Genomic DNA, 144,179 nt, shown 5'->3' on the forward strand with positions numbered 1-144,179 from the left:
CTGAATCCTCTGCATCCTCTTCCAAGACAGCAGCAACTTCTTCATCCTGACCTGCGTGGATGAAACCTCCACTCTTGAATAGCCCTTTCTCGTTGAAGATCCCAGAGGAAAAGCCTATGCCAGCCCGAGACTTTATGTCTTCTAGCTCACTCATTTTTCCTAAACCAGCAGTTGCACCACACTCAATGGCCAACTTCGCATCTCTATAGGAAGTAAATGAAGGAGTTCTCTTCTCAATAGGCTCAGCTATAGATAAAGCTTGGAAAGGAGTTCCAACTTCATCCTCGGCATCTATATATGAGAAGGAAGACAAGTGGCTAACCAGGAGAGCCTTTTCTCCCCCCACTACCACCAGCTTCTTATTCTTTACAAATTTCAACTTCTGGTGTAGGGTGGATGTCACGGCGCCCGCCTCATGAATCCATGGTCTGCCTAAGAGACAGTTGTACGATGGGTGAATGTCCATAACCTGGAAGGTGATCTGGAAATCACTTGGTCCGATCTTGATTGGGAGATCAACTTCCCCAGTCACAGTTTTACGCGACCCATCGAAAGCTTTCACAACAACTCCACTCTGCCTCATGGGAGGCCCTTGATATGACAATTTTGAAAGAGTGGTTTTTGGCAATACATTTAGGGATGACCCAGTGTCCACCAGCACATTGGACATGGCGTCGTCTCTACAGTTCATGGAGATGTGTAATTCCAAGTTATGGTCTCTTCCCTCCTCAGGAAGATCAGAGTCACAGAAACTCAAACTGTTACAAGCGGTAATGTTTGCGACAATGTTATCTAATTGCTCTATCATGACATCATGATCTACATATGCCACATCCAAAACTTTCTGCAGAGCCTCTCTATGTGGTTCTGAATTCAGGAGTAATGATAACACGGATATTTTGGATGGCGTTTGTAGAAGCTGGTCTACAAAATTGTACTCACTCTTTTTAATGAGCCTTAGCATCTCATCACAGCCTTCTTTCTCATTGCCACTAGGGCCAACAGAAGTAGGAGTTTTTAGTACAGAGGAGGGTTTAACAGCAAGTGACGGATTCAGAGAATTCACCGCATTCTCAATCGGGCGTTCAACAAAATCAGCCTTAGCCTAGGGCTTGGGAGGTGCTGAAAACACGCGACCGCTGCGGGTTAAACCACTAATATCTGCGATATTAACAACCGAGGAGGATGGTAAAGTCACCTTTTCCCATCTTCTACAGCAACAGCGTTGTAACGAAAGGGAATTGCTTTTTCGGAAGAATACGGTACTGGACCGGCAAGCTTAATGATCAAGGAAGGAGAAACCTTTTGCTTGCTACCATCGCATTTAATGATAACAGGTTCGGGCATCCGGAACACTGGGGAAATTACGTTGACCTCAGACTCATTTTCGTCAACATTCCTATTCTGAAGAATCTCAAGGACCCCTTCGTCCAGCATTTCTTGAAGATCCTTACGCACCTGGCGACAACCCAATCGGTTAACAGAGCAGATTCGGCATCTATCATGGTCGTGCTCATAGTGACTGTAATCACACAGCAAACGGTGCAACTCGACCAGAGACTGTCGGATATGACTGACATATATTTTCCAGGGTAACCCTGGACCATGTTAACAGATTTCCCATGCTTGGGCAATGGATTCTTCTTCACATTAGGACCTACGTCCTCGAAACACAAAATGCCACACCTCACAAGGTCTTGAACCTTGGTCTTCAAAGGATAGCAATTCTCCACGTCGTGGCCGGGAGCGCCAGAATGGTAGACATAATGCAATTCAGGCTTATACCACCATTGAGTGTTAGCAGGTATAGCCGGTGGGTCTCTCGGAGTAATCAACTTCCTCTCTATCAAAGAGGGATATAATTCTGCATACGTCATTGGAATAGGATCAAAAGTGCCCCTTTTCCTCTTGTAACTCGTGCTGGTTTGATTACTGTTTCGAGGCTGGTAGGCCTGCTGTTGCGGACGCTGCTGTTATTGCTGATATTGTTGAGGTGGTTGTTGATTGTTGCTATGTTGCTGATACTGTTGATTATCTTTGAAGACAGGTGCTATGTGAGCCACCTGGTGCTGGTTACTGGCGAGACGCACAGTCTTCCTCCTCACAGAGGGTCTTCTTGGTTTCACATGGGAGGTCACAGCATGTGCCTCTCCATCTTTCTTCTTTGCAAACGCCCCATAACGTTTGGCAGAAGAGCCTTCTTCCCTTGTTAGACGTCCTTCTCTAACCCCTTCTTCTAGACGCATCCCCATGTTCACCATCTTGGTGAAGTCAGAAGGAGCGCTAGCAATCATCCGCTCATAATAGAATGAACTCAAGGTCTTCAGAAAGATCTTGGTCATTTCCTTCTCTTCTAGCGGAGGCACGATCTGTGCTGCCACCTCTCGCCACCTCTGGGCGTATTCTTTAAATGTTTCCTTGTCCTTCTGGGACATGGCCCTCAATTGATCCCTATCGGGAGCCATATCCATATTATACTTGTATTGCTTGACGAAGGCTTTGCCAAAGTCGTTAATGGATCGGATGTTCGCACTGTCTAACCCCATGTACCAATGTAGGGCAGCACCGGACAAGCTGTCCTGAAAGTAGTGGATGAGTAACTGGTCGTTATCAGTCTGAGTAGACATCTTCCTGGCATACATGACCAGGTGGCTGAGAGGACAAGTATTTCCCTTGTATTTTTCAAAGTCAGGGACCTTGAATTTCACAGGAATCTTCACGTTGGGAACCAAGCACAGTTCGGCAGCAGACTTGCCAAACAGATCCTTTCCTCTAAGAGTCTTCAATTCCTTGCGAAGCTCAAGAAATTGATCATTCATAGCGTCCATCTTCTCATAGACATCTGGGCCCTCAGACGGCTCAGAATGATAGATGGTGTCGTCTACCCTGGGCATGGTATGCACGACAGGAGGAGGAACAGCAAGGATCGGGTTAGATGCCAGCATAGAAGCAAAAGTTGGAGCAGGACCCTCAGGCATGAAATTAGGAGGCATCCCCCACGGGAATCCGGCTGACATAGTCGCTGGAGCAAAATGTGCACTGGATGCAGGCACAGGCGAGGAGACAATCTCATAAATGATTGTCCTCTGGGGAGGAGTTGAAGGTGTTGGAGAAGACTGGCTCTGGGCAGCCAAGAAGGATTCCATCAAAGCACTCAGTCTGGCTACTTCTTCTTTGAGTTCACGGTTTTCTTGCTCTAGTTGATCCATCAGTCTTGAAGAGTTGGCTCTAGTGTAGCACCGGTGAGTCAGCTTGTCTTCAAAATAAATGAAGAACACAGAATTAGACCACAGGACAAGAGACCGAAAACAAAACCTGCTTATGCACATGATGCATGCAATGCTTGTGCACATGATTTGTTTTTATATTTCAAAGGAACTCTAGGGTTTTACTTGCAACTTTTTGGAATCATTTAACATTTATCGCATATAGAAATAGCTCATAAAATAATATCAGGGAAAAGAAGTACAACATTGTCAATCATGTACAAGAGGAAAGGAAAATAATCATCTTATGAATCTCTAGAAACAATCATTTAATGCTCGGGACATTGGAAGATAAGATGCACGAAGCCTCTTTACTTCCTCCTCATAAGCTGCCTCCATATTTGCTCTCTCTTTGGCGAGTCGATCGTACTTCCTCTTCCAAAACCGGGAAGACTAAGGAAGTAGAGAAGTCCATGCATCATTAGGATCATCAATAACCCGATGCTCAAGGAACTCTATCAAAGCATCCTTCTCCTTAATCTGCTGAAGCAACTCTTCACGTTCACGGATCCAAGCACGTGAACGGTCTTCGTCTCTCAACTCTTCTACTCCTTGATTAGGGAGGGTTGAAGGCCCAGCCACTATCATAGGTGTAGGTCTCGGATACTCGTAAGGCATGAGATACTCAAACGCTCTCTTCCTCACCCAAGCAGTGTAAGGTTCCAAAGCGATGCAATTCTTAGGACCCAACTCCTTCCTTCCTTTCTTATGAATCTTGCGCCAAGCGCGGACCATTCCAGCTTTCAAGCCTTGGGGATCTTTACCCTCCTGAAAGAATATACCCTCTAATAGAATGTGATTGGGTTTATCCTTTAGGGGGAACCCAAGCTGACGACGTGCCAAAATGGGGTTGTATTTAATCCCACCACATGTACCAAGAAGAGGCACATTGGAGAATTCACCACAAGAGTCGATTATCTGCACACCATCATACACACGGTTATACCAAGAGATATCATCATTAGTGAGAGACATAAGTCTCGTGGACCACCGTAGACATCCCTTGTTCTCCTTGAAAGCGACCGTCTGAGGTAAGTGAGAAATAAACCACTTATACAACAGAGGAAAACAACACACAATGGCGCCACCACCCTTTGCATTCCTCATATGCAAAGAGAAATAGGTATCACCCAACAGAGTCGGAACGGGATTAAGAGTAGAAAAGATCCTAATAGCGTTCACATCCACAAACTTGTCGATGTTGGGGAACAATACCAATCCATAGATGAGAAGTACAAATATGGCTTCAAAGGCATCCTCACTCATGGCCTTCCCATAAACAATAGCTTGAGCAATGAGAAACTCAGAAGGGAGACCTTGAATTCCACCCTTGGTAGTCATATGAGCGCTAACCAGAGATTCATCTATGTGTAACATGTCTGCTATCTCTTGAGAAGTAGGAATACTCTCCAAGCCACTGAACGACAATTGATCCAGGATAGGTATACCCACAAGATAAGCATACTCCTCAAGGGTAGGCAAAAGCTGAAAGTCCGGAAACGTGAAGCAACGGTACAAAGGATCATAAAACTGCATCAAAACACTCATCAATCCTTCGTCCACCTGAGTAGTCAGAAGAGGAAGAAGCTTCCCAAAACGAGCTTTAAAACCCAGGGGATCTAGTACATAGGATGTCAGATTCCTTAACTCTTTCAAGTCTGGTTGTCTGAAGCTGTACTTCTTTGTATTCCTTCTTTGTCTTTCCATGTCTGAAAATTTGTAAATAAACCGCTTAAGTTCCTTGAAAATTTTCTTCATTATTTATGATATGGATGCAAATGGGTGCATGAATGCATGAATGCAACAATCACACTCAAGGATCAAGCAAAGCACACCAAACAAAGGTTATGGGATGGATCATATTATCCTTAATATCAATCATCCATTTTGGTGGATTATGGTTTACACCTTATCAACACCCAAGTTCCATTGATATTAAGGATATATGAACGGATCAACCATGAATCAAGGGTTTGTTGCAAGTCACGAGCATGGAATCTTGGTTAAGAACCACCCAAAGGGAAGGTACTAGGGTTTAAACCTGCCAAACATGTTCTATAAGAGGTTCCCATAGTCATCATCCCATCTTTCGGATATTATCGGAAAAACGACTACTCGTATTCCAAAAATATTCTCAAGAGAGACTCGAAATCAAGGAGAACCTTGCCTTTTGCACTGATGATTCTCTTGATACCAAGGCTGGATTGCCATGATGCAATGCAATATGTAATGATATATGACCTAAAAAAATGAAATGAATGCATGAATGGGGGGTGCAAATTTGAGGTGCTACAGCTGCCCCTATTCAATCAACTGAGAACTTGAACGGGTGAGAGCAACGGCTGTCAGACCTTCAAGGTACACAGGGATTGAATACCAAAAGAACCTGATATTTGCACTCTGCGGGGGGTGTATCGAGGAAAGCGAGGCCATTCACCAATGGCGACTTCACTGGGGATTTGATACTGATCGAAGAAAGGAACCATGACCAGACATATATCGATGAATGGGAAGAAAGAAACCACGACCAGACATCAACGGATGAATGGGAAGAAAAAAACCACGACTAGACATCAACGGATGAATGGGAAGAAAGAAACCACGACCAGACATCAACGAATGAATGGGAAGAAACCCACGACCAAACATCAATAGATGAATGGGAAGAAAGAAACCACGACCAAACATCAACGGATGAATGGGAAGAAAGCAACGACCAGACATCAACAGATGAATGGGAAGAGAAACCACGACCAGACATCAATAGATGAATGGGAAGAGAAACCACGACCAGACATCAACGGAGGAATGGGAAGAAAGCCACGACCAGACATCAACAGATGAATGGGAGAAAGAAACCATGACCAGACATCAACAGATGAATGGGAATAGAAACCACGACCAGACATCAACAGATGTATGGGAAGAAAGAAACCACGACCAAACATCAACGGATGAATGGGAAGAAAGCCACGACCAGACATCAACGGATGAATGGGAGAAAGAAACCACGACCAGACATCAACAGATGAATGGGAAAAGAAACCACGACCAGACATCAACAGATGAATGGGAAAAGAAACCACGACCAGACATCATTAGATGAATGGGAAGAGAAACCACGACCAGACATCAACAGATGAATGGGAAGAGAAACCACGACCAGACATCAACAGCTGAATGGGAAGAGAAACCACGACCAGACATCAACGGATGAATGGGAAGAGAAACCACGACCAAACATCAACGGATGAATGGGAAGAGAAACCACGACCAGACATCAACGGATGAATGGGAAGAGAAACCACGACCAGACATCAACGGATGAATGGGAAGAGAAACCACGACCAGACATCAATAGATGAATGGGAAGAGAAACCATGACCAGACATCAACGGATGAATGGGAAGAGAAACCACGACCAAACATCCACGGATGAATGGGAAGAAAAACCACGACCAGACATCAACGGATGAATGGGAAGAGAAACCACGACCAGACATCAACAAATGAATAGGAAAGAGAAACCACGACCAGACATCAACAGATGAATGGGAAAAGAAACCACAACCAGACATCAACAGATGAATGGGAAAAGAAACCAGGACCAGACATCAACAGATGAATGGGAAGAGAAACCAAGACCAGACATCAACAGATGAATGGGAAGAGAAACCACGACAGGACATCAACGGATGAATGGGAAGAGAAACCACGACCAGACATCAACGGATAAATGGGAAGAGAAACCACGACCAGACATCAACGGATGAATGGGAAGAGAAACCACGACCAGACATCAACGGATGAATGGGAAGAGAAACCACGACCAGACATCAACAGATGAATGGGAAGAGAAACCACGACAAGACATCAACAGATGAATGGGAAGAGAAACCACGACAGGACATCAACGGATGAATGGGAAGAGAAACCACGACCAGACATCAACGGATAAATGGGAAGAGAAACCACGACCAGACATCAACAGAGTGAATGGGAATAGAAACCACAACCAGACATCAACAGATGAATGGGAAGAGAAACCATGACTAGACATCAACGGTTGAATGGGAAGAGAAACCACGACCAGACATCAACAGATGAATGGGAAGAGAAACCACGACCAGACATCAACAGATGAATGGGAAGAGAAACCACGACCAGACATTAACGGATGAATGGGAAGAGAAACCACGACTAGACATCAACGGATGAATGGGAAGAAAAACCACGACCAGACATCAACGGATGAATGGGGAGAGAAACCACGACCAGACATCAACAGATGAATGGGAAGTGACTCGATGCTACGGACATCGAAAGATGATGTCTACTGACACCAAAAGAAAGGACCCACACGGGGATCAATACGACACTTACTGGTATCGCAAGGACGACATCTACCTATGTCAAACAAGGCAGACGCTTGCTAGGGACTACACAGGGGGGTCAAGCTTTCCTTTCACGGACGGGTGAGGAAATAAACCTCTCTGGGGATTGTCAATTCTGAATACTGTCAGGAGCAACTGCCGCAAATGTGCCGTACAGATGTTAAAAAAAACGGTCCACCTCTGTTGGGGATATGATCCAATCTGGTTTAACACATGTATGCATATGTTTGAGCTTTCTATGGCGTAATGCTCCATATTGAATGGAAATGCTACGCGATTTGAGGATGCAAATGCAAATGATGATTAATATATGCAAGATGCAAAAGGAGGAACTCCTGCTGGGAAAGCGAACGATCACTTGCTGAGCACACGACTCTGATCCGATATTCCAACTCTGTGGGGAGACACAACAATCCTGCTGAGGATACTCGCTGATCTGACATTCTCGGAACGACAGAGAAACCAACTCAACTAGGGAGTCACTTGTTGGGAAAACACCAACCTTTCGATCATACTGGGGGATAGCACTGTTGTTGGGGAAAGGATAATCTTCACTGGGGACGATCTCCACTGAACCCGATCCGCTCGGGGACTTCGCTGGGGAAAACAAACGACACCCACCTCCGCTGGGGAAACAACAACCTTCATACTTGCTGGAGAAATAACGTCAACCCTGCTGGGGAAACAGCACACTCGATCCTGCTGGGGAAAACAACAACCTTCAAGCCTGGCTGCTGAGGAACAAACTACCCACAGACACCTCCATTGGGGAAATAGCAACCTTCAGACTCGCTGGGGAACTAACAGTCCTCAGACTTGCTGGGGGGAAGTAACACTCTCAACCCTGCTAGGGGAAAACCATCCTGACCCTTCTGGGTAAAACACTCTCAACCCTGCTAGGGGAAAACAATCTACCTCTCGAGTTTGACTGCTGAGGAAACACCGATCTAGAACTGCTGGGGAGACAAGTTCTGAACTTGCTTAGACGACCCCACTTCTTACACTACTGGACAGTGTTGAAACACCTTTGAACCACCTGTGGCTCATCTGCTTCAGCCAGCAATCAAAGATAGTAACCTGCAAAACAGCAAGACAACCATGCCCCCGGGGATTGTATGGACAAAATACACTCAAGTGTACTCAACATTCAAAATGATTTTCAAATGTTTTATCTTTCTGCACGTTATTGTCTAGCCTTCATGTTTTTTATGCAATGTTTATCAAAAATTCGGACGTTTTTGCAAACAAAACAGTAAAATAAAAACAAAAAGAGCAATTTGACTGAATAACGACTTTTATTGATTGAAAATGGCCTATAAAGGCAAATACATCGGGAAGCAATTCCTAGGAAGAGGTAATTGCGCCAAAAAAAAAGGAAATAAACTATCCTATTGGCAATGTGAACACAACATCCACTATTTTCCAATTCTGTTATGACTCGTATATCCTCAAATTCCTCCAAATCCCCTGCTTTCTGAGAAGAATGATTGGACCGGTCATATCCTTCGAGATGGTAGACGTTGAAGCGCGATGAAGTACAGATAACTCAGACTGTAGTCTTCGCTTTAATCCCTCTTTTGCCTGGATCGCCCTTTCAGGTTTTCAATCCACCGGGATACCCATTTTTGCCTAAGCCGCCTTTGCAGGTTTTCGACTTACCGGGTGTACATATTCTTTTTTATTCTTTATCCTTAACTTTTGCCCGAACCTTTTTCTTTTTCTTTTGGTTCGCCGGGATGCCCTTTTTTGCCTGGACTCTTTTATTCTTTTCGTCCAGCGGGTCAATTTATGCGAAGTATTTTTTGACTACATCTGAGTTCACAGGGGACGAAAATCTTCACCATCCATAGTTGTCAGCATCAAGGCTCCACCAGAAAAGACCTTCTTAACAACATATGGACCTTCATAATTCGGAGTCCACTTGCCCCTGTTATCTGTACCGGGAGGAAGGATCCTCTTCAAAACCAAATCACCTGTCTGATAGCTTCGAGGACGCACTTTCTGATCAAAGGCCTTCTTCATCCTTCTCTGATATAGTTGCCCATGACACACAGCTGCTAACCACTTTTCCTCAATAAGGCTCAACTCGTTGAACCTTGTCTGAATCCATTCAGCTTCGTCTAGCTTGACATCCAGCAGGACTCTCAGAGAAGGAATCTCCACTTCAACAGGTAGGACTGCTTCCATACCATACACAAGGGAGTAAGGGGTTGCCCCGGTCGACGTACGTACTGAGGTATGGTACCCATGCAAGGCGAAAGGCAACATCTCATGCCAATCCTTGTACGTCACGACCATCTTCTGCACAATCTTCTTAATGTTCTTGTTTGCCGCCTCTACAACACCATTCATCTTTGGTCTGTAAGGAGAAGAATTGTGGTGTTCGATCTTGAAATCTCTGCAGAGCTCTTTCATCATCTTGTTATTGAGATTCGAACCATTATCAGTGATGATTCTCTCAGGAACCCCATAATGACAGATAATCTCCTTCTTAATGAATCGGGCAACCACTTGCTTGGTGACATTGGCATAGGAAGCTGCTTCCACCCACTTGGTGAAGTAATTAATCGCAACCAGGATGAAGCGATGTCCATTAGACGCAGTAGGCTCAATCTTCCCAATCATATCGATGCCCCACATCGCGAATGGCCAAGGAGAATTCATGACATTCAGAGGGCCTGGTGGCACATGCACTTTATCCGCATAGATCTGACATTTGTGGCACTTCCGAGCATATTTGAAATAATCGGATTCCATGGTTATCCAGTAATAGCCGACTCTCAACAATTTCTTGGACATTGCATGACCACCAGCATGGGTACCAAAAGATCCCTCCTGTACTTCTTGCATTAACGTGTCTGCTTCGTGTCTATCCACGCATCTGAGCAGAACCATGTCAAAGTTCCTCTTGTACAGCATATCATCCTGATTCAAATAAAAGCTTCCAGCTAGCCTTCTCAGGGTCTTCTTATCATTCTTTGACGCTCCTTCAGGATACTCCTGGCATTTGAGGAAATTCTTAATATCATAGTACCACGGCTTCTCATCAACAACAGACTCGGCTGCAAACACATACGCAGGCCTCTCGAGTCGATTCACAGCAACGTGTGGCACATGATTCGGCCAATGGACTTTAATCATAGAAGACAAAGTAGCCAAGGCATCAGCCATCTGATTTTCATCTCGGGGTACATGATATAACTTCACTGTTTTGAAGAAAGTCAGGATCCTTCTGGTGTAATCTCTGTAAGGAATCAAATGCGGCTGATGAGTATTCCAGTCTCCATTGACTTGGTTGATCACTAGAGCGGAATCTCCATAGATGTCCAGAGTTTTGATCCTTAGATCGATGGCTTCTTTAGTTCCCATGATACAAGCCTCGTACTTAGCTTCGTTGTTGGTTACCTCAAAAGTCAACCTGGCAGAAAAAGGTAAGTGTGCACCTTTAGGATTAATAAGTACTGCCCCAACACCATTTCCATTCACATTAACCGCCCCATCAAACATCAGTGTCCACTTGTCATCGGGATCCGGTCCTTCCTCGACAAGAGGCTCTTCACAATCTTTCATCTTTAAGTACATGATGTCTTCATCGGGGAATTCAAATATCATCGGCTGATAATCATCAATCGGTTGCTCGGCAAGGTAATCAGACAGAATACTACCCTTGATGGCCTTTTGCGACGTTTACTGGATATCATACTCTGTTAAAATCGTCTGCCAACGAGCCACTCGTCCGGTGAGAGCCGGCTTTTCAAAGATGTACTTCACTGGATCCATCTTAGAAATCAACAAGGTAGTATGGTTCAGCATATACTGTCTTAGTCGGCGAGCAGCCTGTGCCAAAGCGCAGCAAGTTTTCTCGAGCAGTGAATATCTTGTTTCACAGTCGGTAAACTTTTTGCTAAGGTAGTATATTGCATGCTCTTTTCGACCAGACTCGTCATGCTGTCCCAATACACACCCCATCGAATTCTCGGTTACTGAAAGGTACATTATCAGAGGCCTCCCAGGGACTGGAGGTATAAGGATTGGAGGTTTCTGCAAATATTCTTTTATCTTATCAAAAGCTTTTTGACAGTCATCATTCCACCTGATTGCTTGATCTTTTCTTAGCAATTTGAATATCGGTTCACACGTGGCAGTTAGGTGAGACACGAACCGTGCAATGTAGTTCAACCTCCCTAAAAACCCACGAACCTGCTTTTCCTTTCTTGGTTCAAGCATTTCTTGAATAACTTTAACTTTCACTGGATGGGCCTCAATCCCTTTCTAACTGACAATGAAACCTAACAGCTTTCCGGATCTCACTCCAAACGTACACTTGTTTGGATTCAGCCTCAGTTTGAACTTTCTCAGCCTTTCAAACAATTTCTACAGGTTTACCAAGTGCTCCTCTTCTGTCTGAGACTTCGCAATCATATCATCCACGTACACTTCGATTTCTTTGTGCATCATGTCATGAAAAAGAGTCGTCATAGCCCTCTGGTAGGTAGCACCGACATTCTTCAGCCCAAATGGCATCACCTTATAGCAAAACGTGCCCCAAGGTGTAATGAATGTCATCTTTTCCATGTCTTCTGGCGCCATCTTGATCTGATTATAGCCAGAAAATCCATCCATGAAAGAGAAAACCGAGGATTGAGCAGTGTTATCAACCAATACATCAATGTGAGGTAATGGGAAGTCATCTTTCAGATTGGCTCTGTTTAAATCTCGGTAATCGACACACATCCTGACTTTACCATCCTTCTTTGGCACGGGTACGATATTAGCCACCCAAGGGGGATAGTTGGTAACTGCCAGAAAACCCGTATCCAACTGCTTCTGAACCTCCTCTATGATCTTGACAGCCATGTCAGGACTAGTTCTGCGAAGCTTCTGCTTTACCGAGGGACAATCTTCTCTGAGAGGTAGCCTGTGCACCACAATATCTGTATCCAAATCAGGCATATCTTGATACGACCATGCGAATATCTCCACATACTCTTGCAACATTTCGATCAGCCCTCTCTTGAATTTTTCCTCTAAGGAAACCCCTATCTTGATCTCTTTCCTGGCGTCCTCAGTACCGAGGTTAACGATTTCCAACTCTTCCTGATAAGGTTGGATGACCCTTTCCTCCTGCTTCAATAATCTGACCAATTCTTTGGGGAGTTCACAATCTTCTTCACTCTCCTCTTCGGCTTGGTAAATGGGATTATCGAAATCATACTGAGCCATAACAGAGCTGTTTTTAATGGAGTCCGCAAGATCAATTCTGCATGAATGATGTTTAATGCTCTATTTTAGAAAGGAGTTCAAGAAAGTCACAAAAACAAAAACATTGCCATTTTATTGTTTTGAAAATGAAAATAAAAACAGAAAGACAGTGAGCACAAATTTGTTTGCAAAACGTCATTTATTAATGATAATCAATGAAAATTCAAACATGATGCGGCCCTACAATGAACCACTACGCCCCGGGTAGAGCGTAGGGTTTTTGTGCAAAATGAAAAACAAAAGAAAATTACTCTGCTTGAAGAGTAACTTGGACTATTTCTTCGGCTGTCCAATTGTTGACCATATCCCCTGGAGCACACGGGCGCACCCTGTTGTCCATATCACAATCACTGTCTCCGTCTTCACTGCCTGCTGCAAAGACATCACCATGATTCATCAGGTTCAAATGTTCCCCATCTTCCACACTGTTTACTCTAGGCCCTCCATGCTGAGGCATAGGATTACTCACTAGATTCAGAGGAGGAGCAAAGTTAATTGTCTTGGCATCAATCAAATCCTGAACCTTATGGTGAAAAGCCCGACAATTCTCAATATGATGCCCCGGTGCACCGGAATGAAAATCACAATTGACATTAGCATCATACCCAGCAGGAATCCTCGTCAACGAAGCCATAGTGCGAAGTTCAACAAACTTCAACCTGAGCAATTCAGGATGCAACTCAGCATATGTCATTGGCAGCGGATCAAAACGACCCTCTGGCATTCTCTGTCTAGGTTGAAATGGGCGTTGTTGTTGCTGTTGTTGTGGTGGTCCTCTTTGTTGTTGGTGTTGAGGTTGAGGTTGGGGTGCTGGAATAGTCACGGCAGCAACCTGACGATACTGTTGTCCTCTGTTCATACTCCTCGGATGGTGTACAGCATTTGTCTCACCCTCCCTCCTTCGGGGTGCCCCAGAAAAGGGTTTCTTAGAACTCGAAGAGCTTGAGGAACCCGGATCTTGGAACTTCCCTGCTTTGATAAGACTTTCGGTCCTCTCTCCGCAGATCACAACATCTGAAAAGCTACCGAACGGGCAACTTCCCATACGGTCCATGAACACACCCTGCAGGGTCCCAATGAACATGTCAGTCAACTCTCTCTCCAACATCGGAGGTTGCACTCTTGCCGCTAATTCACGCCACCTTTGGGCGTATTCCTTGAAGCTCTCACCATTCTTCTGAAACAAACTCTGCAGCTGAGTTCTGCTCGGAGCCATATCCATGTTGTGCTTATATTGCCTCAGAAAGGCTTCACCCAAATCCCTCCAGCTTCTAACGGATTCTTTCCTCAAGTCCATGTACCAGTCCAAGGATGCTCCAGACAAGCTGTTTTAGAAAAAGTATATCCACATCTTCTCATCATCAGTGTATGCGGATATCTTTCTGTAATAAGCCTGCACATGAGTGCGAGGACAAGAAGTACCATTGTATTTATCAAAGGATGGCGCTTTGAATTTGTAAGGAATCCTCAATCCATCAACCAAGCCCATATTAGTAACATCAAAACCCAAGGAATTCTGGCATTCCATGGCACGGATCTTCTCAGCAAGGGCATCCACTTTTCTATCCCTCTCTTCTGTCCTTCCCACTTCATCATCCTCACCGAGAACGGTAAACATATCTTCCTGTCTGTCAACCAACGGAGCAGGATGGCGGGCTGGAGCACGGGCCACTCAAACATTAGCAATCTCTGGAGCGATAGGTTGTCCGTTGATTCTGATACCCCTCAATTCATCACTTACAACATAGTTATTGACAGGGATAATGGCAGCAATAGTGTCATTAACAGGGGCTACTTCTGGTGAATTCCGACTGACAGGTGGAATCACAGCTTCTTGTCTCTGGGACAAGGCTCGAAGCTCCTCTTGCCCTTATACAACCCCTTGCATCATATTCATGAATTGGGCCATGTTAGCCCTCATCTCCGCTAATTCATCCTGAACTTGATCCATGCTTCTCTGTTGATTCAGTCTTGTCGCGTAACGGTGCAGACGACGATCAACAATCCTGCCTAAAACAGGAACCAGAATGAGAAACCTCTTCAAGAACACCTGTAATGCAAGAATGATATGTGTATGATGCGTATGATGCGTATGCTGTTTTATCATGAATGATCCTGAAAAAGGATATGCGTATGCGGGTTAACTTTTTCTCTTTTTTATGCCTTTTATTTTTTTTGAAAATAAACATGCTATGATGCAGAATGATGAAGCCATGGCAGGTTGGCTGTGGATCACAAGGCATAGGTTCAGAACTTCGGCATCAGAACCCACGATCATCAACAGAGCAAGTCATCGTCTGAACAAGTACCAACAGATTCAACCCGGGGATCCGAAATAAACGGAGCCCGCTGATAAATACCACGGACAAACCTCCGGCGTCCAAAAATACAGACCCATAAATCCACCTGAAACATAGTCACCATCAAAGAATCACTGACGGAACCTGTACTTGTAGGAATCAAACCCTCCCCTCACAGGTGAAGTCTAATAAGGTCATCCTAAGGCGGATAATGGTCTCGACAATCGGGCAAGATACTCAACGGGTTTGCCCTTTCGGGTGTGCCGCTGCAGCTCTCATAAGATCGTCTAAACCAAAGATCCGGGAAAGAACGGTCACCGAAGTCAACAGCTCCAAAGAGATAAAACTCAACCATAGTGGAAACTCCACAAGGAAGAGCCCTCTCAGAAGAACCTCGTTCGGCTTGTGGTATGTCACGTCGCAACAATCATGTCAACCCAACATGTGAGGAACGTAAGACCAAGCTAATCCTAGGTGTATACTCGGGCCTGGGTTTTAGCCCCACTCTGAACACCCACCCCAAATCAGAGGAACCAACTTGTATAGAATCCAGCACAGTAATAATATGATGCATGCAAACATATATGCAAATATATACACAATATAATAATCATAAATGCAATAAATAGAGCAGTACAAGCAACCAAAACTATCCTAAAGAGCGCTAGGATTGACTCGCTTAGGGAAGATGGACCAGCAGGAGGTCAACTTCTTATAGATCCCCAGCAGAGTCTCCAGCTGTGGCATTCGCGAAAAACAACCGGCTGGAAAAGACACAGAGCCGCCACCGTGCGTTATTTATCCCAAAGGAGGGAAAGGAAACGCTCGAAGTAAACCTGGAAAAGGGAAAGGAATGGTCTTACGACCAAAGATTGCTAGGATCAGGAGTCGGTTACGCAAGGGGAAGGTATTAGCACCCCTCACGTCCGTCGTACTCGACGGGATCCACGCAAAAAAAGAATAGAATAAGGTTGCTGAATAACTGCTCAAAGAATGCACACACTGGAATAACAAAACAGGTGAAAGAAGATGGAGGAAGGGGACTCGGCAGGATGTCGCATCCTAGGCCTATGTAGTTTGTCAGAAACAAACATCAGAGTCGACGTAGTTCGGGGAAACGGGAAACGTGCTCGCTAGGACATCGCATCCTATGCATACGTATCTGCTCTAACCAGAGTAAGAATCAGAGCACTCGTACCTCGGCTAACGCACGCCGAAACAAAACACTGAAAGGAGACGCTAAGACGTCAAACGAAACACACAACTGGAAACGGAATGACAATAAATGGACTTACATCCAACTCCGAACAAACAAACGCAAATAGGAAACAGACTGCCAATAAATGGACTTATGCCCGACCCCTAACACACAAACAAGGAAATAGAATGCCAATGGCTGGTCTTACATCTGACTCCGAACAAACAAACACAAATAGGAAACGGAATGCCAATCGCTGGTCTTACATCCAACTCCACAAAAGAAACAGGAAACAGATAGCCAATCAATGGTCTTACATCTGACTCCACAAACAAACAAACAAAAGAAGAAGGTGACAAACACACAGTAAAAAAAGAAAAGGGTCTCAATTGCAACTAGGGCAAGAGAAAAGGAAGGTCTCGATCGCAACGAGGGCGAGAGAAAAGGATCGCAACAAGGGAGAAAACCAGCAAGGATTAAAGTTAGTCGTCAGTCAAACTCGACAAGACATCGCATCTCGTGCCTACGTATCTCATTTGAACATGAGAATCAGAGTTGCCGTAGTTCGACTAAACTATTTCTGTTTGTTTTATGTTTTTTAGGTGAACAACCTTACTACGCAATCTACCAGATGCTCGACCTTGGGAGACTTACTCACCTGTAGTAGAAGGAATTAACGTGTCCTTAAGAGAAGATAAAGTTTGTTTGTGTTTTAGGAATGCTCACGCAAGAAAGGAAGTCCTAGACGAAGGAACCGTGCTACCTTAACTGACATGCAAACGAGAGACTATGCGCAGTCTAGCAAACCTATGGGGATACAATCACACCACACAAAAACATATAACATGAAGTAAACATACCACCAAGGGGCTCAAATATCAAGGGTGAGGCTTTAGTCAAGGGGTCATATCAACCTCGAAAAACAAGCCAACTAGAAGGGTATCTGAGGCTCTTAACCACTGACATTGACCGTCAGGGTGAGCAGATGAAAGGTAATGAGGATTGGACCTCATAGCTCTTAAACCGGGCCTGTGTGAGCTTGAATCAATGAAAACGTGGGGATCCAGAATGAGGGACCCTACTCCACTTGACTGACTCTATATACAAGGATCTTGGGTTAGGTTCAAGAGCATCAGCACGTAGTGCGAGCATAATGAACGACTCAACGACTAACAGGGGATTGATTGCAAATCCCTTCTATCTGTCAATTAACTCTTCACTTAGGAGGACTTAAGTAACATGCCTCGACAAGGAGGTCTTTAGCACAAATGTAAACAAACACAGTCATTGCCTCTTAAAGAGGACTTCAGCCAAATGCCTGCCAAAAGAAACGACAGGGCTTCCAAACTACATGGAGTTAGAGAATGATTGCCTAGGTGGTAAACCAACCACAAGCAAAGAAAAGCTCAAGCAATGAGCTAAAAGCGACTAATGTACCTGTAAGAAAGTCAAACAAGTCAATATAGTATTCAGACAAACCAAACAGACAATCAACAGTGGGGCATTTCGAATATGTGCACAATACAAGTCCTAGGTGTAAACAACTCAAATGAGTTCATCACCAAGGAACCTACAACACAACCAAGGTTAGTGTACAAAATAATTTGCATCTCATGAATTGAGATCACATCAACCACGCTTGAACCTGAAATACAAAGCTCAAAAAGTGAGTACAAACCACTAGTGCAAAGACTAGGGTCAAAGGCAAAGCAAAAGGTCAAAAGAGCAGCCAATATTCAACATGAAGCACATTTATTCAAGTAAGAACATGTCCTAAAAAGGATCAAACTCAAATCCTATGGAAAATCCATCTAATGATCATGCTAAGGCAAAGGCATACAATGAGATTAACAATTGGGCATACAAATGAGAAAATGCTCATTAAATCAGAAACATATTCAATGGTCATGGAAATTTTTATGTGATATCAACATGTTAAACACAAGCATGATGCAAAAATTTAGGACCATAAGAGATCAAATGGCATGTCAATGAAAATGAACAAAAGCATCATCCAAATGTGTGACACACATTGTCACACCATACATTCATGTGTCTAAAACAAAAATGAAAAATGCTAAAAATGCCAAACAAAAACTCAAACATCATGCAACATGTTAGGATTCAGCACACCAAATTTTAGGGCAATTGGATCAAGTATGAGCATTCCACAATTAATTGAATGAAGCATGGTAGATTTGCATACATGCTCAAACACTCAAGCATATTCAAAATTCTAGCAATGATAAAATCAGAAAAATCACACCATAAAATAATAGACATCAAAATGGACATGTAGGAAAAAATTGCATTCAATTTGGATATATATTCTATTTTTTATGATTTTTGGAATTAACATTAAAATAAATGGAAATAAGATAAAAAAACATATGGAAATAATATTTGAAATGACAAAACATCAGCATACACCAGCAAGAATCGAACTGAGGCAAGGTGAGTCACAAGGAGCGCTCCACAAAACGCATCGTTTGGCATGGCAAAAGAAATTCACATGAAACTGAAAACAACATTCACAGGGAATCGAACCCTGGAACATGAGATTACCAAGCGCGTTTCCATTGAAACGCAGCGTTCAACAAGGCCAGGGAAATTAAGTGAAAATTAAACAACATCATGCCAGGATCGAACACGAGACCGCCTAGTTACAAGCGCATCTAACACTAAACCCTAGCGCCTGAACCAGATGATCGGAATAGTGTTTCCGGTCATCTTCCCCGGCCATACTCCGGCGAGCAACAGTACACATTCATATTTTTTTTTTGCAGATTTTCACATATGATACATGGTTGGACTCGTCTCATCACCAGGAACATGAATCTATCAATTTTTAAGCCTAATTCTTAATGAATCGTGCGAATCGAAGGAAAACATAATTGAACTCAAACTTTCAACTCAGCATAACTCACTCAATATTTCACCAAATTCAATGAAATTTATATCAGAATGATCAGTGACAAAAACTCTACACAATTATGGCCATGAAATCAAGAATCACGAGGTTCGAAATCCAACCTTCTTGAAGAGCAGTGGATGAAAACAGTGGATTCAAGAGCTTAAATCTTCCAGATCTCCTCTATCAACCTTGTAGTGAAGCTTGGTGCACGAAATCTCACTTGAAGTGGCTTGGATCTTGATTAATTTGCAACTTCCATGTTCATCTTCATGAGCTCAACTTGCTTGATTCTTGATGGAATTCTTCAAATTAATGCTTGATCCCTACCAAATGACACTCAAGGAACACGATTATGCAATAAAATTCATGTGTTGTGTGAAGAATTTTAAAATTTGGCTTGAGAGGAAAATTGGAGAGAAATGAAAAATCTAGATCTAGAATGTGTAAGAATGAACAATTCTGTTACAATTAGGCTTTTATATGACAAGTTAATCACTTTGCTAATGATAATTAGGCTTGGCTAATGAAAGTTTAATGAAAAATGAGGTGTATGACCAAATTGCAAAATTCACCATATGCATGGCAAAATGGACGTGAACAGTGCACATGCATGGTTCTATTACACTTAAAATTAACTAAGGAACACAATGGCAATGGAATTAAGTTCATGTGATGCACCAATTTTAAATTCTTCATTTTCCCTCCAAAAAGCACATGCATGGCCAAATGATCATGTGACATTTTTTCATGCAATGCAATGATAAATTTGGAAAATATAGGTCATGAGAAGCAATATGCAAAAAGAGTGGCTCAAATTGGAGTTTTGAATCAAAAGTTATGGCACTTTGAAGTTTCATGCACACTAGGTGATCATTTGCTCATAACTCCTCAACCATTCATCAGATGCTCATGATCTTGGACTTTTTGGAAATGGGAGAGAAATACCTTCAACTTTCATGTTGACCAAAAATTCATTTGAAGCTTTTTTGATGTTGGAAAGTCAAGTTGAATATGGTCCAAAAACTTGCCATTTTTGGAAACTTGAAATTACAGGTCACTTTCCATTTTTGGAAACTTTTGATCTGACTTCAAAATCTTCAAAGTAGATGTTTGACATGATGAATAAGCCTCTTTTGGACATGAATGAAGCGTCTCAAACCATTTCTCCAACTCCTAGCCATCAGTTGACTTTACAGTTGACTTGTATGGGCCTTAGATGACTTGGAAATGCACTGATGACTGTGGGCCTCTACCACTTGGCAAAATTGCTTCAAAATGCACCTTGGCTCATATAAGCTCTCTAGAACACTCATGTGGCCTTCAACTCAAGGAGAACCTTGCCTTTTGCACTGATGATTCTCTTGATACCAAGGCTAGATTGCCATGATGCAATGCAATATGTAATGATATATGACCTAAAAAAATGAAATGAATGCATGAATGGGGGGTGCAAATTTGAGGTGCTACACCAGCGAATTCATTTTTTCGATTCCCCCGCAAGTTTATCCTTGATAAGTTCATCTTCACCGATGACGAATATTATTCATGTTTGGTATTCTACCCAGTAAAAACGTAGTTGTAATTCCTTCTTTACCCAGAGAGACTATCCTTGATATGTTCGCTTTAACCGGTGACAGATTTTCTCTTCTTTGCGGTATTCTAACCAGTTATGGTAGAAATAAATCCTATTCTCCCCTTTGAGTTTATCTTTGATATGTTCATCTTAACCGATGACAGATACTCTCTCTTTGGTATTCTACCCAGTAATCGGTAGTTGTAAGTGCTATTTTTCCTCGGCACTCTATCCTTGATATGTTCATCTTAACCGGTGACGAATATTCTTCCCTTTGAGTTTATCCTTGATATGTTCACTTTAACCGGTGACATATACTCTCTCTCTGGTCTTCTGCCAAGTGACAGGTAGTTGTTAATCCTATTTGGTTTCCTTTCCCAGTAGGGCATTCTTACCCAGTAACCGATAATGAATATGCCTAATTTTTTCTCAGCGAGTCATCCTTGATATGTTTACCCTAACTGGTAACAGATGTCCCTCTGTCCAAGTGTACTATCTTCTTACCCAGTAACCGGTAGTAGATAATATATCTCTTTTACTCCTGTGTTGAAGTTTTTTCTTCTCCACTTGAGTCGGGTTTCGTATTTCTTTGAGAAATCGATTTCCCTTTTGCATTTGAGTATTTTAGTCTCGTCCTAATTTACGCATTTTCCCAGCGGGTGTTTCTTGTTGTATTGGTGTTATCCCAATAAATGCATATTTCCTTTTTCCCCCAACTAAGTCTTTCCATTGATTTATTTTCATGGAAATCCTCTTGTGTCTCTTGTAGTTTTCAAGTCGTAGCCTGGCCCACACATAGCTTTTATCCCCAAAATATTTGTCTCCCTAGTGAGTTTTCCTTATGGAACGCATTATGCTCCTGTGGACTTTTAGTCTCTCCGGATTCTTTTCCTTTGTGGTAATATATTCTCCCCAAACATTATTTTTACATTCATATCATATGCATCATGAGGTCGCTTAGGGACCAATATTTGTTTCTTGATGTTGTTATTTAAGTCCATTCTACTGAGTAGATACAAAGATTTTAACCTTCACATCCCTAGCTAGAATGTCCTTAAATAGGGGTAGTTATCAGACCCCAATTTTGACCCTAAGATCCCTCATGCTATCTCATCATTTTGCATTGGCTTTGGGATCATACCTTGGTATCCTCCTTACCCCTGATTCATTGGGTTTGTATTGGGAGAGATCACCAAGAACTTTTAAATGTATAATAATTTATTTTTCTGTTTACTAACCAAAATACCAAAAATATGTCTATATGTAGCTTTGTTTCTTTTGTAGGTGTGTGTGTCCACCTGTGCCTCATCAAGCTCATATCTAGGGTTTGAGACCCTCAATGCAAAAAAATCAATCAAGGAAAGGTTCACAATGGTTATAAGCATCATATATGGATCCCCATTGTTATTATTTAACATTTTGATCAAGAATTTATCAAGAGATTGAAGCTTGTTTGCCTTGGAAGCCCTAATTCATCTAGGTATCTTGTGTGACTTCCTCCACAAGTTTCTTCAACAATTGATCAAATATATCAAGTTACACTTAATTATACATCATCTCAAGCATGTATGATCCTACATGATCCACAAAGAGCAAGAGAACATCATGTTTTCAAATTGGTTCAAAGAGGTTGACCAGAGAAGGTCAACTAGTCAAATCTGGGGTTCCCTAGACCCTATCACCTACAATTTTTGTCATATGAAAATGATTCCAAGCGTAAAGTTACTCTTTATGACATTCCAAACATTTTTCATGTTGACATCAAGAGCTAATTTTTCTTGGAAAGTCATTTACTATGGGGAAAGATTCTAGGTCATTTTGTCTATGCCCTAGTTAGGAAGTAAACTTCCAAGAACCATAACATGCTTAATTTTTAAGATATGAAGGCCATCCAAGTTTCATGATCAAATTCAAGATGTCGTATCCAACTTTTATTCTTTGAGAAATATAATATTCAACTTTCAAGGGCATGCACCAAGAGGAAACATCATAGGTCATTTTGGGCCATCATCATTGAACAAGCAATTTCCCCGACTTCTAAAATCCATAACTCCCTCATGCATGATCCAAATGATGTCAAATTTGTGACCAAATTGAGTAGGAATAAAATAACTACAACTTTTTAAGAAGGAACCATTTTCATTTGAAGCATATAGGGAAAGGTATTCAAAGTGGAAGAAGTGGTCATTTGACTTTATACTTAGAAAATTTTCAACCATGCTTCATTTGGGCCATCATCATTGAGGTTTTGTCCATTTAAAAATGCATTTTAATTCATTTTAAAATTGATTTTTAATTGTTTAATTGTTTAAAAATATTGTTGAGCCGTTTAATTGATCTTTTGATGTTTGACTTTCTGTTTGGCCTTGGTCATGGTTGATTTGACTTTGGATTCACCAATACTATTGGATTTAGGGGGTTGATGAAATGTATATTTCATCCCCCAAAATGAATGGATAATATTTATCAGATGACTCCTATGATGAATTTGGGTTTCTATTTTCGCTTCCCTCTTCACCTTCATCCCTATTCTTTCCCAACCCATCATTGACCAATGAATTCTCTTCAAGTCAAAATTCTAGTTGATTCATCAATGACCTTATGTCAGATGAATCAATATGAGTGATCGGGAAAATAGAAAGTGCACTATTTTTCTAATGTAGTAATATTAGGGATGTTTCCCAAAGATCAATCTCGAGGACTACGCAGTAATACAAGTTTAAATTATGACTCAATTGAACGAAACAAGTAATTGAGGTTTTGTAAAAAGTCATTGTATAAGGGAATGAGAAAATAAAGGGGAATAAATCTTTTTCACTGTTTGTAATAATGTGCCAAGTATGGTGTATGAATATCTCCTATAATGACCTTGAATGTATATCTCCTTAAATAGTTCAAAATGTGCAATTACCGGATCTTAAAATTGTTTCCTCCTAAGACCTCAGAGGAAAACCATTTATCATTCATTCTAATCTCTAAGTCCTTAGGCGATTATAATGAAACCAAGTCGTACAAATTAATAAGATATAACTGGTAACCATAGGGTATCCCTAACCCTAGGTGATATCTACTATAGTTTCACTGTACAAAAACCTTAACAATTTAAATCCCGCAAATTATTAACCATATAACAATCCTTATTTTCCTGATAAAGAAAGCATTACAAACATTGCAGAGTGAAATTGACAAACAAACATCATATATTAATGGAATTATCAATTCAGAGTCATTACACGATCAATCCAGAGACACCCCCCTGGCATTGGGGGTTTAGTCGCTCATATTATTCAAATAAGATACAATATAAAATTTAGACATTACAAGAATAAGGGAATCCCGTTGATCTTCAATCGCATCCGCTCTTGAAGGACCTCCGTTCTTCGCAGCTCTTGATCGCTTCAATCTTAATCGTACCAAATCTGTCTTCGTTAAAAAGTCACGTCCTCTATTTTTAAATATCACCTAAATAGTTCCTGATCAAATATTTGATGTAGCAAATTTCCAAAATACCCTTCGGGATCATCCGTGCAAAAATATAACAAATATTAGAAAATAAGGTGTTCAAGCCAACACTGGCCGTGTCAGGCAACACAACCGACCATGTTGGCTTGGCTAGTTCTGCTCCAACAAGCCTCCTTCTAGTGTGGCTGACACGGGCCGTGTTAGCTGACACGGGCACCCGTGTTAGCTCCCTATTTTTTCCCATGGCTCCTGTTCTCCTGACACGGTCATGTTGGGAAACACGGGTGGCCGTGTCAGGGATACTGTACCGTCAAATTTCTTCTTCCGACGAGCCCGAAAAGTCTGATTCCTCTGTTGAGTCCTTAGGTATTCTTGCTTACACTTGAAACCAGTAAAATTACCACAAGGATACATAAAATGGAGTACAATGACACAAACCAAAGATGATCATAAAAACTGAAATAGAAATGCAAACATCTAATTTACTAACAAAATAACATAACAGGTAGAATAATGTGCTACCGACTTCGTAAAATTGTGTCGAATGAGTATCAAAAGACATTGCTTGTCTCATTGCTTGTCCTCAAGTGAGGCTTGATACATCAGGACGGTCACCCCCAAATTTGCATCCACAATGCTACTGTGATGTTTCGCGATTCCCTTTTCATTTTTCTTCTACCGTTTTATCTTCCCCGACTTTTGGCGTTCCCCTACACTTTCACATTGACGTACCTTCTGACCTGTAGCTCTTCACACTCTCACTAAATCTCTCAGGGTTAAAGTGTTTTCACTCAAAAACAGAGCATGCAAAGTCAACTCGTAGGTTTGAATAACAGATACCTTCATAACAAAAACACACCACACACACTATTCCAGGGCTTTTTAGGTTGTAATGCGTTAATGTGATAGGTAGGAAAAACTAACAAAACAAAAAGGGAAAAATTAGAGGTTCAGGATCAGAGTCCGTGTTGCTACCTCCGTAACTGTGTTCAATCTTTCAATCAAGAGGTTTCTATTTTGGACACCGTTCTTGTTAGGATTCATTGGATTTTATTTTTTCTCTTCTTTTTTATGCGCTCTTTTGAGCAAGCTTTTTCCTAACTCAATACTTCTAGATAAGTGCTTCATTATACTTCTCGTAATTTTTTCATTTCTCTTTTTTTTCTTTTGAAGTTTCATACTTTTTATTTTTTTCCTCACTTATCTATTCCTCATCGGTGTCCCTAAAAAATGAAGAAACCCCAAACTTAGGATTTACCACAGATCCGGAGTCAACAACACTTATCCAAGCAAGGTACGATAGTGTTTGGGCTTACGGTTATTTAAAGTGGTTAAACAACAAACAAAAGGAAATATGGCTCGAATTGGGTGAACGAAGGGTAATAATGGCGGGTTGGTTGGAAAGGCTCAGGGTTTAAACAAAAAATATTGCCTCAGTATGTACTTGTATGTTATGAAATTCCAACATCTATTACGCAAACTCAGAGAGTCAAAGATATACTTGAAAAGCTCTCATGATGACAAGTGTTTGTCCTTTTTGTATTTCTCACCATGTTTGGTATAGCATACAGGTTTCCTAGATACCTCTCAGTGTGATGTAGCTTCGTCTTCTCTTTGGGTACAGAGTATTCTTGTATAGTCCAGTGGCAGAGAATCGTGTCCGATTATTTAGATCAGCAACATCAACTTTCGTGGGTTTCCCGAAGAGCAAGTAGAGGAGTATGTCTTTCATCCAATCGCTCTAAGCCTCATCATTCATCCGACACAAATATCCTCTGTCTGTAACACACAAAATACCACATAACTAATTACTTAAACAAAAATAATAAAATGCTGAAAATACTAATAACAAATAATAACCCCCCCCCCCCACCCCCACACGCACACACACACACTTGAACTAAGCATTGTCCGCAATGTTTAATCCAAGATAGAGGCGGAACTCACACAACCTCAATATGATGGAGGACATTGCAACATTAGCCATTGCATCATCGCATGCATCTCATCCATAATAGTCCCTTGATGGGCTTGCTCTATGCCTTGGTGTGTTTGCTCCGCTATGAGATCGCTGATCTCCATCTGCATCCACGACCGTTGGTCCGGTGTCACATATGACGACCCGACACCTGTATGCATGTTGTCCTCTGGCGGAGCAACAAACTGCTCCTGCTCCTATTCTTGCACCTCTTCCTCTTGTTGGTCACCTATAACAAATGGGTCAACATTGTATCATACTTTATTTTTCTTTGTTTACTAACAAAAATGCCAAAAATATGTCTATGTAGAGCTTTGTTTCTTTTGTAGATAGTGTGTGCATCCACCTATGCCTCATCAAGCCCATATCTTTGATTTTAGACCCTTAATACAAGGAGATCAATCAAGAAATGGTTCACATTGGTTCTAGATATCCTATATGGATCCCCATTATCTTCACTTATCATTTTGATCAAGAATTCATCAAGAGTTTGGAGTTAAGTTACCTTGGAAACCCTAATTCATTTGGGTATCTTATGTGACTTCCTCAGCAAGTTTCTTCAAGATTTGAACAAATATTTCAAGGGATACTTCATATTATATCATCTTATACATATATGATCCTCCACGAGTCCAAAAGATCAAATAGAACTTCAAGTTTGCAAGTTGTTTTAAAGAGGTTGACTAGAGAAAGTCAACTGGTCATAACTGGGGTTCCTTAGACCATATCTCTTGTCATATGAAAATGATTCCAAGATAAACATCACTCTTTATGACAATCCAAACAACTTTCATGTTGGCATCAAGAGTTATTTTTGCTTGGAAAGTCATTTTTTATGGTGAAAGATTATAGGTCATTTTGTCTGTGCCCCAGTTAGGAGGTCAACTTCCAAGGACCATAACTTGCTCAATTATTATGAGATGAAGTCCATCCATGTTTCATGATAATTTTCAAGATGTACTATGCAACTTTTATTCTTTTAGAAATTTCAAATCAACTTGCAATGGCATGTTCCAAGAGGAAACATTATATGTCATTTTGGGCCATCATCATTAAACAAGCAATTTTCCTCAACCTCTAAAATGCATAACTCCCTCATGCCAAATACGAATGAGGTCAAATATGTGACCCGGATCATTAACCAGCATTGTGTCGTTCTTGAAACGCGTCAAAGAGAAATGCAGACATACAAATGAATAGTGGATACATCGCTCAGCGTTTCTGTAAGACCCCAATTTTGTCCCTAAGATCCCTCATGGCATCATATCAAATCATATCATTGCCTCAAGGATCTTTGTGCACCTTGCCTCCTTCCCTGTGGGTGGGTTAGCTTTTGAGTGTGATTCTTGATCACCAAGCATGTTTGGAATATGTATACTATTTCTTTTCTCTTTATCATTAATCAAAAGTACAAAAATATGTCATCTAACCTTTGTCTTGCAGATGAAGCAATCACAGGTCAAGATAGTCAAAGGCAGCCATTGAGCAATAGATGGTGGCCATTCTTGAGAATTTGGGCACCATAATCATTCATAAGAGTTCATATGAGCCATGATATCATTTTGAATCAAAATCCCAAGTGGTAGAGGCTTGAATTTCATCAGAACATTGCCAGGAGATCTGAAGGCCTAGAAAAGTCAACTGCCCAGGCAACTGTTGGATTTGGAGGTGGGAAATGATTAGAAATACTTCATTCATGATCAAACAAGTCTCATTTGACATTTCAAACATCAACATTGAAGAAAATAAAGTCAGGTCAAAACTTTCCAAAAATAGAAAGTGACCTATAATTCAAAATTGCCAAAAATGGAAAGGTTTTAACCTAACTTCAACTTCAAATTACATCATCAAAAATGCTTCAAATGAAATTTTGTTGAACATGAAAGTTGTAGATCTTTCTCTCCCATTTCCAAAAAGTCCAAGATCATCCATTTCTCATGTGTGGTTAAGGAGATATGATCAAAACATGGCAAAGTGTACATTGAACTTCAAATGTGCATAACTTCTCAACCAAAGCTCCAATTCAAGTGGTTCTTTTTGCTAATTTCTCATTTTGACCTCTAACTTCAAAATCTTGCATTGCATTTCATTAATTGTCATCATATAATTATTTGCCAATTCTTGAATTTTTGGAGGGAAATCTTGAAATTTAAAATTGGTGAATTATTTGAACATTTGGCAATTACCATTGATTTTAAAATGTTATTTTAAGTGAAATTGAAGCATTTTCGTGTACTGTTCACCATGCATTTTCATGCATAGGGTGAAATTGTCATTTTGCATAAACACCTCATTTCACTAATTACCATTACCATTTGGCTAAACATGATTAAGGACATGATTAGGAGGGAGTATATAACACAAACCCTAACTGATTTTCACTAACAACACTTCATTTTTCAGATCTAGATCTAGAATACAAAACTTTTCTCTCAAAATTTTCTTCCACATTCTTCATATTCAATTCATTTTCTTGCTTAATTCTTGTTGTTGAGTTGATCTTGAGTAGGATCACACGTGGAATCAGTGGAAACAGTGCAAGATTGGAGCATTTGTGAGGCTTGAAGCTACCATGGCCAATCCAAATTCTGGCAAAATCCTGTGCACTTGAGCTTCGAGTTCTCTCCTAATCAACTTCACAAGCATCATAGAGGAGTTTTTGAGCCATTACACAGCCTGAACAACACCAAATCCAGTTATGCTCTCCAAAGAGGTTCCAATTCGACCTCTTATTTTCTTAAAATCCTTATGCTATTATGATAGATCTTGTGATGCTGAGTAGTTTAGGCTTTGAATCAGTGAATTTCGTGCAAAATTGTGTGAGAACTGATTGATTGAAGTTTGATGCATGATTCTTAATCTCTTCGATCCGTGCTTGTTATTATGTTTTATGTTGAAATGATTATGGATTGTGAATGTATGTTGCATGATGAATCCAATGATATGCTTGATTTATAATTCTGGACATGTTGAAATTTTCTGGAAATTTGAGGATGAAGATCTTCAAGATCTTCATCATGTTCATAACTTCCTGCACTTTTCCTACGGATTTTGCTAGGACCTTCATACCATTACCTGCGAAATTACTTGCGTGTTCTTCATTGTTTCCTGCGGATTATGCATGCACGTGTACTTAGGGTTTGTACCAAAACGGCTGCGTTTCATGTGCGCGCGCTTCAGTTTGAATTGAACCTCCCTTCGATTCCCCGTGTTTGCATTATTTCAAATGTGCTTCATGATATTTCTATTCCCTCCATGTTATTCATACCATGCTTCATACATTTTTTTTATTTTTTCTTTAACTTCTAAAATTCATAAATAATTGATAAATGATCCAAAAAATATGAGGATTCTTGCATTAGGTCACATTTTCTCTCTAGTTTTTTTTGGTTATTTTTCCATAAATTGTGCTTGGCTGGTTTTTATTTTGCCCTAGGATTTGTTAACATGTATGCTATTTGTACCTTGCCTTGCTTCTCCATTTGTGAAATGCTGAGTTTTAATCCAATGCCTATGAAATTTTGCATGCTATATAACTAGACACTTTGCTTGACATTTTGGTGTTGATTTGGTATTTTTGCCATTTGTAGTTTCTGTTTTATGATCATGTGAATGTAGGTGTGACAATGTGTGTCACACCTTTGCTTGTTCATCTTATGTGATGTGTTTGCCCTGCCATATGAATTCCAATTGTTCTGATTTTTTTGTGTGATACATATTATGAATGTTATGAATGAGCATGAATTTTCTTGGGATTATTTGATTGATTTCTGATTTAATTGAGATTTTTCATTCTGGTTGGTCACATTTGAGCTTAAAAATTGTCTTGAACTTCAATTAATCATGAAATGGATTTGGTAATTGATATTGATGTTAGACCTTTAGGACTGTTTCAAGATGTGTTTGAAGTTGATTCATGTTAATTTTCAGCTTCTGTTTTAAATTTTTTCTCCATCTTTGACCCTAGGCTTTGACCTAGTGGTTTGCCTCTCATGTTTGAGCTTTGATTTCAGGTTGAACATCCAAGTTATATGGTTCATGATCCTCCATCATTTGAGAATTTGATGTTTGCCTTTGACTACTAACATTGTGTGTTTTGTAGGGTTGTTAACTCATTTGAGCTTGACTTGTGGCTTATGCCCTTTGCTTATTGGGTTTGACTGTTGATATTAACTGTTGGTTGTTTGTCTGTATAGTTGTACTGATTTGTTTGATGTTTCCACAGGTACATAAGTTGCTTAAGTTCATTTTGAACTTGCTTTTGCTTGGTTGCTTAACCACTTAGGTATAACCTCTCTTCTTCATGTAGTCTGGAAGACCTGTCCTGTTATGTGGGCAGGCACCTGTCTGAAGTCCTCCTTAAGAGGCAATGCTTGTGATTGTTTACCTTTTGTGCCAAGCAGGAAAAGTCCTCATATGAGGCAATTGGTAGATAAAAGAGATGTGTAGTCCATCTCCTACTATTCAGTGTGTCATCCCTTTGCTCACATAACATGTTGATGCATTGTGGATACTAACCCAAGATCTTATAGAGTCATATCATTTGTGGAGAAGAGTTCCAACTTTCTGAACTCCCACACTTTCTATTGTTTAAAGCTCTCCCAGGCCAGGGATAGAAGCTATGAGGCATACCCCTCATCTCCATTTCATCTGCTTCACCTTAACTCTCAATGTTAAGGTTAAGAGCACAACATCACCCCATTCCAGTTGACTGTAAAGTCTAACCTTGCTTAAGCCTAATTGCTTGTATATAGTGTGTGCTAATTGACTTGTTTGTCTGATTACTTGATTCATTTGTGCATATTTGCTTATGTGTGCCTTTGTGCATTTATCATCATTAATTGTACATAATTTCATAATCATTGTTCATATCTGTGTGATCATCTTGTTTTGAGGGGTCAACTGTAAGCCCATTTATTGGCAGTTGCTTCCTATGACCATTGAGGAGTCAATTGTAAGTCCAGTTATTGGCATTTGTTTCCTGTGATATGGTAGGAGATTGGTATAAGTCCAGTGATTGGCATCCGGTATCCGGTTTTCTTTCTTTTATTTGTGAGACTAGTATAAGTCCAGTGATTGGCATCTGGTATCATTGTTTTGTTTTAGGAGATTGGTATAAGTCCAGTAATTGGCATCCGGTATCCATTTGTTTTGCTTACCTGTTGTAGCACCTCAAATTTGCACCTCCCATTTTGTACATGCATTTTCATCATTAGGTCATTAACATAACATTGTTCACTGCATAGCATTGCATTGTCTATTTGCCCAAGTGCAAGTCATTAGGTCAAGACTAGTTAGGAGGATCAATTGTGCAGGAAAGCAAGTGCATTTCCTATTGAAACAAAGCCCTAGGGTTGATTCAACATGTTCATATGATTCAAGGATCATTTTGAAATGGTATGGCCAAAAATTGGATGATCAAAGCTCAACAGTCAAGCTGAATTTCATCTGAAACCCTAGAAAGTCAATTGTGGTCAACTGTGCCTGAATTCATGGATTTGAAGGTGGGAGATGGTTTGAAAGGCCTCATTCAGGTCCATACAAGTCTAATTTGACATTTCAAAGATCAAGATTGAAGAATTTGAGGTCAGATGAAAAGTTTCCAAAAATAGTAAGTGACCTGTAATTTCAAACTGCCAAAAATGGAAAGGTCTTCTCCTCAAATTTACATCATTATAAAAGTTTCAAATGGAATTTTGTCCAACATGAAAGTGGAAGATCTTGCTCTCACCTTTCCAAAAAGTCCAAGAACATGCATTTCTCATGTGTGGTTGGCAAGTTATGTTCAAATCATTGTCAAGAAATTTTGAACTTCAAAGTGGGATAACTTTCATATCAATTGGCCAAATGGAGTGGGGTTTTTTGCTACAATCTCCTTTTGACATACTCTATCATAATCATTCATCACATTTCATCAAAAATCATCACAAAAAAATGGCATTTTTCACTTGATTTGAATTTAAAAAAGGGAGGGAAAAAGGTGACTTTCAAAAATATGCATTTGCCACACTTCCAATCACTTGAATTTGATCTAAAACAATATTTGGAGTGTGTTTGGCTAATAAAACGTGCACTGTAGCATGCATTCCATGCACATGAGGGGTGAATGACCAATTGCACATAAACTTGCATCTTCATTAATCATTCACATTTGGCTAATTGGGATTAAGGAAATGATTAGTGCATCATATAAATAGATAATTCTAACAGAAAATGCAATTAACATTCATTCATCTCATATCTAGATCAAAAATTGCAAATCCTCTCAACTTTTTTCTCTCCATTTTTCTACAAATCTTTTCATAGAACTGGCATTGTTCTTCAAGGATCCATCATTCACAAGCATTGTTGGAGCTTCTGCAAGCAAGAATTCATCCGTTTCGAGCAGAACTTGGAACTGTTACATCAAGCTCCATCAATGGCAGTTGCATTTTTGAGCTACATCAAGCATCATTGAACATTGGATCTTCACTCATTCATCTCCTAGAGCATCAAAGAAGTTCTGTTTGCATACTACAAGGCCAAACAACCACGATTCCAGATCTGCATCTTCATAGAGGTTGGAATTCGATACTCTTGATTCATGTAATTGTGATGTGCATTCTGTAGACCTTCTATCCATGAGTACACTGAGCTTTGTGGTTTTGATTTTCATCAAGAAATGAGAAAGATATGTGAATTTTAAGTTTGATGTTCAAATCTTATTCTGCTCGATCCGTGTTTAATAGTTCGAATTAGGTCAAATTATTGTTGTATTGTTAATGTGTGATGCAAGATGAAGCTATTGATGTATTCATTTTCAATTTTGGTGATGAAAAGTTCTTGATGATGAAGAACGTATGAACTGTGTGAAGAACCCTAACGATTTGATTCCAGATGCGTGTTTGATCCACTGGTCGTGTGTTTGCATGAATTTCATAGTTTGTGAGCCATGCACCAATTAGATCATGCCACGAACTTAAGTGAAACGCGGCGTTTCACTTAAGTAGCGCCATATTTGAATTTGGACAAAGTTCGAGTCCAGGCGCCAGCATTTGCATTTTTGGATTTTGGCATTTTCTTCATTAAGCTTCATATATTCACCATGCCTTGTTCATCATTTTTTTATTTTTTCTTCTCATTCAAAAATTCATAAATCACAAAATAATGGTCTAATTGATGTGAGATTTTTTTTGCCATGATCCTTGCCATGTCTACTATTTTATGATGATTTTTGCAAAAATTGTGCACGTGTGAATTTTTATTTTGGCTAGGGTTTGTTCTTGCATGTCATTTCTTGCTCCTTGCTTGCCATTCTTGTTGTGAAATGATGAGGCTTAGTCCAATGGAGCTGAAATTTTATATGTGTAATCTAGACACTTTTAGGAGCATTTTGGTATAGAGTTTGTGATTTTTGCATTTCTGGTTTGTGAGATATGACCTGATCATTGGAGGTGTGACAATGTGTGTCACACCATTTCTTGCTTGACTTCCTGATTTTCTTTACCATGCCATATGAACTCAAAATGACCTGAATTTTTTCATGTTGAATCTCATGGATGTTAAGTTTGAGTGTAAATTGTTGTGTATATTTTGAGTACATTTCCAATTTGTTTGAGAATTTCTCTTCTGTTTGACCAATTGTGGACTTTTTGTGAGTCATGATCTTATATGATTTGTGAAATTCTTGTTGTTTATTGGATGGACTTGAGATTTTGCATATGTGTTCTAGACTCTTTGAAGTTTGTCATGGATTTGATTTGGTTCATTTATCATGTATAGTTTCTGTTTTATGCTTTCTTGAAGTTGACCTATGATTTGGTGCCTTGTATGAGCTTGTTTGAACATGCTTTGACTTATGGATTTTAATTGACTTGCTTCCTTTTTTCCAAATGGCTTGAAATTTGGTATGATGATCATGTTATGAATTCTGTTTGATCATGAATTTTTTGGGGATTTATTGAAATATTCTTGAATTGATTTATATTGGATCTTTCTGTTTGGTCCTATGAGGTTCTAAATTGCATGCTTTGCACTCTTTGCCTTATGAAATGATATTGGTTGATGATATGAACATGAGACCACTTGGATTTGTTTCTTATTTGATTGAACTTGGTTCTCACCAATTTTCATGTTCTGTTTTGGTTTATTGCTCTCATTTTGACCCTAGGCCATGTCCTAGTGGTTAGTGCCTAATGTTTGAGCTTTGTTTCAGGTCAAAGAGCACAATTGCTTTAACTTGATGATGTGCACTCAATTGGGATTGGTTTATTGCTTGTTTATTACTAACTTTGAGCTTGTTTTGTAGGCTTTGAGACTTGTGCTTAGGCCTTGTGGATTGCACCTTTGTGCATTGCTTTGTTTGATTGTTGTGTGACTGTACAGTTAACTGTTGACCATTGTCTGTTTGACTTCTGTTTGAGTTGAGTACTGATTATGTTGGATTGTTTTCAGGTACTTTAGTTGCTATAGTTCCCTTGTGAACTTGCTTTAGCTTTGCTTGCTAGCTTGAGCATTGAGGTATAATGTCTCTAACTCCATGTAGTCTGGAAGACCTGGCCTGTTACTTGGCCAGGCACCTGTCTGAAGTCCTCCTTAAGAGGCAATGCTTGTGCTTGTTTATTTTTGTCCCCAAGCAGGAAAAGACCTTTGATAAGGCAATTGGCAGATACAAGAGATGTGCAATCTATCTCCTGCTATTCTTGTTGAGTCATCCCTTTGCTCACACCACTGGTGTTGATGCATTGTGGACATTAACCCAAGATCCTTGTACAGTTGTACGGTTAAGTCAGTGTCATAAGTGTAGAAGGGTTCCCACTTTCTGAACCCACACTTCATTTTGTCTAAAGCTCTCCCAGGCCAGGGATAAGAGCTGTGAGGCACACCCTTCACTTCCCACTTCATCTGCTTCACCTTAACTCTCAATGTTAAGGTTAAGAGCTAACATCACCCTGATACAGTTGGCTTACTTTTGCAGCCTAATCCTTTGTGTGAGCCCACTTTGTGTGTATATAGTGTGTGCTATTTGTGATTGTTTGCTTTGCTTTGCCTGTGCTGCTTAGGATAGCTTGCTCCCTGTGCGAGTTAGATAGCAACCTTAACTTAGGGATGATTATGCATGATAACATCTAGGCTCGAGTCGTAGTCTCCCTAGTTGTGTCTCCCTTTGTTATCTGGTTAGGCTAGTCCTGTGTCCCTGTGTAGGGGAACTACGTCGCCCTGATCCTCACACCAGATGAGGTACGTAGGTAGGAGATGAGCTGATCTCTTCGGGCGCCCTTTTTGTTTTATCTTTGTGTGTGTTAGGATATGGATGTAAGCCCAGCGATTGGCATTCCATATCCTCTTGTTGTGTGCTTGTAGTCTGGTATAAGTCCATCAAGTGGCATCTGGTTTCCAGTGTGCGTGTGTTTGGTTCGGAGTCCGATGTAGGTCCAGCGATTGGCATTCGGATTCCATGTTTGCCTGTGTCTGTTGTGTTTGGTGTGCGTGAGCCGAGCTACGGATGCTCTGATTCTTCTTAGTCCAAGAAGATACGTATGCATAGGATGCGACGTCCTAGCGAGCATGTTTTCCCCCAGTCCGAACTACTTAGACTCTAATGTCTATGTTTGATAGACTAAGTAGGCCCAGGATGCGATATCCTGCCGAGTCAGTTTCGTTTGTTTTCTTGTGTCTCTTTCAGCCAGTGTTTGTTTGAGCAGCGTTTTTAGCAACCATATTCCTTCCTTTAGTGCGTGGATCGTGTACGACGGATGCGTAGGGGTGCTAATACCTTCCTTTCGCATAACCGACTCCCGATCCCACTCTCTTTGGTCGCGAGACCATGTCTTTTCCAGGTTTACTTCGAGCGTTTCCTTTCCCGCTTTTGGGATAAATAATGCACGGTGGCGGCTCTGTTGTTCTTGTTTCCCGCCGGTTTTTCGCGTAATGCGACACCTGTTATGTGCATTGTTGCCTTTTCCAAAGGAATCACTTGAATCATCTTCCATATGATCTCAAGAGGTGAACATCTGAGAAGTTTTACACTCCCTCACCCTCCATCCTTTTATTTCTTTAAACCTCCATTTGCATGTTAATCCCAAACTTGAAAACTACTGTGCAAACATTTTCATGTCTTTTCAAATTAGAAACCTAGGCCTCAAGCGTTTGACTTTTCAAACTTCATTTTCATAACACTTCTTTGAATCAAATTCTAATCATACTTTGACCATCTTTTGTGAATAAATTCTAATTGGGTAATTTCAACTCATTCAATGGTCTTGTGGCTTTGTCCATTCTTGACAAGTTTTCATACATTAGTCATAGGTTTGATTTATCCTAGTTGGTTGATGTTAATCTCACATTTTTGTCCTTAGTGATTGAATTGTAAGACTTCCTTGCTTATTATAGGGTTAACCCCTCACTAGCAAGTTGAACTTTTCTCACATGGTGGACTTGTTGTTTGTATAAGGTTGAGTTTTCTCCCGTGGATAACGAAAGACCTTAGGGCTTGTGTTTTAAAATAAACCCACTCATATTTTGGAAATCTTTTAGCCGAACTACGGCGTTTTGATCCTTACCTTCCATGGAAAGGTACGTAGGCAACGGGTTCATCCGTTCAAACACAAAAATAATAAAATTGTATATTCTTTTCTCATCCTTTCAATCCATGTTTGCACAATAAATATTTCATAAACAAATAACATTTCGTACAACAAGTGTGAAAAGGGCTCTGATCGGTCACCATTTCCATTGAATTCCCGCCGCTAATCCGACATATTTTCATCACCTTGGTAAGATTTATGTTTGTTTTTAGTTGCATTTGAGTCAAGTATCATGTTTTGTTGGTTTGGTATTACATTACATTCGATTACGAATTTATGTCAAAAAGATCTCGTTTATGCTTCGTTTGGGTAGTGTCATTGTTCCAGGTTTAAAAGCAAGAATGGTGAAGTTCTGGACACGCTGAAGGACGAAAATATGACAGAACAGCAGGTCAACACGGCCACCCGTGTGCCACCACACGGCCGTGTTGTTGAGCAAGCAGGGCAAAAGATGAAGCAGAAAACAGAGATCAACACGGCCACCCGTGTGCCACCACACGGTCGTGTTGATTAAAACAGTGCATTAACACGGGCGCCCGTGTGCAGGGACACGGCCCGTGTTGATGCTACTGTAACTAATGCTGAAATAAATTAATCCTAAAGAACAACACGGCCTCCCGTGTGCCACCACACGGCCGTGTTGATTGAACGCAGCTTGGAAAACCTAATTTTTGCTGTTTGAACCGATTCTGCCTAGTAAGGGTAGTTTGGACCTTTAACTTGGAAGAGGGTCATCTGAAACTATAAGAAGGCTTGGAAGAGAAACGAGAAGGGACTTTTGAACGGACGAACGAAAGCATTACATTGGAGAAGATAACGAATACGACGGATTTGAAGACAGCGAGATTCAAGGGTAGCCACCATTGAAGATCAAACTCTCCTAATTCTTTGTAATGTCTAATCTTTACTTTATGAATTCTTTAAGTACTATGAGAGGCTAAACCCCCTGATGCTAAGGGGATGGTCCTGATGTTATCGTATGTTATGAATGTGAACCAATGATTTCTTGACTACTATGTTATATATTTCAATTCAATTGTGTGATGTTCTTATGTTTCTGTATCGGACAAATACGAATTAATCTATGATTCCAATAACAGGATTGTGATTGGTAGGGTTTTCACACAATTGGGTTTATGAATGCATCATCTAGGACTAGAACCTTTCATAAATCACCGTAAACCTTGATATTTTGTATGATTAAAACCAATGATTAATTGAATGGACGTTTGAGTAAGAATTGGTAGTTTAATAGTTTCTTCCTTAAGGACTTAAGCAAGAACATTCTGAAGTTAGGTGATTGAATGTATCATAGGTAGTAAGGATATCGGGACAAATTCATAACCGGCTAACTCAACAACTCACCCTAGCATCTTTTATCTTAATCAATTCTTTTTACTATTTTCGTGTTACTATTCTAAATTCCACAACAACCCAACCATTATCTTTTGTTTAATAGAATCGAATTAAAATAAGTAATTCCTACGCAATCCTCGAGATCGATACTGGGAAATAAACTCCTTATTACTACATCGGTAAAAATAGTACACTTGCTATTTTTCCGATCAAGTTTTTGGCACCGTTGCCGGGGATTGCCAAACTACATATTTTAATTTATATTCTATCAAATTTTTTGGTGCTTGACACCCAAAATAGTATCTGTGACAATTTTGTTATTCAAGTATAATTTTTGTCTAACTTGATTATGCGAGGTAAGGCCTCAGCGGATTTTCCTTTTCACGCAGATCCAGAAAGAACCCTTCGCGCCCGACTCCGACAAGCTAAGAAAGAAACTTGATTTAGAAGAGAAAGCGGAGGAAGAAGTAGTTTCAGTGCACTCAGAGAATTCGGATTCAGATACGGAAACAGTTCCTGAAATCATGGCTGCTAATCCACCACCACCAGAGAGACTCCTCGGTGACTATGGGGGAACCAACACCCCGGGTGGTCGTATGACAATTGTCAACCAACCAGTTACTGTGGAACAATTCCAGCTGCATCCCAACACCATTAACCAACTCGAAAGAAGGTCCTTCTCTGGTAGAGTGAATGAAGATGCCAACAAGCATCTGCAAAGATTTCTAACCATGAGCACAACACTGAAAATGCCGGGACATAATGAAGAAGCAGTCCGACTTCGTATGTTCCCTTTCACTTTAGCAGATGAGGCTGAAGAGTGGTTTTATTCCTTACCTGCTGGTAGTATCACTACATGGGAGCACATGGAAACAACATTCTTGCAAGAGTATTTTCCCGCATCTGTGTCATTGCGGAAAAGATATAAGATCCTAAACTTCAAACAAAAGGAGGGTGAGTCACTAGGAGATGCCTACAAACGATTCAAGAGAATCCTAGTGGCTTGTCCTACTCACAACATGGATGAAACTGAACAAATGCAAATGTTCGTCAATGGTCTTCGAATTCAAACAAGACAAATCCTTGATTCAGCAGCTGGTGGCTCAGCCAACTTTGCAACAGCCACCGGTATGAAGAAGATAATTGAAGCTATTGCTTCGAACGAGCATTTAGAGTTATATGACAGGGTGTCAAGCAAATATGCAGTTATTGACTTGAAGCTTGAAACAAATAAACAGGTAAAAAATGAAAAAGCTGTTGCTGCAGAGGTAGAGAAAAGGCTGAGAGCACTAAACATAGGTGCTCAAAAAGTTGCTCAAGTGCAACAGGCACCGAATGAAGTGTGTGACATTTGCAATGGACCATACAATACTGTTCACTGTTTTGCAACACCGCAACAAATTGAAGATATAAAATTTTTAAAGCAGAACAATCCCTACTTCAACATGTACAATCCGGGGTTGAAAAATCATCCCAACTTTGCATGGAAAGATCAAAGAGGGAACGTGCAACAGCCGGCACAGGGTGAATATCAAAAACAATATCAGCAGCCGCAACAACAGGTACCTAAGAAAGCAGATTGGGAGTTCGCAATTGAAAAAATGGCAGCTCACAACATCCAATTCCAAGAAGAAACTCGAAATAATCAGAAGAACACCACAACATCAATAAAAAATCTTGAAATTCAGATGGGTCAAATTGCCCAACAGTTAGCGTCAAATTCCCATGCACCTGGCACGCTTCCTAGTGGGACAATCGTTAATCCCCGTGATCAAAGTCACATTAAAGCTGTGGTCACCAGAAAAGGAAGGGCTAAGGAACCACAAGTTGACGAACAGGTTGAAGAAGAGGGATTGTTGGAAGTTGACTTGGAGATTAGAGAAGAGCCAAAACAGACTGAAGAAGTGTTAGTCGAGCCGACAAGCCAGCAAGAGAAACAAAAACCAAAGATCATTCTCCCTTTTCCGACAAGAACAAAGAGGAAAGATCTCCATGAAAAGAATTTTGAGAAATTCTTAGAATTATTCAAGAAGCTTGAGATCAACATACCTTTTGCCGAAGCTCTGGAACAAATGCCGATCTACGCCAAATTCATGAAAGACATCATATCAAAGAAAAGATCGATCAACAGCGAACCAATCATGCTAACTGAAACTTGTAGTGCTATTTTGCAGGGCCTAAAAATTCCGATGAAGAAAAAAGATAGAGGTGCAGTCACTATTCCTTGTAGCATTGGAGATAGATCCTTCAAGAAAGCACTGATAGATTTGGGAGCAAGTGTGAGTCTAATGCCCCTCTCAATTTACAAAATACATGGGTTAGGGGAGGTGCAGGATACTCGCATGACATTGCAGTTTGCGGATCATTCTATGAAGAGACCATATGGTATAGCAACAGATGTCCTGGTGAAGATTGATAAATTTGTATTTCCGGTTGATTTTGTGATACTTGAGATGCCGGAAGATGAGGAGATTCCTCTCATACTGGGAAGACCTTTCCTAGAAACTGGAAGATGCGTGATAGACATTGAAGAAGGTACCATGACCCTCAAAGTTTACGATGAAAAGCTCAAAATTGATGTGAGGGATACTATGAAATTCAAAGAGGATGAAGGGGCGAGTAAAAATATTGAAGTGTTAGATACAGTTTTTGCTCAATCTATGCAGATTACAACACCCAGGCTGCCATTGGAGAGAGTTTTGAGTCTATCTATTGTGGAGGATACTGAAGGAATTGATGAGGAAGAAGCCGAAGTGGTAGTAATGTTAAAGGAACAACCGCCTTGGGCTCGTTCCCGACCGCAACGTTGGGAGGAGCTTCGACCTAAAACATCTTCAGAATCGAAACAGGATATAAAAAAGGGGATAGAGTTGAAACAATTACCGGAACATCTAAATATGTTTTTCTTGACAATGAGGAGAAATGTCCAGCAATCATTAATTCAGGTTTGAGAGAAACACAAGAAGGAGAGCTAATCAAAGTCTTAAAAAAATACAAAGGTGTTATTGGGTGGGCGATGGACGATTTGAAAGGAATCAGCCTGACAATGTGTATGCACAAGATTTTAATGGAGGATGATCAGAAACCGGTCGTCCAACCTCAAAGAAGGCTGAATCCAGCTATGAAAGAAGTTGTTCGCAAAGAGGTCGTGAAACTTTTAGATGCGGGGTTAATTTACAAAATATCTGACAGTTCATGGGTGAGCCCAGTTCACGTGGTACCAAAGAAGGGAGGGACAACTGTGATCAAAAATGAAAAAAATGAGTTGATCCCCACCCGTACTGTTACAGGATGGAGAGTTTGCATAGACTATAGAAGACTAAACACTGCTACAAGGAAGGACCACTTTCCTATACCTTTTATCGATCAGATGTTGGAACGATTGGCAGGTCATGATTTCTACTGTTTTCTGGATGGGTACTCAGGGTACACCCAAATTGCAGTGGCACCGGAGGATCCAGAGAAAACAGCATTCACATGCCCATACAGAATCTTTGCTTATAGAAGAATGCCATTTGGGTTATGCAACGCACCTGCAACATTTCAGAGGTGCATGACATCCATATTTTCCGATATGCTTGAAAAGCACATGGAAGTATTTATGGATGATTTTTCGGTTTTTGGATCTTCCTTCGAAAATTGTTTGTATAATCTATCACTTGTGCTGGAAAGGTGTCAACAAACAAATCTAATTCTGAATTAGGAAAAGTGTCACTTCATGGTGAGAGAAGGGTTCATACTAGGTCATAAAATTTCCCATCAAGGGATAGAAGTTGACAAGGCAAAAGTTGAAGTGATCGCCAATCTCCCTCATCCTGTGAACGAGAAAGGTATACGGAGTTTCTTGGGACATGCAGGATTCTATCGGCGGTTCATGAAAGATTTCTCCAAGATCGCAAAACCGTTGACTAGCCTGCTTGTGAAGGATACTCCGTTTCTGTTTGACAAGAAGTGTAACGAAGCCTTCGAGACTCTGAAAAATAAGTTGGTGTCTGCTCCTATAGTGATCTCGCCTGATTGGTCTCTACCCTTTGAGATAATGTGCGATGCGAGCGATATAGCAGTAGGGGCAGTCTTGGGGCAAAGAAAAGACAAACGCCTCCACGTCATCTACTATGCTAGCCATGTGTTGAATCCAGCCCAGATGAATTATGCAACCATAGAGAAGGAGTTACTGGTGGTGGTTTATGCCTTTGAAAAATTTCGACAATACTTGTTGGGAACGAAGGTAATTGTTTATACTGACCATGATGCGTTGAAATATCTCTTTTCTAAACAGGACTCGAAGCCAAGACTGCTCAGATGGATCTTGCTGTTGCAAGAATTTGACCTGGAAATTCGAGATAAAAAGGGGTGTGAAAACACCGTTGCTGACCATCTGTCTCGAATGTCTCCGATTGAAGAGACGGAAGAGGACTATCACATAAAGGATGAGTTTATAGATGAAAGAATCCTCGCGGTGGTGGGTGTTCCTTGGTTTGCGGACTATGCAAACTACCTGGTAGGTGGTATAATTCCTGACGACTTTGATTATAACAAAAAGAAAAAGTTTCTTCATGATTGCAGGTTTTATTTGTGGGACGAACCATTCTTGTATAAGAAGGGGGTAGACGGACTAATTTGTCGATGTGTCCCTAAGGAAGAACAAAATGAAGTCTTAAAGGCTTGTCATGACTCAGATTATGGGGGACAGTTTAGTGGAGACAGGACAGCCGCAAAAGTCCTCCAATCCGGGTTGTACTGGCCCACGTTGTTTAAGGATGCTCAAGTAGAGGTGAAAGAATGTGACAGATGTCAACGAACAGGAAATATCTCTAGAAAGAATCAGATGCCTCAAAAAGGCATGCTTGAGGTGGAATTATTTGATGTTTGGGGAATAGACTTTATGGGACCATTTCCACCCTCATTTGGGAAGAATTATATTCTGGTGGCTGTGGACTACGTCTCCAAATGGGTGGAAGTCGTAGCTCTCCCCTCTAATGACGCTAGAGCAGTGGTAAGCTTCCTTAAACAAAATATCTTCTCCAGGTTTGGTGTGCCTCGAGCACTTATCAGTGATGAGGGAACACATTTCTTGAATAAGCTCATGGAGAACTTATTAAAGAAATATAATGTGAAGCACAAAATTGCCACACCGTATCATCCCCAAACGAGTGGGCAAGTTGAAGTGTCGAATAGGCAAATTAAAAAGATTTTGGAAAAAACAGTTAGTGCTTCACGAAAAGATTGGGCAATCAAACTGGATGACGCGCTATGGGCGTACCGAACCACTTTCAAAACACCAATTGGCATGTCTCCGTACCAGCTGATTTATGGTAAGGCTTGTCATCTTCCTTTGGAATTGGAGCACAAAGCCTTTTGGGCATCCAAATTCTTAAATTGTGATCTTGCAAAAGCCGGTGAATCCCGAATTCTTCAACTTCATGAGTTAGAAGAATTTCGTAATCAGGCATATGAGAATGCAAAGATGTATAAGGAGAAAACTCGGAAGTGGCATGATCAGAGAATCATCAGGAAAGATTTCTGGGAAGGACAATTGGTGTTGTTGTTCAATTTGCGGCTCAAGTTGTTTCCTGGGAAATTAAAGTCCAGATGGTCCGGACCATTTGTCTTGCATAAGGTTTTTCCACACGGGGCAATAGAGATTAGGAACCAAGACAATGGAGATATCTTCAAGGTAAATGGCCAGAGGCTGAAGCCATATTACAGAGGCCAACAACCGGGTTTGATTGACCAGATGCGCCTCACCTAATGAGGTCGGTAACCGTCGAGCCATGCGACGTTAAACGAAGCGCTTCGTGGGAGGCAACCCACGTGTTCAATTGCTAACTTATTTTGTTTTTGTCGTTTCTTTTTTTGTAGGGGTGTGACATGTGTTGCAGGTAAGGAGAAAGAATACCATAGTCATACTCGCGTCGCAGTGACAGGATGCCAGACCAAAGAAGCATTTCCGAATTCAGAAAATGTGAAAAACAGGGGCATCAACACGACCACCCGTGTGCTGACACATGGCCATGTGAATTAAAACAGAAAATTCACACGGGTACCCGTGTGGATTAACAAGGCCGTGTTGTTTAAAACAGTAAGTTAACACGGACACCCGTGTGCTGACACACGGCCGTGTGAATTAAAACAGAAAATTCACACGGGTGCCCGTGTGGATAGACACGGTCGTTTTGTTGGTAACGGGTAAAAATTTCGAAAATTTTGGTTTTGGGTATTTTCAATAGTGGGCCCCACTTGCTTTTATATCTCTTCCACACCACTCATTCCTTCTTTTTCTGATTTTGGAAACCTCTTTCTACCTCTTCCTCCATTGTTAACCTAGGTTCCATCATACTAAGCTTCAAATTTCTCCTTGCTCCACTCACTTTCACATCAACTCACCTTCACAAAAAGTGTTCCCCTCGCCGTCCTCTACACAGTGACGGTTGCAGATTTCACTAACCTTTTCGTTGAATTGTTGAGAAATTTTTGTCAGGTACACTATGCCTCCAAAACGTGCAAGCAAGGAAAAGGAGGTAGCCACGTCCTCTCGACCACAGCAACGGGTTAGACGCTCTACAAACAATCATGGCATTTTGTTTGACCAACAGGAGCATCAAGAAAGGTATGCCATTCTAGCCAAACGTAAGCTTATTCCGACTAGATATATGTGTGATGCCACCCTGGATGAGTTAGGTTTGAAAGAGGAAGTGCACCGCATGTTCCACACCATTGGTATGTTGGAATACATGCAATTTGAGGCACCGACCTTCGCTCGGATAACCCTTGAATTTTTTAGTACGATTGAGTTCAAGATGCGGAGAAGGTGGACAGGGTCGGAGTTGGAATTTTATGGGCAAATTACTTTCCGCATGTTTGATGAAGATCATGAGTTGTCGGTTGCGGAACTGGGGAGTATTCTGAAACTCCCGGTATCTGGACCCGGATCCCCTCCGGACACTTTTTCTGCTGTTGACCCCAGCTCAGGAAAGGCTTCTGGAATTCACAACCCGTGCTTTCGGTATGCACAAAAAGGGTTGGCATACACCCTGTTCGGACGGGGTGATAGTACTGGGGTTGCGGCAAAGAGAGAATTAAATTTTTTGTATTGCATGGCTCACAATGAGCGAGTCAATGCAGCGGCTTTCGCCGCCAATCATCTGAAATAGGTGGGCCATGCAACTACGCGTATGTTCTGTTGACACGTCACAGCATGACAACACACACTGAGGCAAGTTGTTTGTTTAGCCACGGCCTTTCTAGCCATCCCTATATGTATGCTTCCCTTCGTAAAACCCCGTTGAGCCTTAGCCATTTTGTTCATTGTAAACCCCATGTTAACGTTAAGCATTATTCATCATAAACCTCCTGTTAACTTTTAATCATCCATTTCCTTTTCTGTCATAACTCGGTATGATTGTGTGAAGTGCAGAATGTGAAATAAAACTAAGTTTGGGGTGGAAATCTTGAAAGAGAAGGCAAGTGCATAAGATGAGATCATACAAAAAGAAAAATAGTATGTATCTTCCTTAAGAAAAAAAAAAGAAAAAAAAAAGAAAGAAGAGAAAAACGCACTTGCCGAGACCTTAGACTCTAATAGGTATAAAATGCTCGGAAAATTTGAGTAGAAAAAGAGTCAAAAGAGTTTTTACCCCAGAGTATACGTGATGCACGAAAAAGAGAAAAGAAAGAAAAAATACACAACATGACCACCGAGTTCAAAAAAACCTTTGTTATCCATTTTTTTTGTTTATCCCACCGTACCCAAGCCCCGTTACAACCTAAAAAGACCTCAAAAAGTGTGTGGAATCTGCTGTGGTGGTGACATTAGAATGTATTCAAAGTTAAGAGTCTGATATTGTATACTGTGTTGTGAGTGTACACACCTAACCCTGAGAGATATTGTGAGTGTGTGAAAAGCTTGTAGGTGAAGAGGTTTCGGATGTGGAAATGTGGTAAACTGCCTGAATCGGAGAGACCTGAAACTCGATTGGAAAGGTAGAACACGAATGGTGAAAGACTAGGTTGCATTGTGGAAAGCGAATTCGGGGGTGACCTTTGTTTGGACTCAATACATCACTTGAAGACAAGCAATGAGACAAGTTTGGGGTTGTGATCGATCACCATTTTCATTGAATTCCCGCCACTAATCCGACATATTTTCATCACCTTGGTAAGATTTATGTTTGTTTTTAGTTGCATTTGAGTCAAGTATCATGTTTTGTTGGTTTGGTATTACATTACATTCGATTACGAATTTATGTCAAAAAGATCTCGTTTATGCTTCGTTTGGGTAGTGTCATTGTTCCAGGTTTAAAAGCAAGAATGGTGAAGTTCTGGACACGCTGAAGGACGAAAATATGACAGAACAGCAGGTCAACATGGCCACCCGTGTGCCACCACACGGCCGTGTTGTTGAGCAAGCAGGGCAAAAGATGAAGCAGAAAACAGAGATCAACACGGCCACCCGTGTGCCACCACACGGCCGTGTTGATTAAAACAGTGCATTAACACGGGCGCCCGTGTGCAGGGACACGGCCCGTGTTGATGCTACTGTAACTAATGCTGAAATAAATTAATCCTAAAGAACAACACGGCCACCCGTGTGCCACCACACGGCCGTGTTGATTGAACGCAGCTTGGAAAACCTAATTTTTGCTGTTTGAACCAATTCTGCTCAGTAAGGGTAGTTTGGACCTTTAACTTGGAAGAGGGTCATCTGAAACTATAAGAAGGCTTGAAAGAGAAACGAGAAGGGACTTTTGAACGGACGAACGAAAGCATTACATTGGAGAAGATAGCGAATACGACGGATTTGAAGACAGCGAGATTCAAGGGTAGCCACCATTGAAGATCAAACTCTCCTAATTCTTTGTAATGTCTAATCTTTACTTTATGAATTATGTAAGTACTATGAGAGGCTAAACCCCCTGATGCTAAGGGGGTGGTCCTGATGTTATCGTATGTTATGAATGTGAACCAATGATTTCTTGACTACTATGTTATATATTTCAATTCAATTGTGTGATGTTCTTATGTTTCTGTATCGGACAAATATGAATTAATCTATGACTTCCAATAACAGGATTGTGATTGGTAGGGTTTTCACACAATTGGGTTTATGAATGCATCATCTAGGACTAGAACCTTTCATAAATCACCGTAAACCTTGATATTTTGTATGATTAAAACCAATGATTAATTGAATGGACATTTGAGTAAGAATTGGTAGTTTAATAGTTTCTTCCTTAAGGACTTAAGCAAGAACATTCTGAAGTTAGGTGATTGAATGTATCATAGGTAGTAAGGAAATCGGGACAAATTCATAACCGGCTAACTCAACCACTCACCCTAGCATCTTTTATCTTAATCAATTCTTTTTACTATTTTCGTGTTACTATTCTAAATTCCACAACAACCCAACCATTATCTTTCGTTTAATAGAATCGAATTAAAATAAGTAATTCCTACGCAATCCTCGAGATCGATACTGGGAAATAAACTCCTTATTACTACATCGGTAAAAATAGTACACTTGCTATTTTTCCGATCAGGCTCCCTAGGAGTACCTAGGAAGTTTTGGGTGCCTAACACCTTCCCATTGCGTAATTTACCCCTTACCCAGATTCTCTGATCTTTTCATTAGTTTTCTATGTGTAAAACTTCTTAGGCTTTTGTTCGCTTTTTAGCCATTCCTTTGGATAAATAAAAGTGCGGTGGCGACTCGATTCTTTGTATGCTTTGCTTTTGGTTTAATCAATAAATCATAAAGTGACGAATACACCGCTACAGAAAAGTGGCGACTCTGCTGGGGAGAATTCTCCTTGGTGGTTTTGCCTACTTTTCACCCTTGTTGTGTGATATTTTGTTATTTGTTATTTGACATATTTTTGTACAATTTGGGATGACTGTATTGATTGTAATGTTTGAATTGCTTGATATACAATTGCTGTTTGCTTGGTGATCTCTGTGAGATGAGTTCTATACCCGAACTCGAGTGCACCTTAGGATAGGAGGATGGCATAGTCTTGTCGACTGGTGTGGAGTATTCCTTAGCCAGTTGACTTGCGAGTCCATTCACTTGGTGGAGGTCATGTTGGATCAATAATGTCACACAAGTTATTTGTGGTTAGGCATTATTCTTTCAATCATGTGCCCTAGAAGCCAAGGACCTTAGTTTACCAAGCCCATCTTGGCCTATTTTTAGGACGTAGTGCGGAGGTCGTTCAGATGTAAGATCTGATGCGATTGTTACACGATACTACACTCATAAGAGTCTCTCTTGAGAATATTTTTGGAATACGAGTATTCGTTCCTCCGATAATATTCGAAAGATGGGATGATGACTATGGGAACCTCTGGTAGAACATGTTCGGCAGGTTTAAACCCTAGTACACTCCCTTTGGGTGGTTCTTAACCGAGGCTCCATACTCGTGACTCTCAACAAACCCGTGATTCATGGTTGAGTCGTTCAGACATCCTTAATATCAATGGAACTTGGGTGTTGATAAGGTGTAAACCATAATCCACCAAAATGGATGATTGAGCCGGTTCATGTATTGTTAATATCAATGGAACTTGGGTGTTGATAAGGTGAAAACCATAATCCACCAAAATGGATGATTGATATTAAGGATACTATGAGCTTTCCCATGACCTTTGTCTGGTGTGCTTTGCTTGATCCTTGAGTGTGATTGTTGCATTCATGTCATTAGAAAAAATCAGAAAATTTTCAAGGAACTTAAAGGGTTTATTTGCAAAATTTTCAGACATGGAAAGACCAAAAAGGCATACAAAGAAGTACAGTTTTAGACAGCCCGATGTGAAAGAGTTAAGGAATCTAACATCTTATGTATTAGATCCCTTGGGTTTCAAAGCTCGTTATGGTAAGCTTCTGCCTCTGTTGACTACTCAGGTTGATGAAGGACTGATGAGTACTTTGGCGCAGTTTTATGATCCTCTGTATCACTGCTTCTCTTTCCCGGATTTCCAGTTGTTGCCTACCTTGGAGGAGTATGCTCATCTTATGGGTATTCCTATTCTGGATCAGGTGCCGTTCAGTGGCTTAGAGAGTATTCCGACTGCTCGAGAGATTGCAAACTTGTTGCACATAGATGAAGCTTTGATTAAAGCTAATCTGACTGCCAAAGGTGGAATTCAAGGTCTTCCTTCCGATTTCCTCATCGCTCAAGCTACCGTTTATGGGAAGGCCATGAGTGAGGATGCCTTTGAGGCTTTATTTGTGCTGCTTATCTATGGTTTGGTATTGTTCCCCATCATCGACAAATTTGTGGATGTGAACGCCATTGGGATCTTTTCAGTTCTTAATCCCGTTCCGAATCTGTTGGGTGATGCCTATTTCTCTTTGCATCTGAGGAATGCAAAGGGTGGAGGAGTTATTGTGTGCTGTTTGCCTCTGCTGTATAAGTGGTTTATTTCTCACTTGCCGCAGACGGTCGCTTTCAAGGAGAACAAGGGATGTCTACGGTGGTCCACGAGACTCATGTCTCTCACTAATGATGATATCTCTTGGTATGATCGCGTGTATGATACAGTTCAGATCATTGATTATTGTGGTGAATTCCCTAATGTGCCTCTTCTTGGTACATGTGGTGGGATCAGCTACAATCCTATCTTAGCACGTCGTCAGCTTGGGTTCCCCCTAAAGGATAAACCTCATAACATTCTGTTAGAAGGTGTGTTCTTTCAGGAGGGTAAAGATCCCTAAGGCCTGAAAGCCAGGATGGTCCGCGCTTGGCGCAATATTCATAAGAAGGGTAGAAACGAGTTGGGTCCGGAGAATTGCATTGCTTTGGAGCCGTATACTTCTTGGGTCAGACAGAGAGCTTCTGAGTATCTTATGCCATATGACTATCCGAGACCTACACCGTTGGATGTGGCTGGGCCTTCAACCCTCCCCAACCAAGATGTAGAGGAGTTGAGAGAAGAAGACCTTTCACGTGCCTGGATCCGTGAAAGAGAAGAATTGCTTCAGCAAATCAAGGAGAAGGACGCCCTGATCGAGTTTCTCGAGCATCAGGTGATCGATGATCCGAATGATACTTGGACTTCTCTGCTTCCTCAGTCTTCCAAATTCTGGAAGAGGAAGTATGATCGACTCGCTAAGGAGAAAGCGGACATGGAAGCAGCCTATAAGAGAGAGATCAAGAAGCTTTGTGTATCTCGTCTTCCAGCATCCCGAGCTTCTAGGGATCCATAGGATGTTTATTTTCCTTATCCCTTGTAATAATCAAAAATGTTGTACTTCTTTGTCTCGAATATATTTGATGAGATATTTTTCCATATGCTATTAAATGCTTTAAATATTCAGAAAATTGCAAATAATACCCTAAAAGTTCCTTGAAAATAAAAACAAAGCATATGCACAAGCATTGCATGCATCATTTTGCATAAGCAGGTCGTTCTGGTCTTCTTGTCTGTGGCCTAACTCTGTGCTCTTCATTTATTTTGAAGACAAGTTGACTCACCGGTACTATACCAGAGCCAATTCCGCTAAAGTGATGGATCAACTTGAACAAGAGAACAGAGAGCTGAAGGAAGAGGTCGCCCGACTGAGTGCTCTGATGGAGCAGTTTCTGTCTACTCAGAATCAACCTTCTCCACCTCCTGCAACTCCTCCCCAGAGGACGGTTATATCTGAAGTGGTTGCTCCGACTGTGCCAGCTGCTAGTGCTCATTTCATGCCGAATGACATGCCAGCCGGGTTTCCGTGGGGTATGCCTCCTGGTTTTATGCCAAATATTCCCGCACCAACTTTTGTTTCCATGCCGGCATCTAGCCCGGTCCTTGCTGCTGCTCCTCCTGTCGTGCATACCATTCCTAGGGTAGACGACACCATCTATCATTCTGAGCCGTCTGAGGGCCCAGATGTCAATGAAAAGATGGATGCGATGAATGACCAATTCCTTGAGCTGCGTAAGGAATTGAAGACCCTCCGAGGGAAAGATCTGTTTGGCAAGTCTGCTGCTGAACTTTGCCTTGTTCCCGGTGTGAAGATTCCAATCAAATTCAAAGTGCCTAACTTTGAAAAGTACAAGGGGAACGCCTGCCCTCTCGCTCACCTGGTCATGTATGCCAGAAAAATGTCTACGCAAACTGATAATGATCAGCTTCTGATTCATTACTTTCAGGATAGTTTGTCCGGTGCGGCTCTTCGTTGGTATATGAGCCTTGATAGTGCAAACATCCGATCCTTCAATGATCTTGGTGAAGCCTTCGTCAAGTAGTACAAGTATTATGTTGATATGGCGCCTGATCGTGATCAGCTCAGGGCCATGTCTCAGAAGGATAAAGAGACATTTAAGGAGTACGCCCAGAGGTGGCGAGAGTTAGCAGCTCAGATTACTCCTCCGCTAGAAGAGAAAGAAATGACTAAGATCTTTCTGAAGACTCTTAGCTCATTTTATTATGAGCGGATGGTTGCGAGTGCTCCCTCTGATTTCACCGAGATGGTGAACATGGGGATGCGTCTGGAGGAAGGAGTCCGTGAGGGACGTCTGTCTAAAGATGAGAGCTCTTCTAAATAGTATGGGGCGTTTAAGAAGAAAGATGGGGAGGCACATGCTGTGCAATCCCATGCTAAACCGAGAAGACCCTCTGTCAAGAGGAAGCCGGCGCGTCATCAGCACCAGGTGGCTCATATACCACCTGTTTTCAGAGATAGTGCTCAGTATCAGCAGCCTAACCAGCATCAGCATCAGCAACAACCTCAGTATCAACAGCAACATCGTCCATAGCAACAGGCTTACCAGCCTCGTGGCAGTACCAGTAATCAGGCCAATTTGAATTATGATAGGAAGAAGATCAGTTTCGATCCTATTCCTATGTCATATGCTGAATTATATCCTTCCTTGTTGGAGAGGAAACTGGTTACTCCCAGGGAGCCTCCGGCTGTACCTGCTAACCCACAGTGGTGGTACAAGCCAGATCAACATTGCGTTTATCATTCCGGTGCTCCAGGTCACAACATTGAAAACTGCTATCCATTGAAGACTAAGGTGCAAGACCTTATGCGATGCGGCATCCTGAGCTTTGAGGACTCAGGCCCGAATGTTACGAAGAACCCATTGCCCGAGCATGGGAAATCAGTTAACATGGTCCAGGGTTGCCCTGGCAAGTATAAAGTCAAATATGTGAGCCATATTCGACAGTCATTGGTCGAGTTGCATCGTCTGCTGTGTCAGTACAGTCATATGGAGCACGACCATGACAGATGCCGCATCTGTTCTATTAATAGATTGGGTTGTCGCCAAGTGCGAAGAGAGCTTCAAGAGTTGTTGGATGAAGGTACCATAGAGATTCTTCAGAACAGAAATGTTGATGAAGATGAACCAGAAGTGAATGTTATCTCTCCTGTGTTCAAATTGCCTGAGCCTGTTGTCATCCGTTATGATGGTAGCAAGCCGAAGGTCTCTCCTTCTCTTGTAATCAAGCATGCAGGCCCTGTGCCTTACTCTTCGGATAGAGCTTTTCCCTTTCGTTACAGTGCTGTTGCTGTTGAAGATGGGAAGGAAGTGCCATTACCTTCAACCTCCGTTGTTAATATTGCTGACGTGAGCGGGTTGACCCGTAGTGGTCGTGTGTTCTCTGCACTCCCGAAGCCTCATGTTGCTTCTGATTCTGCTGAGAGTCCGGTTGGGACTGCTATGAATGTTCAGAACCCGGCACTTGTTGTTGCCAAACCCTCCTCTGTACAAAAGATTCCTGCTTCTTCTATTGGCCCGAGTGGCACTGTGAATGAAGAATGTGATGAGATGCTGAGGCTCATCAAGAAGAGTGAGTACAACGTTGTAGATCAGCTTCTACAAACGCCATCCAAAATCTCCGTTTTATCTTTGCTGCTGAATTCAGAACCCCATAGGGAGGCTCTGCAGAAAGTTTTAGATCTGGCCTATGTTGATCATGATGTCACGATAGAACAGTTTGACAGTATAGTTGCAAACATCACTGCTTGCAACACTTTGAGTTTCTGTGACGCTGATCTCCCTGAGGAGGGAAGAGACCACAACATGGCTCTACATATTTCCATGAACTGTAAGACCGACGCCATGTCCAATGTGCTGGTGGACACTGGATCATCTCTGAATGTACTACAAAAAACCAGTCTTTCGAGAATGTCTTATTAGGGGCCTCCTATGAGGCAGAGTGGTGTTGTTGTGAAGGATTTTGATGGGTCGCGTAAGACTGTGATTGGGGAAGTTGATCTCCCAATCAAGATTGGACCAAGCGATTTCCAAGTCACCTTTCAGGTTATGGACATCCACCCATCTTATAGCTGTCTCCTTGGTAGACCATGGATTCACGAGGCTGGCGCCGTGACATCCACCCTACACCAGACGCTGAAATTTGTTAAGAATAAGAAACTGGTTGTGGTAGGGGGAGAAAAGGCTCTTCTGGTTAGCCACTTGTCTTCTTTCTCATATATTGATGCTGAGGATGAAGTTGGAACGCCTTTCCAAGCTTTATCTATTGCTGAGCCGATTGAGAAGAAGTCTCTTTCATTCGCTTCCTACCGTGATGCGAAACTGGCCATTGAATGTGGTGCAGTTGCTGGGTTAGGGAAAATGATTGAGCTTGAAGACAACAAATCCCGGGCTGGCATTGGCTATTCTTCTGGGGCATTCAACGAGCAAGGTTTGTTCAAGAGTGGAGGTTTCATCCATGTTGATCAACCTGAAGAAGCTGCTGCTATTCTGGAAGAGGATGTAGAGGATTTGAGCAACTTTATCATACCTGGTGGTGTCTGCCACAATTGGGTCGTTGTAGATGTTCCTACAGTCATTCATAGATCAGAGTAATGGTTCACTTTGTTCAAAACCCTTCTCCCATGCCAAAAGGAGAAGTGATGACATTGTTGGCAGCATTTATACAATGATATTTCATTCAATTAATGCATTATTAAACATTTGTTTTTCCTTTTGCTTTCACTTTTTGCTTTTGCATGAAATCAGTGATCACAAAAAACCATAAAAAACAAGAATAAAAGTAATCTTTTCATCTGCATAATGGTTTGCTTGTTTAAATTCTAAAGTTTTTCATTAACCAAAATTATTATGCAGGTTGATTCTAAAACCCATTGAACATAATGATCCAACGCCATCTCCCAATTTTGAATTCCCTGTATTTGAGGCAGAGGAAGATGATGTTGAAGGGATTCCTGATGAGATTACCCGTCTCCTTGAGCACGAGAAGATCATTCAGCCGCACCTTGAAGATCTGGAAACAGTCAACTTGGGGTCTGAGGATTTTGTTCGTATGGTGAAGATTGGGGCACTTCTTGAAGAGTCTGTCAAGAAGGGGTTGATTAGTTTGCTACGAGAATATTCCGATATCTTTGCTTGGTCGTATGAAGACATGCCGGGTCTAGATACAGATATTGTGCAACATTTCCTGCCTTTGAAGCCTGAGTGCGTGCCTGTGAAGCAGAAGCTCAGAAGAACTCATCCAGATATGGCAGTGAAGATCAAAGAGGAAGTTCATAAGCAAATTGATGCGGGGTTTCTGGTGACTTCTACATATCCTCAATGGGTTTCCAATACTGTGCCTGTGCCTAAGAAGGACGGAAAAGTCCGTATGTGTGTTGATTATAGAGATTTGAACAAAGCTAGTCCGAAAGATGATTTCCCTCTACCACACATTGATATGTTGGTAGACAATACAAGTAAATTCAAACTCTTTTCCTTTATGGACGGATTTTCCGGTTATAATCAAATCAAGATGGCACCCGAGGATATGGAGAAGACAACATTCATCACACCTTGGGGAACATTCTGTTATCGAGTGATGCCCTTCGGTTTGAAGAACGCCGGAGCCACGTATCAACGTGCTATGACTACCTTGTTTCATGATATGATGCACAAGGAGATAGAGGTCTATGTTGATGATATGATTGCTAAATCCCGAACGGAAGTTGAACATGTTGAGCATTTGTTGAAGCTTTTTCAGCGTTTGAGGAAGTTTAGGCTTCGTCTGAATCCGAACAAATGTACATTTGGAGTCCGTTCCGACAAGTTATTGGGTTTTGTTGTCAGCGAGAGAGGTATTGAGGTTGACCCTGCAAAGGTCAAAGCAATACAGGAGATACCTGCACCCAAAACTGAGAAGCAGGTCCGAGCTTTTCTTGGCCGCTTGAACTATATTTCCAGATTTATATCCCACATGACTGCCACATGTGCGCCGATATTCAAGATCCTCCAGAAAGATCAGTCTCATTATTGGACCGAGGATTGCCAGAAAGCTTTCGACAGTATCAAGGAGTATCTGTCTGAACCTCCGATCTTGTCTCCGCCTGTAGAAGGAAGACCTCTGATCATGTATCTAACTGTTCTTGAAGACTCGATGGGTTGTGTACTCGGTCAACAGGATGAATCAGGGAAGAAATAATCTGCTATCTACTACCTCAGTAAGAAGTTTACTGATTGTGAGTCTCGATACTCTATGCTTGAGAAGACATGCTGTGCTTTGGCTTGGGCTGCTAAGCGTTTGCGCCAGTACATGATAAATCATACAACTTGGTTGATATCCAGAATGGATCCAATCAAGTATATTTTCGAGAAGCCTGCTTTAACCGGGAGGATTACCCGTTGGCAGATGTTGTTATCTGAGTATGATATCGAGTATCGAGCTCAGAAAGCTATCAAAGGTAGTATCTTGGCTGACCATTTAGCGCACCAGCCGATTGAAGATCATCAGTCTGTTCAGTACGACTTCCCAGATGAGGAGATTCTGTATTTGAAAATGAAAGATTGTGATGAGCCTACACTTGATGAAGGTCCAGAACCTGGTTCCAGATGGACGATGGTGTTTGATGGCGTTGTGAATCAGTATGGAAATGGAATTGGGGCAGTAATGATTACTCCTCATGGCACGCATATTCCGTTTACAGCAAGGCTAACTTTCAAATGCACGAATAATATGGCTGAGTATGAGGCCTTCATTATGGGATTGGAAGAATGTATTGATTTGAGAATCAAGCATCTTGATGTGTATGGTGATTCGGCCCTGGTTGTCAATCAGATCAAGGGTGAATGAGAGACGAATCAGCCAGGTCTCATTCCGTATAGAGATTATGTGAGGAGGATTTCAACGTTCTTTACAGAAGTTGACTTTCATCATATTCCTCGAGAGGATAATCGGATGGCAGATGCGCTTGCTACACTTGCTTCCATGATTGTGGTCAAGTATTGGAATGAAGTTCCCAACATTGTCGTGATGCGCTTGGATAGACCAGCTCACGTGTTTGCAGTTGAAGAAGTGAATGACGACAAGCCTTGGTATTTTGATATCAAGAATTTCCTCCAGAACCAGGTCTACCCGCCTGGGGCATCTGTGAAAGACAGGAAAACTTTGAGAAGGTTGTCAGGCAGTTTCTACCTCAGTGGTGAAGTGTTGTATAAGAGAAATTTTGACATGGTTTTGCTCAGATGCGTGGATAGACACAAAGCGAACCTGTTGATGACTGAGGTTCGTGAGGGTTCATTTGGTACACATTCCAATGGACATCCCATGGCAAGAAAGATGCTGAGAGCAGGCTACTATTGGCTGACAATGGAGTCTGACTGCTGCAAATATGTGAAGAAATGCCACAAGTGTCAGATTTATGCGGACAAGATTCATGTCCCTCAGACACTTCTGAATGTGATTTCATCACCATGGCCTTTCTCTATGTGGGGAATCGACATGATAGGCATGATTGAACCGAAAACGTCCAATGGACACAGGTTTATTCTTGTAGCAATTAACTACTTCACCAAATGGGTTGAAGCCGCTTCGTATGCGAATGTGACTAGGCAGGTGGTTGTGAAGTTTATCAAGAACCAGCTGATTTGCCGTTATGGTGTGCCAGATAAGATCATTACTGATAATGGATCTAATCTGAATAATAAGATGATGGATGAGTTGTGCGCGGAGTTCAAGATTGCACACCATAATTCCTCTCCTTACAGACCTAAGATGAAGGGGGCTGTTGAAGCTGCTAATAAGAATATCAAAAAGATTATCCAGAAGATGACAGTTACGTACAAAGATTGGCATGAGATGCTGCCATTTGCTTTGCATGGATATCGTACATCTGTCTGCACTTCAACAGGGGCAACCCCTTTTTCTCTTATTTACGGCATGGAGGCTGTTCTCCCAGTAGAGGTGGATATCCCATCAATGAGAGTCTTGATGGAAGCCAAGTTGACTGATGCTGAATGGATTCAGAGTCGTTATGACCAACTGAATTTGATTGAAGAGAAGCGATTGACTGCCATGTGCCATGGTCAGTTATATTAGCAGAGAATGAAGAAAGCATTCGATAAGAAGGTCAAGCCTCGTGTGTTCCGAGAAGGTGACCTCGTGCTCAAGAAAGTCTTGTCTTTCGCGCCCGATTCCAGGGGCAAGTGGACTCCAAACTATGAGGGTCCATGTGTTGTTAAGAGAGCCTTTTCAGGCGGAGCTTTGATGCTTACAACAATGGATGGGGAGGATTTCACTCGTCCTGTGAATTCAGATGCAGTCAAGAAATACTTTGCCTAAAAAAAAGTATGCAAAAGAAAAACAGAATTGCTCGCTAAGTTGAAAACCCGAAAGGGCGGCTTAGGCAAAAAGGAGCGTCTCGGTGGATAACCCGAAAGGGTGATCCAGGAAAAAGTTAGAGACATAAAAAATAATATTTGTATCCCGCTAGATTGAGTACCTCACCCTGGGGCAATCTAGGAAAAAATTAGGGATTTGGCAAGTAACTGCATCCTGACAAGACTTTCTGTTCTACAGCTGTCTTTTCGTCAGAGACTCTCGATTTGTCGTCAACTGAAGCTTCGAATACATCGAGATTCAAATTGGTAGAGAAAGGATCATTATGTTCAATGTAGCCCTCTTCCAATATACCTCACTGATTTCAAACTTGTACAGATCTATGGAGTCTTGCCATTTGCAGGCTACCATTCCATCAAATCAATTTGAGCTTTTTATCCAATTATTTGCACTCATATTTGTTTCAATTCAACAAATGTTTTGCATGTTTTAATTGATAAAAAGTCATTGTTTTAAACAAATAAAATTTTCAAACTATTGTTTTAAACAAAGTGAACATTCACAATGATGAAAGGATACTTAAAGATTTCTCAGTGCTCTCCCAAGGGTGGCATGATTTCCAACAGGTAAGACATTTGTTCATATTCCTGGCATGGTTGTATCCTCTTTCTCCAGATTGTTATTGGGGTTGTTCCCCAAGCAGAGCCTCTGTTGAGATCTTGTTCCCCAAATAGAGTGTTTGTTGAAGACTTCGTTTTCTTCTCCAACAGTTTTTTCTCCCCAGAATGGGTGCTTTCCTTTGGAAGGTTCGGTATTAGGTGGTTTGAGACCCCGGTACCCCATCACTCTCCCAAGTGCAGTCGCCAGCGGAGTTGTTGCTTCTCTCCTCAGCACTGTCGCCAGGGTTGTTGATATGATATACTGCATTTGATGCTATATGTCCCCATCGGAGCGCCTGTTGAGGTTTTCACCTCTTATTCCTTCAGCAGAGTAGTGATTTTATTCCTCCTCTGCAGTTGTTGGGTTTCTCTTGGAAGGTTCAGCATTTGGTGGTTGATCCCCAGCTCTCCTCCCTATTCCCCAGTGGATTCCCCAGTGAAGTCGTCAGTAGATTTGGGGTGTGGTGGATTATATCTGTGTGATTTCCCCAGAGTGCCTCGCCAGAGTTGGTACCCCCAATAGAATCAGGATCCCCGCCAGAGTTGTTTCCCCAGTAGGGTTGGTTGGTGATCTATCATCCAGAGATTTGGTTGATTCCCTGATGCTTTTGATCCCTAGTAGAGTGGCTTGTTGCAGAATCTACTTGTGTGATCTATTCTTTCCTCAGTGGGTTTATCCCCAATGGAATGGCTGACATTGTTCCCAGTAGAGTTGCTTGTACAGCCAGATTCTCCATGGATGATCTGTTCTCCCTTTGTGGGTTGTTCCCCAGCGGAGTTATTTGGAGTTGCTTTCGTGGCAGTTTTCGTTTGTGTAGTGAACTCTTGCTTCCCAGTTGATACTGAGGATCCCCTGCAGAAGTTTTGGGATTTCTCCCATTCCCCAACAGATTTGTCTTTGTGGCTGTTTATACCTGTTGTGACTTTCTGTTCGCCAGTTGGGTTGATTGTTGATTCATCACTCAGAGATTTTGTGATTTCTTGATATCTCTGATCTTTTGCCTCCCCGCAGATCTTTGCTTTTCAGCATGAAGATCTTCAGCAGATTGGCTTTCCAGTTGGTTTTTCCCCTGGAAGTGTAGTACCGGGCGTTTGACTCCTGGACCTTGTTTGTGTTAGATATGTCTGTTTTGTCAGCATTCATCAAACATAAACCACGCATATTCATGCATACTCATAAACATTCAGATATTCATGTTGCATTTTGCCATGTATCTTTTGTTCCCTGCTAATTGGTGATATAGATCTCTTCAGTAGATCTCCCCAAGCAGATGTCGGGTGTCTAATCTCTCCATATAGAGTCAGCCCCATAAGCAGAAAGTGTCTGTCTTTCGTTCTGCAATTCCCCACTGAGATATATCCTCGTGGATGACGGTTTCTTCCGTTTCCTCCGAACACATATATTGGGATGGATTTTCCTATTGAGTTATATCCTCATTAGGATGAGTCTTGATTCAGTCTGTCTGTTCGGATTGATCCCGAATTGGCTATTTGTCAACTGTTTCTTGTGCTTCCCTGTGGATTAAATGAACGAATTGCCCAGTAACCGGCAATAATTCTTTTTATCCCCAGCGGAGTTTGGGCCTCTACCCTTATACCGGTAGTTGTAAGTCCTATGTTCCTTGCCTCTTGGCGGAATTTGTGGTTATATACCTTTTATTCCTCAACAAGAGTCGTTGGTTTTCTACCCAGTATTCGGTAGTCGTAAATCCTAGTTTTTCTGCACCTCAGCAGTTTGTGGTTTGTTATAAACCCTATTTTGTTCCCGTGCGGATTTGTGATTTCCTTCATTCCCCACGCGGAGTTGTTTGGTTTCCTACCCCGTATTTGGTAGATGTAAACCCTATCTTTTATCCTCATCAGAGTTGTTGGCTACTACCCAGTATTCGGTAGTTGTAAGTCCCATCTCTTTTCCCCTAGCAGAGGTAACCTTTGTGGTTCGTTCTGGTTGATGGTGGATTTTGTGGTATTCTACCCAGTATTCGGTAGTTGTAAATCCTATGTTGTTGTGGTTTTATTCCCAACGGAGTCTGTGCTTTTTGTGGATAGTTGTCGGATGCTAGCAACCCTATCCCCAGCCAGAGCTTTGGTTTTCTACCCCGTATTCGGTAGTTGTAAACCCTAGTTGCTCCCCTTTGCAGAGTTAACCTTTTTGATTCATCCTAACCGATGATGGTTACTCTTTGTGGTTATCTTCATTCAATATTCGATGTTGATAGTCCCTCCTTGCTTTTGGGTAATTTCTGTTTGCTAGCAATTGTATCCCCAGTAAATCCTTGTGGATAATTGCCGGATGCTTGCAATTCATCCCCAGCGGGTCTTCTTTCATTTACCCTTTTGCTTGGTAATGATCGTTGCTCCCTTTGATTGGTCATCTTTATAGGCCTAGTTTGGTATCCCGATGCCTTTCTTTTCGGTTGATTTATCCTTTATTAACCCAATAACCGGTTGTGGATAATCTTCCATGCGAGTATGTTATCCACGTTCTGACCGTAATGGATAATATATCTCATGCACTCTTCAGTCGAAGCCTGTTGTGTTTCCCCAGTCGAGTAAGATTCGTTTTTCCTTTGCGGAATCGAATATTCTTTGTTGTTCTTGGATAATTGTCGGATGCTTGCAATGTATTCCCTGTGAGTTGTCTTTCGTTTACCCTGTTGTTATGGTATCGATTGTCTCTCTTTTTGGTTGACCACCTATTATATACCCTGTAACCGGTATCTCTGGTGTCTCTTCCTTTCAAGTATATTATTCACGTTCTGACCGTAATCAATGATATGTCTCATGCGCTCTTTAGTTGGAACCCTTTGTTGATTTTCCCCAATTGAGTAAGATTCGTATTCTTTGTAGAATCGAATATCCATCCTTTAACAAGTTTGTGTTTTGGATGATGAGTGTTTTGGCATATATACAAATTCACGTTTTCGGTTGGTCACCTATTATATACCCAGTAACTGGTATCCCTGGTGTTTCCTTCCATGCGAGTATATTGTCTACGTTCTGACGGTAATAGATAATATATCTCATGCGAGTATTCTATCCATGTTCTGACGGTAATGGATATTATATCTCATGCGCTCTGTGGGTTTGTGTCCCCAGTTGAGTAAGATTCATTTTCCCGTTGCGGATTCGAATGTCCATCCTGTAAGTCGATTTGCTTTTTCAAGCCCTCCTTTCGGATGATGAGTGTCTTGGCATATATACCAATTCACGATTTGGTCGGTCACCTATTATATACCCAGTAACCGGTATCCCTGGTGTTCCTTCCTTTCTGCTCCCTATTATGACCTTGGTCCCCTGTGGAGTCAGATTTTCCTGAGTTGATGTACCTTTTTCAGGTCTTTCTCAGATGTTTGGTTGATTGATATCTCTCACCCTTATACCGGTCTTAGATGTTCATTCTTCCTGAGTTTGTTACCCTTATACCGGTAACACCTCATTCTCTGTTGCTTCCCCAGGAGTCTCTTTGTTAGACATTCCCCGGTGGAGTTCCCCGTTGTTATTTTTACCCTTTTCCTGTATTGGCGTTTTCCCCAATATATGCAATTTTTCCCGGCAGGGAGGTTCTGTGTGAATCTTTTTCCCGGTCCGAGTCCGGATTTTTATCCGAGGTATCCTTTGTGGATAGTTTGAGTCAGTTTGAGTCTTTCCAATGGATGTGTTTTCCTTTGGGAATTCTTTCTTTCCCCAGTGTGAGTCCGTTACTCCCTAGTGAGGTCTCCGGTCCTGTCGTGTCTTGTTCGCGTTGTGTCAGTTTCCCCTAATTCAGAGTCGTGTCCTGCTCACGCACTCTTTTTCTTTTTCTTATCCCCATGAGAGTCCTGTTAGAGTCTCTGTTCCTGGTGAGTGTATTACTCCGATGGATCGTCTTTTCTTCTTTGTGGATCCTTATCCCCCACAGAGTTTGTTTCTTTCGCATGCATACATCTGCATCATGAGGTCTCTTAGGGATCAAAATTTGTCTCATTACTGTTATTTAAGCCCATTCTACCGCGTCGAGATGAAGATTTCTAAACTTCACTCCTCCGGCTAGAATGACCTTAAATAGGGGCATCTCTAAGACCCCAATTTTGTCCCTAAGATCTCTCATGGCATCATATCATATCATATCATTGCCTCAGGATCTTTGTGCATCTTGCCTCCTTCCCTGTGGGTGGGTTAGCTTTTGAGTGTGATTCTTGATCACCAAGCATGTTTGGCATATGTATACTATTGCTTTTCTCTTTATCATTAATCAAAAGTACAAAAATATGTCATCTAACCTTTGTCTTGCAGATGAAGCAATCACAGGTCAAGATAGTCAAAGGCAGCCATTGAGCAATAGATGGTGACCATTCTTGAGAATTTGGGCACCATAATCATTCATAAGAGTTCATATGAGCCATGATATCATTTTGAATCAAAATCCCAAGTGGTAGAGGCTTGAATTTCATCAGAACATTGCCAGGAGATCTGAAGGCCTAGAAAAGTCAACTGCCCAGTCAACTGTTGGATTTGGAGGTGGGAAATGATTAGAAATACTTCATTCATGATCAAACAAGTCTCATTTGACATTTCAAACATCAACATTGAAGAAAATAAAGTCAGGTCAAAACTTTCCAAAAATAGAAAGTGACCTATAATTCAAAATTGCCAAAAATGGAAAGGTTTTAACCTAACTTCAACTTCAAATTACATCATCAAAAATGCTTCAAATGAAATTTTGTTGAACATTAAAGTTGTAGATCTTTCTCTCCCATTTCCAAAAAGTCCAAGATCATCCATTTCTCATGTGTGGTTAAGGAGATATGATCAAAACATGGCAAAGTGTACATTGAACTTCAAATGTGCATAACTTCTCAACCAAAGCTCCAATTCAAGTGGTTCTTTTTGCTAATTTCTCATTTTGACCTCTAATTTCAAAATCTTGCATTGCATTTCATTAATTGTCATCATATAATTATTTTCCAATTCTTGAATTTTTGGAGGGAAATCTTGAAATTTAAAATTGGTGAATTATTTGAACATTTGGCAATTACCATTGATTTTAAAATGTTATTTTAAGTGAAATTGAAGCATTTTCGTGTACTGTTCACCATGCATTTTCATGCATAGGGTGAAATTGTCATTTTGCATAAACACCTCATTTCACTAATTACCATTACCATTTGGCTAAACATGATTAAGGACATGATTAGGAGGGAGTATATAACACAAACCCTAACTGATTTTCACTAACAACACTTCATTTTTCAGATCTAGATCTAGAATACAAAACTTTTCTCTCAAAATTTTCTTCCACATTCTTCATATTCAATCCACTTTCTTGCTTAATTCTTGTTGTTGAGTTGATCTTGAGCAGGATCACACGTGGAATCAGTGGAAACAGTGCAAGATTGGAGCATTTGTGAAGCTTGAAGCTACCATGGCAAATCCAAATTCTGGCAAAATCGTGTGCACTTGAGCTTCGAGTTCTCTCCTAATCAACTTCACAAGAATCATAGAGGAGTTTTTGAGCCATTACACAGCCTGAACAACACCAAATCCAGTTCTGCTCTCCAAAGAGGTTCCAATTCGACCTCTTATTTTCTTAAAATCCTTATGCTATTATGATAGATCTTGTGATGCTGAGTAGTTTAGGCTTTGAATCAGTGAATTTCGTGCAAAATTGAGTGAGAACTGATTGATTGAAGTTTGATGCATGATTCTTAATCTCTTCGATCCGTGCTTGTTGTTATGTTTTATGTTGAAATGATTATGGATTGTGAATGTATGTTGCATGATGAATCCAATGATATGCTTGATTTATAATTCTGGACATGTTGAAATTTTCTGGAAATTTGAGGATGAAGATCTTCAAGATCTTCATCATGTTCATAACTGCCTGCACTTTTCCTACGGATTTTGCTAGGACCTTCATACCATTACCTGCGAAATTACTTGCATGTTCTTCATTGTTTCCTGCGAATTATGCATGCACGTGTACTTAGGGTTTGTACCAAAACGGCTGTGTTTCATGTGCTTGTGCTTCAGTTTGAATTGAACCTCCCTTCGATTCCCCGTGTTTGCATTATTTCAAATGTGCTTCATGATATTTCTTTTCCCTCCATGTTATTCATACCATGCTTCATACATTTTTTTTATTTTTTCTTTAACTTCTAAAATTCATAAATAATTGATAAATGATCCAAAAAATATGAGGATTCTTGCATTAGGTCACATTTTCTCTCTAGTTTTTTTTGGTTATTTTTCCATAAATTGTGCTTGGCTGGTTTTTATTTTGCCCTAGGATTTGTTAACATGTATGCTATTTGTACCTTGCCTTGCTTCTCCATTTGTGAAATGCTGAGTTTTAATCCAATGCCTATGAAATTTTGCATGCTATAACTAGACACTTTGCTTGACAGTTTGGTGTTGATTTGGTATTTTTTCCATTTGTAGTTTCTGTTTTATGATCATGTGAATGTAGGTGTGACAATGTGTGTCACACCTTTGCTTGTTCATCTTATGTGATGTGTTTGCCCTGCCATAAGAATTCCAATTGTTCTGATTTTTTTGTGTGATACATATTATGAATGTTGTGAATGAGCATGAATTTTCTTGGGATTATTTGATTGATTTCTGATTTAATTGAGATTTTTCATTCTGGTTGGTCACATTTGAGCTTAAAAATTGTCTTGAACTTCAATTAATCATGAAATGGATTTGGTAATTGATATTGATGTGAGACCTTTTGGACTGTTTCAAGATGTGTTTGAAGTTGATTCATGTTAATTTTCAGCTTCTGTTTTAAATTTTTTCTCCATCTTTGACCCTAGGCTTTGACCTAGTGGTTTGCCTCTCATGTTTGAGCTTTGATTTCAGGTTGAACATCCAAGTTATATGGTTCATGATGCTCCATCATTTGAGCATTTGATGTTTGCCTTTGACTACTAACATTGTGTGTTTTGTAGGGTTGTTAACTCATTTGAGCTTGACTTGTGGCTTATGCCCTTTGCTTATTGGGTTTGACTGTTGATATTAACTGTTGGTTGTTTGTCTGTATAGTTGTACTGATTTGTTTGATGTTTCCACAGGTACATAAGTTGCTTAAGTTCGTTTTGAACTTGCTTTTGCTTGGTTGCTTAACCACTTAGGTATAACCTCTCTTCTTTATGTAGTCTGGAAGACCTGTCCTGTTATGTGGGCAGGCACCTGTCTGAAGTCCTCCTTAAGAGGAAATGCTTGTGATTGTTTACCTTTTGTGCCAAGCAGGAAAAGTCCTCATATGAGGCAATTGGTAGATAAAAGAGATGTGTAGTCCATCTCCTACTATTCAGTGTGTCATCCCTTTTCTCACATAACATGTTGATGCATTGTGAATACTAACCCAAGATCTTATAGAGTCATATGATTTGTGGAGAAGAGTTCCAACTTTCTGAACTCCCACACTTTCTATTGTTTAAAGCTCTCCCAGGCCAGGGATAGAAGCTATGAGGCACACCCCTCATCTCCATTTCATCTACTTCACCTTAACTCTCAATGTTAAGGTTAAGAGCACAACATCACCCCATTCCAGTTGACTGTAAAGTCTAACCTTGCTTGAGCCTAATTGCTTGTATATAGTGTGTGCTAATTGACTTGTTTTTCTGATTACTTGATTCATTTGTGCATATTTGCTTATGTGTGCCTTTGTGCATTTATCATCATTAATTGTACATAATTGCATAATCATTGTCCATATCTGTGTGATCATCTTGTTTTGAGGGGTCAATTGTAAGCCCATTTATTGGCAGTTGCTTCCTATGACCATTGAGGAGTCAATTCTAAGTCCAGTTATTGGCATTTGTTTCCTGTGATATGGTAGGAGATTGGTATAAGTCCAGTGATTGGCATCCGGTATCCGGTTTTCTTTCTTTCATTTGTGAGACTAGTATAAGTCCAGTGATTGGCATCTGGTATCATTGTTTTGTTTTAGGAGATTGGTATAAGTCCAGTAATTGGCATCCGGTATCCATTTGTTTTGCTTACTTGTTATGTGCATTGTTGCCTTTTCCAAAGGAATCACTTGAATCATCTTCCATATGATCTCAAGAGGTGAACATCTGAGAAGTTTTACACTCCCTCACCCTCCATCCTTTTATTTCTTTAAACCTCCATTTGCATGTTAGTCCCAAACTTGAAAACTATTGTGCAAACATTTTCATGTCTTTTCAAATTAGAAACCCAGGCCTTAAGCCTTTGACTTTTCAAACTTCATTTTCATAACACTTCTTTGAATCAAATTCTAATCATACTTTGACCATCTTTTGTGAATAAATTCTAATTGGGTAACTTCAACTCGTTCAATTGTTTTGTGGCTTTGTCCATTCTTGACAAGTTTTCATACTTTAGTCATAGGTTTGATTTATCCTAGTTAGTTGATGTTAATCTCACCTTTTTGTCCTTAGTGATTGAATTGTAAGACTTCCTTGCTTATTATAGGGTTAACCCCTCACTAGCAAGTTGAAGCTTTTCTCACATGGTGGACTTGTTGTTTGTATAAGGTTGAGTTTTCTCCCGTGGATAACGAAAGACCTTAGGGCTTGTGTTTTAAAATAAACCCACACATATTTTGGAAATCTTTTAGCCGAACTACGACGTTTTGATCCTTACCTTCCATGGAAAGGTACGTAGGCAACGGGTTCATCCGTTCAAACACAAAAATAATAAAATTGTATATTCTTTTCTCATCCTTTCAATCCATGTTTGCACAATAAATATTTCATAAACAAATAACATTTCGTCAACAAGTGTGAAAAGGGCTCCCTAGGAGTACCTAGGACGTTTTGGGTGCCTAACACCTTACCATTGTGTAATTTACCCCTTACCCAGATTCTCTGATCTTTTCATTAGTTTTCTATGTGTAAAACTTCTTAGGCTTTTGTTCGCTTTTTAGCCATTCCTTTGGATAAATAAAAGTGCGGTGGCGACTCGATTCTTTGTATGCTTTGCTTTTGGTTTAATCAATAAATCATAAAGTGACGAATACACCGCTACAGTTACAACTTTGGTTCATCTAACACAAAGTAATTGATGAACCAATTAGCCTTAGGATATTGAGACTTCATTTGTTAATGGGAGGGATGGGAAAGAATGGGATTGAACCAATTAGCCTGATGTATCGAGCCTCACATGAGGACAAGCAATGAGATAAGTAATGTTTTCTGATACTCATTCGACACAATTTTACGAAGTCGGTAACACATTATTCTACCTGATACTCATTTGACACAAAATGTTGGCATTGGCCAAGTCCTTTTTGCATAGGGAATGATTCCTAGCTCTAAGTCCAAAAGTTTAGATCAAGATCAACAGTCCACCAACATTTTTTTGCGTTTTTGTTGTTTATTAAGTATTTTAAGGTCCTAAGACGACAAACACAATCAAAATACACAAACAAAATATATACAATCATAATATATGGCTCAAATAAACAAAGTGAAAATGGCATAAACATAAACAAGTTAAATGAAATGAAAATGACAATGAATGATGAATGACTAGAAATTAAAATGCATAAAGTAAATGACTTGAAAGTGAAGCAATGATAATAAGAGTTAGTCAATGTTACTCAAAGTTAATTGAATGTTAGTAGTGTTTTGCTTTTTAATTGATTAAGTCATTCTTTGGAGAACACCTAACATCTATTCACAAGCATGAATCCTTGAACCAAGACATCTTCCATAGGTAGGAAAAAAGGCCAAGTTTCCATACAATACCATGGAAGATGGGAGACTTACATTCTCATTTACTAGAATGCTATGCCTTTAGGGTCAAATTTAGCTCTATGTTAAGCAATCGTAATTGGACTTATGTAGAAGTCACAACTATCTGAGGTCGGGCATAAAGAAAATGACTTGAAAGTAAAAGCATAATGAATAAGAGTTAGTCAATTGTTAGTCAAATGTTAGTGTTGAGTTTTAATTGATTAAGTGATTCTTTGGAGAACACTCAACCATTCATTCACAAGTATGGATCCTTAAACCAAGACATCTTCCATGAGAAGGGCTCCACCTTGGATAATTCAACAAGTATGCCACTAGCTACCATGAAAGCAAAAAAGGTCAAGTCTCCACATAATGTCATGAAGAATGGGAGACTTACAATCTCACTTACTAGAATGATATGCCTTCAGGGTCAAATTTAGCTCTATGTTAAGCAATCGTAATTGAACTTATGTAGGAGTCACAACTATCTGAGTTCGGGCAATAAAAATATAGGTGTTAATGCATGTTAGAGCTTTGGTACAAAGAACCAAACTCCTAAAAGATACCACACATTAAAAGAAAATGGGAAGGACCTATCTCAGTCATACTTGTATTGATTCATCTGACACAAGATCATTGATGAACCAATTAGCCTTTAGACATTAGAGATTTCATTGGTCAAATGAGGGAATGGGGAAGAATAGGGATGAAGACGAAGAGGGAGGGGGAGATAGAAACACAAATTTATCATGAGAGGAATTTCATCTGATCAAAACCATTCATTCATCTTGGGAGATGAAATGTGCATTTCATCAATCCCCTAAATCTAATGGTTTTGATTCAACATAAGTCAAATCCATCATGACCAAGGCCCAAACAGAAAGTCACACATCACCAGACCATATAAATGGCTCAACAATATTTTTAAACATTTAATCAATTAAAAATCACATTAAAAAAGAATTAAAATACCTTTTAATTTGGACAGAACCTAAAATCCCTTCAAAACACCAAATAAATGGTCAAGGGGTTTATCCTAGGTCAACCAAGGTCAAAGGACCTTAGACAAAAAATTACACAATTTTTAGAAAGTCAGAAGTATTTTTAAACAATTACAAATATACACAAAAATATTAAATTCATGAAAAATACCAAAATTAATCCAAAAAATAATTTTAATTCAGAATATAGAAGAGAAAAATATTTAATTTTTTTTGGTGAAAGTGCCATATTTTTTGGATTAAAAATGGATTTATTATGAATTGAATAAAATAAGAGCAATTAAAAGAAAATAAGAAATTCTGAAAAATCATGGGCCATCAGATCTCCCTCATTAATTGAGGTGGCAAATTTGATGGCCACGCGTGTGGTGTCCACCAAACACCCTAGTCAAACGCACTGCAAACATGGTCATGCAAACCAAAGGTCAAGACTAAAACATTTAAACATGATCAAAGGGATGAGAGAGTTCCAACACACCACCGGAGCTAGGGCTCCGGTCATCAAACAACTCAATCTTGTTGCCTACATTGGTAGGTCTTCAAACAACCAAAGATCAAGTAAAATGATGGATAATTGAGGGAGAATCGAAGAAGAAAAATTTCACAAAAATCACTTTCTGTTTGCAGCAATGGGGCTCAATCTCTCTTCCAATTTTGCTTGCTTCTGTTTACAAGTTTGATCAAAACAGAAGTGACATTGAAATTTGATTTCAAATGAAATCCTCAAGTTTAACCTATCAATGGAGGCTGGGAGAGATTGTAGATCAAAGCTTGGGAAAAGGGATCCCCATTCTGAGCTCAAGGGATATGTATTTATAGGCTTCCAAATGCTTTTCGTACACTTCCATTAAATGTCCAAAAAGTGCAATGTTCTCATGCATGCTTGCATTGGCGTGATCTCTCCCAATCCAAACCCAATGAATGAGGGGTAAGGAGGAAGCCAAGGTATGATCCCAAAGCCAATGCACATGATATGATAGCATGAGGGATCTTAGGGTCAAAATTGGGGTCTTACAGCTGCCTCTATTTAAGGACATTCTAGATGAGGATGTGAAGGTTAAATTCTTCGTATCAACTTAGTATAATTGACTTAAGTAAGAACATTTAGAAATAAATTTTGGTCCATAAGAGACCTCATGATGTATATGATATGAATGTTAAAATAATATTTGTGGGGGATATATTGCCATAAAGGAAAAGAATCTGGGAGAGACTGAAAATCCACAGGAGCATAATGCATTCCCTAAGGAAAACTCATTGGGAAGACAAAGACTCTAGGGGATAAGAAGCTATGTGTAAGCCAGGCAACAACTTAAAACTATTGGGGTACGCGTGGAGAATTTCCATGAAAATAAATCAATGGAAAGACTCGGTATGGGGATAAGGAAAATCTGTAGGGGATAGGAATAGATCAGAACAAAACTGAAATACTCAAACCAAACAGGGGATCAGCGACTTCACTGAGGAAATACACACTCAAACTCAAATGGGGAAGATGAACTTCAACATAGTAGTAAAAGTGATATATTATCTATTACCGGTTACTGGGTAAGAAGATAATACACTCTGACAAAGGGACACCCGTTATAGGTTAGAGTGAACATATCAAGGATTAACTCTGAGGGGAAAAGTAGGATTTATATCTACCATTTACTGCGCAGAAGACCGCAAAGAAGAGAAAATCCGTCATTGGTTAAAGTGAACATATCAAGGATGGACTCTTTAGGGAATAAAAGTAGGGATTCCAACTACCTCTTTACTGGGCAGAACACCAAAAAGGAAGTATATCCGTCACTGGTTAGGATGAACATATCAAGGATAAACTTATCGAGGAAACGTGAAAACGAATCCGCTGGGGAAACAAAGAAAGCAGATTACATTTTACTGGGTATTGGGTAAAAGTAATGTACTTAACATCAAGAAGAAAATTATCAGTTACTGGGTAATAGACTCTCGGGGGACTAAAATATCTATCAGGGAATAATTAGAAAGAAACGGTCAAGCAAAGACTCAACCCAATAAGGATATAACTCAAGGGGAGTGGTTCCATCCATATAATTAACTGGGGAGGAAACTGAAATAACAACCATCCACGAGGAAATAACTCAGTGGGGAATGAGAAAGGTTAAACTCTTTCTGCTTAAGGGGATGACACTCTACAATTGAAGGAGGACAGACAACCAAATCTGCATGGGAAAATAATATCACCAAAGAAGGGGATCAGAAGATAAATCAATCCGATAGAATTCATAATGAAATATATGATGCTGAGTTTTATGCATGAATATGCTTATGATAATGCTGACAAACAGCACAAAGGATACAAATAACAAATATTTGAATCATCACTACAAAACACTCAGCTAATCTAAACAAGATGGAAGCATCACCTGGAGAAAATGCTAGGTATGAAAATAAATCATCTAGCTCCAAATAAATCAAGTCTGGCTGGGGAAATACATGGAGAACATGCTTTTAATCAATCACGACAAAATCTGCAGGGAGAGAGTACTCCTAAAGGATGATGAACCAAACATGCCAAGGATATAGATGGATCTGCTGAGGATCCAAATTTTCACCACTACGGGGAATTTTAAGTCATTACCATGTCGAATGGGAGACAACCTTACAGAGGACAAAATCAAATACTACTCAAAATCCAATGCTACCAGGAACGAGGGGTCTTCTATCAGAAGATGAACTCCACCGGGGAATACAAGAGATAAAACTCTGAGTGAGGAATCAACCAAATTGCTGGGGATGTTGTGACCTGTTGGAGTAAGCCAAAAACCATCACAATCCTTAATAATCATCAAATTCTTCTTGTAAATTGCGAAATAAACCAATTCCAAGGCAAAGATAACCGGATCTGACTCACACATGAGAGAAATTGTTGTGGTTATGCAACACAAACAAATGTAAATGGGGATCTAGAAACCAAATAGAGGTGCCGGATATCCACGGTCCAATCACTCAAATAAAAAACTGGGGGATACAAAACATGAGCACCTCAGCTGGGGAATATGAATTTGCAAAGGGGACAAACCATCAGCTCAATTAGGGATGAGGCCCACCAACTTTACTAGGGCTATGAAACCACTCAGGGAGAAACTCATCGACCAAGCTAGGGATAAATGACGAACTGTTGGGGAAGAAAATAGTTACCAAAATAACTGCTTGGGGAAGACCAACAATGCTTCACACTTCAAGACTTACCTATTCTCAGATTGCTGTTGACATTCCTTACTGAAATCGGTTATTCTTAAAGTCACTGCTTTTATTATTTTAAGAAGAGTAATTATTCATTAATTTATATCTAAATTATCATCATAAAAAATTCAATTTTATTTAGGAGAAGTTAACATGAATAGAAATAAATGGATAAAAGCTCAAATTTATATAATAGAATTGCAGTCCGCGAATGGCGGGACTCCATGGATCTTTTACAAAGTTTGAGAATGGTAATTTACATGGAAAATGGCTACATGGAATACAATGATCACTTCTCTCTCTACCAACTATGAAATCTATTGTGTTATTGTCTTTGGTTGAGAATGATGAACCAGAACCAAATGACTTGCTCAAAACTGTTTCAAAGATCAGGACCAGCCGGATGCATTTACTTGCCATAATCCCTAATTTTTGCCTAGATTTCCCCAAGGGAGTACTCAATCTACCGGGATAAATTTTCTGTTTTATGTCTCTAATTTTTCCTGGATCGCCCTTTCAAGTTTTCGATCCACTGAGACGCTCATTTTTTCCTAAGTCGCCCTTTCGGGTTTTCAACTTAGCGAGCTATTCTTTTATTTTTAGGCGAAGTATTTCTTGACTGCATCGGCATTCACAGGACGCCTGAACTCTTCATAATCCATAGTTATAAGAATAAAAGCATCGCCTAAAAAGTCTCTCTTCATAATATATGGGGATTCATAATTAGGAGTCGATTTATCCCTAACATCAGGTTTGAAAGATAAAATCTTCTTGAGCACGAGGTCACCTTCTCTGAACATACGAGGCTTGACCTTAATATCAAAAGCTTTCTTCATTATTTGCTGATATAATTGACAATGACACATGGCAGTTAATCTCTTAACTTCAATCAAATTCAAATAGTCATATTTCTTCTGACCACATTCAACTTCTGTCAACTTGGCTTCCATCTAAACACGCAATGACAGGATCTCAACCTCCACGAGGAGCACAACCTCTATGCCACAAACGAGAGAGAAAGGGATTCCCCCTGTTGAAGTGCAAATGCATGTACAACACCCATGCAGAGCAAATGGGAGCATTTTATGCCAATCTTTATATGTTACCAGCATCTTCTGAATGATCTTCTTAATGTTCTTATTCGTAGCTTCAACAACCCCATTCATCTTGGGTTTGTAGGGAGAAGAATTATGATGTGCAATCTGGAAGTCTTTGCAAAGAGCTTCCGACATGTTATTGTTCAAGTTATATCCATTATCAATAATGATCTTACTTGGCACACCATGACGTTATATAATCTGATTCTTGATAGACTTTACAACAACTGGCTTGGTTACATTTTCATATGATGCCGCTTCAACCCACTTTGTGAAATAGTCAATAGCCACCAGAATGAAACGAGGTTCATTAAAAGCTTTGGGCTAAATCATATCAATTCCCCACATGGAGAAGGGCCATGGAGAGAAAATGACGTTCAACAATGTCGGAGGAACATGAATCTTATCCGCATAAATTTGAAACTTGTGCCATTTCTTCAAAAAATTGCAACAATCAGATTCCATTCTCAGCCAATAGTAACCTGCTCTCAACATCTTCTTTGCCATAGCATGTCCATTGGAATGAGTACCAAAGGAACCTTCTTGGACTTTAGTCATCAATAGGTCTGCTTCGTGTTTATCCAAACATCTGAGCAGAACCATGTCAAAATTTCTCTTGTAAAGCACATCACCATTCAGGTATAAGTTGTCAGCTAATCTTCTCAAAGTCTTCTTATCTTTCAAAGATGCCCCAGGAGGGTAGATCTGACTTTGGAGGAAACATTTGATATCAAAATACCTTGGCTTTTCATCTTTGACTTCTTCAATAGTAAATACATGAGTTGGCCTATCAAGACGTATCATAGTTAAATTAGGAACTTCATTCCAAACATTTACCACGATCATTGAAGCCAATGTTGCAAGAGCATCCTCCATCCGGTTTTCATCTCGAGGGACATGATGAAACTCAACCTTTATAAATAAAGTTGAAATCCTCCTCGCATAGTCTTTATATGGTATCTGTAAGACCCCAATTTTGACCCTAAGATCCCTCATGGCATCATAACATTGCATTTGCATTGCCTCAAGGATCATAAGTATCCTGGCTCCTTACCTTTGGGTGGGATCTCCTCTTGTGAGTGGTTTGAGATCAACAATCATGCTTGAATTGTATATCATTGCTTTTCTCATTTTTGTCTACTAACCAAAAGCACAAAAATATGCCACTAACATCTTTTGTTTATAGCTTGAGCAATCACAAGGTCAAAAGTTTCAAGGAGATCATTGGTGCAAAGATATGGCCAAGAGAAGAGGAAAGCAAGCATGGTAATGGTTCCCAAAGCTCTCATCCATAAAATATGCCTCCCTAGCATCTCAATTCATCATTTTGATCAAGACAAGTCAAAGTATTTGAGGTTTGTTCCCCAAGGGAACCCTAGTTCATCAGATCATCCACAATGCCTTGCTCTTGAAGCTACCTCGACCCATGGTCAACTACAATCAAGGGAAGTTCTTTAATTCATCATTTTATGCATATTTGAACTAATTTGAGTGTCCTCAATCATCAATTCATCAAGATATGAGTCATGGACTTGAAAAGTTGATCAGTCAATCCATCTGACTATTTTGAAATGCACTGAGACCTAACTTTCTATGTGTTAGTCAAATGGAGATGATACCAAAAATCAAAATTGTTCTTAAGGACAATATGAACAACTTTCGTGTTCATCAAAAATTGATTCGAAGCTTGGAAGGTCATCTCCCATTCCAAGACATTATAGGTCATTTTGACTGAAACCCTAATTTTGGGTCAACTTCCCAAGAACATAACTCATTCATTTTTTATGATTTTGAGGTGGGATCAAATGAATTGGAAAGCTTAATATGTATACTTAAAATGTTATGTTGAACAAAATTTCAAAATCGCAAAGGAAATACATGTGATAATGCAAAACATTATAGGTCACTTTGGACCAAATGTATTGAAAGTAAAAAATGTCCAACTTCAAGTGCCCATAACTCTTTCATCAAAAATCCAAATGATGCAAAATTTAAATCCATTTTGATTTTATTGAAGAGATCTACAACTTTGATGTTGGAGGTTTTTTCATTTGAGACTTTCATCATCAAAACATAGGGGCTTGAACATTGGCAAAATTTGGAAAATTTGCCTTTGCATGTTTTGCACCTTACACTTTAAACTCAAAATTCACTAATTTCCACACTTCAACTGGATTTTTTCCCAACATAAAATTTGTTCCTTACATCAAGACCTTTCCAACCATTAGTCACATGCTCATGTTTGGATTTGGCAAATGGCATTTTCAAAGAGGAGATGTTTTAGGCATAATTGTGTATAACATGTTGGAACTCATTATGCAAGCTTGTGCATTGCCAATTACATGACCATTTCAGCTTAATTATGCTTCAGATTGCATTTGGCATTGAATTTGGGCCTTTTGAATGATCATGCAAGCCCATGCAAGGAGTATCCATTTGCCATGCACACGGATTGATCACACATGCCTTGCCTCTCCATCTATAAATAGAAGCCTCACTCCATTCAAATTTCATCCATGAATCAACCTGAAGTGCTGCAGAAATCAAAACCGAGCCACACCTAAAGGAACTATTTCAATTTTCTTCAATTTCTCAGATCTGAAATTCAACTAAATCAGGTTGAATTTCTAGATCTAAAGTTCCTAGACCTCTCTCTCATACTCCATTGATCTTATGTTTGGCCAAAGGAAGCAAGCTCAAACCTCCAGAATTCAAAGGTGATCATCAACTAGTTTTATCTTCGAAACTCATTACTCTTTGATCTATTTGCCTGGCCAATGTGTTTTCTGAAGTCCTCACTTGAGAGGCAAGCTAGTGGTAGCTTCAATGTTGTGTTTCATTGAACTGCATTTTTTGTACCTGAATCTTCCAGCTCAAATTTCTTACTCTATAGAAATTTTGAGTGTGATTCAAGGTTACAGGGGTGATGTACATCACCCCAGCTCCATTTTGATGTATGGATTATGTATTTTGGTTAAGCTTTTGAAACCTGCAAATGTCACCGGAATCTTCATGCTCATCGGAGAAGAAGGTGGCTCCGGTGACCGTCCCTTTGCTAGATGCATTATGGACCGTTGGATGCTTTCTCCAGTTTGTATCCCAGCCCTTGGATCTTTTGACTTTTAATAATGCCATGTGTTTCGCTGATGACTTTGGTACACCATGGAAGCGCCCATGTGGAGCGTCTGATCAGCCACGTCAATTAATGAGGCTTGATCAGACGCTCCTTGTTTTTTTGAATTTTCTAATTTCTGTTTTAATTTCTTTTATTCCCATTATTTTCAAAAATTCATATCTTCTACATTTTAATTCCAAAAAATATGGGACCAATTGCATTCTTCTCCAAATAATTTCTAGTTTCTAATTTTGATTTTTAATATTTTTTATTTTGTCATTTGATATTTTTTGTGAATTTTCTCTTTTCTGGTTGTTTTTAATTCATGTTAAATAGTTTTTAATATTCAAAAAATACAAAAATATTTTCCTAACCTATTTGAATGATGATGGATCTATGAAAAATATTCTCATCAATTTTTTAATTGATTTGAGAGTTATTCGAGATTAGGTTATTTTTATTCATTTTTAATTGATTAAAAATAGTTTCTGACTTTTAAAAATGCTGAATTTTTTTGTCAAACTTTGTTTGACCTTGTTGAACTTGGGATAAATCACTTGGACCTTTCAAGGTTGATTTGAAGTGATTTTGAAGTTTGACCTTTCTTTTATTTTTAATTCAAGTTTATTTTAACATTAAAAATGCCAAAAATATTTTGCTTGTTATTTGACCTCCAATCTTCATCTCACTTCTGATTTCTCATTGTTTGACTTTGACTTTCAATGTCATTTGGTCAACACACATGGATTGGTACATTTTATTCACCTTATGCATTTTATTCTTTCCATTTCCTTTTCCATTATTCATCTCTTTCTTCTTCTTTTTCTTTTTTGATCAATGAGTTGAAGGTTGATAAGTTAGCATTGATTAGGGAGACTTAATCTTCCTTGATCCAAATCTAATTCATCTTGATCAATTGATCAAGTGAATGGCTTTGCATTAAGGATAGGTTGTTTCCTAAATCATGCAAAAGACTTAAACCAATACAAGATCAATTCTCTTTTTCTTTTGGCATGGCAAGTTGTTGGAACTTGGTTCACTAATCAAGATTTCTAACTTGTGTTGTTGCCTACATTATTATTGACCGGCCTCAGATAGTTGTGACTTCTACATAAGTCCAATTACGATTGCTTAACATAGCGCTAAATTTGCCTTATGGCACACTAACTACTAACACTAACTATTGACCATTAACATTTACTTTTGCTCTTTACTTTTATGCAATTTACTATTCTTGCACATATTATCCATTTGTTTTTTCCTTTGCTCACTTGAGCACATGTTTATGTTAATGCAATTTGCCTTTTGCTCACTTGAGCACATAATTGTGTATATATTATTGTGCTTGTGTTTTGATTTGATTGTTGTGGACCAAATGCCAAAATGGACAAAAAGGACTTAGACTTTAGGATATTCCCTATGCAAAATTGGAGTCAAAGAGCAACTAGGCATTGGGCCTTTAGAGTGCTATAAAAGTCAAAGAGCAACTAGGCATTGGGCCTTTAGACTGCTATAAATGTTGAAGAAAACTGTGGAAGGGCCAATTTTTAAATTTCTTCTTGTCCATTCTTTGTTTGTTTGATAGAACTTTTTGATGTGTGTGTTCTTGTTCTAGGGATTCCACCTTGATTCAAATTTGAGGAACCATTGCCATGAGCTTCTAAGAGAAAGAGTTACAAGATGCCTTGAAGAGCCTTCCAAGAGTTCATTTGATTGATGATTGCTTGAGTTTATGCTTATGTGATTGCTTATTCCAAAGGATGGGAGTTACTTGGATCATCCATATGATCTCAAGAGAGGAACTCCATTGTGGTCTTATTCTTTATCCCTCACCTCTTTGTATGCTTAGGATCTTAGCCCTTCTTCTTCTCTCCACTCTAACCCAAGCCAAAACCTTTGTGCAAACATCTAACATTTGTTTTCAAATATTAGAAACCTAAGCCTTATGCTTTCGATTTTCAAACTTTCTTTTCATAACACTTATTTTGAATTGAACCTTTAAGTCAACTTTGACCATTTTTGTAAATACTTTTCATTGGTAAATACCACTCATTCAAATGTCTTTTGTGGTGTCAATGGCCACTTTCTTAATCAAAACTTTTTCATAACCTTTAGCTATTAGGTTTGAGTTATCCTTGAGGTAGATGTAATACTCACCTATATCCTTAGTGATGGACAATGAGTCTTCCATGCTTATTATAGGGTTAACCCCTCACTAGCATGTTGAAGCTATCCTCACATGGTGTATTTGTGGTTTTGGGTTGAGTTTTCTCCCTTGGATAACGAAAGACCTTAAGGCTTTTGGACCAATCAATTCACCAACTTGTTTTTTGAGATTTTTACCCCGAACTACGAGGTTTTGATCCTAATCTTTTTCAAGATGGTACGTAGGCAATGGGTTTATCCATCCAAACACAAAATGTAAATAACTTGTATATTCTCTTCTCATCTCTTCAATAATGTTTGCACAAACAAATTTTTCAAAAGACAACAACCGTTACAACAAAATGTGAAAAGGGCTCCCTAGGAGTACCTAGGATGTTTTGGCTGCCTAACACCTTCCCATTGCATAACCAACCCCCTTACCCAGATCTCTGATTTCTCTTTTACTAGTTTTTGATTTGATAAAACTTTTAGGTTTTTGTTCGCTTTGTAAGCATTCCTTTGGATAAATAGAAGTGCGGTGTCGACTCGGCTTGTATGGTTTACCTTGGATTTAGTCAATATCTATAATGGTAACGAATACCCCGCTACAGAAAAGTGGCGACTCTGCTGGGGAATATTTGCCTAATGGGTTTTGTTTACTTTTCATACTTTGTTGTATTGTATTATATTGTTTTGTGACATATTTTTGTGCAATTTGGGATTACTGTATTATTTGTAATGATTGAATTGCTTGAATATTAATTCCTTGTATGCATGGTGATCTTTGTGAGATGAGTTCTATACCCGAACTCGAGTGCACTTAGGATAGGAGAATGGCGTAGTCTTGTTGACTTGTGTGGAGTTATTCCTTAGCAAGTTGACTTGCAAGCCCATTCACTTGGTGGAGGTCATGTTGGGATCAATAATGTCACACAAGTAGTTGTGGTTAGACATTACTCTTTCCAATATAGACCTTAGAAGCCAAGGACCTTAGTTTACCAAGCCCATCTTGGCCTATTTCTTAGGATGTAGTGCGAAAATCGTTCAAGTGTAAGACTCGATACGATTATTACGCGATACTACACTCATAAGAGTCTCTCTTGAGAATATTTTTGGAATATGAGTAGTCGTTTCTTCGATAATATACGAAAGATGAGATTATGACTATGGGAACCTCTTGTAGAACATGTTTGGCAGGTTTAAACCTTAGTACACTCCCTTTGGGTGGTTCTTAACCGAGACCTCATGCTCGTGACTCGCAACAAACCCTTGATTCGTGGTTGATCCATTCATGTGTCCTTAATATCGATGGAACTTGGGTGTTGATAGGGTGTAAACCATAATCCTCCAAAATGGATGATTGATATTAAGGATAACATGACCCATCCCATGACCTTTGTTTGGTGTGCTTTGCTTGATCCTTGAGTGTGATTGTTGCATTCATGCATTCACGCACCCATTTGCATCCATATCATCAATAATAAGAAATTTTCAAGGAACTTAAGAGGTCTATTTGCAAATTTTCAGACATGGAAAGACAAAGAAGGAATACAAAGAAGTACAGTTTCAGACAACCCGACTGGAAAGAGTTAAGGAATTTGACATCCTATGTATTAGATCCTTTGGGTTTCAAGGCTCGTTTTGGGAAGCTTCTGTCTATTCTGACTACTCAGGTGGATGAAGGATTGATGAGCGTATTGGTGCAGTTTTATGATCCTTTGTACCGTTGCTTCACATTTCCGGACTTTCAGCTTTTGCCTACGCTTGAGGAGTATGCTTATCTTGTGGGTATACCAATTCTAGACCAGTTGCCATTCAGTGGCTTGGAAAGTATTCCCACTTCTCAAGAGATAGCTGACATGTTGCATATAGATGAATCTCTGGTTGGTGCTCATATGACTACCAAAGGTGGAATTCAAGGTCTCCCTTCTAAGTTCCTCGTTGCTCAAGCTATTATGTATGGGAAGGCCATGAGTGAGGATGCCTTTGAGGCAATATTTGTACTTCTCATCTACGGTTTAGTGTTGTTCCCCAACATCGACAAGTTTGTGGATGTGAATGCTATTAGGATCTTCTCTACTCTTAATCTCGTTCCGACTCCGTTGGGTGACACTTATTTTTCTTTGCATATGAGGAATGCAAAGGGTGGTGGTGCCATAGTGTGCTGTTTGCCTCTGTTGTATAAGTGGTTTATTTCTCACTTGCCGCAGACGATCGCCTTCAAGAAGAACAATGGATGTCTACGGTGGTCCACGAGACTTATATCTCTCACTAATGATGATATCTCTTGGTACAATCGTGTGTATGATGGTGTGCATATTATCGACTCTTGTGGTGAATTCTCCAATGTACCTCTTCTTGGTACATGTGGTGGGATTAACTACAACCCCGTTTTAGCACGTCGTCAGCTTGGGTTCCCCCTAAAGGATAAACCCAATAACATTCTGTTAGAGGGTGTGTTCTTTCAGGAGGGTAAAGATCCCTAAGGCTTTAAAGCTAGGATGGTTCGCGCTTGGCGCAAGATTCATAGGAAAGGAAGGAAGGAGTTGGGTCCTAAGATTTGTGTCGCTTTGGAGCCTTACACTACTTGGGTTAGGAAGAGAGCGTCTGAGTATCTCATGCCTTATGAGTATCCGAGACCTACACCTTTGGTCGTGGCTGGGCCATCAACCCTCCCTGATTAAGGAGTAGAGGAGTTGAGAGACGAAGACCATTCACGTGCCTGGATCCGTGAACGAGAAGAGTTGCTTCAGCAGATTAAGGAAAAGGATGCTTTGATTGAGTTCCTCGAGCATCAGGTTATTGATGATCCTAATGACGCATGGACTTCTCTACTTCCTCAGTCTTCCAAGTTCTGGAAGAGGAAGTACGATCGACTCGCCAAGGAGAAGGCAGATATGGAGGCAGCCTATGAGGAGGAGGTGAAGAGGCTTCGTTCATCTTATCTTCCTATGTCCCGAGCGTTGGATGATTGTTTCTAGGGATCCATAGGATGATTATTTTCCTTTTCTCTTGTATGTGGTTACCACTGTTGTACTTCTTTGATGTAAAACTATTTTCCAGATATTAGTGACAAGATACTTTCATATATGATAAGTGTTTAATATTTCCAAAATGTGCAAATAGAACTCTAAAGTTCCTTTGAAATAAAAAATAAATCATATGCACAAGCATTACATGCATCATGTGCATAAGCAGGTTTTGCTCCAGGCTTCTTGTCCTTTGGTCTAACTCTGTGTTCTTCATTTATTTTGAAGACAAGCTGACTCACCGGTACTACACCAAAGCCAATTCTTCAATACTTATGGATCATCTAGAACAAGAGAACCGTGAGCTGAAGGAAGAAGTAGCCAGGTTGACTGCCTTGTGTAGCACCTCAAATTTGCCCTCCTCATTCATGCATTTTTTAGGTCATTTAACATTTCATATTGCATTTCATCATGTCAATCAGAATTAGCTCCAAGAGGATGTCATCCAAGTCACTTTGTGGGTTCTATCTGAAGGATCAGTCAACACAAGGGAGATTGTGCATCAACTAGAGGTTTTCTTTAAAGGATCAAGCTTAATGGGCTCAGTACGCTTCAAAATTCAACTATGAAGCCAGAAGTCAACTGTTGGTCAACTGAAGAGGAAATGGCCAGGGAATGACTTGAGTTACTTTCAAAACGTTAATCTTGAAGGAGCAAAAGTTTGTTCATGAGCTGTCATGCTCGCTAGGCGAGCAGAATGGGTCGCCTAGCGAGTCCCAAGAAAAGCCACCAGAATCACCTGCGCTCAGAGGAATTTCCTGAACTATCATGCTCGCTAGGCGAAGCCCACGCGTTTTGAAAGAAAAAAGAAAAGAAAATAAATAAGTAAATAAATAAAAAATCGAAATAAATAAATAAATAAATAAATAAATCAAATATAACAGAAAAATCTTGGACTTGGACCTCTCTCATTTGAGCCCACAAAGCCACGAAAATCAAGTTATAAATCTTGAAATTTCAGTAAAGGAAAAAGGAGGAGGAGAATTGGTGAAAGCTGAAAACACTCTGAGGTTTCATTGGAACAAAACCTAGAGAGATTCTAACTAATTCAGAGCAACCTCCAGAGACTGAAGGGAACTCATCTGCAAAGAACCAATTCCCTCTCATATAAACCCTAAGATTGTTCTGCAAAGCCAACGGTGCAATTCAATTTCAATCGATCCTCCCCAATCAGGTATGCCCTATTTCCACTACTTTATACTTTCAACCTGAAATTTCTGAATGTATGAGGTATTATGGGTGAATTTGGAAGAGTGGGTATCGTTAGGTTTTGCATGTGGGGGACATGTTTTAGTATGTATGTCATGTCTTGATGTGTGGATCCTTGCCCCCTAACTTTGAGTTTTGATACCCTTTTAATGCATTTGTTTGACAAGAGGCTTAGGCCTCCTACCCTTGGTTGCTTTTTGTGAGCTTTTTGTGAACTTTAATGGCATGATTCATGTGATTCTCTGTTTGGTGCAACTCTTGATGGCACTCTATCTTATTTCTCTAACCTATTTGTTGAGTTTTTTTGTGAGGGCTCACATGACTCTTGAAGAGATAGCTTGCTTGGTATTCCACTTTATTTGTGGGATACCATTTGGAGATTTATTTCGATTACCTGTACTGACTCGCTTTCTTTAATGGTGCTAGCTTGAGAGATCTCTGGGTTTCTTGTTTCTTTAATTGTTGTTACTTCGGATCTTTATCCGTGTGGTAGATCTCTTGATCCCCTTATTTTTCCCGCATTTTACCGCTTTCTTAGCTGGAAGACCTCGATAGGAGGCAATGTTTTTGTGTGTTTACTTTTGTGCCCAAAGACCTCCCAGAAGAGGCACCAGTGTTAAAGACCTCCATGAAGAGGCAATTGACGGATAAAAGGGATTAGTAGTCAATCCCCCGTTATTCAGTGCGTCGTTCTTTAAGATCACACTATGTGTCGATGCTTCAGAACAAAAGCCCAAGATCTTTTGTCCGGTCGGTCAGTGGAGAGGGTTCCACCTTTCTGAATCCCCACTTTTTGTCATGAGCTCACCCTATCCAGGGTTAAGAGCTATGAGGTCTTATCCTCATTACCCGTTTGATCTACTCACCCTGATGTTCAATGTCAGTGGTTAAGAGCCCATTTGATTACCTTTCCATGGCTTGTTTGTCGAGGTTGATATGACCCCTCTTGACTAAAGCCCTACCCACATATGTTTGAGCCCCCTTGTTGGCATGTTTACTTTATGCATGTTTGTTTTGTACGGTGTGATCGTCTCCCCATAGGATTGCTAGGCTTCGTATAGTCTCTCGTTTGCATGTCAATTAAGGTAGCACGGTTCCTTCGTTTAGGACTTCCTTTTTGCATGAGCATTCCTAAAACAAACAAACTCATTGATTTTTCTTCTCCTAAGAACACGTTAACTCCTTCTACTACAGGTGAGTAAGTCTCCAAAGGTCGAGAATCCGGTAGATTGTGTAGTAACGTCATTCATCATAAAAAACAAACAAAAATAGGTTAGCCGAGCTACGGTGCTCTGATTCTCAATCCTTCTTGAGATACGTATGCAGCAGGGTAGGGCCTGTGCGAGCAATAACTCTTTATTTTCCCTACATTGATTTCCTCTCTTTCGCATCGCATATATTACTTTTTATACCCACACTTTAGACATAAATAGCAATCGCGGATCTTGTGGAGTACCACAGACGTGAAGGGGTGCGATAACCTTCCCTTCACGTAACCGACCCTCTTACTCAGTTTTCTTTGGTTCGAGACTTTGTTTTATCCGTTCCCTCTTGGTTATGCAGTACTACCTTTCCCTCCTCTTGGGATAAAAGTACATAGCTGGCGACTCTACTCTTTTTCCTTGCCACCTCTTTTCGCGTTTGTACTTGGATTCGGGAAATCCGGGGAGCGACAGCTGGCGACTCTGCTGGGGAACTGTTTTCCCTAGTGGGACTTTCCTATCGTTTCTTTGTCTATTGTCTATTGTGTGTTATTTATTTATTGCTTTGCATACTTATCTGCTTGCATTGCATCCTATGTGCGCTTTACTGTTTCATGCATACTGTGCTGGCTATGTATCTCTTTCGTTGTTGGGTGGGAGTCACAAGAGGTAAAAGGCCCAATACACAGGCTATGAGTGAACTTTAGGACACCTAGGAATAGAGTGATTCATGGGAAGCGGGTGGTATGGCGCCACTTAGCAGAACATGGAATCACGAGCAGTTCAGATTCTGATGGGGTATTATCGCTGCATACACCTGGTGTGCATATGGTGATATTCTTGAAAGGATTGTTTATCCTGCGTTTCTCTTGACCTTACCCTGGCCTAGATTACACCCGTGAGTGGGGCGGGAATGAATCATTTACAGGTACTGATGGTGACGCGTTCTGGTGGTGACTTTTGTTTGGTTCTTGTTGGTGACCGTTGGTTCTGAAGTATGGGTTCTAAGTTGATGACTGTGTTCTATGGTTCCCGGTTCCGAATTCATGTTGAAGTTCTGATCCTGTGCCTTGAGATACACAACCAACCATCCATTGTTTCATCATTTTTCATCATAGCATGTTTACTTTCAAAAAAATAATGCATAAAAAAGAAAAAAAGTTAACCCGCATATGCATATCATTTTTCAGGTTTATTCAGGAGTCTGTTCACACCGAGAGATGGCTACCATTCCAGAGTTGAAGAGGAAGACTTGCACCTACAACTTCTGCCGTGAGCCGTTGACATATTTGGAAGAATTGGGTAATCTCGTGACCGACCGTAATCAGAAAGTTTTTGATGATCAGTATGGGGATATCTTGGCATTGTTGAAGATGGTGGTTGATCCGGTACCTCTGCAGACTCTCTTACAGTTCTATGATCCAGAGCTTCGTTGCTTTACTTTTCAGGACTACCAGTTAGCACCCACTCTTGAAGAGTATTCCATCCTTATGAATGTCCGAATCAAAAATCGAGTACCTTTCCTGGATGTGCCAAAGGAGGTGGATTTCAAAGTTGTCGCTAAGGCTCTTTACTTGAGCATCAAGGAAGTGAGCGATAATTGGAAACCAAGCGGTGATATTGTGGGCTTATCCTTGAAGTTCTTGGTAAGAATGGCTAAGGAAGAAGCGAAGAAAGGAAATTGGGTAGCTTTCAACGCTCAGTTGGCTGTCATGATTTATGGAGTTATTCTGTTCCCTAGTATGTCTAGTTTTGTGGACCTAGCAGCATTCACTATTTTCATTGGAGGAAACCCGGTGCCTACCTCGTTAGCTGACACCTATTATGTGATACACAACAGGCATGGTAAGTGTGGAGCTATTAGGTGTTGTCTCCCATTGCTACTCAAGTGGTTCTTGTCTTTTCTACCAACCAATGGACCGTTTGTGGATACTCAGAATACTCACAAATGGACTCAGAGGATCATGTCGCTTACATCTTATGATATCAAGTGGCAAGCTTATAGGATTAACGTGCGCAACGTCGTTATGAGTTGTGGAGAGTTTCAGAATGTTCCACTTATAGGAACTAGGGGTTGCATCAACTACAACCCGATTCTTTCTCTCCGTCAGTTGGGTTTTGTCATGAACGAAAGGCCACAAGATGTCGAGATAGCCGAAAGTGTGTACTTTGAGAAACGGAGTGATCCAGCAAGATTGGAGCAAGTGGGAAAAGCTTGGGAGAATATTGGTATAAAAGATGGATCTGTTTTAGGGAGGAAATTTGCAATTGCTATGCCTGCTTACACTGAGTGGGTCAAGGATAGAGTTGGAACTTTGTTGCTACCATATGACCGGATGGAACCATTACAGGAGCAACCGCCTTTGATCCTTTCTGAGAGTGTGCCTGCTGAGTATTACAAACAAGCCTTAATGGAGAATCGCCAGTTGAAAGAAAATGAACAAGAGATCCAAATGGAGCTTTACAAAGCAAAAGCTGATAGGCTGAATTTGGCTCATAAACTCAAAGGAGTGCAAGGTGAAAGTGCTAGTAGATCAAGAAACAAAAAGAGGTCCTATGATGAGATAGAAACAATGTTGGATGAAGAACACCTTGAACGCTTGAGATTACAAAAAGCGGAAGCCAATTACAAAAAGAAGATACGAGACTTGGAAAAACAGCTTAAGGACAAAGATACTAAGTTGAAGAAAGAGGTAGATCTGAGGCATGCAGCAGAGAGCCAGCTCCGAGGAAGTGACATCCGTGCATCTCATTTCCTAGGGGAAGTTGTTGAACTCAGGGTGCAACTGAAAGAGAAGCTCACCCCTCTACCTGAGTGTTCAGAGTGTGAGCGATTGATGGATCGGTGCCAGTATTTGAAGACTCTCATTCCTGAAGGACGACTTCCCTAGTTTGTCTTGTTGTTTATTTTGAAGATCACCTCCAGGATTGTTGGATGGGATTCCTTGTTCTACACTGATGAACTGAATCTTTGCTTGAACTACGTTTGTATGAATCTTATTTCTTATGCCTATGGATGAGATTATTGATGTCTCACTTTTGCTTGCCGTCTAGTGTATGTTGCTTCTTTGTTGTTTATGTTCCGCTTACGAGTACAGGTTGCCATTTTTCAAAGGTGGACGAGACTCTTGAATACCTGAGAAATGATAAAACATAGCATACGCATCATACGCATCATACACATATCATTCTTGCATCATTACAGGTGTTCTGGAAGAGGATTTCTCATTCTGGCTCCCGTTTCAGGCAGGATTGCTGAGCATCGACCGCACCGTTACGCAACAAGGCAGAATCAACAGAAGATCATGGATCAAGTTCAAGCAGAACTAGCAGAGATGAGGACCAACATGGCCCAATTCATGAATATGATGCAAGGGGTAGTGCAAGGGCAAGAGGAACTCCGAGCCTTGGCCCAGAGACAAGAAACTGTGATTCCCCCTGTCGGTCAGAATCCTCCAGAAGGAGCCCCTGTCGATGACGCTGCTGTTACCAACCCTGTCAACAACCATGCTACTGGTGACGAACTGCGTGGTATTAGAATCAATGGACAACCCATCATTACAGAGGTTGCTAATGCTCGAGCGGCACGTGCCTCAGTTCACCATCCTTCTCATTTGGTTGACAAGCAAGAAGATATGTTCACTATTCCCAGTGATGATGATGAATTTGGAAAGGCGGAAGAGAGAGATAAAAAGGTCGACGCCCTTGCTGAAAAGACTCGCGCCATGGAGTGCCAGAATTCTTTGGGCTTTGATGTTACTAACATGGGTTTAGTTGATGGGTTGAGGATCTCGTACAAGTTCAAGGCGCCATCTTTCGACAAGTACAATGGCACTTCTTGTCCCCAAACTCATGTGCAAGCTTACTACCGGAAGATATCCGCTTATACTGATGATGAAAAAATGTGGATGTACTTTTTCCAAGACAGCTTGTCTGGAGCATCTTTGGATTGGTACATGAACTTGAGAAAAGAATCTGTCAGAAGCTGAAGAGAGGTAAGTGAAGCTTTTCTAAGGCAGTACAAGCATAACATGGACATGGCTCCGAGCAGAACCCAGTTGCAGAGTTTGTTTCAAAAGACTGGTGAGAGTTCCAAGGAATACGCCCAGAGGTGGTGCGTGTAACACCCCTTTTTCTACCCCAAATTACTTGGCATATAACTAGAGTAAATAAGCACGCATATAAACAAAAGGGCGTCACATCGATGTTTTTAAAAACTAAAAGCTTTCAAAAACCAACAATACACCTGGTCATTTAAAATAACACATCTCAATTATCATGAATATTCAAGCATATGCGTTCGCAGCAGAAAATAAAGAATACTCATGTATTTCATAAAATGATCCATGTCCCATACCATGATCATCTCTCAACAATCATCTCAAGATAACATAACTCAAGTACTAACATACTGCATCTCCAATGAGATATGAGTTCGATACTACCAATCTACCCAGTGTTACATGACCAGAGCATTGACTCATTACCTAATCGTCAAACTAAAATAGGGAAACTCTCCAGCTAATCTCGAGCGAGCTACCGTCCACTTACTTCAGTGATACTACTCTGGAGTATCTGTACGATACCCATGTAAAGGTAACATTCAAACAGAAAGGGTGAGAATTCAAATCATTATGAAATAGCATAATAAGGCACAATGATTAAATCAACAATTAAAGGAATTCATCACACCTTGGATAATCATGTCAATAATATTAACCAACATTTATTTCACATGTTTCAAACATACATTCACACTCAAGAAGTTAATACTAAAATTCAATGCAATATTCTCAAGTATACACATAATCACAATTATCACATAATCACATATTTCACCAAATTAAGTATCCAAACATCACCAAATTCAATTACCACATCTCATACACACATCACAATCACAACCATGTAAACATTCAACTATCACATGACTCTAATGTGACTCAATGCAAGACATGTGACTCCATGCATATGGTACCATCTACTACCTCGCCTATTTCCATTAAGGATCAACGAGTGCTCATCTACCTCGCCTATTTCCAATTTAGGATCAACGAGTGCTCATCTACCTCACCTGTTTCCAATTAAGGATCAATGAGTGCTACATCTACCTCACCTGTTTCTAATTAAGGATCAATGAGTGCTACATCTACCTCACCTATTTCCAATTAAGGATCAATGAGTGCTCATGTGAACCCACAGTTTCACCACTTCCACAATGAAGTCGACCATGCTATGAATGAATGCACACATACCAACACATATTCAATTAAGATCATCTCTACCATCTTAACATTCCACATATCACCATAACTCAACTCTATGAATTATCCACCAATGGTACATATACACATTCATAACAACATATCATCCACAATTACATATACACATTCATAACAATATATCATTCACAATCCACCAATGGTACATATACACATTCATAATAATATATCATTCACAATCCACCAATGGTACATATACACATTCATAACAACATATCATCCACAGATCCACCAATGACACATATACACATTCATAACAATATATCATTCATAATTATGCATCACACCATTCATCATGCAATAACCAATTCATGTTACCACATGAATAATATCAACAAATAACAACAAGTCATCAACATCTTAACATCATCGACATAACAACATAATTATCACGGAATCATATTACAACAATGTAACGATTCATCAACCAAATGTATAACCCAATATATTTATCAATACAGTAGGCATGTGAATGTTATTAAAACATATTAACAATTAATACCATGTTTTAGGTATGAACATTATCTTTCTAACGCTTCAAACGCCACCAAAATCGGACTTACGAGTTAAAAGTTATGATCAAAACCGTGCACGAAGGCATTACTAAAAGTTGTTGTTTATTAAATTTTCCAACATAATTTTCATCTTCTTCAACCCTCCGAACATCCATGAAATAATCTCCAAAGTTATTTTATTCCTGAAACAAAGTTATAGCCCTCTGTTTCAGCTATCCAACGCTTCGAACGACACTCGATTTGGACTTACGGATCAAAAGTTATGACCAAAACGATTTCGACAATAAAACATAAAAACAGGCCGCGAGTGTGACGGACAACATGCCGAATTTTCCGCGGTTTTCACCGTTGGAGGACTTCCGAACCTCCGATTTCAATTCCGTATAAAGCCAAACGTTTAGAAAATTATAACTCACACAATACTCCAAATATATAATGTTAATTTGCAGTTTTAACACAAACAATCACCAAAATCAAGCATAATCATCAAAACCTAACAATCCTAAAATCATGCAAATTAGGGATTTTAACCTAAACATACATCTATCCATTGACCCAATCATACTAACCCATAATAATAAGGATTCCCCCCTTACCTCTTCAATTTGATGGAAACCCTATCTCTTCTCTTTACTTTTCCTCTCCTCTTTCTCTATTGCCTTCAATGATCAAATGAATCCTAATTCTCACTCTCCTCACCTTCTACTATTTATATTAGTATCCTATTTGGGCTTAACTCATTATGTCCATCTAATTTAATTACTAGGCCCAATAAAACATAATATTTAAATATCTCTTATTTAAATTTAAATAAATTAAACCACTCACTATGCACACCAAGTTAGTTAATTCAATTATTTAATTATATCAACTAAATAATTAATTAACACACCAAATTAATTAATATACTCGATCATTATACTACATAACAACCGATTAATTACTTAACACTCCAAATAATTAAATATAATATACTCCCTCCGTCCCATATTATAAGCAAATTTCACCTTTCTGGATTCATTAAATAACTAATGTATCTAATTTATATATAGACTAGATACATTAATTATTTAATGAATCTAAAAAGGTGAAATTTGCTTATAATATGGGACAGATGGAGTAATAATAATAATATACGAACTAATTTTTAAAATTGGGCTGTTACAACTCTCCCCCAATTAAAAGATTTTCGTCCTCGAAAATTCCTCAAACGAACAACTCCCGATACGATTCTCTCATCTTATCCTCGAGTTCCCAACCTGCTAATGGAAAATAAAACAAGCATCGAAAGTGTTCTCACACACATGTCGCATATTAGGGAACAACCTAATTAAGCAACCTGGCCGGACGGATGGACCTGCTCTGATACTACTAATGTATCAGACAAACAATATCGATCGTGTCAGATACACGAATCAAATACAACGGATGGAAAACCCTAACGACTAATGACCAACTGGTCGACCATGCTCTGATACCACTAATGTAACACCCCTTTTCTACCCCAAATTACTTAGCATATAATCAGAGTAAATAAGCACGCATATAAACAAAAGGGCGTCACATCGATGTTTTTAAAAACTAAAAGCTTTCAAAAACCAACAATACACCTGGTCATTTAAAATAACACATCTCAATTATCATGAATATTCAAGCATATGCGTTCGCAGCGGAAAATAAAGAATACTCATGTATTTCATAAAATGATCCATGTTCCATACCATGATCATCTCTCAACAATCATCTCAAGATAACATAACTCAAGTACTAACATACTGCATCTCCAATGAGATATGAGTTCGATACTACCAATCTACCTAGTGTTACATGACCAGAGCATTGACTCATTACCTAATCGTCAAACTAAAATACGGAAACTCTCCAGCTAATCTCGAGCGAGCTACCGTCCACTTACTTCAGTGATACTACTCTGGAGTATCTGCACGATACCCATGTAAAGGTAACATTCAAACAGAAAGGGTGAGAATTCAAATCATTATGAAATAGCATAATAAGGCACAATGATTAAATCAACAATTAAAGGAATTCATCACACCTTAGATAATCATGTCAATAATATTAACCAACATTTATTTCACATGTTTCAAACATACATTCACACTCAAGAAGTTAATACTAAAATTCAATGCAATATTCTCAAATATACACATAATCACAATTATCACATAATCACATATTTCACCAAGTTAAGTATCCAAACATCACCAAATTCAATTACCACATCTCATACACACATCACAATCACAACCATGCAAACATTCAACTATCACATGACTCTAATGTGACTTAATGCAAGACATGTGACTCCATGCATATGGTACCATCTATTACCTCGCCTATTTCCATTAAGGATCAACGAGTGCTCATCTACCTCGCCTATTTCCAATTCAGGACCAACGAGTGCTCATCTACCTCACCTGTTTCCAATTAAGGATCAATGAGTGCTACATCTACCTCACCTGTTTCTAATTAAGGATCAATGTGTGCTACATCTACCTCACCTATTTCCAATTAAGGATCAATGAGTGCTCATGTGAACCCACAGTTTCACCACTTCCACAATGAAGTCGACCATGCTATGAATGAATGCACACATACCAACACATATTCAATTAAGATCATCTCTACCATCTTAACATTCCACATATCACCATAACTCAACTCTATGAATTATCCACCAATGGTACATATACACATTCATAACAACATATCATCCACAATTACATATACACATTCATAACAATATATCATTCACAATCCACCAATGGTACATATACACATTCATAATAATATATCATTCACAATCCACCAATGGTACATATACACATTCATAACAACATATCATCCACAGATCCACCAATGACACATATACACATTCATAACAATATATCATTCATAATTATGCATCACACCATTCATCATGCAATAACCAATTCATGTTACCACATGAATAATATCAACAAATAACAACAAGTCATCAACATCATAACATCATCGACATAACAACATAATTATCACGGAATCATATTACAACAATGCAACGATTCATCAACCAAATGTATAACCCAATATATTTATCAATACAGTAGGCATGTGAATATTATTAAAACATATTAACAATTAATACCATGTTTTAGGTATGAACATTATCTTTCTAACGCTTCAAACGCCACCAAAATCGGACTTACGAGTTAAAAGTTATGATCAAAACCGTGCACGAAGGCATTACTAAAAGTTGTTGTTTATTAAATTTTCCAACATAATTTTCATCTTCTTCAACCCTCCGAACATCCATGAAATAATCTCCAAAGTTATTTTATTCCTGAAACAAAGTTATAGCCCTCTGTTTCAGCTATCCAACGCTTCGAACGACACTCGATTTGGACTTACGGATCAAAAGTTATGACCAAAACGATTTCGACAATAAAACATAAAAACAGGCCGCGAGTGTGACGGACAACATGCCGAATTTTCCGCGGTTTTCACCGTTGGAGGACTTCCGAACCTCCGATTTCAATTCCGTATAAAGCCAAACGTTTAGAAAATTATAACTCACACAATACTCCAAATATATAATGTTAATTTGCAGTTTTAACACAAACAATCACCAGAATCAAGCATAATCATCAAAACCTAACAATCCTAAAATCATGCAAATTAGGGATTTTAACCTAAACATACATCTATCCATTGACCCAATCATACTAACCCATAATAATAAGGATTCCCCCCTTACCTCTTCAATTTGATGGAAACCCTATCTCTTCTCTTTACTTTTCCTCTCCTCTTTCTCTATTGCCTTCAATGATCAAATGAATCCTAATTCTCACTCTCCTCACCTTCTACTATTTATATTAGTATCCTATTTGGGCTTAACTCATTATGTCCATCTAATTTAATTACTAGGCCCAATAAAACATAATATTTAAATATCTCTTATTTAAATTTAAATAAATTAAACCACTCACTATGCACACCAAGTTAGTTAATTCAATTATTTAATTATATCAACTAAATAATTAATTAACACACCAAATTAATTAATATACTCGATCATTATACTACATAACAACCGATTAATTACTTAACACTCCAAATAATTAAATATAATATACTCCCTCCGTCCCATATTATAAGCAAATTTCACCTTTCTGGATTCATTAAATAACTAATGTATCTAATTTATATATAGACTAGATACATTAATTATTTAATGAATCTAAAAAGGTGAAATTTGCTTATAATATGGGACAGATGGAGTAATAATAATAATATACGAACTAATTTTTAAAATTGGGCTGTTACAACTCTCCCCCAATTAAAAGATTTTCGTCCTCGAAAATTCCTCAAACGAACAACTCCCGATACGATTCTCTCATCTTATCCTCGAGTTCCCAACCTGCTAATGGAAAATAAAACAAGCATCGAAAGTGTTCTCACACACATGTCGCATATTAGGGAACAACCTAATTAAGCAACCTGGCCGGACGGATGGACCTGCTCTGATACTACTAATGTATCAGACAAACAATATCGATCGTGTCAGATACACGAATCAAATACAACGGATGGAAAACCCTAACGACTAATGACCAACTGGTCGACCATGCTCTGATACCACTAATGTAACACCCCTTTTTCTACCCCAAATTACTTAGCATATAATCAGAGTAAATAAGCACGCATATAAACAAAAGGGCGTCACATCGATGTTTTTAAAAACTAAAAGCTTTCAAAAACCAACAATACACCTGGTCATTTAAAATAACACATCTCAATTATCATGAATATTCAAGCATATGCGTTCGCAGCGGAAAATAAAGAATACTCATGTATTTCATAAAATGATCCATGTTCCATACCATGATCATCTCTCAACAATCATCTCAAGATAACATAACTCAAGTACTAACATACTGCATCTCCAATGAGATATGAGTTCGATACTACCAATCTACCTAGTGTTACATGACCAGAGCATTGACTCATTACCTAATCGTCAAACTAAAATACGGAAACTCTCCAGCTAATCTCGAGCGAGCTACCGTCCACTTACTTCAGTGATACTACTCTGGAGTATCTGCACGATACCCATGTAAAGGTAACATTCAAACAGAAAGGGTGAGAATTCAAATCATTATGAAATAGCATAATAAGGCACAATGATTAAATCAACAATTAAAGGAATTCATCACACCTTAGATAATCATGTCAATAATATTAACCAACATTTATTTCACATGTTTCAAACATACATTCACACTCAAGAAGTTAATACTAAAATTCAATGCAATATTCTCAAATATACACATAATCACAATTATCACATAATCACATATTTCACCAAGTTAAGTATCCAAACATCACCAAATTCAATTACCACATCTCATACACACATCACAATCACAACCATGCAAACATTCAACTATCACATGACTCTAATGTGACTTAATGCAAGACATGTGACTCCATGCATATGGTACCATCTATTACCTCGCCTATTTCCATTAAGGATCAACGAGTGCTCATCTACCTCGCCTATTTCCAATTCAGGACCAACGAGTGCTCATCTACCTCACCTGTTTCCAATTAAGGATCAATGAGTGCTACATCTACCTCACCTGTTTCTAATTAAGGATCAATGTGTGCTACATCTACCTCACCTATTTCCAATTAAGGATCAATGAGTGCTCATGTGAACCCACAGTTTCACCACTTCCACAATGAAGTCGACCATGCTATGAATGAATGCACACATACCAACACATATTCAATTAAGATCATCTCTACCATCTTAACATTCCACATATCACCATAACTCAACTCTATGAATTATCCACCAATGGTACATATACACATTCATAACAACATATCATCCACAATTACATATACACATTCATAACAATATATCATTCACAATCCACCAATGGTACATATACACATTCATAATAATATATCATTCACAATCCACCAATGGTACATATACACATTCATAACAACATATCATCCACAGATCCACCAATGACACATATACACATTCATAACAATATATCATTCATAATTATGCATCACACCATTCATCATGCAATAACCAATTCATGTTACCACATGAATAATATCAACAAATAACAACAAGTCATCAACATCATAACATCATCGACATAACAACATAATTATCACGGAATCATATTACAACAATGCAACGATTCATCAACCAAATGTATAACCCAATATATTTATCAATACAGTAGGCATGTGAATATTATTAAAACATATTAACAATTAATACCATGTTTTAGGTATGAACATTATCTTTCTAACGCTTCAAACGCCACCAAAATCGGACTTACGAGTTAAAAGTTATGATCAAAACCGTGCACGAAGGCATTACTAAAAGTTGTTGTTTATTAAATTTTCCAACATAATTTTCATCTTCTTCAACCCTCCGAACATCCATGAAATAATCTCCAAAGTTATTTTATTCCTGAAACAAAGTTATAGCCCTCTGTTTCAGCTATCCAACGCTTCGAACGACACTCGATTTGGACTTACGGATCAAAAGTTATGACCAAAACGATTTCGACAATAAAACATAAAAACAGGCCGCGAGTGTGACGGACAACATGCCGAATTTTCCGCGGTTTTCACCGTTGGAGGACTTCCGAACCTCCGATTTCAATTCCGTATAAAGCCAAACGTTTAGAAAATTATAACTCACACAATACTCCAAATATATAATGTTAATTTGCAGTTTTAACACAAACAATCACCAAAATCAAGCATAATCATCAAAACCTAACAATCCTAAAATCATGCAAATTAGGGATTTTAACCTAAACATACATCTATCCATTGACCCAATCATACTAACCCATAATAATAAGGATTCCCCCCTTACCTCTTCAATTTGATGGAAACCCTATCTCTTCTCTTTACTTTTCCTCTCCTCTTTCTCTATTGCCTTCAATGATCAAATGAATCCTAATTCTCACTCTCCTCACCTTCTACTATTTATATTAGTATCCTATTTGGGCTTAAGTCATTATGTCCATCTAATTTAATTACTAGGCCCAATAAAACATAATATTTAAATATCTCTTATTTAAATTTAAATAAATTAAACCACTCACTATGCACACCAAGTTAGTTAATTCAATTATTTAATTATATCAACTAAATAATTAATTAACACACCAAATTAATTAATATACTCGATCATTATACTACATAACAACCGATTAATTACTTAACACTCCAAATAATTAAATATAATATACTCCCTCCGTCCCATATTATAAGCAAATTTCACCTTTCTGGATTCATTAAATAACTAATGTATCTAATCTATATATAGACTAGATACATTAATTATTTAATGAATCTAAAAAGGTGAAATTTGCTTATAATATGGGACAGAGGGAGTAATAATAATAATATACGAACTAATTTTTAAAATTGGGCTGTTACAACTCTCCCCCAATTAAAAGATTTTCGTCCTCGAAAATTCCTCAAACGAACAACTCCGGATACGATTCCCTCATCTTATCCTCGAGTTCCCAACCTGCTAATGGAAAATAAAACAAGCATCGAAAGTGTTCTCACACACATGTCTCATATTAGGGAACAACCTAATTAAGCAACCTGGCCGGATGGATGGACCTGCTCTGATACTACTAATGTATCAGACAAACAATATCGATCGTGTCAGATACACGAATCAAATACAACGGGATGGAAAACCCTAACGACTAATGACCAACTGGTCGACCATGCTCTGATACCACTAATGTAACACCCCTTTTTCTACCCCAAATTACTTAGCATATAATCAGAGTAAATAAGCACGCATATAAACAAAAGGGCGTCACATCGATGTTTTTAAAAACTAAAAGCTTTCAAAAACCAACAATACACCTGGTCATTTAAAATAACACATCTCAATTATCATGAATATTCAAGCATATGCGTTCGCAGCGGAAAATAAAGAATACTCATGTATTTCATAAAATGATCCATGTTCCATACCATGATCATCTCTCAACAATCATCTCAAGATAACATAACTCAAGTACTAACATACTGCATCTCCAATGAGATATGAGTTCGATACTACCAATCTACCTAGTGTTACATGACCAGAGCATTGACTCATTACCTAATCGTCAAACTAAAATACGGAAACTCTCCAGCTAATCTCGAGCGAGCTACCGTCCACTTACTTCAGTGATACTACTCTGGAGTATCTGCACGATACCCATGTAAAGGTAACATTCAAACAGAAAGGGTGAGAATTCAAATCATTATGAAATAGCATAATAAGGCACAATGATTAAATCAACAATTAAAGGAATTCATCACACCTTAGATAATCATGTCAATAATATTAACCAACATTTATTTCACATGTTTCAAACATACATTCACACTCAAGAAGTTAATACTAAAATTCAATGCAATATTCTCAAATATACACATAATCACAATTATCACATAATCACATATTTCACCAAGTTAAGTATCCAAACATCACCAAATTCAATTACCACATCTCATACACACATCACAATCACAACCATGCAAACATTCAACTATCACATGACTCTAATGTGACTTAATGCAAGACATGTGACTCCATGCATATGGTACCATCTATTACCTCGCCTATTTCCATTAAGGATCAACGAGTGCTCATCTACCTCGCCTATTTCCAATTCAGGACCAACGAGTGCTCATCTACCTCACCTGTTTCCAATTAAGGATCAATGAGTGCTACATCTACCTCACCTGTTTCTAATTAAGGATCAATGTGTGCTACATCTACCTCACCTATTTCCAATTAAGGATCAATGAGTGCTCATGTGAACCCACAGTTTCACCACTTCCACAATGAAGTCGACCATGCTATGAATGAATGCACACATACCAACACATATGCAATTAAGATCATCTATACCATTTTAACATTCCACATATCACCATAACTCAACTCTATGAATTATCCACCAATGGTACATATACACATTCATAACAACATATCATCCACAATTACATATACACATTCATAACAATATATCATTCACAATCCACCAATGGTACATATACACATTCATAATAATATATCATTCACAATCCACCAATGGTACATATACACATTCATAACAACATATCATCCACAGATCCACCAATGACACATATACACATTCATAACAATATATCATTCATAATTATGCATCACACCATTCATCATGCAATAACCAATTCATGTTACCACATGAATAATATCAACAAATAACAACAACTCATCAACATCTTAACATCATCGACATAACAACATAATTATCACGCAATTATATTACAACAATGCAACGATTCATCAACCAAACGTATAACCCAATATATTTATCAATACAGTGGGCATTTGAATATTATTAAAACATATTAACAATTAATACCATGTTTTAGGTATGAGCATTATCTTTCTAACGCTTCAAACGCCACCAAAATCGGACTTACGAGTTAAAAGTTATGATCAAAACCGTGCACGAAGGCATTACTAAAAGTTGTTGTTTATTAAATTTTCCGACATAATTTTCAGCTTCTTCAACCCTCCGAACATCCATGAAATAATCTCCAAAATTATTTTATTCCTGAAACAAAGTTATAGCCCTCTGTTTCAGCTATCCAACGCTTCGAACGACACTCGATTTAGACTTACGGATCAAAAGTTATGACCAAAACGATTTCGACAATAAAACATAAAAACAGGCCGCGAGTGTGACGGACAGCATGCAGAATTTTCCGCGGTTTTTACCGTTGGAGGACTTCCGAACCTCCGATTTCAATTCCGTATAAATCCAAACGTTTAGAAAATTATAACTCGCACAATACTCCAAATATATAATGTTAATTTGCAGTTTTAACACAAACAATCACCAGAATCAAGCATAATCATCAAAACCTAACAATCCTAAAATCATGCAAATTAGGGATTTTAACCTAAACATACATCTATCCATTGACCCAATCATACTAACCCATAATAATAAGGATTCCCCCCTTACCTCTTCAATTTGATGGAAACCCTATCTCTTCTCTTTACTTTTCCTCTCCTCTTTCTCTATTGCCTTCAATGATCAAATGAATCCTAATTCTCACTCTCCTCACCTCTTACTATTTATATTAGTATCCTATTTGGGCTTAAGTCATTATGTCCATCTAATTTATTTACTAGGCCCAATAAAACATAATATTTAAATATCTCTTATTTAAATTTAAATAAATTAAACCACTCACTATGCACACCAAGTTAGTTAGTTCAATTATTTAATTATATCAACTAAATAATTAATTACCACACCAAATTAATTAATATACTCGATCATTATACTACATAACAACCGATTAATTACTTAACACTCCAAATAATTAAATATAATATACTCCTTCCGTCCCATATTATAAGCAAATTTCACCTTTCTAGATTCATTAAATAACTAATGTATCTAATCTATATATAGACTAGATACATTAATTATTTAATGAATCTAAAAAGGTGAAATTTGCTTATAATATGGGACAGAGGGAGTAATAATAATATACGAACTAATTATTAAAATTGGGCTGTTACAACTCTCCCCCAATTAAAAGTTTTTCGTCCTCGAAAATTCCTCAAACGAACAACTCCGGATACGATTCCCTCATCTTATCCTCGAGTTCCCAACCTGCTAATGGAAAATAAAACAAGCATCGACAGTGTTCTCACACACATGTCGCATATTAGGGAACAACCTAATTAAGCAACCTGGCCGGCCGGACGGACCTGCTCTGATACTACTAATGTATCAGACAAACAGTATCGTTCGTGTCAGATACACGAATCAAATACAACGGGATGGAAAACCCTAACGACTATTGACCAACTGGTCGACCATGCTCTGATACCACTAATGTAACACATCTTTTTCTACCCCAAATTACTTAGCATATAATCAGAGTAAATAAGCACGCATATAAACAAAAGGGCGTCACATCGACGTTTTTAAAAACTAAAAGCTTTCAAAAACCAACAATACACCTGGTCATTTAAAATAACACATCTCAATTATCATGAATATTCAAGCATATGCGTTCGCAACGGAAAATAAAGAATACTCATGTATTTCATAAAATGATCCATGTTCCATACCATGATCATCTCTCAACAATCATCTCAAGATAACATAACTCAAGTACTAACATACTGCATCTCCAATGAGATATGAGTTCGATACTACCAATCTACCCAGTGTTACATGACAAGAGCATTGACTCATTACCTAATCGTCAAACTAAAATACGGAAACTCTCCAGCTAATCTCGAGCGAGCTACCGTCCACTTACTTCAGTGATACTACTCTGGAGTATCTGCATGATACCCATGTAAAGGTAACATTCAAACAGAAAGGGTGAGAATTCAAATCATTATGAAATAACATAATAAGGCACAATGATTAAATCAACAATTAAAGGAATTCATCACACCTTGGATAATCATGTCAATAATATTAACCAACATTTATTTCACATGTTTCAAACATACATTAACACTCAAGAAGTTAATACTGAAATTCAATGCAATATTCTCAAATATACACATAATCACAATTATCACATAATCACATATTTCACCAAGTTAAGTATCCAAACATCACCAAATTCAATTACCAAATCTCATACACACATCACAATCACAACCATGCAAACATTCAACTATCACATGACTCTAATGTGACTCAATGCAAGACATGTGACTCCATGCATGTGGTACAATCTACAACCTCGCCTATTTCCATTAAGGATCAACGAGTGCTCATCTACCTCGCCTATTTCCAATTCAGGATCAACGAGTGCTCATCTACCTCACCTGTTTCCAATTAAGGATCAATGAGTGCTACATCTACCTCACCTGTTTCCAATTAAGGATCAATGAGTGCTACATATACCTACCTATTTCCAATTAAGGATCAATGAGTGGTCATGTCAACCCACAGTTTCACCACTTCCACAATGAAGTCGACCAAGCTATGAATGAATGCACACATACCAATACATATGCAATTAAGATCATCTATACCATCTTAACATTCCACATATCACCATAACTCAACTCTATGAATTATCCACCAATGGTACATATACACATTCATAACAACATATCATCCACAATTACATATACACATTCATAACAATATATCATTCACAATCCACCAATGGTACATATACACATTCATAATAATATATCATTCACAATCCACCAATGGTACATATACACATTCATAACAACATATCATCCACAGATCCACCAATGACACATATACACATTCATAACAATATATCATTCATAATTATGCATCACACCATTCATCATGCAATAACCAATTCATGTTACCACATGAATAATATGAACAAATAACAACAACTCATCAACATCTTAACATCATCGACATAACAACATAATTATCACGCAATCATATTACAATAATGCAACGATTCATCAACCAAACGTATCACCCAATATTTTTATCAATACAGTAGGCATGTGAATATTATTAAAACATATTAACAATTAATACCATGTTTTAGGTATGAGCATTATCTTTCTAACGCTTCAAACGCCACCAAAATCGGACTTATGAGTTAAAAGTTATGATCAAAACCGTGCACGAAGGCATTACTAAAAGTTGTTGTTTATTAAATTTTCCAATATAATTTTCATCTTCTTCAACCCCCCGAACGTCCATGAAATAATCTCCAAAACTATTTTATTCCTGAAACAAAGTTATAGCCCTCTGTTTCAGCTATCCAACGCTTCGAACGGCACTCGATTTGGACTTACGGATCAAAAGTTATGACCAAAACGATTTCGACAATAAAACATAAAAACAGGCCGCGAGTGTGACGGACAGCATGCAGAATTTTCCGCGGTTTTTACTGTTGGAGGACTTCCGGACCTCCGATTTCAATTCCGTATAAAGCCAAACGTTTAGAAAATTATAACTCACACAATACTCCAAATATATAATGTTAATTTGCAGTTTTAACACAAACAATCACCAGAATCAAGCATAATCATCAAAACCTAACAATCCTAAAATCATGCAAATTAGGGATTTTAACCTAAACATACATCTATCCATTGACCCAATCATACTAACCCATAATAATAAGGATTCCCCTCTTACCTCTTCAATTTGATGGAAACCCTATCTCTTCTCTTTACTTTTCCTCTCCTCTTTCTCTATTGCCTTCAATGATCAAATGAATCCTAATTCTCACTCTCCTCACCTCTTACTATTTATATTAGTATCCTATTTGGGCTTTAGTCATTATGTCCATCTAATTTAATTACTAGGCCCAATAAAACATAATATTTAAATATCTCTTATTTAAATTTAAATAAATTAAACCACTCACTATGCACACCAAGTTAATTAATTCAATTATTTAATTATATCAACTAAATAATTAATTACCACACCAAATTAATTAATATACTCGATCATTATACTACATAACAACCGATTAATTGCTTAACACTCCAAATAATTAAATATAATATACTCCTTCCGTCCCATATTATAAGCAAATTTCACCTTTCTAGATTCATTAAATAACTAATGTATCTAATCTATATATAGACTAGATACATTAATTATTTAATGAATCTAAAAAGGTGAAATTTGCTTAAAATATGGGACAGAGGGAGTAATAATAATAATATACGAACTAATTATTAAAATTGGGCTGTTACAACTCTCCCCCAATTAAAAGTTTTTCGTCCTCGAAAATTCCTAGATAAAGTGCATGTACCACCAAACCCTATGAATATTATGAATTCTCCTTGGCCATTCGCGATGTGGGGCATCGATATGATTGGAAAGATTGAACCTACTGCTTCTAATGGACATCGCTTCATCCTAGTCGCGATTGATTACTTTACCAAGTGGGTGGAAGCAGCTTCCTATGCCAATGTTACCAGACAAGTGGTTACTAGATTCATTAAGAAAGAAATTATCTGTCGTTATGGGGTTTCTGAGAGAATCATCACGGATAATGGTTCGAACACCACAATTGTTCTCCTTACGGACCAAAGATGAATGGTGTTGTAGAGGCGGCAAATAAGAACATTAAGAAGATTGTGCAAAAGATGGTTGTGACGTACAAGGATTGGCATGAGATGTTGCCTTTCGCTTTGCATGGGTATCGTACCTCAGTTCGTACGTCAACCGGGGCAACTCCGTTTTCACTTGCGTATGGCATGGAGGCAGTCTTGCCAGTAGAAGTTGAAATCCCTTCTTTGAGGGTGATGATGGATGTAAAGCTTGATGAGGCTGAGTGGGTTCAAGCCAGGTTTGATGAGTTAAATTGAATTGAGGAAAAGCGATTAGCAGTTGTGTGCCATGGACAACTATATCAGAGAAGGATGAAGAAGGCCTTTGATCAGAAAGTGCATCCCCGAAGCTATCAGATAGGTGACTTAGTTTTGAAGAGGATCCTTCCTCCCGGTACAGATAACAGGGGCAAGTGGACTCCGAATTATGAAGGTCCATATGTTGTTAAAAAGGTCTTTTCTGGTGGAGCCTTGATGCTTACGACCATGGATGGTGAAGATTTTCCGTCTCCTATGAATTCAGGTGTAGTCAAAAAATACTTCGCATAAACTGACCCGCTGGACAAAAAAAGAAAGGCCAGGCAAAAAAGGGCATCCCGGCGAACCAAGAGAAAAATAAAAGAAAAAGGTTTGGGCAAAAGTTAGGGATAAAGAATAAAAATAATATGTACACCCGGTAAGTCGTAAACCTGCAAAGGCGGCTTAGGCAAAAATGGGTATCCCGGTGGATTGAAAACCGAAAAAGGCGGTCCAGGCAAAAGAGGGATTAAAGCGAAGACTACAGTCTGAGTTATCTGTACTTCATCGCGATTCAGTGTCTACCATCTTGAAGGATATGATCGGTCCAATCACTCTTCTCAGAAAGCAAAGAATTTGGGGGAAATTGAAGCTCTATGAGTCATAATAGAATTGGAAAATAGTGGAATGCCGTGTTCACATTGCCAATAGGATAGTTTATTTTCTCTTTTGGCGCAATTACCTCTTCCTAGGAATTGCTTCCTGATGTATTTGCCTTTAGATGCCATTTTCAATCAATAAAAGTCGTTATTCAGTCAAATTGTTCTCTTGTTTTTATTTTTACTATTTTGTTTGTAAAAAACGTCCGAATTTTTGATAAACATCGCATCTAAAAACATGAAGGCTAGACAATGATGTGCGGAAAGATAAAACATCTGAAAATCATTTTGAATGATGAGTACACTTGAGTATATCTTGTCCATACGATCCCTTGGGGCATGTATGTCTTTTCGTTTTGCAGGTTACTATCTTTGATTGATGGCTAAAGTAGATGAGCCAAAGTTTGTTCGAAGGAAGACCCTGTTGTTTCAAGACTGTCCAGTCGTGTAAGAAGTTGGGTCGTCTAAGTCGAGTTCAGAATTTGTTTCCCCAGCATGGTCGAGAGGTTGGTGTTTTCCCAACAAGTGACTTCCCAGTTGAGTTGGTTTCTCTGCTGTTCCGAGAATGTCAGATCAGTAAGTATCCTCAGCAAAATTGTTGTATGTCCCCACAGAGTTGGAAGATCGAATCAGAAATTCTGTGCTCAGTAAAGTGATCATTTGCTTTCCCAGCAGGAGTTTTCCTCCCTTTGCATCTTGCATATAGTAATCGTCATTTGCATTCGCATTCTCAAATCGCGTAGCATTTCCATTCAGTATGGAGCATTACGCCATAGAAAACTCAAACATATGCATACATGTATTAAACCAGATTGGATCATATCTCTGGAAGAGACGAATCATTTTTCAACATCAGTGTAGAATATTTGCAGCAGTTGCTCTGGGCAACATTCAGAATCAATAACCCCAGTGAGATTTATTTTCTCACCAGTCCGTGAAAGGAAAGCTTGATTCTCTTCCGATTTAGTCACCAGTAAGTGTCTGCCTTATTTTGACATATGTAAATATCATCCTTGCGATACCGGTAAGTGTCGTGTTGATCCCCGTAAATGTCTGTGCTTTTCTTTGATGTCGGTAAACATCATCTTTCGATGTCGGTAAATGTCGAATTCCAATCGTTGGCCATCAGTAAATGGCATGTCTCTCACGGTGTCTACAAAAATCGTTCTGTCAACACCCGTGTGTGTCCTTTCCCTTTTTGGTGTCGGTAAACATCATTGATTCGATGTCAGTAAACATCAGCCGCTTGTTAACCATCGGTAAATGGTTTGGTCGTTTAAGATTCCCCAGCAGATTCGCTATCCGTAAATATAGAGTGTTTCATTTTCGCCATCGGTAAATGGTTTCGTTTCATAAGTGTATTCTTTCTTTGACATCGGTAAGTGTCTGGTCTTGTTTCACTTATAAACATCCTTGTTCGATGTCGGTAAACATCGAGTTCCATCCCAGTCATCGGTAAATGTATGGTCTTGTTTCACTTATAAACATCCTTGTTCGATGTCGGTAAACATCGAGTTCCATCCCATTCATCGGTAAATGTCTGGTCTTGTTTCACTTATAAACATCCTTGTTCGATGTCGGTAAACATCGGGTTCCATCCCAATCATCGATAAATGTTTGGTCTTGTTTCACTTGCTCCTCCCCAGTGAAGCCGCCATCGGTAAATGGCCTCGCTTTCCTTGATATCGTTAAATATCAAATTTTATTTTAAAGCCGCCATCGGTAAATGGCCTCGCTTTCTTTGATATCGGAAAATATCAAATTTGTTTTGAAGCCGCCATCGGTAAATGGCCTCGCTTTCCTTGATATCGGTAAATATCAAATTTTATTTTGAAGCCGCCATCGATAAATGGCCTCGCTTTCCTTGATATCGGTAAATATCAAATTTGTTTTGAAGCCGCCATCGGTAAATGGCCTCCCTTTCCTCGCTTCGTCACCTACAAAGTGCAAATTCTCCGGTTCTTTTGGTATTCAATCCCTATTTGCCTTGAAAGACTGATAGCCGCTGCTTTCATCCCTTCAGGTTCATAGTTGATTGAATAGGGGCAGCTGTAGCACCTCAAATTTGCCCTCCTCATTCATGCATTTTTTAGGTCATTTCACATTTCATATTGCATTTCATCATGTCAATCAGAATTAGCTCCAAGAGGATGTCATCCAAGTCACTTTGTGGGTTCTATCTGAAGGATCAGTCAACACAAGGGAGATTGCGCATCAACTAGAGGTTTTCTTTAAAGGATCAAGCTTAATGGGCTCAGTACGATTCAAAATTCAACTATGAAGCCAGAATTCAATTGTTCGTCAACTGAAGAGGAAATGGCCAGAGAATGACTTGAGTTACTTTCAAAATGTTAATCTTGAAGGATCAAAAGTTTGTTCATTAGCTGTCATGCTCGCTAGGCGAGCAGAATGGGTCGCCTAGCGAGTCCCAAGAAAAGCCACCAGAATCACCTGCGCTCAGAGGAATTTCCTGAACTTTCATGCTCGATAGGCGAAGCCCACGCGTTTTGAAAAAAAAATCGAAAAAAAAAAATTGAGAAAAGGAAAAAAGAAAAAACGAAATAAATAAATAAATAAATAAAATATAACAGAAAAATCATGGACTTGGACCTCTCTCATTTGAGCCCACAAAGCCACGAAAATCAAGTTATAAATCCTGAAATTTCAGTAAAGGAAAAAGGAGGAGGAGAATTGGGGAAAGCTGAAAACACTATGAGGTTTCATTGGAACAAAACCTAGAGAGATTCTAACTAATTCATAGCAACCTCCAGAGACTGAAGGGAACTCATCTGCAAAGAACCAATTCCCTCTCATATAAATCCTAAGATGGTTCTGCAAAGCCAATAGTGCAATTCAATTTCAATCGATCCTCCCCAATCAGGTATGCCCTATTTCCACTACTTTAAACTTTCAACCTGAAATTTCTGAATGTATGAGGTATTATGGGTGAATTTGGAAGAGTGGGCATCGTTAGGTTTTGCATGTGGGCACATGTTTTAGTATGTATGTCATGTCTTGATTTGTGGATCCTTGCCCCCTGACTTTGAGTTTTGATACCCTTTTAATGCATTTGTTTGACAAGAGGTTTAGCTCTCTACCCTTGGTTGCTTTTTGTGAGCTTTTTGTGAACTTTAATGGCATGATTCATGTGATTCTCTGTTTGGTGCAACTCTTGATTGCACTCTATCTTGTTTCTCTAACCTGTTTGTTGAGTTTTTTTTGTGAGGGCTCACATGACTCTTGAAGAGATAGCTTGCTTGGTATTCCACTTTATTTGTGGGATACCATTTGGAGATTTATTCCGATTACCTGTACTGACTCGCTTTCTTTTATGGTGCTAGCTTGAGAGATCTCTGGGTTTCTTGTTTCTTTAATTGTTGTTGCTTCGGATCTTTATCCGTGTGGTAGATCTCTTGATCCCATTATTTATCACGCATTTTACCGTTTTCTTAGCTGGAAGACCTCGATAGGAGGCAATATTTTTGTGTGTTTACTTTTGTGCCCAAAGACCTCCCAGAAGAGGCACCAGTGTTGAAGACCTCCATGAAGAGGCAATTGACGGATAAAAGGGATTAGTAGTCAATCCCCCGTTATTCAGTGCGTCGTTCTTTAAGATCACACTACGTGTCGATGCTTCAGAACAAAAGCCCAGGATCTTTTGTCCGGTCGGTCAGTGGAGAGGGTTCCACCTTTCTGAATCCCCACTTTTTGTCATGAGCTCACCCTGTCCAGGGTTAAGAGCTATGAGGTTTTATCCTCATTACCCGTTTGATCTGCTCACCCTGATGTTCAATGTCAGTGGTTAAGAGCCCATTTGATTACCTTTCCATGGCTTATTTGTCGAGGTTGATGTGACCCCTCTTGACTAAAGCCCTACCCACATATGTTTGAGCCCCCTTGTTGGCATGTTTACTTTATGCATGTTTGTTTTGTACGGTGTGATCGTCTCCCCATAGGATTGTTAGGCTTCGTATAGTCTCTCGTTTGCATGTCAATTAAGGTAGCACGGTTCCTTCGTCTAAGACTTCCTTTTTGCATGAGCATTCCTAAAACAAACAAACTCATTGATTTTTCTTCTCCTAAGAACACGTTAACTCCTTCTACTACAGGTGAGTAAGTATCCAAAGGTCGAGCATCCGGTAGATTGTGTAGTAACGTCATTCATCATAAAAAACAAACAAAAATAGGTTAGCCGAGCTACGGTGCTCTGATTCTCAATCCTTCTTGAGATACGTATGCAGCAGGGTAGGGCCTGTGCGAGCAATAACTCTTTATTTTCCCTACATTGATTTTCTCTCTTTCGCATCGCATATATGACTTTTTATACCCACACTTTAGACATAAATAGCAATCATGGATCCTATGGAGTACCGCAGACGTGAAGGGGTGCGATAACCTTCCCTTCACGTAACCGACCCCCTTACTTAGTTTTCTTCGGTTCGAGACTTTGTTTTATCCGTTCCCTCTTGGTTATGCAGTACTACCTTTCCCTCCTCTTGGGATAAAAGTACATAGCTGGCGACTCTACTCTTTTTCCTCGCCACCTCTTTTCGCGTTTGTACTTGGATTCGGGAAATCCGGGGAGCGACACCTTGATGGAGTCATTCTTGGCCGCTCAAAGCCAGTCTTCTCCGACGCCATCAACTCCTCCCCAGAGGACGGTCATTTATGAGATCATGACTTCTACTGTGCCTGCTACAACGGCTCATTTTGCGCCATCTATGCCAGCCGGGTTCCCATGGGGAATGCCCCCCAACTTTGTACCAGAGGGTTTCGCCCCTACTCTTGCTTCTCTTCTGGCATCTAGCCCGGTCCTTTCAGTGCCACCGCCCGTTGTGCACACGTTACCAAGGGTCGAGGCTACCGTCTACCACTCTGAGCCATCTGAGGGCCCAAATGTTTATGAAAAGATGGATGATATGAAAGACTAATTCCTTGAACTTCGCAAGGAACTGAAAACTTTGAGGAGGAAAGACCTCTTTGGTAAAAGTGCTGCTGAGTTGTGCCTTGTGCCCAACGTGAAGATCCCTATTAAATTCAAAGTGCATGACTTTGAGAAGTATAAGGGAAACACATGCCCCCTCAGCCATCTTGTGATGTATGCTCGCAAGATGTCAACGCAAACTGACAACGACCAACTGCTCATCCATTACTTCCAGGACAGTCTGTCCGGTGCCGCTCTAAGATGGTACATGGGTTTGGAGAGTTCGAACATTCGATCTTTCAATGATCTTGGCGAGGCATTCGTCAAGCAATATAAATACAATGTGGATATGGCTCCTGATAGGGACCAATTGAGAGCAATGTCGCAAAAGGATAAGGAGACCTTCAAAGAGTACGCCCAGAGATGGCGCGAAGTGGCAGCTCAGATAGTGCCTCCCCTAGAGGAAAAAGAGATGACCAAGATCTTCCTGAAGACCTTGAGCATGTCTTATTACGAGAGGATGATAGCGAGTGCTCCCTCATACTTCACCGAGATGGTGAATATGGGGATGAGATTGGAAGAAGGGGTCCGTGAAGGACGCTTAGCTCGAGACGAAGGCTCTTCAGCAAAGAGGTATGGAAGCTTTGCAAAGAAGAAGGAGGGAGAGGCACATGTCGTGTCTTCCCATGTCAAAAGAAGACCCTCTGTGCAGAGGAAGACTACCCGCCCAGTCAACAATCAGCATCAGGTGGGTCATATAGCACCTGTTTTCAAGGAAGCTCAACATTATCAGCAACCGCAAACTCAGCAATATCATCAACAACAACAGCGTCCACAACAGCAGGCCTACCAACCTCGAAATAACAACAATGCCAGAACTAGCTATGAGAGGAAGAGGGTCACCTTTGATCCAATTCCGATGACTTATGCTAAAATCTATCCGTCGTTGATTGATAGAAAATTGATTACTCCGTGAGACCCTCCCGCTGTACCTACTAACCCCCAGTGGTGGTACAAGCCCGAACTTCATTGTGTGTATCATTCTGGCGCTCCCGGACACGACGTAGAGAACTGTTATCCCTTGAAGACCAAGGTGCAAGACCTTGTGAGAAGTGGGATTCTGTTTTTTGAGGATGTAGGTCCGAATGTAAAGAAGAACCCATTACCCGAGCATGGGAAGTCTTTCAATATGGTCCAGGGCTGCCCTGGACCGTAGAAGGTGAAATATGTCAGTCATATCCGATAGTCTCTGGTTGAGATGCATAGATTGTTGTGTGACTATAGCCATTATGAACATGACCATGATAGATGCAGAGTCTGTTCCGTCAATTAGAGAGGATGTCGCCAGGTGCGCAAAGATGTGCAAGAGATGTTGGACGAAGGAGTCATTGAGATCCTTCAGAATAGAAATGTTGATGAAGATGAGCCCGAAGTTAATGTGATTTATCCGGTATTCGAGATACCTGAGCCTGTTGTCATCAAGTATGATGGTAGCAAGCAAAAGGCTTCTCCTGCTCTCGTCATCAAACCAGCCGAACCTGTACCGTACTCCTCCGAGAAAGCAGATCCCTATCGCTAAAACGATGTGGCAGTGGAAAATGGGAAAGAGGTGTCCCTGCCTTCCTCATCTGTCGTAAATATTGCTGATGTTAGTGGTTTGACTCGTAGTGGTCGTGTATTTTTAGCACCGTCAAAGCCTCAAGCTGTTCTTCGAGGAAGTGTTGATGCTGATTTTGTTGAGCGCCCGATTGGGAATGTTGTGAGCACTCCGAATACGACACTTGTTGTTAAGCCCTCCTCTATGTTAAGAACTCCTGCTTCTGCTGGCCCGAGTGGCAATACGAAAGAAGACTGTGATGAGAAGTTGAGGCTCATCAAGAGAAGCGAGTACAACTTTGTAGACCAACTTCTACAAACGCCATCCAAAATATTTGTGTTATCATTGCTTTTGAATTCAGAACCACATCGAGAGGCTCTACAGAAGGTGTTGGATGTGGCGTACGTAGATCACGATGTCACGATAGAACAATTTGATAGCATCGTTGCAAACATTACCGCTTGTAACAACTTGAGTTTCTGTGACTCTGATCTCCCCGAGGAGGGAAGAGACCACAACTTGGCGTTACACATATCTATGAGTTGCAAGGATGATGCCATGTCCAATGTTCTGGTGGACACTGGGTCATCAATGAATATTCTGCCAAAATCCACTCTTACAAAGTTGTCATATCAAGGGCCTCCCATGAGGCAGAGTGGAGTAGTTGTGAAGGCTTTCGATGGGTCTCGCAAAACTGTGATTGGCGAGGTTGATCTCCCAGTCAAAATCGGACCAAGTGATTTCCAGATTACCTTTCAGGTTATGGACATTCACCCATCATATAGATGTCTCTTAGGCAGACCATGGATTCACGAGGCTGGCGCCGTGACATCCACCCTACACCAGAAACTGAAGTTTGTGAAGAATAAGAAGTTGGTGGTGGTAGGGGGAGAAAAGGCTCTCCTGGTTAGCCATTTGTCTTCCTTCTCTTATATAGATGCTGAGGATGAAGTTGGAACTCCGTTCCAAGCTTTATCTATTGCTGAGCCTATTAGGAAGGGGACTTCTTCATTTGCTTCCTACAAAGATGCAAAGTTGGCCATTGAGCATGGCGCAAATGCTGGTTTGGGGCAAATGATTGAGTTAAAAGACAACAAGTCCCGGGCTGGCATAGTTTTTTTTCTGGGGTTTCCAATATGCAAGGGTTGTTCAAGAGTGGAGGTTTCATCCATACCAATCAAGACGAGGAGGCTGCTGCCATCTTGGAAGAGGACGAAGAGGATTCTGGCAACTTCGTCATCCCTGGGGGGATCTACAATAATTGGGTCGCTGTGGATATTCCAACAGTTATCCATAAGTCAAAGTAATGTTCATTGTGTTTAAAGACCCTTCTCCCATGCCAAAAGGAGAAGTGATGACATTGTGGACGCATAAATACAATGATATTTTCATTCAATAGGTTCATGTTAAATGTTTGTTTTACCATTTATTTTCCCTTTTTGCTTTTGCATGAAATTGGTGATCACATAAAACCCTAAAAATAAGAATAAAATCAATATTTTCATCTACATAATGATTTGCCTTGTTTGAATTCTAAAGCTCTTTATATCTAAAATCATTATGCAGGTTGATCAAACCCATTGAACATAGTGACCCAACACCATATCCCAACTTTGAATTCCCTGTATTTGAGGCGGAAGAAGATGATGTTGAAGAGATTCCTGATGAGATTACCCGTCTAGTTGAGGATGAAGAGAAGATCATGCAGCCGCATCTTGAGAATCTGGAAACAGTCAACTTGGGGTCTGAGGATTATGTGTGAGAAGTGAAGATTGGGGCACTCCTGGAAGAGTCTGTTAAGAAGGGGTTGATTGAGTTGCTACAAGAGTACGTCGACGTCTTTGCCTGGTCATATGAAGACATGCCTGGTCTAGATACTGATATTGTGTAGCATTTCTTACCTTTGAAACCTGAGTGCGTGCCTGTAAAGCAGAAGCTCAAAAGAACTCATCCTGATATGGCATTAAAGATCAAAGAGGAAGTTCAGAAGAAAATTGATGCGGGGTTTCTGGTGACTTCTACGTATCCTCAATGGGTGGCCAATATTGTGCTCGTGCCTAAGAAATATGGAAAAGTCCGGATGTGCGTGGACTATAGAGACTTGAATAAAGCTAGTCCGAAAGATGATTTTCCTCTACCACATATTGATATGTTGGTAGATAATACAGCTAAATTCAATGTCTTTTCGTTTATGGATGGATTTTCCGGATATAATCAGATTAAGATGGCACCCGAGGATATGGAGAAGACAACATTCATCACACCTTAGGGAACATTCTATTATCGAGTGATGCCCTTCGGTTTGAAGAACGTCGGAGCCACGTATCAACGAGCTATGACTACCTTGTTTCATGATATGATGCATAAGGAGATCGAGGTATATGTCGATGATATGATCGCTAAGTCAAGAACAGAGGTTGAACATGTAAAGCACTTGTTGAAGCTTTTTCAGCGATTGAGGAAGTACAAGCTTCGTCTGAATCCCAACAAGTGTACATTTGGAGTCCGTTCTGGTAAGTTATTGGGATTTATTGTCAGTGAAAGAGGTATTGAGGTTGATCCTGCAAAGGTCAAAGCAATACAAGAGATGCCTGCGCCCAGAACTGAGAAGCAAGTCCGAGGTTTTCTTGGCCGCTTGAATTACATTTCCAGATTCATATCCCACATGACTGCCACATGTGCACCAATATTCAAGCTCCTCCGGAAAAATCAGTCTCATGATTGGACCGAGGATTGCCAGAAAGCTTTTGACAGTATTAAAGAGTATCTATCTGAGCCTCTAATTCTGTCTCCGCCTGTGGAGGGAAAACCATTGATTATGTATCTGACAGTTCTTGAAGACTCGATGGGTTGTGTCCTTGGTTAGCAAGACGAATCAGGAAAGAAAGAATATGCTATTTACTACTTGAGCAAGAAGTTCACTGATTGTGAGTCTCGATACTCAATGCTTGAGAAGACATGATGTGCTTTGGCTTGGGCTGCTAAGCGCTTACGCCAGTACATGGTAAATCATACGACTTGGTTGATATCCAGAATGGATCCAATCAAGTATATCTTTAAGAAGCCTGCTTTAACCGGAAGGATTGCCCGTTGGCAGATGTTGTTGTCTGAGAATGATATTGAGTGTCGAGCTCAAAAGGCTATTAAAGGTAGTATCTTGGCTGATCACTTGGCACATCAACTAATTGAGGATTATCAGTCAGTTCAGTATGACTTCCTAGATGAGGAGATTCTGTATTTGAAAATGAAATATTGTGATGAGCCTACGCTCGATGAAGGGCCAGAGCCTGGTTCCAGATGGAGTATGGTATTTGATGGCGCTGTAAATCAATATGGAAATGGTATTGGGGCAGTGATTATTACTCCCCAAGGCACACATTTTCCTTTTACAGCAAGGCTAACATTCAAATGCACGAATAATATGGCTGAGTATGAAGCCTGCATTATGGGATTGGAGGAGTGCATTGATCTAAGGATCAAGCATCTTGATGTATATGGTGATTCGGCCCTCATTGTTAATCAGATAAAGGGTGAATGGGAAACGAATCAGCCTGGCCTCATTCCATATAGAGATTATGCGAGGAGGATTTCAACATTCTTTACTGAGGTTGACTTCCATCATATTCCTCGAGATGAGAATCGGATGGCAGATGCTCTTGCTACACTTGCTTCAATGATTGTGGTTAGACTTTGGAATGAAGTTCCCAATATCACTGTGATGCGCTTGGACAGACCAACTCATGTATTTGCAGTAGAAGAAGTGAAAAGCCGTGGTATCACGATATCAAGTGTTTCCTTCAGACCCAGATTTACCCGCCTGGGGCATCTGTAAAAGATAGGAAGACTTTGAGGAGATTCGCGGGCAGTTTCTACCTCAATGGTGATGTGCTTTATAAGAGAAGTTTTGACATGCTGCTTCTCAGATGGGTGGATAGACACGAAGAAGACCTGTTAATGACTGAGGTTCATGAGGGTTCATTTGGTACTCATTCCAATGGACACGTCATGGCCAGAAAGATGCTGAGAGCAGGCTACTATTGGCTGATAATGGAGTCTGACTGCTGCAAGTATGTGAAGAAATGCCATAAGTGTCAGATTTATGCGAATAAGATTCATATTCCTCCGATACTTTTGAATGTGATTTCATCGCCATGGCCTTTCTCCATGTGGTGAATTGACATGATTGGCATGATAGAGCCAAAAGCGTCCAATGGACACAGATACATTCTCGTAGCAATTGATTACTTCACTAAGTGGGTTGAAGCAACATCATATGCTAATGTGACCAGGCAAGTGGTCGTGAAGTTTATCAAGAATCAACTCATATGCCGATATGGTGTGCCAGATAAGATCATTACCGATAATGGATATAACCTGAACAACAAGATGATGAAAGAGCTATGTGGTTTGTTCAAGATTGCACACCATAATTCTTCTCCTTACAGACCCAAGATGAATGGGGTTGTTGAAGCTGCTAATAAGAATATCAAGAAGATTATCCAGAAGATGGTTGTCACGTATAAAGATTGGCATGAGATGCTGCCATTTGCTTTACATGGGTATCGTACATCTGTTCGCACTTCAACAGGGGCAACCCCTTTCTCTCTCGTTTATGGCATGGAGGTTGTGCTCCAAGTAGAGGTGGAGATCCCATCAATGAGAGTCTTTATGGAAGCCAAGGTGACTGATGCTGAATGGGTTCAGAGTCTTTATGACCAGTTGAATTTGATTGAAGAGAAGAGATTGACTACCATGTGTCACGGTCAGTTATATCAGCAAAGGATGAAGAAACCCTTTGATAAGAAGGTCAAGCCTCGTGTGTTCCGAGAAGGTGACCTTGTGCTCAAGAAAGTCTTGTCTTTCGCGCCCGATTCCAGGGGCAAGTAGACTCCAAACTATGAAGGTCCATATGTTGTTAAGAGAGCCTTTTCAGGCGGTGCTTTGATACTCACAACTATGGATGGGGAGGATTTCACTCGTCCTGTAAATTCAGATGCAGTCAAGAAATACTTCGCCTAAAATAAAAACAGAATAGCTCACTAAGTTGAAAACCCGAAAGGGCGGCTTAGGCAAAAATGAGCGTCTCGGTGGATTGAAAACCCGAAAGGGCGATCCAGGAAAAAATTAGAGACAAAAAAATGATGAATATATGTATCCCGCTAGATTGAGTACCTCACCCTGGGGCAATCTAGGAAAAAATAGGGATTTGGCAAGTAACTGCATCCTGACAAGACTTTGTTCTACAACCGTCTTCCGTCAAAGATTCTCGCTCATTCATCATCAACCAAAGTTTCAAATACATCGGATTCAGAATTGGTGGAGAAATGGTCATTATGTTCAATGTAGCCCTTTTCCAATATACATAACCAATCTCAAATTGGTAAAGATCTATGGAGTCTTGCCCTCTGCAGACTACCATTCCATCAAATAAATTTGAGCCTTTATCCAATTATATGCAATCTTATTTGTTTATCTTCAACAAATGTTTGGCATGTTTTAATTGAAAAAATATCATTGTTTTAAATAATCAAATTTTTCATAATTTTGTTTTTAAATAAAGTGAACATTCACAATGACATAAGAATACTGAGAGATCTTCAGTGCTCTCCCAAGGATGGTATGATCCCCAACAGGGTAGGACATGTGTTCATATCCTAGGCCTTCTTGCATCCTCTTCCTCCAGAGGCCTTTGTGGAACGAAGTGTTGGTAAGATGTTCATCTCTTCCCTTCAGCAGGATAGTGATCTTTCCTCCTCAGCAGATATGGTCTAACTATTTGAGACGGTATTTGATGACCCTTTAGATAACTTCCCAGTAGAGTTGCCCCTATGTCGGAGTTCATCTGTGCGACGACTTTGCCCCAGTAGGGACGACTGGCGCTCCTCCCATTCAGAGATCTTTGTTGGCCTGGTTCTCTCTCTTGAGATGTAGTACCGGATGTTTGTGTACTTATTCTTTAGACCTGTTTGTGTTAGAAATGTCTGTTTGTCAGCATTCATCATACATTAACTATGCATGTGTACATATAACTTTCAAACATTCATATATTCATGTTGCATTCTTTGCCATATATCTTTGTTTGCGATCCCCTGCTAGTTGGTAATACATTTCCCCAAGTAGATGTCGGTGTCTAAATTCCCCCCGTATAGAGTCAGCCCCTTAAGCAGAAAGTGTTTATCTTTCTTTCCATATTCCCCACCGAGTTATATCCTCGTGGATGATGGTTGTTTCTGTCCCCTCCCAACACATATATTGGGATGGGAGTCCCCATTGAGTTATATCCTCACTGGGACGAGTCTTGGTTAAGCTTGCCTCTTTAGTTTGATCCTAGATTGGCTTCTTGCGTCTGTTTCGTGCGCTTCCCTGTGGTATAGATGAATAAATTGCTCAAAAAATCAGTAATCATTCATCTTATCCCTAGTGGAGTCTGTGGTTTTCTACCCTTATACCGATAGTTGTAAACCCTATTTCATCCCCGTGCAGAGTTAACCTTTTGTTCATCCTAATCGATGACGGTTACCTTTCTGTGGTCTTCTACCCAGTATCCGATAGATGTAATCCCCTCCTTGACGGCTATCATTATCCAATATTCGGTATTGATAAGTCCTTCACCCCCGGTGATTTATCTCTTGGATAATCGCTCCGGTCAGGCAGTTTATCCCCAGCAAGTCATTTTTCATATGTCGATTGCCGGTAATGTTTGTTGCTCCCCTTGAATGGTCATCATTTTATACCTAGTTTCGGTATCCCGATGCCTTCCTTTGTCGGTTGATTTATCCTTTATTAACCCAGTAGCCGGTTGTGGATAATCTTCCATGCGAGTATATTATCTACGTTCTAACGGTAATAGATAATATATCTCATGCACTCTTTGGTTGAAGCCATTTGTTCTTCGCCAATTGAGTAAGATTCGTATCCCTTTTTGGAATCGAATGTCCATCCCTTAATCGAGTTTGCTTTTAGCCCTCTTTTGGATGATGAGTGTCTTGGGAATATTCCCCAATTCACGTTTTGATTGGTCACCTATTATATGCCCAGTAACCAGCATCCCTGGTGTTCCTTCCTTCTGCTCCCTATTATGACCTTGTGTCCCCTTGCGGAGTCAGATTTTCCTGAGCCGAAGTTTACCCTTTTAGGCCTTCCTCAGATGATTTTCGGATGTTTGATATCTCTCACCCTTGTAGCGGTCTTAGATATTCATCCTCCCGGAGCATGCTTTCTCTCACCTTTATACCGGTGTTCAGATTCCATGTCTCTTTGAGCTTATTACCCATTAACCGATAATACCTCATTTGTTATTTCCCCACCTGGGTCCGGATTTTTATCCGAAGTATCCGTTGTGGATAGTTTTTGCTGTATTGGCCTATTTCCCCAATACAGGAATCTTTGAGTCAACTCGAGTCTTTCCACTGATCTATTTCGCTGGATTTCCTTCGTGCCTCACAGCAAGTTTCATGTCGTGACCTGCTCACGCGTTTTTATCCCTTTACTCCCCGGTAGAGTCTCTTCCCCGTAAAGTGAATTATTCATAGGAATCCTCAAATTCCTTCTAATCTTTTCCTTTGTGAACACATCCCTCCACAGAGTATTACCGTTTGTATACATACATTCACATCATGAGGTCTCTTAGGGACCAAAATTCGTCTCTTTGTTATTATTTAAGCCCATTCTACCGCGTCGAGGCGAAGATTTTAACCTTCACTTCTCCGGCTAGAATGACCTTAAATAGGGGCATCTGTAAGACCCCAATTTTGACCCTAAGATCCCTCATGGCATCATAATATTGCATTTGCATTGCCTTAAGGATCATAAGCATCTTGGCTCCTTACCTTTGAGATCTCCTCTTGTGAGTGGTTTGAGATCACCAAGCATGCTTGAATTGTATATCATTGCTTTTCTCATTTTTGACTACTAACCAAAAGCACAAAAACATGTCACTAACATCTTTTGTTTATAGCTTGAGCAATCACAAGGTCAAAAGTTTCAAGGAGATCATTGGTGCAAAGATATGGCCAAGAGAAGACGAAAGCAAGCATGGTAATGGTTCCCAAAGCTCTCATCCATCAAATACGCCTCCCTAGCATCTCAATTCATCATTTTGATCAAAACAAGTCAAAGGATTTGAGGTTTGTTCCCCAAGGGAACCCCAGTTCATCAGATCATCCACAATGCCTTGCTCTTGAAGCTACCTTAGCCCATGGTCAACTACAATCAAGGGAAGTTCTTTAATTCATCATTTTATACATATTTGAAATTATTTGAGTGTCCTCAATCATCAATTCATCAAGATATGAGTCATGGACTTGAGAAGTTAGTCAGTCAATCCATCTGACTATTTTGAAATGCACTGAGACCTAACTTTCTATGTGTTGGTCAAATGGAGATGATCCCGAAAGCAAAAATGTTGTTAAGGACAATATGAACAACTTTAATGTTCATAAAAATTTATTTGAAGCTTTGAAGGTCATCTCCCATTCCAAGACAATATAGGTCATTTTGACTAAAACCCTAATTTTGGGTCAACTTCCCAAGAACATAACTAATTCATTTTTTATGATTTTGAGGTGGGATTAAATGAATTGGAAAGGTTAAGATGTCTACTTAAAATGTTATGTTGAACAACATTTCAAAATCTCAAAGGAAATACATGTGATAATGCAAAACATTATAGGTTACTTTGGACCAAATGCATTGAAAGTCAAAAAAGTCCAACTTCAAGTGCCCATAACTCTTTCATCAAAATTCCAAATGATGAAAAATATAAGTTCATTTTGATTGTCTTGAAGAGATCTACAACTTTGATGTTGGAGGTGTTTTCATTTGAGACTTACATCATCAAAACAGAGGGGCTTGAACATTGGTAGCGCAACATTCTTCCTCCAAGTCCCTAGTAGCACCTATGGTGGGGCATCCCCAGTAGAGTGCTGTTTGAACCCTATTGTGGGGCTTTCCCAGCAAGGTTGCTGTTGGAACACTTTTATGGGGCAGTTCCCAAGCAGAAGGTGTACTGAAGACTTCAACTTTCGTCTCTCCAACAGAGCAGTCGTCTCCTCTCCCCGGCATGGGTGGTTTTCTTTGAAGTTTCAGTATTTGGTGGATTGACATCCCAGTAATCCGGCATTCCCTCGGATAGATTCCTCAGCGGAGCTGTTGGCATGATGAGCTTTATCAATGCCTATCTTTCTTCAGCAGAGATCTGGTTGCTTCTTGGTATCTCTGATCTCCAACACGAGTTATTGTGGCGTGTCTGCATGTATATTGAACTCTTTCATCCGATTGTGATTGATGATCCCTCCGGAAGCCTCTTGTGGCCTTCCTCCCCTGCAGGATGGTGTTGTTCCCTGATATCCCAGTTTCCAGCAGATCGCGTTTGCTCTCTGGTGATCTTTGGCTTCCCCTCTGGAAGAGTAGCACCTGGAGTTGTGTGTTAACATGTCTGTTTGTCATCATTCACCATACATTCATCATGCATAATGCATACCTGCATAATCATAGCATTCAGGTACTCATGGGGCATCTTGGCCGTGTATCTGTTGATGGTTGTGTCCTGCTAAGTGGTGATGCAGATCTCCCCAGTGAATCTATTCCCCTAGCCGATGTGGGTGTGTCTGATCTCTCCATATAGAGTTGACCCCTTAAGCAGAAAGTGTCTGTCGTTTCCTTCTGCAGCTTCCCACTGAGTTATATCCTCGTGGATGACGGTTGTTTCCGTTACCTCCCCGCACATAATGGAATGGGTTTTCCTTATTGAGTTCTTTCCTCATTAGGATGTCTTGATTCAGTGTGCCTTTTTGGATCGATCCTAAACTGGCTTCCTTGTGGCTGTCTCTCAGCAGACTGCTTGTTGGCTTCTATCTACTAACCGGTAGTTGTAAGTCCTATCTTTGTGGTCTTCTAACTACTAACCGGTAGATGTAATCCCTCTTTGTGGTTATCATTACCCAGTTTCGGTATTGATATTCCTTTCACCTTTCGGATATTTGCTTTGATTAAGCAACTTCATCCCCCAGCGGGTCTTCTGTAACACCCTTCTAAAAAAAACCCAATATTTAAATAAAACAACAAAACATAAATCAGAGTAGATATGCAATTTAAGGGTGTCACACTTGACACTTCACACCAATCATCAAAATATCCTGTCATGCTCATTTATTTAATCAAACAAACCATTTGCATAATTCGCAGCGGATAAAGTCTAACAACAATGCAAAACATGTAACACATTACATGTAAACTTGTTCAACAATCATCAATGAAAAACAAGTAAAACATCCTGTCCCGATGTTACATCTACCAGAGCATGACCCACTAAGGAACTACACTAGACTCCAAGGACTAGCTTCTACTCAATCACTGCTCGTTACCTGAAACATAGTTGTAAGGGTGAGTTCCTCAATCGATATAATAAGCATTATAAATTATCATGTAATGTTAAGTAAGTTAACACATTCAATCACCCTAATCGGATCACACAATCAGTAACGACAATATCAACTCCAAAATCATACCCAACACAATCACCAAAACAACACGTATAATATTGGAATACATCCATTCATATTATACGCCATACATACATACATTATGCAATGAGACTCCATGCATGCGGTACCGACTATTCGTGAACATATAGTTCAACCTCACCGATCAAATCCAGATACGGCTACCAAGCTCACTAGTCCCACTCATTTGAGACCTAGTGACTCACTCACTAATTCCTCACCATGGGAATTAGCTACCACCCCAAGGGCTATGATATGCACGCTAACCACCTAGCATGCAAACATCAACAACAATCCACAATGACTCACTCACTAATTCCTCACCATGGGAATTAGCTACCACCATAAAGGCCATAATATGCACGCTAACCGAACTAGCATGCAAACATCAACAATCCACAATGGACATATGCTCACACTCTAAGCCATAAAACAGTCCATTCCATAATTGCATACATAATACATACATTCACAGCATTATGCATATCATCATACAACATCAGCATATTATTACAAAATCATATCATCTCATGCCAATTAATAATCACAGTATTAGCACACTCTACTAATACCTACACTACTCAAAACAACGGGAAATGATCCCTACTATATCATACATCAGCTAAATTACATCACTCAGCTGAAACGATCAAAAACTACACAACAACAGCTCAGAAAAATCACAATTCTGCTCATACGCGTATTGCCTAGTCCCATACGCGTATGGCCCATTTCTCAGCCAATCCCATATGCGTATCACCTGTCTCATACGCGTATGCTACGCGTACCACTTCCCATACGCGTACCAACAGAGACCAAACCACGTTCAAAACATCATCTTCCTCATCCATACGCGTATTGCCTAGTGCCATACGCGTACCAGACAATCTCATACGCGTATTGCCTAGTGCCATACGCGTACCAGACAATCTCATACGCGTATTGCCTAGTGCCATACGCGTATGACCAGAAACCAATTTCCAGATCTGCTATGGTTTTCTCTGCTACGAGATTCCTCAGATCCACCCTTCCACAGTCCAATTCTTACACAACATTCGTTCATATCATCTAACACAAATCATACCCTATTCAATTTCACAAATTCTAACATTGTTACATCTAATTCCTACGAATTTCTTTCAATTATAATCCAAATTTCGTTCATCCAATATTTCACAATTTCAGCATACATCATTCTAATCAGAGTCAAATCAATGGTTTATCACTACCCATTACATGTTATCCCATAATACCCCTTAAACGACGATAAACCCCCCTTACCTGAGTTAATCCGGCAATCCTTTAGCTTCGAGCTCTTCCTCTCTTCAACCCTTGTTCTCTGGCTCTTTGCCCTTTTCCCTTTTCCACTTTTGAGTCGTTTCTCTATTTTCACGTGAAAACCTCTTTTTACCAAATGGGACCTTTTCTAATTCCAACTTTTATTCCAATAATAATAATTCCAATTATTTAATTAAATTAATAAATATATTATTAACTTAATTTAAATAATTATCTTATTTTTATCGGGGTGTTACAACTCTCCCCCACTAAAAGAGTTTTCGTCCTCGAAAACATACCTCAAGTGAATAACTCAGGATAAGACTCCTTCATCTGACTCTCAAGTTCCCAAGTCACATTGCCACCTGCCGGTCCTCCCCAAGCTACCTTTACCAAAGCAATCTCTTTACCCCGCAACTGCTTCAACTCTCGATCCTCGATCCTCATAGGTGATGTTTCAACAGTCAGGTTATCTCTCACCTGTACATCATCTACTTGGACTACATGCGACGGATCAGGAATGTACCTCCTCAACTGAGACACATGAAAAACCTCATGCAAATTCGCAAGTGACGGCGGTAAAGCGATACGATAGGCTACCTCCCCTATCCTCTCCAAAATCTGATAAGGACCAATAAATCGAGGTGTCAACTTCTTCGACTTCAAAGCTCGACCAACCCCAGTTATCAGAGTAACACGAAGAAACACATGATCTCCCTCTTGAAACTCAAGTGACTTCCTCCTCTTGTCGTGATAACTCTTCTGACGACTCTGAGCAATTCTCATCTTCTCCTGAATCATCTTAATCTTTTGCGTAGTCTGTTGAACAATCTCCGGTCCAACCACAGCACTCTCACTGGACTCATACCAACATAAAGGTGTCCGACGTCTCCTACCATACAAAGCTTCAAACGGTGCCATACCAATGCTCGAATGAAAACTATTGTTGTAGGTAAACTCAATCAAAGGTAAATAACTATCCCAAGCACCTCCTTTTTCTAAAACGCAAGCCCTCAAAAGATCCTCCAGTGACTGAATCGTCCTCTCAGTCTGACCATCAGTCTGCGGATGATATGCAGAACTCAATCTCAGCTTAGTTCCCAAAGCCCTCTGCAAACCTTCCCAGAACTTCGATGTAAATCTAGGATCTCTGTCCGAAACAATACTCGACGGAATACCATGCAAACTTACAATTTTCTCAATATACAACTCAGCTAATCTCTCTAACGGATAATCCATTCTGATCGGAATGAAATGAGCCGATTTTGTCAACCTGTCAACAATCACCCAAATAGCTTCAAAATTCTTAATTGTCCTCGGTAAACCAGAAACAAAATCCATACTGATACTATCCCACTTCCACTCTGGAATAGCCAACGGTTGCATTAGCCCAGACGGCTTCTGATGCTCAATCTTTGACTTCTGACAAATCAAACAAGAATAAACAAAACTCGCAATTTCTCTTTTCATTCCCGGCGACCAAAATAACTTTTTCAAATCATGATACATCTTCGTAGCTCCAGGATGAATACTCAGGCCACTACGATGTCCTTCCTCCAGAATACTCTTCTTAAGTTCGGTAACATCCGGAATACACACCCGATTACCAAATTTCAAAACACCATTCTCATCAACTCTGAATTCACCACCTTGACCTTGATTCACTAGAGTCAACTTATCAACCAAAAACACATCGGATTTCTGACCCTCTCTAATCTCATCCAGAATACCACTCGTTAACTTCAACATTCCCAATTTAACACTATTGTGAGTACTCTCACACACCAAACTCAAGTCTCTGAACTGCTCCATTAAATCCAATTCCTTAACCATTAACATAGACATATGCAATGATTTCCGACTCAATGCATCAGCCACTACGTTTGCTTTACCCGGATGGTAATTCAAACCAAAGTCATAATCCTTCAGAAACTCTAACCATCTCCTCTGTCTCATATTCAGCTCTTTCTGATCAAACAAATACTTTAAACTCTTATGGTCACTGAAAACCTCAAATCTTGACCCGTACAAGTAATGCCTCCATAACTTCAGAACAAATACCACAGCTGCCAACTCTAAATCGTGCGTCGAATAGTTCCTCTCATGAACCTTCAGTTGTCTCGAAGCATAAGCTACGACCTGCTTATTCTGCATTAACACACCACCCAAACCCAACAATGAAGCATCACAGTAAACCTCAAATAGTTCTGACGGACTCGGTAATATCAGAATAGGAGCAGTAGTTAACCTTCTCTTCAACTCTTGGAAACCTTCTTCACATCTTAAGTCCCAAACAAACGCTTGCCCCTTTCTAGTCAACATCGTCAACGGTAACGCCAACTTAGAAAATCCCTCAATGAACTTCCTATAATAACCTGCAAGTCCAAGAAAACTCCTTATCTCAGAAACTGACTTCGGAGCTTCCCACTTAGATACCGCTTCTATCTTAGAAGGATTAACAGCAACACCACCTCTTGAAATCACATGACCAAGAAAACTAACCTCTTCTAACCAAAATTCACATTTAGACAGTTTAGCAAATAACTTCTTTCCTCGTAGAACTCCTAAAACCACTCTCAAATGTTCAGCATGCTCTTCTTCAGATTTCGAATACACCAGAATATCGTCAATAAACACCACAACAAACTTGTCTAGGTACGGATGGAAAATCCTATTCATATACTCCATAAATACTCCAGGCGCATTAGTCACACCAAAAGGCATTACAGAATACTCATAATGTCCATACCTTGTTCTGAAAGCAGTCTTCTGAATATCCTCAGTTTTCACACGTATCTGATGATATCCCGATCTCAAATCTATTTTGCTGAACACACTCGCCCCAACAAACTGATCCATCAAATCATCAATCCTCGGCAAAGGATACCGATTCTTGATCGTCACTTTATTCAGTTGCCTGTAGTCCACACACAACCTCATAGTACCTTCTTTCTTCTTAACCAATAACACTGGTGCACCCCACGGTGACACACTCGGACGAATGAATTTCTTATCCAACAGATCAACCAACTGACTCTTCAATTCAGTTAACTCAACAGCAGACATACGGTACGGAGCCATCGATATCGGCCTAGTACCAGGTACCAAATCAATCGAGAACTCAACTTCACGCTCTGGCGGTAATTCATTCACCTCTTCAGGAAACACATCAGGAAAATCACACACCACGGCTAGATCGCAAATCACCAGTTTATCTTTAGCCTTCAAAGTCGCTAACAGCATAAACAACTCTGCCCCATCTGCTACTGCCTCATTCACCTGCTTCGCTGATAGAAACAAACTCTTTCCTTCCTCAATCTCAGGAAAGATCACAGTCTTATCAAAACAGTTGATATATACTCGGTTAAACACCAACCAGTTCATACCCAGGATAACATCAATCTGCACTAGGGGAAGACACACGAGGTCCATCCCAAAGTCTCTACCAAAAATACTCAAAGGACAATTTAAACAAACTGAAGTAGTAATCACTGAACCCTTCGCAGGAGTATCAATCACCATACTCCCATGCATCTCAGATATCTCTAATTTAGGTTTCACAGGACAATCCAACGATATAAAGGAATGAGTCGCACCTGTGTCAATAATAGCTACAAGAGGAAAGCCATTAATATAACACGTACCTCGGATCAAACGATCATCTGCAGAAGTCTCAGAACCTGATAAAGCAAAAACCTTGCCTCCCGACTGATTCTCTTTCTTCGGCTTAGGACAATGTGGACTGATATGACCCACCTCTCCACAGTTGAAACAAGTCACAGTCTTCAACCGACACTCTGCAGCCAAGTGACCACCTTTTCCACACTTGAAACACTTCTTCTCAGTACTGGTACACTCATGGATACGATGTCCAGCCTGACCACATCTGTAACACTTAGCAGGGGCACTGGAGTCTCCCCCACTAGGTCTCCTCATCCCACTCTGTCTCTGGAAACCCTTGCCAGCTGCATACGGTTTCCCACGATCATTCTGATTCTTGCCTTTCCTATCAACCCTCTGCTGATAGCTCTCCGCTCTGGCCTTGGTATCCTGTTCAAAAATCCTGCAACAGTCCACCAAGTCAGAAAATACTCTAATCCGCTGATACCCAATAGCCTGCTTGATCTCGGGACGTAACCCGTTCTCAAACTTCACACATTTTGAAAATTCTCCAGCAGCCTCATTATAGGGAGTGTAATACTTCGACAGCTCTGTGAACTTAGCAGCATACTCAGTAACAGACCGGTTGCCCTTCTTCAATTCTAAGAACTCTATCTCTTTCTTTCCTCTGACATCCTTTGGAAAATACTTCCTCAGGAATCTCTCTCTGAACACCGCCCAAGTGATCTCAGTACTCCCAGCAGCTTCCAACTCAGTGCGGGTAGCAACCCACCAATCATCTGCTTCTTCTGACAGCATATGCGTACCGAACCTGACCTTCTGGTTATCGGCACACTCAGTCACTCGGAAGATCCTCTCAATCTCCTTCAACCACTTCTGGGCACCATCTGGATCGTATGCTCCCTTGAACATTGGAGGATTATTCTTCTGGAACTCACTCAGTTGACGAGCAGCTCCCAATCCCACAACATTCGGATTTCCTCCAAGTACTCCAGCTAGCATACCCAGAGCCTCAGCAATCGCAGCATCGTCTCTACCTCTCCCAGCAATCTCTATTCTGAAAACCCAACAATCTAAAGCAATAAGTACTGATAGGGTTACACAACACCTATCCCGTACAGGGAAACAGAATAATTACGACTCGACTCGACCGACTATGCTCTGATACCACTAATGTAACACCCTTCTAAAAAAAACCCCAATATTTAAATAAAACAACAAAACATAAATCAGAGTAGATATGCAATTTAAGGGTGTCACACTTGACACTTCACACCAATCATCAAAATATCCTATCATGCTCATTTATTTAATCAAACAAACCATTTTCATAATTCGCAGCGGATAAAGTCTAACAACAATGCAAAACATGTAACACATTACATGTAAACTTGTTCAACAATCATCAACGAAAAACAAGTAAAACATCCCGTCCCGATGTTACATCTACTAGAGCATGACCCACTAAGGAACTACACTAGACTCCAAGGACTAGCTTCTACTCAATCACTGCTCGTTACCTGAAACATAGTTGTAAGGGTGAGTTCCTCAATCGATATAATAAGCATTATAAATTATCATGTAATGTTAAGTAAGTTAACACATTCAATCACCCTAATTAGATCACACAATCAGTAACGGCAATATCAACTCCAAAATCATACCCAACACAATCACCAAAACAACACGTATAATATTGGAATACATCCATTCATATTATACGCCATACATACATACATTATGCAATGAGACTCCATGCATGCGGTATCGACTATTCGTGAACATATAGTTCAACCTCACCGATCAAATCTAGATACGGCTACCAAGCTCACTAGTCCCACTCATTTGAGACCTAGTGACTCACTCACTAATTCCTCACCATGGGAATTAGCTACCACCCCAAGGGCTATGATATGCACGCTAACCACCTAGCATGCAAACATCAACAACAATCCACAATGACTCACTCACTATTTCCTCACCATGGGAATTAGCTACCACCATAAAGGCCATAATATGCACGCTAACCCAACTAGCATGCAAACATCAACAATCCACAATGGACATATGCTCACACTCTAAGCCATAAAACAGTCCATTCCACAATTGCATACATAATACATACATTCACAGCATTATGCATATCATCATACAACATCAGCATATTATCACAAAATCATATCATGTCATGCCAATTAATAATCACAGTATTAGCACACTCTACTAATACCTACACTGCTCAAAACAACGGGAAATGATCCCTACTATATCATACATCAGCTAAATTACATCACTCAGCTGAAACGATCAAAAACTGCACAACAACAGCTCAGAAAAATCATAATTCTGCTCATACGCATATTGCCTAGTCCCATACGCGTATGGCCCATTTCTCAGCCAATCCCATACGCGTATCACCTGTCTCATACGCGTATGCTACGCGTACCACTTCCCATACGCGTACCAACAGAGACCAAACCACGTTCAAAACATCATCTTCCTCATCCATACGTGTATTGCCTAGTGCCATACGCGTACCAGACCATCTCATACGCGTATTGCCTAGTGCCATACGCGTATGACCAGAAACCAATTTCCAGATCTGCTATGGTTTTCTCTGCTACGAGATTCCTCAGATCCACCCTTCCACAGTCCAATTCTTACACAACATTCGTTCATATCATCTAACACAAATCATACCCTATTCAATTTCACAAATTCTAACATTGTTACATCTAATTCCTACGAATTTCTTTCAATTATAATCCAAATTTCGTTCATCCAATATTTCACAATTTCAGCATACATCATTCTAATCAGAGTCAAATCAATGGTTTATCACTACCCATTACATGTTATCCCATAATACCCCTTAAACGACGATAAACCCCCTTACCTGAGTTAATCCGGCAATCCTTTAGCTTCAAGCTCTTCCTCTCTTCAACCCTTGTTCTCTGGCTCTTTGCCCTTTTCCATTTTCCACTTTTGAGTCGTTTCTCTGTTTTCACGTGAAAACCTCTTTTTACCAAATGGGACCTTTTCTAATTCCAACTTTTATTCCAATAATAATAATTCCAATTATTTAATTAAATTAATAAATATATTATTAACTTAATTTAAATAATTATCTTATTTTTATCGGGGTGTTACATCTTCCCCTTTCTTTTGATTGGTCATCTTTGCATACCTAGTCCTGGTATCCCGATGCCTTTCTTGTCGGTCGATTTATCCATTTAACAACCTCCACCCGGTTATGGATAATCTTCCTTGCGAGTGTATTATATACGTTTCACGGCTATAGATAATATATCTCATGCGCTCGTTGGTCGAAGTGTCGTCCCTCCCAGTCGAGTAAGATTCGTATTCCTTGTGGAGTCGAATGTCCATCCTTTAACAAGTTTGCTTTCGCTCTCTTCGGGATGATGTCGGTCGATTTATCCATTTAACAACCTCCACCCGGTTATGGATAATCTTCCTTGCGAGTATGTTATCTACGTTTCGACGGCTATAGATATATATCTCATGCGCTCTTGTGTCGAAGTCGTCCTCCCCAGTTGAGTAAGATTCGTATTCCTTGTGGAATCGAATGTCCATCCTTTAACAAGTTTGCTTTCGCTCTCTTCAGGATGATGTCGGTCGATTTATCAATTTAACAACCTCCACCCGGTTATGGATAATCTTCCTTGCGAGTATATTGTCTACGTTTTGACGGCTATAGATAATATATCTCATGCACTCTTTGGTCAATCTGTTGATTGTTTTCTCCAGCAGAGTAAGATTCGTATTCCTTTAACAAGACTGCTTTTCTAGCCCTCTTCAAGATGATGAGTGTTTTGGAACACAAACCAATTCACGCTTTGGTCGGTCACCTGTTTCATGCCTATAACCCGGTATCCTTGGTGTTCCTTCCTGTCTGCTCCCTGTTGTGACCTTGATCCCCAGTGAGCTACCTCTCCGTTGGTTTCGATAAACGTTGAGTCTTTCCTATGCGTCCGTTGACGTATAGTTGTATGCTCCCCACAGATCATTTGTTAATGGTTGTTGATTACCCTTAGAGTTACCTCTCCGTAGGTCTTGGTAAACGTTGAGTTTTTCCCGATCGTCTGTTGACGGTTGTTTGTGATATATTTCCCATGCAGAGTTACCTCTCCGTTGGTTTTGGTAAACGATGAGTTTTTCTCATTCGTCCGTTGACGTCTGATGGCATATCCTATTCCCCAGCAATTCGTTAATGACTGGTTGCTTCCCATCAAAGAATCCCCAGTATAGTCGTCGGTGACGACCTATTCGGTTTCCGGTTGTTGTATCTCTTCCTTAGTGAGTTTTCTCCTTCTCCGTTGGTGTCGATAAACGTCGAGCTTCTCCCTTTCGTCCGTTGACGTTTGGTCGAGTATTCCCATTCATCCGTTGATGTCTGGTCACCTCTCCGTTGGTTTTGGTAAACGTCGAGCTTCTCCCTTTCGTCCAATGACGTTTGGTCGAGTATTCCCATTCATCCGTTGATGTCTGGTCACCTCTCCGTTGGTTTTGGTAAACGTCGAGTTTTTCCTGGTCGTCCCTAGTAGAGTTACCTCTCCGTTGGTTTTGGTAAACGTTGAGTTTTTCCCACTACATCCGTTGACGTATGGTTGTATCCCTTTCCAGTCATTCATTTATGTTTGGTTACCTCTCCGTTGGTTTCGATAAACGTCGAGTTTTTCCTAGTTGTCCGTTGGCATCTAGTTGTGATTTCTGTTCCCATTCATCGTCTTGTAATGTCTGGACGTGACTGTACCTTTGAAAAAGAGAAAAATCAAAATCCCCAGCAATAAATATCAGATCCCAGTGGACGTTTCCGTTGGTGGATCCCCGCATTGTGCAAATTTCTACGGTTCTTCGGTATTCAATCCCTGTTTACCCTAAAAGTCTGACAGCCGTTGCTCTCATCCATTCGGGTTTCCAGTTGATTGAATAGGGGCAGCTGTAGCACCTCAAATTTGCACCTACCATTTTGTACATACATTTTCATTTTAGGTCATTAACATCACATTGTCCACTACATAGCATTGCATTGTCCATTTTGCCCAAGTGCAAGTTCAACAGTCAAGACTGGTCAAGAGACTCAGTCAAGCAAGCAAGCAAGTGCAATTCCTATTGAGACAAAGCCCTATGGTTGGTTCAACAAGTTCATATGACCTAGGGATCATTTTGAAGTGGTTTGGCCAAGGATTGGATGATCAAAGCTCAACAGTCAAGCTGAATTTCATCTGAAACCCTAGAAAGTCAACTGTGGTCAACTGTGCATGAAATCATGGATTTGAAAGTGGGAGATGGTTTGAGAGGCCTCATTCATGTCCATACAAGTCTCATTTGACATGTCAAAGATCATCATTGAAGAATTTGAGGTCAGATGAAAAGTTTCCAAAAATAGTAAGTGACCTATAATTTCAAACTGCCAAAAATGGAAGGGTCTTCTCCTCAAATTTACATCATGATACAAGCTTCAAATGAAATTTTGTCCAACATAAAAGTTGAATATCTTGCTCTTACCTTTCGAAAAAGTCCAAGAACATGAATTTCTAATGTGTGGTTGAGAAGTTATGATCAAATCATTGTCAAGAAATTTTGAACTTCAAAGTGGGATAACTTTCACACCAATTGGCCAAATGAAGTGGGGTTTTTTGCTACAATCTCCTTTTAACATGTTCTATCATAATAATTCATCACATTTCATAAAAAATCATCACACAAAAATAGCATTTTTCACTTAATTTGAATTTAAAAAAGGGAGGGAAAAAAGTGACTTTCAAAAATATGCATTTGCCACACTTCCAATCACTTGAATTTGATCTAAAACAATATTTGGAGGGTGTTTGGCTAATAACTCGTGCACTGGAGCAGGTTCCATGTACATGAGGGGTGTTTGATCAATTTGCACATAAACACTCATTTTCCTTAATCCTTGCATTTTGGCTAAGCTTGATTAACAAAGTGGATTAACAGCTCATATATATTGTAAATCCTAACAGAATTTTGGATTAACAATCATTCATCTCAGATCTAGATCAAAAAAATCACCAATTCTCTCAACTTTTCCTCTTCATTTTTTCTGAAAATTCTTCATAGAACTTGCATGGATCTTCACTAAACCATCATGCACCACCATTTCTGAAGATCCAAGGCTATTGAGCTTCGATTCTTCATTCATTCATCTTCCTAATCATTATTAAGCATCTGTTTCAACAAGATAAAGCCAGAAAACCTCAAATCCAAAGCTGCACTTCAAACCAGGTCAGAATTCGATACTTTTGATTCATGAAATTATGTTATGGTTTTGGTAGATCTTGTATCCACGAGCATGTTGAACCTTATAGTTTTGAATTTCATCAAGTATTAAGGGAGATATCTGGATTTTAAGATTGATTGATGAAACTTATTTGGATCGATGCGTTTGGCATAGTTAGAATTAGGATGAATTGAACTTAGATTGTTGATGTGCATTGCAAGATGAATCGAATGGTGTATTATTTGTTAATTTCTGTGACCAAAAGTTCTTGATGATGTTGAACGCGTATGAATGTGCAAGAACCCTAATATTTTCATTCCAGATGCGTGTTAGATCCGCCTGGCCGTGTGTTTTGCATGTTTTTGTTGTTCGTGAGCCATGCAGCCAATCAGATCGTGCCATGGACTTATTGAAACGCAGCGCTTCACTGTAGCGCACGTTGGTTTGAATGGACACATACTTCGATTCCGTCTGAGTGCAATTTACATTTTGGTTTTTTGCATTATTTTCCTTTAAGCTTCATATGTTCACATGCCTTCATTCATATTTTTTTATTTTTTCTTTACATTGAAAAATTCATATCTCTCAAAATAATTATCCAATTGAGATGAGATTTTTTGTGCCATGACCCTTGCCATGTCTACAGTTTTATGAGGATTTTTGCAAAATTTTTGCACGCCTGGATTTTTAAATTGCCTAAGGAATGTTCATACATGTCATTTCTTGCACATTGCTCACTATTTTGATTGTGAAATCCTGATGCTTGATCCAATGGAGCTGAAATTATATATGTGTAAACTAGACACCTTTAGGAGCATTTTGGTATAAAGTTTGTGATTTTTGCATTTTTGGTTTCTGAGATATGACCTGATCAATATTGGTGTGACAATGTGTGTCACACCATTTCTTGTCAAATTTGTGGAATTTTGTTACCATGCCATATGAACTTGAAATAATATGAATTTTTGCATGTTGATTCTGCTGAATGTTGAGTTTAAATGTGAATTTTTGTGGATTTTTTGAGTGCATTTCCAATTTGATTGAGATTTTCTCCCCTGTTTGACCAATTGTGGACTTTTTGTGAGTCATCATCTTATATGATTTTTGAAATTCTTGTTGTTTATTGGATAGACCTGAAATTTTAAACATGTATTCTAGACATCTTAAAGTTTGTCATGGCTTTGATTTGGTTCATTTATCATGTGTAGTTTCTGTTTTATACTTGCTTGAAGTTGATGCATGATTTGGTGCCTTATATGAGCTTGTATATGCATACCTTGCCTTATGGATTTTAATTGACTTGCTTCCCTTGGGCCAAATGACTTGAAATTTGGTGTGATAATCATGTGATGGATGCTGTTTAGCCATGATTTTTGTTGAGATTTATTGAAATGTTTTTGAGTTGATGTGGATTGAATCTTTCTGTTTGGTTCTATGAGCTTCAAATTGCATGCTTTGCACTAAATGCTTTGTGAAATGATGTTGGTGAATGATATGAATATGAGACCACTTGGATTTGTTTCTTATTTGATTGAACTTGATCCTTGATAATTTTCATGTTATGTTTTGGTTTATTGCTCCCATTTTGACCCTAGGCCATGTCCTAGTGGTTAGTGCTTAATGTTTGAGCTTTCTTTCAGGTCAAAGAGCACAATTGCTTATACTTGATGATGTGCACTCAATTGGAGTTGGTCCATTGCTTGTTTATGACTAACCTTGAGTTTGTTTTATAGGCTTTGAGACTTGTGCTTGTTCCTTGTGGCTTGTACCTTTTTACTTGATTGTTGTTTGTTTGTGTACAGTTGTACAGTTAACTGTTGACCATTGTCTGTTTGACCTCTGTTTGAGTTGAGTACTGATTATGCTGGATTGTTTTCAGGTACCTTAGTTGCTATAGTTCCATTGTGAACTTGCCTTTGCTTTGCTTGCTAGCTTGAGCATTGAGGTATAATGACTCTAACTCCATGTAGTCTGGAAGACCTGGCCTGTTATTTGGTCACGCACCTGTCTGAAGTCCTCCTTAAGAGGCAATGCTTGTGCTTGTTTATTTTTGTCCCCAAGCAGGAAAATACCTTTTGATAAGGCAATTGGCAGATACAAGAGATGTGCAATCCATCTCCTGCTATTCAGCTGAGTCATCCCTCTGCTCACACAACTGGTGTTGATGCATTGTGGATAGTAACCCAAGATCCTTGTACAGTTGTACAGTTGAGTCAGTGTCATAAGTGTAGAAGGGTTCCCACTTTCTGAACCCACACTTTGTTTGTCTAAAGCTCTCCCAGGCCAGGGATCAGAGCTGTGAAGTCTCATCTTCACTTCCTATTTCATATGCTTCACCCTAACTCTCAATGTTAGGGTTAAGAGCTAACATCACCCGATTACAGTTGTGTTGCTCTTGCAGCCTAACCCTTGTGTGAGCCCACTTTGTGTGTATATAGTGTGTGCTATTTGTGATTGTTTGCTTTGCTTTGCCTGTGTTGCTTAGGATAGCTTGCTCCCTGTGCAAGTGAGATAGCAACCTTAACTTAGGGATGATTTTGCATGATAACATCTAGGCTCGAGTCGTAGTCTCCCTAGTTGTGTCTTCCTTTGTTATCTGGTTAGGCTAGTCCTTTGTCCCTGCGTAGGGGAACTACGTCGCCCTGATCCTCATACCAGATGAGCTGATCTCTCCGGGCGCCTTTTGTTTTGTCTTTGTGTGTGTTAGGAGATGGATGTAAGCCCAGCGATTGGTATTCCGTATCCTCTTGTTGTGTGCTTGGAGTCCGGTATAAGTCCATCAAGTGGCATCTGGTTTCCAGTGTGCCTGTGTTTGGTTCGGAGTCTGATGTAAGTCCAGCGATTGGCATTCGGATTCCAGGTTTGCCTGTTTTGTGTGGAGTTTGACGTAAGTCCAGCGATTGGCAGTCGATTTCCTGTGTGGTTTTGTTTGGCGTGCGTGAGCCGAACTACGAATGCTCTGATTCTTCTTAGTCCGAGAAGATACGTATGCATAGGATGCGACATCCTAGCGAGCATGTTTTCCCCTGTCCGAACTACGTCGACTCTGATGTCTATGCCTGATAGACTACGTAGGCCCAGGATGCGATATCCTGCCGAGTTAGTTCTGTTTGTTTTCTTGTGTCTCTTTCAGCCAGTGTTTGTTTGTTTTGAGCAGCGTTTAGCAACCATTTTCCTTCCTTTTGTGCGTGGATCCCGTCGAGTACGACGGATGCGTAGGGGTGCTAATACCTTCCCTTCGCATAACCAACTCCCGATCCCATTCTCTTTGGTCGCGAGACCATGTCTTTTTCAGGTTTACTTCGGGCGTTTCCTTTCCCTCTTTTGGGATAAATAACGCACGCTGGCGGCTCTGTTGTTCTGTTTTCCCGCCGGTTTTTCGCGTAATGCGACACTATTGACTTTTAATAATGCTAGGTGTTTCGCTGATGACTTTGGTACAACATGGAAGCGTGCGCGTGGAGCGTCTGATCAGCCACGTCAATTAATGAGCCTTGATTAGACGCTCCTTGTTTTTTTTGAATTTTCTAATTTCTGTTTTAATTTCTTTTATTCCCATTATTTTCAAAAATTGATATCTTCTTCATTTTAATTCCAAAAAATATGGGACCAATTGCATTCTTCTCCAAATAATTTCTAGTTTCTAATTTTGATTTTTAATATTTTTTTATTTTGTCATTTGATATTTTTTGTGAATTTTCTCTTTTCTGGTTATTTTTAATTCATTTAAAATAGTTTTTGATATTCAAAAAATACAAAAATATTTTCCTAACCTATTTGAATGATGCTGGATCTATGAAAAATATTCTCATCAATTTTTAAAATGCTGAAATTTTTTGTCAAACTTTGTTTGACCTTGTTGAACTTGGGATAAATCACTTGGACCTTTCAAGGTTGATTTGAAGTGATTTTGAAGTTTGATATTTTTTTTATTTTTAATTCAAGTTTATTTTAACATTAAAAATGCCAAAAATATTTTGCTTGTTATTTGACCTCCAATCTTCATCTCACTTCTGATTTCTCATTGTTTGACTTTGACTTTCAATGTCATTTGATCAACACACATGGATTGGTACATTTTATTCACCTTATGCATTTTATTCTTTCCATTTCCTTTTCCATTATTCATCTCTTTCTTCTTCTTTTTCTTTTTTGATCAATGAGTTGAAGGTTGATAAGTTAGCATTGATTAGGGAGACTTAATCTTCCTTGATCCAAATCTAATTCATCTTGATCAATTGATCAAGTGAATGGCTTTGCATTAAGGATAGGTTGTTTCCTAAATCAAGCAAAAGGCTTAAACCAATACAAGATCAATTCTCTTTTTCTTTTGGCATGGCAAGTTGTTGGAACTTGGTTCACTAATCAAGACTTCTAACTTGTGTTGTTGCCTACATTATTATTGACCGGCCTCAGATAGTTGTGACTTCTACATAAGTCCAATTACGATTGCTTAACATAGCGCTAATTTGCCTTATGGCACACTAACTACTAACACTAACTATTGACCATTAACATTTACTTTTGCTCTTTACTTTTATGCAATTTACTATTCTTGCACATATTATCCATTTGTTTTTTCCTTTGCTCACTTGAGCACATGTTTATGTTAATGCAATTTGCCTTTTGCTCACTTGAGCATATAATTGTGTATATATTATTGTGCTTGTGTTTTGATTTGATTGTTGTGGACCAAATGCCAAAATGGACAAAAAGGACATAAACTTTAGGACATTCTCTATGCAAAATTGGAGTCAAAGAGCAACTAGGCATTGGGCCTTTAGAGTGCTATAAAAGTCAAAGAGCAACTAGGCATTGGGCCTTTAGACTGCTATAAATGTTGAAGAAAACTGTGGAAGGGCCAATTTCTAAACTTCTTCTTGTCCATTCTTTGTTTGTTTGATAGAACTTTTTGATGTGTGTGTTCTTGTGCTAGGGATTCCACCTTGATTCAAATTTGAGGAACCATTGCCATGAGCTTCTAAGAGAAAGAGTTACAAGATGCCTTGAAGAGCCTTCCAAGAATTCTTTTGATTGATGATTGCTTAAGTTTATGCTTATGTGATTGCTTATTCCAAAGGATGGGAGCTACTTGGATCATCCATATGATCTAAAGAGGGGAACTCCATTGTGGTCTTATTCTTTATCCCTCACCTCTTTGTATGCTTAGGATCTTAGCCCTTCTTCTTCTCTCCACTCTAACCCAGGCCAAAACCTTTGTGCAAACATCTAACATTTGTTTTCAAACATTAGAAACCTAAGCCTTATGCTTTCGATTTTTAAACTTTCTTTTCATAACACTTATTTTGAATTGAATCTTTAAGTCAACTTTGACCATTTTTGTAAATACTTTTCATTGGTAAATACCACTCATTCAAATGTCTTTTGTGGTTTCGATGGCCACTTTCTTAATCAAAACTTTTTCATAACCTTTAGCTATTAGGTTTGAGTTATCCTTGAGGTAGATGTAATACTCACCTATATCCTTAGTGTTGGACAATGAGTCTTCCATGCTTATTATAGGGTTAACCCCTCACTAGCATGTTGAAGCTATCCTCACATGGTGGATTTATGGTTTTGGGTTGAGTTTTCTCCCTTGCATAACGAAAGACCTTAAGGCTTTTGGACCAATCAATTCACCACCTTGTTTTTTTAGATTTTTACCCTGAACTACGAGGTTTTGATCCTAATCTTTTTCAAGATGGTACGTAGGCAATGGGTTTATCCATCCAAACACAAAATGTGAATAACTTGTATATTCTCTTCTCATCTCTTCAATCATGTTTGCACAAACAAATTTTTCACAAGACAACAACCTTTACAACAAAATGTGAAAAGGGCTCCCTAGGAGTACCTAGGATGTTTTGGGTGCCTAACACCTTCCTATTACATAACCAACCCCCTTACCCAGATATCTGATTTCTCTTTTACTAGTTTTTGATTTGATAAAACTTTTAGGTTTTTGTTCGCTTTCTAAGCATTCCTTTGGATAAATAGAAGTGCGGTGGCGACTCGACTTGTATGGTTTACCTTGGATTTAGTCAATATCTCTAATGGTAACGAATACCCCGCTACAGAAACGTGGCGACTCTGCTGGGGAATATTTGCCTAGTGGGTTTTGCCTACTTTTCATACTTTGTTGTATTGTATTGTATTGTTTTGTGACATATTTTTGTGCAATTTGGGATTACTGTATTGTATGTAATGATTGAATTGCTTGAATATTAATTCCTTGTATGCTTGGTGATCTTTGTGAGATGAGTTCTATACCCGAACTCGAGCGCACTTAGGATAGGAGAATGGCGTAGTCTTGTTGACTTGTGTGGAGTTATTCCTTAGCAAGTTGACTTGCAAGCCCATTCACTTGGTGGAGGTCATGTTGGGATCAATAATGTCACACAAGTAGTTGTGGTTAGACATTACTCTTTCCAATATAGACCTTAGAAGTTAAGGACCTTAGTTTACCAAGCCCATCTTGGCTTATTTCTTAGGATGTAGTGCGAAAATCGTTCAAGTGTAAGACTCGATACGATTGTTACGCAATACTACACTCATAAGAGTCTCTCTTGAGAATATTTTTGGAATACAAGTAGTCGTTTCTCCGATAATATCCGAAAGATGAGATTATGACTATGGGAACCTCTTGTAGAACATGTTTGGTAGGTTTAAACCTTAGTACACTCCCTTTGGGTGGTTCTTAACCGAGACCCCATGCTCGTGACTCGCAACAAACCCTTGATTCGTGGTTGATCCGTTCATGTGTCCTTAATATCAATGGAATTTGGGTGTTGATAGGGTGTAAACCATAATCCACCAGAATGGATGATTGATATTAAGGATAACATGACCCATCCCACGACTTTTGTTTGGTGTGCTTTGCTTGACCCTTGAGTGTGATTGTTGCATTCATGCATTCATGCACCCATTTGCATCCATATCATTAATAATGAAGAAAATTTTCAAGGAACTTAAGAGGTCTATTTGCAAATTTTCAGACATGGAGAGACAAAGAAGGAATACAAAGAAGTACAGCTTCAGACAACCAGACTTGAAAGAGCTAAGGAATTTGACATCCTATGTACTAGATCCCTTGGGTTTTAAGGCTCGTTTTGGGAAGCTTCTTCCTCTTCTGACTACTCACGTGGATGAAGGATTGATGAGCGTATTGGTGCATTTTTATGATCCTTTGTACCGTTGCTTCACATTTCCGGACTTTCAGCTTTTGCCTACGCTTGAGGAGTATGCTTATCTTGTGGGTATACCAATTCTAGACCAGTTGACGTTCAGTGGCTTGGAAAGTATTCTCACATATCAAGAGATAGCTGACATGTTGCATATAGATGAATCTCTGGTTGGTGCTCATATGACTACCAAAGGTGGAATTCAAGGTCTCCCTTCTGAGTTCCTCGTTGCTCAAGCTATTATGTATGGGAAGGCCATGAGTGAGGATGCCTTTGAGGCCATATTTGTACTTCTCATCTATGGGTTAGTGTTGTTCGCCAACATCGACAAGTTTGTGGATGTGAATGCTATTAGGATCTTCTCTACTCTTAATCCCGTTCCGACTCTGTTGGGTGACACTTATTTTTCTTTGCATATGAGGAATGCAAAGGGTGGTGGTGCCATAGTGTGCTGTTTGCCTCTGTTGTATAAGTGGTGTATTTCTCACCTGTCGCAGACAAACGCCTTCAAGGAGAACAGGGGATGTCTACGGTGGTCCACGAGACTTATGTCTCTCACTAATGATGATATCTCTTGGTACAATCATGTGTATGATGGTGTGCAGGTTATCGAGTCTTGTGGTGAATTCTCCAATGTACCTCTTCTTGGTACATGTGGTGGGATTAACTACAACCCCGTTTTAGCACGTCGTCAGCTTTAGTTCCCCCTAAAGGATAAACCCAATAACATTCTGTTAGAGGGTGTGTTCTTTCAGGAGGGTAAAGATCCCCAAGGCTTGAAAGCTAGGATGGTTCGCGCTTGGTGCAAGATTCATAGGAAAGGAAGGAAGGAGTTGGGTCCTAAGAATTGCGTCGCTTTGGAGCCTTACACTGCTTGGGTTAGGAAGAGAGCGTCTGAGTATCTCATGCCTTATGAGTATCCGAGACCTACACCTTTGGTCGTGGCTGGGCCTTCAAGCCTCCCTGTTCAAGGAGTAGAGGAGTTGAGAGACGAAGACCGTTCACGTGCCTGGATCCATGAACGAGAAGAGTTGCTTCAGCAGATTAAGGAAAAGGATGCTTTGATTGAGTTCCTCGAGCATCAGGTTATTGATGATCCTAATGATGCATGGACTTCTCTACTTCCTCAGTCTTCCAAGTTCTGGAAGAGGAAGTACGATCGACTCGCCAAGGAAAAGGCAGATATGGAGGCAGCCTATGAGGAGGAGGTGAAGAGGCTTCGTGCATCTTATCTTCCTGTGTCCCGAGCGTTAGATGATTGTTTCTAGGGATCCATAGGATGATTATTTTCCTTTTCTCTTGTATGTGGTTACCACTGCTGTACTTCTTTGATGTAAAACTATTTTCCAGATATTAGTGACAAGATACTTTCGTATATGATAAGTGTTTAATATTTCCAAAATGTGAAAATAGAACTCTAAAGTTCCTTTGAAATAAAAAATAAATCATATGCACAAGCATTGCATGCATCATGTGCATAAGCAGGTTTTGCTCCAGGCTTCCTGTCCTTTGGTCTAACTCTGTGTTCTTCATTTATTTTGAAGACAAGCTGACTCACCGGTACTACTGTAACACCTCAAATTTGCACCTATCATTGTACATACATTCTCATATTAGGTCATAGCATATCATGGTCCATTGCATGGCATTGCATTGCCTCTTTTGCCTCAAGTGCAAGCCAATCAAGAAATTAGGTCAAACTGGTCAGGAGATCAGTCAGTCAAGCAAGCAAGCACAATTCTCAAGGAGCCAAGGCCCTAGGGTTGGTCCAACATGTTCACATGACTTGGGGATCCATTTGAAGTGTTTTGGTCAAAGATTGGATGTTCAGAAGTCATCAGTCAATGCACAGTCAGTCAAAAACCCTAAAAGTCAACTGTTGGTCAACTGCCCATTTAATCAGTGATTTGATGACGGGATTTGGTTTGAGAGAGCTTATTCATGTCCAAATAGACCTCATATATCATGTCAAACACCATCATGGAAGAATTTGAAGCCAGATCAGAAATTTCCAAAAATGGAAACTGGACCTGTAACTGAAACTTACCAAAAATGGAAAGTCTTGATCCTCAAACTTACATCATGATACAAGCTTCAAATGAATTTTTGCCCAACATGAAAGTTGAAGATCTTGTTCTCCCATTTCCAAAAAGTCCAAGAACCCTCAATTCCCATGTATGGTTGGCATGTTATGATCAAATCATTTTCAGAAATTCTTGAACTTCAAAAGGCCATATCTCTCAAACCATTTGGCCAATTTGGGTGGGGTTTTTTCCTACAAGTCACATTTGATCCCCTCTTTCCAAAAATGTAACTTTCATGTGCCAAAACTTCACCAATCAAAATGCCATTTTTGAACTTGCCTTAATTAATTTCAAGTGAGTTGAATTTTGACTTTTCAAAATAATCATCTTTTAACCATTTGGCCAATTGAAATAGTTCAGAAATCATGTTTTGGTCATGTTACAAAGTCAAATTTATGCAGTACACATAGCCCATGCCAACTTGCTTGAAACTTGAAAAAAAAGTACAATTTTCACCAACTATACTCCACATTTTCATGGCCTTTGATTCAAAACAACAAGCAACATCAAACAGCAGACATACATCAGTTTTTCTGTCATTGGTGAACCCTAGTAGCAGCCACAAACCAACAGACTTCACTCATTCTCAAGCAACTTCATTTTTGCATTTTTCCAAAGTCTGCAAAAAAACTTCAAGAGAACTCAACCTTGCCTTGCTTGGTACACTATCAAAACAGCATTGTGAGCTTGTTTCCACCATCCCTCTCCAACTGTAAAGCTTCATCTTCGGCTGTTTTCTCCATGAACTCATCAATGGCAGTTCAAGTTCTAGACCATTTCAAGCTTTCCTAGGCCAAGCTTCCTTCACCATTCACCTTGTGGGAGTGTGTTGAGCAGCTGTTTCGAGCAAAGGAAGCCAAACAACATCTGTATCTCGACTGTTCTTCCATTTTGGTAAAAATCCGATCTCCTTATTTTGTTAAATTAATGCATGCTTTAAAAAGATCACTCCATGCTGAGCTTCATGATGGTTTTGTTTTTTGAAATGGTTGGTTATTTTTTGAATTATGCTGAAATGAAGTTTGATGATGAATTCTTTTCTTGCTCGATTCATGAGTTATATGGTGTTTTAATGGAAACCAATGATGGATTCATGTTTGTCATTGCTTGCTGATCATTTATGTGTACTCAATCTTGATTTCTGGAAAAATTCTTGTCAAACTCGATTTGGGATGATGAACTTGGTTCCTGTAGCAAAAACCCTAATCTCATGAATGCATTGCCCAGAAATTTCTGGTTTCCTCACGTACGCATGGCTGTAGCTTCCAGAGCCAATCAAATTATTTCATTTCATGGCCCAAAACGGCAGCGTTTTGTTAAGTGGCCTGGATAATTACAAGTCTGCCATCAGCGTGGCATGTCCCATTGAATAAATGTTGATTTTTCTCATTTTTGATTCCATTTGATTACCAATCTTGTAAAATTCATAACTCGTCCATTTTAAATCCAAATTTCATGGGATTTTTTGCATCATGTTCATCACAATCTCTAGTTTTTTAATTGGCATTAGGGTTTTGTTCATGTATGCAAATTTTGTACACTTTGCCAAAACACTTGTGAAATGATGATGCTTTATCCAATGGCTCCCAAATTTTTTGTGCTTAAACTAGACACACTCATGGTGATTTTGGTGTAGAGTTTGTGAATTTATCATTGCTGGTTTGTGAGTTATGACTTTTTGAATTAGGGTGTGACAATTTG

Source organism: Lathyrus oleraceus, chromosome 2, assembly GCF_024323335.1.
Source record: "Lathyrus oleraceus cultivar Zhongwan6 chromosome 2, CAAS_Psat_ZW6_1.0, whole genome shotgun sequence".
In the NCBI taxonomy this organism is placed as follows: domain Eukaryota; kingdom Viridiplantae; phylum Streptophyta; class Magnoliopsida; order Fabales; family Fabaceae; genus Lathyrus; species Lathyrus oleraceus.